The sequence below is a fragment of the Cervus elaphus genome, chromosome 8 (assembly GCF_910594005.1).
Source record: "Cervus elaphus chromosome 8, mCerEla1.1, whole genome shotgun sequence".
In the NCBI taxonomy this organism is placed as follows: domain Eukaryota; kingdom Metazoa; phylum Chordata; class Mammalia; order Artiodactyla; family Cervidae; genus Cervus; species Cervus elaphus.
In genome coordinates this window covers 23,147,943-23,292,121 of record NC_057822.1, presented here as the reverse complement: position 1 = coordinate 23,292,121, position 144,179 = coordinate 23,147,943, and the positions used below count along the sequence as shown (strand labels likewise).

Sequence of the window (144,179 nt, the reverse complement as noted above, 5' to 3'; positions counted from 1 at the left end):
TTAAAAAATGTCAGAGCTAAAAACTGGCTGAGATGTGGCCCACATCTCAGTCTAGGAACTCACTCACTAAGCTTAGTGTAGAAAGGGAAGGATAATAGTAACAATCATCACCAAAATAGTGGCAGCTACTGCATATAAATTTACTGTCTGTCTCTCTCTCTCTGCATGAGCTGGAATTTTCATATTCTCCTGCCCAGAGATTTTGGAACTCCTAGCTCTGTAGTCCTTCTGACTTTGTCACTTAGGCTTTTGCTACCATACCTTCAAACTGAGATGGAATTACACCAACTTCCCTGGTTTTCCCACTTACAGTTATTGTGGGACCTCAAATCCTCCATAATAGGTGAACCAATTCCCATCATAAATCAAGGTGTCTCTTTCTCTTCCTACTTTGTTAAATATTTTAAGCATTTTATTTTATATCAACATTTCATATTTTGTTATTTATCATGTTACTCATATATGTAGTATGTCTACATTATTAATATAAAAAACAAGGATTCTAGCAATTATTTTTGGTGTTGTAGACTTTTAAATAAATCACATAAATCAAGCCATGTCTGAGGAAATGACTGACTGTGCTTCTGAAATATTAAACCAGTGGTTGACGAGTCTCCTCTTCAATTAGGGATAGAATTAGGGAAGTTGTGGGTATGACCTGCTTTTGATTTCTCAAATGACAGATTATGTTTGTCTCATCTCCCTAATATGAGAAAATACCAAAAAGGCAGAAAGCAGTGATTTTGCTAACAAGTCTTAGACAAAAGGGCAAAGCTAAATTGCTGGGCAAGTTATGTCCACTTGTCTGAAGTCTCGTTATTCATTATAGTCACCAAGTAAAGGGGTGACTTTTGGATGAAAGTATCATTTCCCAAAGATTCCCTATATTAATCTGTTTGGTCTGCTATGTACAGAAATATATTCTCTTTTTTTTTAATTCAGAGAAACAGCTGGAGTCGTACAAGTGAGGTCACAATGAGTCAGCACTGCTGAAAAAGCAAAATTAGAGTTTGGGGGATATCAAATAAAAAAGAAAAATCTGTAACATTTACTCTGATGAAGGAGAATTAGTACAAAAGTAGATCAGTTCAGTCAATTCAGTAGTTCAGTCATGTCCAACTCTTTGCAACCCCATGGACTACAGCATGCCAGGTTTCCCTGTCCATCACCAACTCTATCTCCTCTAAAAGTAGATTCAGTTCAGTTCAGTCGCTCAGTCATGTCCGACTCTTTTCGACCCCATGAATTGTAGTACGCCAGGCCTCCCTGTCCATCACCAACTCCCGGAGTTTACTCAAACTCACGTCCATCAAGTCGGTGATGCCATCCAACCATCTCATCCTCTGTCATTCCCCTTCTCCTCCTGCCCCCAATCCCTCCCAGCATCAGGGTCTTTTCCAATGAGTCAACTCTTCGCATGAGGTGGCCAAAGTATTGGAGTTTCAGCTTCAGCATCAGTCCTTCCAATGAACACCCAGGACTGATCTCCTTCAGGATGGACTGGTTGGATCTCCTTGCAGTCCAAGGGACTCTCAAGAGTCTTCTCCAACACCACAGTTCAAAAGCATCAGTTTTTTGGCACTCAAAAGTAGATAGAAACTGGCTAACCCAACTCTTACAGGTAAACATTCCAAGACCTTAAAAGGTGATACTGTGACCTCTTTGGGAGTGTGGTGAACTACATATGAGCTCACAGGGAGGTGGTGAGCTACATATGAGGACTAAATTGACTAAATTTATGCTTCCATAAAAATGACCCAAATAACAGATTAAACACAGATTCCTGGAGTTTATCAGGGAATTGTTTTAAGACTTCCCTGTTAGCTCAGATGGTAAAGAATTTGCCTGCAATGGAGACCCGGGTTCAATCCCTGGGTTAAGAAGATCCCCTGAAGAAGGGAATGGCAACCAACTCCAGTATTCTTGCCTGGAGAATTCCATGGACTGAGGAGTGTGCTACGTTACAGTCCATGGGTCAGACATGACTGTGTGACTAACACACACACACACATACACATACTACATATTTTAAAGGTGCCCCAGCTTTTAAAAATTAATGGAAAGTCAATTTGCAAACATTGTCTTTGCAAGTAAAAATGTCATAATTAAATCAACTTTTAATAAACTAATCTATAACCATCAAATGACATTTTAGCCACAAAACCAAAGAACATAATCGTTACCTTTAAGCAATCTTGCTACAGAGATACAATAACCATATTTGAAATAGGTAAGATTTAAACAATCTATGAGATATTTTTGTCTTTAAATCAACCAGTTCAACATTTTTTTCAGTCACCTAGCCTACCTAATTGAGCAGCTGTTTTGAGTTATACACACACCACTTCCATCTCAGTTGCAAATAATATAAAATTGAGGAACAGAAGTCAACTGGTATGTGGACTCCATAATGACATATATTCACTATTCATTACTGAACTAATTAGGCTAATTGCCTTCTCAGAAATCTAGACCTGAATATACTGTAAACAGTGACAGTCTATTCCCACATGACTAATGCTACAATTGGACTTTAATCAGCAGTTCCATGATGCTCTCAAATTCAAACCTCAAGTTTGGGCAACCTTTCTGGGCAAAAGCATTAACAAAGTTACAGGTTTTAACCTTAGGTCCTCGCTAAGGGTTTTTCAACTTTCAGTGGCAACATGGCCTCGTGCCAATTGTACTAGAAGAGTTGAAGACCTAGGTCAGTGATTTCCACGGTGTCCTTCTTTCCACCAGAATGGGAATCACCCCCAGGACCACCAGACACAACTTTGAAGTCTGCATTCTCACAAACTACACAGGTAATTCTGATGTGAGAGAGAACACTGCTCAAGATCCTATTTTAAACTTTGTCACTAAAGGTATTGGCCAGCATAGATAAAGTACATAATATCTCACATCTTGGTTTGCCAATCTATACATGGAAACGACATTTGAATCTTCCTTTCTCCTGGAAACATTGGAAAAGTAACATTAGGGAATTACACTTAAAAATTAAAACTGAGGATTATGTTTAAAGAATGGCATAACCAGGTTAGTATTAGAAAAATCTGGATCCAAAACCCAGCCTAAAGTAAGGTGAAAAGACAGCCGTCAGATTGGGAGAAAATAATAGCAAATGAAGAAACAGACAAAGGATTAATCTCAAAAATATACAAGCAACTCCTGAAGCTCAATTCCAGAAAAATAAATGACCCAATCAAAAAATGGGCCAAAGAACTAAACAGACATTTCTCCAAAGAAGACATACAGATGGCTAACAAACACGTGAAAAGGTGCTCAACATCACTCATTATTAGAGAAATGCAAATCAAAACCACAATGAGGTACCATTACACGCCAGTCAGGATGGCTGCTATCCAAAAGACTACAAGCAATAAATGCTGGAGAGGGTGTGGAGAAAAGGGAACCCTCTTACACTGTTGGTGGGAATGCAAACTAGTACAGCCGCTATGGAAAACAGTGTGGAGATTCCTTAAAAAACTGGAAATAGAACTGCCATATGACCCAGCAATCCCACTTTTGGGCATACACACTGAGGAAACCAGATCTGAAAGAGACACGTGCACCCCAATGTTCATTGCAGCACTGTTTATAATAGCCAGGACATGGAAGCAACCTAGATGCCCATCAGCAGATGAATGGATAAGGAAGCTGTGGTACATATACACCATGGAATATTACTCAGCTGTCAAAAAGAATTCATTTGAATCAGTCCTAATGAGATGGATGAAACTGGAGCCCATTATACAGAGTGAAGTAAGCCAGAAAGATAAAGAACATTACAGCATACTAACACATATATATGGAATTTAGAAAGATGGTAATGATAACCCTATATGCAAAACAGAAAAAGAGACACAGAAATACAGAACAGACTTTTGAACTCTGTGGGAGAATGTGAGGGTGGGATGTTTCAAAAGAACAGCATGTATACTATCTATGGTGAAACAGATCACCAGCCCAGGTGGGATGCATGAGACAAGTGCTCGGGCCTGGTGCACTGGGAAGACCCAGAGGAGTCGGGTGAAGAGGGAGATGGGAGGGGGGATCGGGATGGGGAATAAGTGTAAATCTATGGCTGATTCATATCAATGTATGACAAAACCCACTGAAATGTTGTGAAGTAATTAGCCTCCAACTAATAAAAAAATTAAAAAAAATAAAAAAAAAAAAAAAAAAAACCCAGCCTACTGCTTAGTCATTGAATTTATATCTCAATTTCATTCCTGCAAAAAGGAGATAATAATGCCAACCTCATAAAATTACATGTCATTAAAGGAGATATTATAGGCAAATTGCTATCTTGTGATTGCCACATTGTGAATACTCAAAAAAAAAAAAAAGCATAGATATTACTAAAGATGAGGAAAGCTACAAATTTGGTGGGGTTTTGCCAAGTAAGTGGGAGAAATAAAATTACATTGTCATAGCCATTAATATTTTTGGAATGTTTGTTACCAACTGCATATAACTAGCTCCTCCTGACTGATACAGAAGTCACTTGATGGTGGAATGTTTTACTTTTAAATAAAGGAATTGTTTTATTTATGAACTTTGGTCATTATGGGTATAAAACCCTTTAAACTGTGAAAAATCTACAAGGAAGATACACACCACTTCTCTACTTATAAATAGAATTTGCAGAGGCAAACATGGAGAGCCCTTGGCAGGAATACATCTCTTGCCAGATGTTCAGTTTCACGTTTAACCAGATGTCCTGTTGGTTTTATTTTTTAGTCACAATTCATTTCTAATGTTTGTGAAGATGAGATCTTGAGACTCCATGAGAGCAGGCCTCTTTCAATGGGTGGTTTGCTGCTATCCTGGCATCCCAAGCGCTCTAGACAGCATTCTATCTGCCCAGCTCCACCCATGCTTCTACTGAGTTAGACACCAGCAGCTCACTCCCCATTTGTCTGCCAACCCAGCAGCTCTCAACAGTTCCTCTCTGAGCCTGGGAGGACCCCTTGAGTCTTGTCAACATCTGTCGCTGATGAGGAGTTTGTGTAGAAAGACGCTGCCTAACATGTGTCAGGACGGAAAAGTGATGATAGGAAACCACCAAGAGTAAATCGTAAAGGCTATTACTGTTGCAGATCAACACCACTTAGGAAAACAGCAGAGGGTTGAAAGAACACAGAATTTAGAGTCAAATAACAGGCATTTGAAAGCCAGTTCCTCCAGTCCTACCAGTAATGTACCTAATATTTATTGAGGACTCTCTGAGTACATTACATGCATCCTCTCATTTAACCTTCACAACAACACATGAGATGAATTCTACTGTGCTCTGCTCAGTCGCTTCAGCCATGTCTGACTCTATGCAACCCCGTGGACCATAGCCCACCAGGCTCCTCTGTCCATGGGAGTTTCCAGGCAAGAATACTGGAGTGGGTTGCCATGCCCTCCTCCAGGGGATCTTCCTGACCCAGGGATCAAACCCACATCTCCTGTGTCTCCTGCATTTCAGACAGATTCTTTAACATTGAGCCACCAGGGAAGCCCCAGTTCTATTGTATCATCGCCCTGTTTTTCTAGATTGGGGAGCTGAGGAAAAATGAGGCATACTACAAACAAAAATGTTGCTTTCAGTCCACCAGTTCCTCTTTTTTAAACTCCTATGATGGCGAGTTCTTCTGTGTATCTGCAAACTATATTCAGGGAGCCAGGAGTCTGAAATGTCCTTGTAATTAATTTTTGGTACAATCAAGGGACAGTGGGTCAGTTAGGACATGCCTACCATCACGCAGTGACATTTACTAAAGGTGAAACTTATGACATCAGCAAGTATTAGATAGAATTGGGCAGAACTGGACAGAAAATAAGGCTGCATCATTTTCAGGCTAAAGTGGGTTCATCAGTATCTTCACACTGCATTAAATGAGCATTCCTTCAGAAATTTTCCTCCAAAAGTGTTTCATGAAGATAAAAATAATTTAAATAGCCCTAGATGTCTCACCCTACCCACCTGAAACCTTCAACAGCACAATATCTAAAGGAAAAGGTCCATAACCCTTAACCAGGAATCGCAGGTCCTCACAATGTGCCCCAAACACACCCTTCTGGCCACCCTTAACCTTCCCCCCAAGCATGTACACTGACCCTGGGTCACGCAACCTTGTCCCTCTGTTACCAGAGCATGCCTTTGCCGATTTGTTCATGCTATTCCTTCTACCAAGTATACATCTTTCCTAACCATTGTCTGTCAACACAATATCCATGTATGCTAGCGTGCTATGACTGCTATAACAAAATGTCACAAACTGAGTGGCTAACAATCCCCAGAAATTTATTGTCTCATGATTCTGGAAGCTAGATGTCTCAGATCAAAATGTTAGCAGGGTTGGTTCCTCCTCCAAGTTGTGAGGGAGAATCTGGTCCATGCCCTTCGCCAGCTTCTGGGGGTTTTCTGGCACACCTTTCCTTATAGGTGAATCATCTGGATCCCTGCTTTCACATTCCCATGGCATTCTCTCTGTGTGTCTGTGTCCAATTTCCCACCCCCCTTTTTTTTTTCATTTATTTTTATTAGTTGGAGGCTAATTACTTCACAACATTGCAGTGGGTTTTGTCATACATTGACATGAATCAGCCATGGAGTTACATGTATTCCCCATCCCTATCCCCCCTCCCACCTCCCTCTCCACCCGACTCCTGTGGGTCTTCCCAGTGTACCAGGCCCGAGCACCTGTCTCATGCATCCTACCTGGGCTGGTGATCTGTTTCACTTTAGATAATATACATGCTGTTCTCTCGAAACATCCCACCCTCGCCTTCTCCCATAGAGTCCAAAAGTCTGTTCTGTACATCTGTGTCTCTTTTTCTGTTTTGCATATAGGGTTATCATTACCATCTTTCTAAATTCCATATATATGTGTTAGTATGCTGTAATGTTCTTTATCTTTCTGGCTTACTTCACTCTGTATAATGGGCTCCAGTTTCATCCATCTCATTAGGACTGATTCAAATGAATTCTTTTTAATGGCTGAGTAATATTCCATGGTGTATATGTACCACAGCTTCCTTATCCATTCATCTGCTGATGGGCATCTAGGTTGCTTCCATGTCCTGGCTGTTATAAACAGTGCTGCGATGAACATTGGGGTGCACGTGTCTCTTTCAGACAATTTTCCCCTTTTTTATCAGGACACCAATCAAAGTGGTGTCAGAACCCACCCTACTCTAGTTTGACTTCATCTTAACTAATTACATCTGCAACCACCCTATTTATAAATAAATTCACATTTTGAGGTACCAAGCCTGATGATTTTAAAATAGCAATTTGGGGAAATACAATTCAATCCATAATACAATTGTTCAATTCTTACATCAAAAATGACCACTTCATTTAAAAATACCCTCTTCCCAAAAAGTCCCCAAATTCCAAGGCAAGATGTAAGTGTCTCTCCTCTGGATTTATAGGGTTGTATCACCGTTGATGGAACTGAAGCTCCAATACTTTGGCCACCTGATGCAAAGGGCTGAAACATTAAAAAAGACCCTGATGCTGGGAAAGATTGAAGGCAGGAGGACAAGGGTATGACAGAGGATGAGATGGTTGGATGGCATCACCTTCTCAATGGACATGTGTTTGAGCAAGCTACAGGAGTCGGTGATGGACAGGGAAGCCTGGAGTGCTGCAGTCCATGGGGTCGCAAAGAGTTGGACACAACTGAGTGACTGAACTGAACTGATCACATTGAATGACTTTCAAGTGTCTTATGGTACATCATACCATATGTCCATATGCATGGTTTTTTTCCTGAAGATGGGCTTTATGTCTTGCTCATCTTCAAATTCTCTGCATGAATAATATCTTGACATAGTCAGAGCCTAATCCATGCTTGCAGAATAGAACTTTAAACTCTTCTTTATTTTCATGTAGTCACTTTTTCATTCCTTACTTTTCTACCAAGAGGTCACACCCCAGAGGGTGTTCATTCCCTTGCAATGTACATCACTATGAAGCTGAGCTGGTGACATACATGAAACAACTAATCACATGATGTTTTAGAAACTTGACCATATCAGCACAGACATCTCTTACAAGTAAAACCAGGTCCAGAATACCAGGCTAGTGTCTTACATAGGTAATTATTATTGTTGTTGTTCAGTCGCTAAGTCGTGTCCTACTCTGTGGCCCCATGAACTGCAGTATGCCAGGTTTCCCTGTCTTTCACTATCTCCTGGAGTCTGCCCAAACTCATGTCCAGTGAGTCTGTGATGCCATCCAACCACCTCATCCTCTGCCAGCCCCTTCTCTTGCCCTCAATCTTCATAAATGATGAGTACGAACACAATATAATAGCAATCTATTGAATGAAATGTATTTTTAAAAGCTTTGATAAGATTCACTGGAATTGAATGATATTGATAAATTCACAGTCCTAACATTATATCATTTACATCCCAATGATGTCATTCCTTGACAAAGCTTTTCAATATTTCTTGTTCTTCAGCTCCCAATCCCTAAAATAAAGGTGAGCATCCATCATGGCTGCCCATCTCAACAGCAATTTGAGATGCTGAATACTTTTAAGAGTGTAGCATGCTTTTAAAAATCACTAAATGCAGAATATAATTTCCATAGCTAAAATATGTTTGTCATTAGCACCAGTTATTAGTTCATCTATTTTAGTAAAAGTCTTTTCCTTAGAAACTGACTTGGCCTTCATTAAGCACATTGAACCCAAATGAAATTGGGGCCTTGTAATTACCAGGGAAAGGAAAGATCAATTGAACTGATACTGTTCCATAAGGCGGTCCTTTTCATTTCTTTCTTGTGAATCATATGAACTTCAGGGACCGTTCACACCCGTGCTTTTCATTAAGGAACAGGTAATGCATTCATTTAGCTTTCTCTTTATGACTCAGTCCAGGAAACACTCTGATCTAGCCCCTGGGGTTTTGAAATAAACAAACTACTTTCTCATCAATATTGAGATAACCTCAGAGAAGCTGGGAGATAGGTTTTATCCAGCAAAGGAAGAAAACAGAGCATTTTGCAAAGACAAATATATATATAGCTACAGTACGCTGATAGCAGTCATCTGCCAAGGTGTATGACCCCTCTGGGCGTATAGGCCAGGAGGGCAATTCTCTCTGACACAGTAGCTTCTGGGGTCACTCTGAGACGGAGGCTAAGGACTGTTTGACCACCTGAGTTGGGAATACTGATTCTCACTGTTCTCCTGATACAGGCAGTAAATCACCTATATGTAATGTACCCACATTGTCATTTAAGGCATAATTAGTTTCTAACTACAAGCAGAGCAATGCCTGGGACTGGGAGGGAGTGAGGGGCAGAGTGGGACAACATATATGTGTGTGTGTGTGTATATATATCCTCCCATCCCCATAACTAACTACATACTTCTTTCTGTTTCACAATCTTGCTTTATCTAAAATATTCTCAGCATAACCTTCCTTGTTAACACACTACTCTTTTCTTATAGCTTGATTGAGGTATAATTGGTATAGAAAAAACTGCATATATTTAATGTATACAATTTGATGAGTTTGGACATATGCATATACCTGTGAGATCATCACTACCATCAAGGTAATAAATATATCCATCACCTTCAAAGGGCTTTGCTAATGGCTCAGACAGTATAGAATCCGCTTGCAATGCAGGAGCCCCAAGTTCAATCCCTAGGTCAAGAAGATCCCCTGGTAAGGGAATGGTCCCCACCACTCCAGTATTCTTGCCTGGAGAAATCCATGGACACAGGAGCCTGGCAGGCTATAGTCCACGGGGTCACAAAGAGTCGGACATGTCTGAGTGACGAACACAACAACGTTACCTTTAAAATTTTTCTCCTGCCCCTTTGTGGGTTTTTCCTTTGTTGTTTGTGTGTAAGTGTGAGGTAAGTACACTTAACATGAGATCTACCCTCTTAACAGAGTTTTTAAGTGTGAAATAGAGTATTGTTACCTTTAGGCAACACATTACTATTAAAACGTGAAAAGGAGCTAGGTTTGCAGAATGTGCTCAAGGAGAAAGACTTTATCCTGATCTTCTCCTATCCATGCTTCTGATTGTCACTAACAGATCTTAAACTGTCACTAAGTCAGGTCATCACTGTCCTAAAGAAGGAGAAACTATAGAAAGCATTCTTTAAAATAAATTTGTATGGGACTTCCCAGGTGGTCCAGAGGTTAAGAATCTGCTTTGCAATGCAGGGGACATGGGTTCCTTCCCTGGTTGGAGAACTAAGTTTCCACATGCTGCAGAGCAACTAAGTCCATGCACCACAATTTAGAGTCATGCACTACAACAGTGAAAAATCCCTAATAATGCAACAAAGACCCAATGCAGCCAAATAAATAAATAAATATTGTTTAAAAGTGACTTTGTATGGACTGTTGGAACAAACTGAGATCCAAGCTCTATGGACCCAAAGTCTTATCCTTTCCCAGAGAAGACTTATTACCTCCAAATGGCATTCATTCAGATTAAGACAGCAGGGGTTTTGTTCACTACAAATAAGCACAAATACTGTGCTACAATTGGTGCTTTTGAACTGTGATGTTGGAGAAGGTTCTTGAGAGTCCCTTGGACTGCAAGGAGATCCAACCAGTCAATCCTAAAGGAAGTCAGCCCTGAATATTCATTGGAAGGACTGATGCTGAAGCTGAAACTCCAATAATTTGGCCACCTGATGCGAAGAACTGACTCATTGGAAAAGACCCTGATGCTGGGAAAGATTGAAGGCAAGAGAAGGGGATGACAGAAGATGAGATGGTTGGATGGCATCACCAACTCAATGGACATGAGTTTGAGCAAGCTCCCAGAGTTGGTGACGGACAGGGAAGCCTGGAGTGCTGCAGTCCATGGGGTCACAAAGAGTTGGACAAAACTGGATGACTGAACTGAACTGAATCTATACAATCTATTCTTTGCACGTGTTGAAATCTCTCAATTCCATAAAATCTTGCACACATTGTTCCCACTCTTTCCTTGTCATTCAACCAAATTTTCTCCAAGATTTCCTTTTCTCTAACATAGGAAATGGAGATTGACTCACTCTGCACACAGACATCAAACTACTGTCTTTATTATTCTGATTACAATACAAGAATGAATTCAAGTCATCTACCTCTCAGACTCCTGACTCTGTGTTTTAATCCAGCCACCATGTCCTCTTAGGAATGGCTTTGTCATCCCATCTCATCAACTGGCCCTTGGGACTTCCCTGGTGTTCCAGTGGTTAAGACTCTGTGCTCTCAATGCAGGGGCTACAAGTTTGCTCTCTTAACTTGGGAAGATCCCACATGCTGCATGGCATAGCTAGAAAAAAAAAAAAGCAGTAGCCATTCTTGCTGGTAGAGGATATTGAGACATGACAGAAGAAGAAATTTTTTAGTGCAAAAACTAAGTCCAGGAAAGGGTGGGAGAATTGTCTGGTGACTTGAAGAAAGTAACAACTGAAAGAGATGTTGACTCAGTTTTCAAGCTTGATCTTTTTTTTTTTGTTTTTTTTTTTTTGAGGGATTTTTTTTTTTTTTCCAGTGGGTTTTGTCATACATTGATATGAATCAGCCATGGATTTACATATATTCCCAATCCCGATCCCCCCTCCCACCTCCCTCTCCACCCGATTTGAACCAGTCCTAATGAGATGGATGAGGCTGGAGCCCATTGTACAGAGTGAAGTAAGCCAGAAAGATAAAGAACATTACAGCATACTAACACATATGTGTGGAATTTAGAAAGGTGATAACGATAACCCTATATGCAAAACAGAAAAAGAGACACAGAAATACAGAACAGACTTTTGAACTTTGTGGGAGAATGTGAGGGTGGGATATTCCAAGCTTGATCTTAATTATGGGAAAATTTCAAATCATTCTAGCTACGAAGTTAGTTTCCTTGGATTGTGTTAGAGGCAGAAAAAGGAATGTGAAAGAGAAAGTTTAAAGGAGGACAAGTGTACAGGAAAGGAAAATGAGGAGAAAGAGCCTGAACCACCCAGTCATTGTTTAATGATAACTCACGGTGCTGCCCATGAGTCACTTATATATTTGAAAGAAAATGGAGATGTACTTAGATACCTTCCTACCTAGTTAAAAAGAACATAAGGTACTTTGGAGTTCATCTTAAAACCTTTTGTGTGGATATGATGAACAAAGAAGAGCTATGACTCAGTGATTAACTAGAGGAAATGAGTCATAAGATGGAATACGTAGCTGTTTGAGCTTCCTCACCAAAATCAGCCAATATGACATTCAGTTTGTAAACTTCCTGAACACTATTACTACTGTTCATATATTGATTTTTCAACATAACATACATTTCTTGATCCTGTAACTTTCAATCCAACTTGGTAATGAAATAGACTCTCAAAAACCAAAGGAGATCTTGGTTTTATTTTCTTCTGTCTTTCCTTCCAAGTAAACATCTGCATTGATCATGGAATTTATTCAAATTATAGCAAACTCATAAACACAATTAAATAATCTATGCTCTCATCCTGTGGGGCACAAAAATTCAAATGTATTTAAAAGAAGTTAAATTAACTATTTCAAAAAGCCAGTCATGGCAACTTCGTGCAGCTGCATCATAAAATGCACAACCTCAGGGTCTACAAAATGTTTCAGTTTATCCAGTGACATACAAAATGCAAAATTTTTCATTTTAAAGGGAAAGATGATGCTAAATTTCCATTGTGTTTGATTATTTTATGTCCATCCAAACACTTGGGTTTATATTCACAATGAATAAACGTTTCTTTTGAAAGCAAAGTGAGATCCTGAAGGTAATGAGAACATATTTTCCTTTTCTTAGTTTTATTGAAGTATAACTGACAAATAGAACTGCACATAAGGTGTAAAAAAACTTGAGGAATTGATAAACTGTATTATATGTTGATAACCATAATCAAGTTAATTAACATATCCATCACCACAAAAAGCTACACTCTGTGGATGTGTGTGTGTGTGTGTGTGTGTGTGATGAGAATGTTAAAGATCTACAAAAATTCTTCAGATTTCAAATATACAGTATGATATTATTAACTATAGTCCCATGCTTACATTAGATCTCTAAAACTTATTCATAACTGGAAGTCTGTACCTTTTGACCAACATCTCCCCACTTCCTTCCCCTACCTCTGACAATCATGCTTCTATTCTACTTTATAAGCTTGATCTCTCTTCCTTTAAGATTCCACATATGAAGATGATCATACAATATTTTTCTTTCTCTTTATGGTTTATTTCAGTTATAATATTATCTAGGTTTATACATGCTGTCACAAATGGCAGATTTGCTTTTTCTGGCTAAATAGTATTTAACTGTATATATTTAACCACATTTCTTTATCCATTCATCTGTCAAGACATGGAGGTTATTTCATATCTTGGTTATGTGAATAATGCTGCAACAAACATAGAAGTGCTTGTTTTCTTCAGATATAAACTCATTAGTGGGTTTGCTGGATCTTACAGTTATTATATTTTTTTATCTTTTGAGGAAACTGTACTGTTTTCTGTTATCATACCTCTACATTCTCACCAACAGTGCACAAGTGTTTTCCCTTTTCTCCTCATCAACACTTGTTATTTCTTGTGTTTTGACAGCAGCCATCCTAAGAGGTGGGCTTCCAAGATGGTACAGTTGTAAAGAGTTCACCTGCTAATGCAGGAGGCACAAGAGACACAGGTTTGATCCCTGGGTTGGGAAGATCCACTGGAGTAGGAAATGGCAAACTGCTCTGGTATTCTTGCCTGGTAGACGCCATGGACAGAACCTGGCAGGCTACAGTCCATGGAGTCACATAGGATTGGAGATGACTATGCAACTGAGCACACAGCGCACACATCCTAACCTAAGGTGTGAGGTGATACCTCACTGTGGTTTGGATTTGTATTTCCCTAGTGATCAAATTGCCAATATCTGCTGGATCATCGAAAAAGCAAGAGAGTTCCAGAAAAAACATCTATTTCTGCTTTATTGACTATGCCAAAGCCTTTGACTATGCCAAAGCCTTTGACTATGTGGATCACAATAAACTGTGGAAAATTCTGAAAGAGATGGGAATACCAGACCACCTGACCTGGCTCTTGAGAAACCTGTATGCAGGTCAGGAAGCAACAGTTAGAACTGGACATGGAACAGCAGACTGGTTCCAAATAGGAAAAGGAGTACGTCAAGGCTGTATATTGTCACCCTGCTTATTTAACTTATATGCAGAGTACATCATGAGAAACGCTGGGCTGGAGGAAGCACAAGCTGGAATCAAGATTTCACGGAGAAATATCAATAACCTAAGATATGCAGATGACACTACCCTTATGGCAGAAAGTTAAGAGGAACTAAAAAGCCTCTTGATGAAAGTGAAAGAGGAGAGTGAAAAAGTCGGCTTATAGCTTAACATTCAGAAAACTAAGATCATGGCATCTGGTCCCGTCACCTCATGGGAAATAGATGGGGAGACAGTGGAAACAGTGTCAGACTTTATTTTAGGGGGGCTCCAAAATCACTGCAGATGGTGACTACAACCATGAAATTAAAAGACACTTACTCCTTGGAAGGAAAGTTATGACCAACCTAGATAGCATATTAAAAAGCAGAGACATTACTTTGCCAATAAAGGTCCATCTGTTCAAGGCTATGGTTTTTCCAGTGGTCATGTATGGATGTGAGAGTTGGACTGTGAAGAAAGCTGAGTGCTGAAAAATTGATGCTTTTGAACTGCGGTGTTGGAGAAGACTCTTGAGAGTCCCTTGGACTGCAAGGAGATAACCCATCCATCTTAAAGGAGGTCAGTCCTGGGTGTTCATTGGAAGGACTGATGCTGAAGCTGAAACTCCAGTACTTTGGCCACCTCATGCGAAGAGTTGACTCATTGGAAAAGACCCTGATGCTGGGAGGAATTGGGGGCAGGAGGAGAAGGGGATGACAGAGGATAAGATGGCTGGATGGCATCACCGACTCGATGGACATGAGTTTGAGTAAACTCTGGGAGTTGGTGATGGACAGGGAGGCCTGGTGTGCTGCGATTCATGGGGTCGCAAAGAGTTGGACACGACTGAGTGACTGAACTGAACTGAACTGAAGTGATTATAAGGTTGAACACCTTTTAATGTACCCGTTGGCCATTTGTATGTCTTCTTTTGAGAAATGTCTACCCATGTTATTTGCCAATTTGGCTTATTTGGGGTTTTGTTTTTTCTTTTGATATTGAATTGTTTGACTGCCTTATACATTTTGTGTATTAACGCCTTAAGAGATGTATATTTGCAAATATTTTCTCCTATTTTATAGGCTGTCTTTAAACTTTTTTGATTGTTTCCTTTGCTGTGTAGACTCTTTTACATTTGATGATGTCTTGCTTGTTTAATTTTTGTTTTTGTTGCCTGTGACAAGAAGATTTATCTCTATGTTTTCTGGAATTTTTATGGTTTCAGTCTTACATTTAAGTCTTTAATTCATTATGAGTTAATTTTTGTGAGTGGTATAGGGTAGGGGTCTAGTTTCATTCTTTAGCATATGGCTGCCCAGTTTACCAACACCATTTATTGTAGAGATTGTCCTTTTCCCATCATGTGTTCTTAGAGCTCTTGTCAAAGATTAGTTGACTACATATGTGGGTTTATTTCTTGGCTCTCTATTCTGTTCCATTGACCTAGGTGTTTGTTTTTAATCCTGGTACCATACTGTTTTAATTACTATAGCTGTTTAATATATTTTGAAATGAGGAAATGTGATGCCGCCAGCTTTGTTCCTCTTTCTCAAGATTGCTATGGCCATCTAATGTGTCAAAAAAATGATAATGACCCAAAGAATCAATAATCTAAATCAGAAATTGGCAAATTAGCATATTATATAAGAGATCAGATAGTAAAGACCTTAACTTTAACAAGTCTTACAGCCTCTGCACAACTACTCTGCTGTTATAACACAAAAGCAGCCATAGATTGTATTTAAAATAATGGAGCATGCTGTGTTCCAATCAGTTCAGTTTAGTGGCTCATTCGTGTCTGACTCTTTGAGACCCCATGGACTGCAGCACACTAGGCTTCCCTGTCCATCCCAGAGCTTACTCAAACTCATTTCCATCAAGTCAGTGATGACATCCAACCATCTCAACCTCTGTCATCCCCTTCTCCTCCTGCCTTCAATCTTTCCCAGCATCAGGGTCTTTTCCAATGAGTCAGTTCTTCACAACAAGTGGCCAGAATATTGGAGCTTCAGTCTCAGCATCAGTCCCTCCAATAAATATTCAGGACTGATCTCCTTTAGGATGGACTGGTTGGATCTCCTTGCAGCCCAAGGGACTCTCAAGAGTCTTCTCCAACACCACAGTTCAAAAGCATCAATTCCTCAGCACTCAGCTTTCTTTATGGTCTACGCTCACGTCCATACATGACTACTAGAAAAACCATAGCTTTGACTAGATGGACCTTTCTCAGCAAAGTAATGTCTGCTTTTTAATATGCTGCCTAGGTTTGCCATAGCTTTTCTTCCAAGGAGCAAGCATCTTTTAATTCCATGGCTGCAATCACCATCTGCAATGATTTTGGAGCCCAAAAAGTAAAGTCTGCCACTGTTTCCACTGTTTCTTCATCTCTTTGCCATGAAATGATGGACTGGATGCCATGATCTTAGTTTTCTGAATGTTGAGTTTTAAGCCAACTTTTTCACTCTCCTCTTTCACTTGCATCAAGAGGCTCTTTAGTTCTTCACTTTCTGCCATAAGGGTGGTGTCATCTGCATATCTGAGGTGATTGATATTTCTCCGGGAAATCTTGATTCCAGCTTGTGCTTCGTCCAGCCAAGCATTTCGCGTGATGTACTCTGCATATAAGATAAATAAGCAAGGTGACAATACACAGCCATGATGTACTCCTTTCCCAATTTATTCCATGTCCAATTCTAAGTGTTGCTTCCTGACCTGCATATAGATTTCTCAGGAGGCAGGTAAGGTGGTCTGGTATTCCCATCTCTTGAAGAATTTTCCACAGTTTGTTGTGATCCACACAGTCAAAGGCTTTGGTGTAGTCAATAAAGCAGAAATAGATGTTTTTCTGGAACTCTCTTGCTTTTTCAATGATCCAGCAGATGTTGGCAATTTGATCTCTTATTCCACTGCCTTTTCTAAATCCAGCTTAAACGTCTGGAAGTTCTCAGTTCACATACTGTTGAAGCCTGGCTTGGTGAATTTTGAGCATTTCTTTGCTAGCATGTGAGATGAGTACAATTGTGCTGTACTTTGAGCATTCTTTGGGATTGCCTTTCTTAGGGACTGGAATGAAAACTGACCTTTTCCAGTCCTGTGGCCACTGCTGAGTTTTCCAAATTTGCTGGCATATTGAGTGCAGCAGTTTCACAACATCATCTTTTAGGATTTAAAATAGCTCAACTAGAATTCTATCACCTCCACTAACTTGGTTCGTAGTGATGTTTCCTAAGGCCCTCTTGACTTCACATTCCAGGATGTCTGGCTCTAGGTGAGTGATCACACCATCATGGTTATCTGGGTTATGAAGATCTTTTTTGCATGGTTCTTCTGGGTATTCTTGCCACCTCTTCTTAATATCTTCTGCTTCTGTTAGGTCCACACCATTTCGGTCCTTTATTGTGCCCATCTTTGCATGAAATGTCCCCTTGGTATCTCTAATTTTCTCGAAGAGATCTCTAGTCTTTCCCAATCTGTTGTTTTCCTCTATTTCTTTGCACTGATCACTGAGGAAGGCTTTATCTCTCCTTGCTATTTTTTGGAACTCTGCATTCAAATGGGTATATCTTACATTTTCTCCTTTGCCTTTATCTTCTGTTCCAATAAAACTTTACAAAAAACGTGTGGTAGGCCAAATATGGTCCATAGACATAGTTTCTGACCCCTGTTCTAAATTATCAAAGGTGACTTTGATCACTGAAGCCATGAAATTAAAAGACACTTGCTCCTTGGAAAAAAAAATGCTGACAAACCTAGATAGCATATTAAAAAGGGAAGACATTACTTTGCCTACAAAGGTCCATTGAGTCAAAGCTATGGTTTTTCCAGTATTCATGTATGGATGTGAGAGTTGGACAATAAAAAAGGCTGAGCACCAAAGAATTGATGCCATCGAACTGTGGTGCTGGAGAAGAATCTTAAGAGTCCCTTGGACAGCAAGGAGATCAAATCAGTCAATCCTAAAGGAAATCAGCCCTGAATATTCATTGGAAGGGCTGATGCTGAAGATAAAGTTCCAATACCTTGGCCACCTCATGGGAAGAGCTGACTCATTGGAAAAGACCCTGATCTTGGGAAAGGCTGAAGGCAAGAGGAGAAGGAGATGACAGAGGATGAGATGGTTGGATAGCATCACAAATTCAATGGACAAGAATTTGTGCAAACCCTGGGAGATGGTGAAGGACCTGGAAGCCTGGCATGTTCCAGTCCATGGGGTCACAAAGAGTCAGGCACAACTGAGCGACTGAACAACAACAATGAGAAAATGAAAAATATAAAACAGCAAACTTTAGGCATTAGAATAATCCATAAGACTTTAGTTCTCAAAGAATAACATGCTAAATGTTTTTCCATCATGTTTAACTGATGGCAAAATCTTGAACTAGTAGATGGATTCAAGGTATATTTTGGCAAGAGAACCAACAGCAAATAGGACCCACTAATATAACAGAGGAGTCAAAGATGACTCCAAACTTCTTAGCATAAGTAAATGATGATGCCATTTAATGAAATAGTAAGTAGGAATATACTTTTGGATGGGGGTAGAATTAAAATTCTAGATTGGAATACTGATTTTGAAATATCCATAAAACATCAAAGTAGAACTTTCAGGTAGGCTGTTGAATGTACTCAGAGAAGAGGTTTCAACATAAATTTGGGAGTCATCAGCTCATAGACAGCATTTAAGCCCTAGAAATGAATGAAATTATCTAGGCAGAGGATGTAGAAAGAAAAAGGAAGATGAGGAAATATCTTGATGTACTTTCTGAATCATCTAAGAAAGAGTTAATCATGTTCAGCATAGTTAACCAGTGCCAGGAGAGTTTTATTTTTCCCAATCTTGGTGAATTTAGAATTTGTTAGTGGCAATAAATACACATTTCTATTGTACAGTTTTTTTCAAATTTATTGAATCACATACCCCTTTTCCAAGAACTATCTTGGGGTATAAGTTCATCTAAACAAAATTTAGAAAGGGCTGATAATTGTGATTAGTATAATACAGTTAATGTAATATTTTTAATAAATTCATTTTATTTTATTCATCACCTCTAGATTTCTAGTCAAAGAGGAACTATTAGCCTTCCCAGCACAAAGAAAAGCAGCTGATTTCAAATAATCTCTGCAATGCAACTTGCACTGTATTTACATATATAACTTTCACAATGCACTACTGCTTGAGTGTTACCTGCCCAGAGATATAGGTAAATTCCTTGTAGTTTAATAATGGGAAGGAAACCAAAACTAAAAGTCATCTTTTAGTTTGTCATCTACCCAAACTTCTGATCCTGTCAGCTCAAATTTCAACTCAGTTCTTTAATCCGTGAGACTGCCATCCTTTAGAAAGTTATAAAAACTGGAATTTTACCCCGTGCCATTCTCTCTTTTTTTTTTTTTTTTTTTTTTTTACAAATATTGACTCCACTCCATTTCTGCCTGCCTTTGTTCAAGCAATGTGTAGAGGAAAAGGAAATAATAGATGAGAGAAGAACAAGGGAGCGCAAATCAATGGATTTATCACAGTCATTCCATTTTCTGGAGAATGGGAAAAGAGGTGGTGTATTCTGCTTTTAATATGGTTGAGTAGCTCCTCTCAGACCAACCCTCCAGTAAATAATAACCACATATTCAGGGCAAAGTATAAAACACTATTAACAGAAGATACTGAAGGGTGAACAAAGGCAGGCAGAAATGGAGTGGAGTCAATATTTGTAAAAAAAAAAAAAAAAAAAAGAGAGAGAGGGAATGGCACTGGGTAAAATTCCAGTTTTTATAACTTTCTAAAGGATGGCAGTCTCACGGATTAAAGAACTGAGTTGAAATTTGAGCTGACACATACTGCAGGAGAGACCAAAATTTCCAATTCAGTTTAGCCAAGTTACCAGCCTGATTTTTTTAAGAAATCCATATTCTTCAAAAGAACATAATAGAACCAAGAATTTCTATAACACATTCTTCACAATGTTGAGGATACAATACAAAATTGCTCAACATACAAAGAAATAGAAAAACATGGCCCATTCTCAAGAGAAAATATAATAGAGACCAGTCCTGAGAGGATCCAGATGTTGACATTAGCAGATTAGGATTTTTAAAGCAGATATTATGGTTATGCCCAAGGATGTAAAGGAAAATATTCTCACAGTGTGTGAATATTAGGGCATCTCAGCAGAAAAGTAAAAACTATAAAAAAGAATCAAATATAATCTGGAACATGCTATATCTGAAATTAAAGTGTTATCAAATGGGTTTAGCATCAGAGTAGAGATGACAGAGGAAAGATCAGCCAGCTTAAAACCAGATCAATGGAAGTGATACCATCTAAAGTAGAAGGATTTCCATGGAGGTCTAGTGGTTAAGAATCTGCCTTCTAATGCAGGGGATACAGGTTCAAGTCCTGGTTGGGGAGCTAAGATCCCACATATCTCACAGCCAAAAAAACACATCGTAAAACAGAAGCAATATTGTAAAAAAATTCAGCAAAGACTTTAAAACTGGTCCACACCAAAAAAAAAAATCTTTAAAAAAAATTTTAAGAAAAGATGAATAGAAATCAGATGTGAGAGAATAGCATTGAAACATATATATTGCCATATGCAAAATAGGTGACCAGTGCAAGTTCAATGATGAAGCAGAGAACTCAAAGTTGGTGCTCTGGGACAACCCAGAGGGATGGGGCGGGGAGGGAGGTGGGAGGGGGTTTCAGGATGGTGGAACACGTGTACACCCATGGCTGGCTTATCCATGTCGATGTATGGCAAAAAATATTGTAAATATTTTTTGTAATAATAATACAAATATAATTTTGCAATAATAATATTTTTGTAATATTTACAAAAAATATTATAAAGCAATTAGCCTCCAATTAAAATAAATTAATTAATTTTAAAAGAAAAAAAAAGAAAATAACAAAAGAAACAGAGCATCAGGGACTTGTGGAACAATATCAAAAGGGCTACTATACATATAATTGGGAGTCTCAGAATGAGTGGAGGGTAAACATGATGTAGAAAAAATTTCTGAAAAAATAATGCTTTTTCCTTTCAAATTTGGTAAAAGTAATAAACTTACAGTACACACTAAGCAGAATTAATTCAAAAAGAACTATTCCTAGACCTATCATAGTCAATCTGGTGAAAACCAAAGAGAAAATCTTAACACTAGACAAAGAAAAATAACACAGATTACACAAAGGAACAAGAATCACTGACTTCTCATCAGAAGCAATGATCTTTACAGTGCTGAAAAGATGCAAAGTTTTATCTCCAGCAAAATCATTCCTCAAAAATCAAAATCAAAGCCATTTTCAGACAGGAAAAAACTAAGATTTCTTGACCTGCCAACATGCACTGCCAAAAATGTTAAAGAAAGTTCTTCAGGCTGAATGGAATGAAAACCTAAATCTTCAGGAAGTAATAAAGTGCATTAAAATTGAGAAATGTGTGTAAATATATAACAATTATTCTTCTCTTAAATTTAAAGATACATGTGGCTCTTTAATGGAGGAGGGCATGGCAACCCACTCTCCAGGTATTCATGCCTGGAGAATCCCACGGACAGAGGTCACAAAGAGTCAGACACAACTGAAGCAACTTAGCAAGCACACACAAATGGCTCTTTAAAGAATCACTTTCATCCAAATATTTGAAGACAGACTGAATTTTTCATTCTAAATCTAAATGTTGTCAAGCTTAGATCTTAAAAGATCATCACATTTTTCCTGGCATGAAACTGACATTTGGATATAACATAGTTATTATTTTCTGAAATTAAATACATGTCTTCTATCAACATTTACTTGTCACATTCATTTTATTTGCATTTTTTTCTCCCCTTTGTAGAGAAATGTATCTAGAGTTAATAAGCTTAGCAAGCTTCTAACCTAATAGGATTATTCTCAGAACATCTCTTTGGAAAGGGAGACATTTTCGTAATGGACTATCATTTAAAGAGATTTTTGAGTTGTGAATCAATGAAGCAATAAATAATGAACACACTCCTGTGTTGTTAGAACCCCTAGGTTTCAGGATATGTTTTTCTTCATTAACTCTGCTGACATTTAACTTAAAGTAAGATCAAAGCATGTTCATATATGGGTAAAATTCTTAGAGAAAAACAAAGTTTATGTCATTGTTGTTTAGTCGCTAAGTCCTATCTGACACATTCTCGACCCCATGGATAGTAGCCTGCCAGGCTCCTCTGTCAAAGGGATTCCCCAGGCAAGAATACTGGAATCAGTTGCCATTTCCTCCTCCAGGGAATCTTTCCCACCCACAGACTGAACTCATGTCTCCTTTGTTGGCAGATGGATCCTTTACCAATGAGCCACCTGGGAAACCCCAATAAAGTCTTCTGAAAAAAACTATAATGTTAAACACTTCCAGAAAAGAAAAGCATAATTTAAAAGTTAAGCTTAAAGTGTGTGTATCACAACAAACTGGAAAATTCTTAAAGAGATGGAAATACCTGCATCTTGAGAAATCTATATTCAGGTCAAGAAGCAACAGTTAGAACCAGACATGGAACAATGGACTGGTTCCAAATTGGGAAAGGAGTATATCAAGGCTGTATATTGTCACCCTGCTTATTTAACTTATATGCAGGTTACATCATGAGAAACCCTGGGCTGGATGAAGCACAAGCTGGAATCAAGATTGCCAGGAGAAATATCAATAACACCAGATATGCAGATGACACCACCTTTATGGCAGAAAGCTAAGAGGAGCTAAAGAGCCTCTTGATGAAACTGAAAGAGGAGAGTGAAAAAGCTGGCTTGAAACTCAACATTCAAAAAATTAAGATCATGGCCTCTGGTCCCATTACTTCATGGCAAATAGATGGGGAAACAATGGAAACAGTGACAGACTTTATTTTCTTGGGCTCCAAAATCACTGCAGATGGTGACTGCAGCCATGAAATTAAAAGAGGCATGCTCCTTGGGAGAAAAGCTATGACCAACCTAGACAGCTTAGACATTTAGCATAAGCAGAGACATTACTTTACCAGCAAACGTCCATCTAGTCAGAGCTATGGTTTTTCCAGCAGTCATGTATGAAAGGGGAGAATTGAACTATAAAGAAGGCTGAGCACTGATGCTTTTGAACTGTGGTGTTGGAGAAGACTCTTGGGAGTCCCTTGGACTGCAATATCAGACCAGTCAATCCTAAAGGCAGTCCTGAATATTCATTGGAAGGACTGATACTAAAGCTGAAGCTCCAATACTTTGAACACCTGATTCGAAAAACTGACTCATTGGAAAAGACCCTGATGCTGAGAAAGATTGAAGGCAGGAGGAGAAGGGGTTGACAGCGGATGAGATGGTTGGATGGCATCACAGACTCGGTGGACATGAGTTTGAGCAAGCTCTGGGAGTTGGTGATGGACAGGTAAGCCTGGCATTCTGCTGTCCATGGGGTCGCAAAAGTTGGACACGACTGTATGACTGAACTGAAGCTTAAAGTGCATTCAAATACTGGTGGATAAAAGAATGAGATTATATGTCAATGCTATTTAAAATCTTGAGCAAAAATATCAAAAATAAAGTCATCAAAATCATATTCAGAAACTCTTCATAGTTTCTAGAGGCAAGCAAACAACAAAAAAAAATTTTCTGTGTTTTTGCATTTGCCAGCTAGATATTTGGTTTGGATGCTCTACCAACACCTCAGCATCTGTATTTCAGCATTAAAGTTATCTTATGAGGACTTCCCTGATGGTCCAGTAGCTAAGACTCTGTGCTCCCAATACAGGCAGCCTGGGTTCCATCCCTGGATTGGAAACTAGATCCCACATACTGCAACTTAGAGTTCACATGCCATGCAAAGATCCCACATGCCTAAGACCTGGCGCGAATAAACAAGAACTGGCTGCTATTGAAAACACCAGTACCACCAGTAGAAACTACTGCTTTTTTTTTTTTTTTTCTGCTCTAGGTCTTCGTTGCTGAGGGTGGGCTTTCTCTAGTTTTGTCTCTTGGGCTCTAGGGCATGCAGGCTTCAGTAGTTGTGACACACAGTCTTAGTTACTGTGTGACATGTGGGATTTTCCAAGACCAGGGATCAAACCCGTGTCCCTTGCATTGGCAGGCAGATTCCTAACCACTGGACAACTGGGGAAGTCCCAGAAAACTATTCCTGTGTGAGATTGAAGATACAGAAAGAGTTGGAGAGGGAAAGGGGAATTTATGGGGCTGTCGGGGCTGTCAAGCCTGTCAAGGAACTTTTTACATTGCTTTTTGATATGAACTTTCTTATATCTGAAATTCCTTTTCAAGTGTGCATGAGGTGTGTGGTGGAGGAACTCTGTTCCCCTTTAAATCTGATTATCTTATTCACAGATTGGGAAGAGGGGCCCAGAGACTAGGCTGGGATGGCCTGGAGAACAAGGAAGATTGTTCCCTGCGAGAGTCCTGGGATAGAACGTTTCACCCAACCATCTCTTCATCTCAGCCACCAGCATCAGCAGGCAGCTTTCAGCCGGAGTCACAGCTTAAGGGGCCACACTCCTGGGTGAAGCTGGCAGGATCTGAGCTTTTAGCCTGTCAAGATCCATACTGGCTGGCACAAGAACAGAGATCCCTTCTAAAATTGAACATGTCAGCCAAATTAATCCTATTAAACTCTAAATGACCCTCCACTGAGGGAAGCACATTAAAAAGATTGTTGCTATATTACAATCCCGTCTCTATCATAGAAATCTTCTTAGGAAAACAGAATTTTCAAAAATGTCATAGAATGTCAGAGGTAGAGGTCATCTTAAAAGACTATAGACTGCCTTAGTAATCATCCCATCCTACCATTTTATTTCACAGATGCTTGGCACAAGTAGAAAGAAAATTCATCAGATTCGTGAATCACCTTTTTTCCCTTAATTGAAACATAAAATGCATATAATATATAATTGGGTTTATGAAATAAACTCTGAGCATTTTTAGTTCCTTAAAATAAATCTCAATATAGTCTAATGTAAAACCTCTTTAAGGATAAACTTGAAGTAGATTTTTAGGCAAAATGCTCATCTATACCACTCCTATGTTGATGCAAATGTCTTCTCTGACCAGATTGATCTTTTCCCTGCCATTAGAATAAGCTTTACAAAGCATTATCTCTCTGAGCGCTAACTCATTCTAGATATTTTTTTCACAGCTTGAGTCTACTACCTTCTTTTCTATGCCACTATACATATCTTGACTTCTTTCTTCCTGTTGACTTTATTAGAGGTTGAATTTTTAACATGGTAGAAAGTTCTTCTATGGCAGCTTTCAGGCTTCAATCAAACTCTAGGAAAAACAAGCAAAGTCCAGCATGAGATATGTGCGTGCACAGTAGTTCAGTCATGTCCGACTCTTGCAATCCATGGGCTGTAGCCTGCTGGGATCCTCTGTCCATGGGATGTTCCAGGCAAGAAGACCAGAGTGAGTTGCCATTTCCTCCTCCAGGGGATTTCCCGACCCATGATCGAACCGGAATCTCTTGCCTATCTTGGATTGGCAGGTGGATTCTTTCCCACTGAGCCACCAGGGAAGCCTCCAGCATGATAATAACATTACGTCTAATACGTACAGCATGCCTAATGAGTGTGAGACAACTTACTAAGCAAATTACTTCATTATCATGATACCTGATTTTATCCAGAGTTGAGTGATATTAAAATCTCCATGTTGCTTACAAAGGAAAGAGACTCAGAGTTAGGAAATTGCCCAAGGTCGCATAATTAGAACTAGTAGAACCAGAATTTTAATGCTAACAATTTATATCAGAGCCCTCTCTCTTACTCACTGTGCAAACCTACCTATAAATGTATGACCACCATAGTGAGAGACAAAGCTGGAAAGTAATTTGTGACTTAGACTTATTATGCATGTGCTCTGTTGCTTTAGCCATGTCCAGCTCTTGCGTCCCCATGGACTGTAGCCCACCAGGCTCCTCTGTCCATGAGATTCTCCAGGCAACAATACTGGAGTGGGTTGTCATACCCTCCTCCAGGGGACCTTCCCACCCCAGGGATTGAACTTGAGTCTCCTGTGTCTCCTGCATTGGCAGGCGGATTCTTTACCCACTGAGCCACCTGGAAGGCTTCAAATGTGCTACAGGACTGAATATAAGAGGGGCATCCAACCCATCTGGGGAGCTCCAGGAAAAATTCATAAATGAGTTGCCTTCAGAGCTGAATTTTGAGTCACGTACTATGGCCGACATATTCTCCAACCAGTGGGAAGATCATAGAGGAAAGAACAGAGGTATAAAAGGGTGTGGGGCACTTTTTTGATTTAACAATTATGATTTGTAAGTGTCATCTTAAAAAAAATCAGTCCACTGAATTATGTAGAAATAAATATGCAACAAGTTGGCAAAACAAAGTATACTTTAAATATGTTTCAGTAGATAGCTCATCTGAAATTCTGGATTTTTCAGTCACTTTATTCTGATGCTGTGGGAGCCAACTGATTCTTAACTTTAGCTGGTGTAAGACTCAGAAGCCTGGCTTCACTGCAGATTCCTGCTGCTACATAATCTTCTCTCCTCTGCCCTTCCAAGCTTTCCTTTAAGGTTAATTTGGCTGTACAGGTGGCACCTTCGAGTTCCAGATCTTGGTTACATCTTTTCTTAAGGAGAGTTTTCCCAGTCACATAGTTCTTTCCCATTGATGTGACTTTCCAGGCAAAGTAAGGCCTAGATGGATGTATGGATGTGACTGAAATAAACATGATCGTCCCTCATCATTCCAACAACAAAAAAAAAGAAAACCCTCCAAATGAAGGAACACCACTTGACTGAGTATATCCTTGCGTCACAGAAGTTATGCTCTGGACCAGCAGAGTTGTGACAGCGGGTTCTCAGGAAACAAGATAGTGTTGCTGAGCTGGTTTCCCAGCTCTATGCACCGGCACTCTGAGATGTGAGCTCACGCCACCGCACGTCAAACCTCAGTGCTTGATCATTGCTTCCACGCTGTGTTCTCGTCATTCATCCTACAGAATGGATTTCTGTTTCTTCTCAGTTGCTGATACCATACCATTTACAGCTACAGTTTGCACTGAAGGGATTTTTCCAGCTACTGCAGCCAAAGGGTATTCATTCTGGACAAGTTTAGCAGAAAGGCTGGATGCGGTCAGTGAAAAGTGATAACTGTGCTCCGCCATCTTTACCTGGACAGCACTTTTTTGTTGTTTATAGTAGCTTTATTCACAACTGCCAAAAAATTGAAATAACTTACAAGACCACTAAATCAGTGAAGAAGGCAGAGTGAGTTCACTGGTGAAAATGGGCATCAAATCAATGTGTGTCAAAGTGAAAACAAAAGTGTTACTCAGTTATGTCCAACTCTTTGCAACCCCATGGACTATAGCCCGCCAGCCTCCTCCATCCATGGAATTCTCCAGGCAAGGATAATGGAGTGGGTTGCCATTCCCTTTTCCAGGGGATCTTCCTGACCCAGGGATCAAATCTAAGTCTCTTGCACTACAGGCAGATTCTTTATCATCTACACCACCAGGGAGGCTCCTGGATGTCAAAGTGAAAGTGAAAGTCATTCAGTCATGCCCAACTTTTTGCGGCCCCATGGACTATACAGTCCATGGAATTCTCCAGGCTGGAATACTGGAGTGGGTAGCCTTTCCCTTCTCCAGGGGATCTTGTCAACCCAGAGGTCAAACCCAGGTCTCTAGCACCACAGGGAGATTCTTTACCAGCTGAGCCACAAGGGAAGCCCAGATGTCAAAGGATACCATCAAAAACTCCCAAACAGGGGACTTACATAGTGGATGAGTAGTTAAGACCTCTCCTTCCAATGCAGGGGTTGTGGGTTCAATCCCTAGTTGGAGAACTAAGATCCTACAGGCCTCAAATGCCCCTCCCCACAAAATAACATAAAACAGAAGCAATATTGTAACAAATTCAATAAAGGCTTTTTTAAAAATGGTACATATCAAAATAAAATCTTAAAAAAATAAAACTTCCCAAACCAGAGAGTGAAGATTAAATAATAAAACATAGAAATCTAGGTCTTTCCAAAGTTAACCACAAAAGAATTAGAAAAATAAAAGTCTTAAATATCAAATGATAAATTTTTAAAAACACATCACATAAATAAACACCAAAAAAAATAAAATAAAATAATTTGGAAAAGTTAAAACGAAACACAAAATCTCCATCAATAAATGTGAATGATCTTAACTCACCTATTAAAAAAAATAAATCTCCATTATACTCACAGAGCAAGACCTAACTTCATGATGCATTCAAGAGACACACCTAAAATAAAGTGACTCAGAGGTTTAAAATGAAATGGGCAAAAATATCCTAGGAATATGGAAGTAGTAAGAAAGCAAGTCTTCAGATTTTGATGTCTCAAACAGAATTCAAGCCAAAATTCATTAAAGACAAAAGGTCCGTATGAATACCTAGTTTTAAAATTCACAAAAAATATCAGACAGCTGAGTGTCAATACATTAAGTAAGGTACAAACTACAATTATTAATCTTTATTAAGCAGAACCATAGGGGATGTAAAGAGAAATAGAAACATACTAATAATAGGAGACTTCCACTCTCAGTAGAAGATAAATCATGATGACAATAAATATGTAGAAGACCTAAATAACATATTTAATAAGATAGCTCTTATGGACCCATACTGAACATAAACCCTGACAATAGAAAACACAAATTCTTCCCAGGCACACATAGTGTATTTACAAAAGTGATCAAATATTAGGTCACCAGGAAAATAATAGTAAATTGCTTAAGACAAAAAAATAACTCAGATGACAATGCAATAAAACCAATAAATATTAATAATGTATTTTTTAAAAAGCTAAAAGGCCCTTTCTCCTGGAAATTTGAAAGCTACAATTTAACTATTGCAGATCTGAGGAGACTAAGGGGATATGACTTCTAAATGCAGTGTGATACCCCAGATTGGATCTTGGAACAGAAAGAGAACATTAATGGGAAAACTGAAAAATCCAAATAAAGTCTGGAGTATAGCTCACAGCAGAGTGTACCAATGTTGTTTCTCAGTTTTCAGTCAAGTCCAGATTTTTGTGACCCCAAGGACTGTAGCCCAACAGGCTCCTCTGTCCATGGAATTCTGTAGGCAAGAATACTGGAGTGGGTAGCCATTCACTTCTCCAAGGATCTTCCCGACCCAGGGATTGAACCCCAGTCTCCTGAATTGCAGGCAGATTCTTTACTGTCTGAGTCATGAGGAAGCCCCTCAGAGTTCACAGCGCAGTGTACCAGTGTTGGTTCTTAGTTTTGACAGATGTACCACAATAACATTAGATATTAACAACAGGCAAACTGGTTGAAGACTATATGGGAACTCTGTATTATACTTGCCATGGTTCTATAAATGTAAAATCATTTCAAAATAAAAAAGTAGTTTTAAAAGCTTTCAACTGAAAAACACTTCCATCAAATAGCTATTAAATACAAGGAGCTACACAATCAAAATAACAGAACTTCTAAAAGTTATTGCATTATTTTTGACTCAGGTATTTATTACTCTCTAAGACATAACCAAATAGGCATACTTATCATTCATAAAATCTCTAAAAATCTATTAAGCTCTTTAGTATCTGTATAGTGAAGTCGATACTATAACCCGTGTAATTAAAGAATTACAATAGTAAAATTGAGTGCTTAAGAGATTTTGATATAGAGCCAAAAATATAGGTAAGCAAAGCCAAAAGAAGACTCATTGTCTATATCAATCTTTATAATTGGTTGAAACACTACAATTCAGAATCTGTGCTCTATTTTTAAAGCTGTTAATTGAGGAAAATTTGAAGCCTTAAATACTTTATCAATACAAAAAAAAAATTTAAGCTAAATTCCCAACTCATAAAAGTAAAAAAAAACAAAATCCACCACCATCACAGCAACAAAGTAAACCAAAATATAGCACAAAGAAAGAAAGAATAAATATAAAAACAGAAATTAATGAAGGAGGTAAGAGAAAAATAGCATATGTAATTAGTAAAACAAGATATCAGTTTCTTTAAACATTAACAAATTAAGTAAAGCACTAGCTAACTTAATTGGGAGGAAAACACAAATATACAAAATTAATGCATTGGGGGAAACAATCATTTAAATGTAAGAATTTTTTAAATAAGATTAATTTGCAGACCTCTATACAAATACATTTGGAAAACTAGGTGAAATGAATAATTATGCAGGAAAATAGCTTTCCAAAACTGACTCATTAATATAGAGTTCAGAAGGATAAATTTCTAAATTTCTTGCATAAATTAAAATAAGTAAAAAGAACAAAAAAACTTTTGAATAACTAAAAGGTGAATTCTAATTGTTATTGCTGTTCAGTCGCTAAGTTGTGTCTGACTGTTGGCAACCCCATAGACTGCAGCACTCCAGTCTCCTCTGTCCTCCACTAGCTCCTGGAGTTTGCTCAAATTCATGATGTTCATTGAGTTGGTGATGCTATCTAACTATCTCATCCTCTGCCACCCTCCTCTCCTCCTGCCTTCAATCTTTCCCAGCATCGGGGTTTTTTCCAGTGACTTAGGTGTTTGTATCAGGTAGCCAAAGTATTGGAGCTTCAGCTTCATTATCAGTCCTTCCAATGAATATTCAGAGTTGCCTTCCTCTAGGATTGACTGGTTTGATCTCCTTGCAGTACAAGGGGCTCGCAAGATTCTTCTCCAGCAGCATAATTCAACAACTTCAATTCTTTGGCACTCAACCTTCTTCATGGCCCAACCCTTACATCAATAATGTAATTTCAGGTTACTGTTCTTACATCTAGTCCCAATGACAAATATAACTTCCATATGCCCTTCTGAAAATCTTATTGCTGCTTAAAATATTAATTTGTTAAAGGTTAGTAAAAATTAAAACTCCAAACAAGAGATTTGGCTTTATATTGGAAATATGTCTGTTCATGATCAGACTTGATCCATGTCTTACTAAGAACTATCTTTGAATTCAAACCTGTCATGTTTTCTTTTGAACTTCTAGAGGTACCACCTGATCTCTTCAATCAGAGGCATTTCTCCTTATAAACCATCACTTGAGTGAGTAAACAAGCTTCTTTTGCTCATTTCCCTATTTCTGCCATATTTGACAATACTATTATCCAGTGATACTGGGTTTTTTCTCTGAATTCCATCAGCCCTAGTGAAAATCACTGGCATGAATGATCAAAATCATTTGTATGATTCTTAATGAATTAAAATTATCCTTATTTTAATGGAAATAGAGTACTAAGTGACCTTTGTTATCAAGTGATAAGAAAAAAACATTGCTATTTGATGGTTCTTTTCTTTTTTGAATTTCCTTTTGTTGTTGTTGAGCCAAACTCTTCAGAAATACTGTTAATTGGACTGGTGATATTTTTTTCATTTATACATTTCACGCTGTCAGCATGACCTCTCATTGTATGTGTGTGCTCAATCACTCAGCCATGTCTGCCTCTTTGACCTCTCTTACTACCATTTAAAATTTTAAAGAAAATCAAGTATTTCTTCTAGAGAAAATATAATGAATGTACAGATAACTGTATGAGTCAGATTGTGACTTTTTATTTGCAAAGAGGAAAATGCAATTATTTCTCTTTTTTTTCTTAAATATTCTCAATAGAATAAAAGTTTAAAGATGCTATAAAGTGCCCTGGTTTGATCTTTCACTTCCCACTGCTATCTCTCTTAAATTTCTTTCTTTCTGTGACTTTTCTTTTCTCTTAGAGCTGAAGACAAATTTTGTTTTTCATCATTATCTCGGCTTAAATTCAGTTGGGAAGGAAATGAGAAGCGTGGGAGCTGATAAGCACAAAAACGCAATTCAAATAAAACTGGCTTTTGCATTTTTCAGTCTTCAAAGAAGAATCACAGTCAGGTTTAAAGATGAGATTCATTCTGCGATGGTATGGATACCCTCTTTCTTATTCAGTATTTCCTGCATGCCAAGCATGGAAGAGGTGAGGATACTCCTCTGGGTATCGGGCTCCAGAGATAAAATGGTGAGAAAAACAAGACAGAGACTTCACCCCACAAAGTAGAGAATAGAGTCAGGAAGATTAATTAACAACCATGTAAATTAATGTTAGCTATACAAGATGGTTGGATGGCATCATTGATTCAATGGACATGAGTTTGAGCAAGCTCTGGGAGACCGTGATGGACAGGGAAGCATGGCCTGCTGCAGTCCGTGGGGTCACAAACAGTGGGACACAAATGAATGACTGAACAATAACAATGAAGAATACAAGAAAGGAAACGTAGGTGGCATAATGAGCACATATTATTACAAGGAGATCTGGAGCATTCCATCTGGGTCAGATGAGGCCCTGGGGTTGAGATTCCAAGATGGGTAAAACCAAGGCATGGGGTAGAGGATGAGAGGCATATTCAGGCAGAAAAATGGACTGTCCGCAGCTTTTGTCATCTGAGGAAGTTTGGTTTGAGCCACAAAAAGTGCCTCACATGACTGCCCTGGTGGTCCAGTGATTAAGACTCCATGCTTCCAATGCAGTGGGGTGGGTTCAATTCCTGATTGGGTAACTAAGGTCTCACATTGTCTGTGACATAGCCAAAAAATAGAAATTAAAAAGAAGTGCTTCATAATGTAACTTCACGGTAATTCATCAGTCATTTTGAGAGAAAAAAATAGAAATATGAGTGACAGTACTTAGCACAGAGTAAGTGCTAAATAAACTTGAGCTTCTATTATTATCATATCCCGTTTCAACATACCGCCTCCCACCTCTCTCCACAGCTACAGCTCTCCCAGCCAGCTTCTAAACAAACACCTTCTGAGGATGACATACTGTACTCTCAATCCCCAGACAGGAACCCCTTTTGATATGTATTCTAAATTCTGTTCTGGGAACTTCCCTGGTGGTCCAGTGGCTAAGACTCCACACTCCCAATGCAAGGGGCCTGGGTCCTATCCCTGGTTAGGCAGCTAGGTCCCACATGCTGCAACTAAGACATGGTACAGCCAATTAAATAAGTAAATATTTTTTAAAAAAATAAATTATGCTCTGTATCATGGCAGAAGTCATCCTTGAATGCATAAAATTAATGTATTGGTCATTTAGCATTTAGCATGTTAAGCAAGTATGTGATTGATAATAATGACAGCTAAAATTTGCTGAGGACACACCCTTGGGAAAGGCTGTCTTAAGAATAGTGAGCTCTTCAGAAAAATTTTTGAGGCAGGTATTAAAACTTCTGCAGCCATAATCTTAGTAACAGAGGACAAAGAGGTTAAACATTTTCTTCTAGCAAGTGGCAAAGCTAGACTTAGGAATGCAGGAAATCTCTCTCTAGAATGTGAGAGCGCCATTTGTCTCTCTGAAGACAGACAAGGCACTTGCTTACCTAGAGTTTACAACTTACTTAGAAAGAGGCAGGGAGACCATGGAAATTCAATAAACAAGTAAATAAATAAGCTTGATAATTGCCATTTGTGATTAGTCTTGCAAAGGGATTAAACCAAATGATGTGGTGAATAAGGATTAAGGGTGGGCAGGGGAACCCTGCTTTAGAAAGAGTATTCAGAGGTGACTTCCTGAAGGAGGGGCCTTAGAACTGACACTTAAAAGATGGAAAAGAGATGGCTCTGTGAAAAAGTAGAGAAAAGAATTCCAGTGAAGAAAATAGCAAATACAATTGTCTTAAGTAGGGCAAGACTAGTGTATGGGAGGAGCTAAAGGAGGCCAGAATCTACTTCTGCTTCACTGACTACACTAAATAAAGCCTTTGACTTTGTGGATCACAGCAAACTGTGGAAAATTCTTAAAGAGATGGGAATACTAGACCACCCTACCTGCCTCCTGAGAAATCTGTAGGCAGGTTAAGAAGCAACAGTTAGAACTGGACATGGAACAATGGACTAATTCCAAATAGGGAAAGGAGTATGCCAAGGCTATATATCATCACCCTGCTTATTTAACTTACATGCAGAGAACCTCATGTGAAATGCCAACCTGGATCACTCACAAGGTGGAATCAAGATTGCCGGGAGAAATACCAATAACCTCAAATATGCAGATGACACCACCCTAATGGCAGAAAGTGAAGAGGAACTAAAGAGACTCTTGATGAAGGTGAAAGAAGAGAGTGAAAAAGCTGGTTTAAAGCTCAACACTCAAAAAACTCAGATTTTGCATCTGGTCCCATCACTTCATAGCAAACATGGGGGAAAAGTGGAAACAGTGACAGATTTTATTTTCTTGGGCTCCAAAATCACTGCAGATGGTGACTACAGCCATGAAATTAAAAGTCACTTGCTCCTTGGAAGAAAAGCTATGACAATCCTAGACAGCATATTAAAAAGGAGAGACATTAACTTTGCTGAGAAAGGTCCATCTAGTCAAAGCTATGGTTTTTCCAGTAGTCATATACATATGTGAGAGTTGGACAATAAAGAAGGCTGAACAGCTAAGAATTGATGCTTTCAAACTGTGGTGCTAAAGAATCCCTTGTATAGCAAGGAGATCAAGCCAGTCAATCCTAAACGAGATCCACCCTAAATATTCTTTGAAAGGACGGATACTGAAGCCAAAGCTCCAGTTCTTTGACCACCTGATGTAAAGAAGTGACTCATTGGAAAAAAACCCTGATGCTGCGAAAGATTGAAGGCAGGAGGAGAAAGGGGCAACAGAGGATGAGATGGTTGGATGGTATCAGATATCACACACTCAATGGACATGAATTTGAGCCAACTCCAGGAGATAGTGAAGGACAAGGAAGTCTGGCATGCTGCAGTCCATGGGGTTGAAAAAAGTAGGATACAACTGAGTGACTGAACAACAAATGGTTTTTCCTGTAGTCATGTACAGATGTGACAGTCGGATCATAAAGAAGTCTGAGTGCCTAAGAATTGATGCTTTCAAATTGTCGTTCTGGATAAGACTCTTGAGAATCCCTTGGACAGCAAGGAGATCAAACCAGTCAATCCTAAAAGAAATCAACCTTAAATATTCATTGGAAGAACTGATGCTGAGGCTGAAACTCCAATATTTTGGCCATCTGATGTGAAGAACTGACTCATTGGAAAAGACCCTGATGCTAGGAAAGATTGAAAGCAAAAGGAAAAAGGCAGAGGATGAGATGGTTAGATTGCATCACTGACTTAATGGACATAAATTTGAACAAACTCCAGAAGATAGTGGAGGACAAAGGAGCCTGGCATGCTGCAGTCCATTAGTTCACAGAGTTGGACATGACTTAGCGACTCAATGCCACAACAAAGGAGGCCAGAGCAAGAGGAGAAAGAGAAGTGAGATAAACCAGATTATGTAAGACCCTCCTGCCACGATGGGAGGTTTGAATATGTCACCTGAAAATTAATGCGGAGCCAGTAGACATTTTAAAACAAGACTCAGAATAAGAAAATCTCATTAATATTTTCAGAGTTTCACAATAGCTTTCATATTGGAGAAAAGATTATAGGAGTCAAGGGACAAAGAAGAGAGACCAGTTCAGAGCTAATGCTGTCAACCCAGTAAGGAGAGATCATAGTTTAAACTAGAATGCTAACACTGGACATGGAAAGATAGGGACAGAGCTAGAAATTTAAAGTCTTACTTAGGAGAGATTGTTGGATGGCGTCACTGACTCAATGGACATGAGTTTGAGTAAACTCCTGGAGTTGGTGATGGACAGGGAGGCCTGGCATCCTGCAGTCCATAGAGTCGCAAAGAGTCGTGTCCATGACTGAGAGACTGAACTGAACTGAACCTATGAATTGGATATAGAGAATGAGGAGAGGGAAATCAAAGGTGACTCCTAGACTTTTTGGCTTAAATAACTACTAATGGTGGTTCCTCAAAGGGAGACAAGGAGAGATCAAGTCTCGGGGGGGAAAGCCATGAGTTTCATTTTGAATATGAAGTCTGAAATACCTATGAAGTCTTCATGGAAAGATGTAAAGCACAAAGTTGTATATGCAGTTTGACCCTAGGGCTAGAGAAAGGAATGTGATCGTCATTGACATGTAAGGTATTTAAAGCCTGGTGGTCTGGTGGTTAAGAATTCACCTTGCAATGCAGGGAGTGTGTGCTCAATCAATGTGTGTGTCAGGGAGCTAAGATCCCCTTGCGCCACAACTACTGAGCCCAAGCCACAACAAAAGATCCCCCATGCTGCAACTAAGACCCATGAATCCAAATCAATAAATACATATTTTAAAAAAAAATAAAAGCATGGAGATCTCCCAAGAGAGTGAAGAAGAGAAGACGTCTTAGACCACAGTTCCTAGGCATTACTGGCTAATTCACCATCCCTTTCTGGGTCTCACATTCCTTACCAGTTAAATGGGAGCAAAGTAATAATGATACATCCTATCTCAGGCTGGAGGAATCTAGGAGTAACACTCTCCTTTTATTCATTCTTGATCACCCTCTACAGTGTTGGTAAGTAAGAAGATATTTTTATTCTATGCCCTAACACGTTCTCAGATAGGTTGAAAGACTGATGAGGGCTTTGGAGCAAAACAAAGAAGAATTCTTAGAACACAGTTCAGTTTTCCTCTCATTGAATGTGGCCTGAAGATAAAGCTCCAGAAAAGTCCTTATTCCTTTTCCTTTTAGAATGCTCATGATAGCAGAGCCAGGGATGTTACTAACTTCTTTATGTAAACCCACTGAATCTGAGCGACATTCCATGCCTCTAAGGAGTAAATAAGCACAAACCTCTGTATTCCAACCACATAATCATATCTGAAAATTCAGTTTCAACACCAGGATTTACAAGAACCCAGCAGATGCTTTTGATAGTCAATCAACAAGTATTTATTGTGCCCTTAGGGCACCTGGTAGTGGATGAGACTGCTTTTGTGAGCAAGCAAGTGTGCTCTCTGCTTTGAAAATAGAAATTTAATCACTTGTTTGTCCAAGCATTTCCCTTCAGCTTTTCCAGTATGCTTTTTTGTGAATGACTAAGAGAACAGCTCCTGCAAAGGCAGCCTGTGACTCTCAGCCAGAGTCCCCAAGAGGAAGGATGACTCATGCACACCTGACGTCAAAGCCTCTGCTCCTTTCAGGGTGGTAATGGCCTGGGTCGAATGACCCAGATGCCCCCTGAGTCTGTGCAGGTCATGACGGCTTCCTCCTTCCCTGCCTGACGGTGATGATTTCAACCCAAAGAAAGTGGAAGCTGTGAAAACTCCCAATTTCATTGTCAAGGTGACTGGAAAACCAAAAACAGGAATTTTTCCTCCTGTCAAGTGAAAGCCAAGCTTCATTGTGAGTTTTGTTTTGTTTTGTTTTCTCTTTGGAAAATGCTAAAAGAATACAATCCCTTTCATACTGTGTTTTGTATTGATTTGGGTCTTAGCTCAGGCTACTATATCAAATACTACCAACCTGGTGGCTTAAACAACAGGCATTTCTTTCTCACAGTTCTGGAAGCTGGAAAATCCAAGATCAAAGTGCTGGCAGATTTGGGATCTGACCATGACCCTCTTCCTGGTTCGCAGATGGCTGCCTTCTGGCTATATCCTCCCATGATAGAAAGAAAGAGAGAAAGAGGGAGCTCTGGTCTCTTCCTCTTTTTATAGGGACAACAATCCCATCAGGGGGCATTCACCATCATGACCTCATCTAAGCCTAATGACCTTCTAAAGGCCGCTCTCCAAACACCATCACATTGAGGGTCAGGGCATCAACATATAAATGTGGGAGGGACACACATGTGCAGTAAATAATCATTTACTTACATGTGAGAGGGCTTCCCTGATAGTTCAGTTGGTAAAGAATCCACCTGCAGTGCAGGAGACCCTGGTTCGATTCCTGTGTCAGGAAGATCCACTGGAGAAGGGATAGGCTTCTCATTCCAGTATTCTTGGGCTTCCCTTGTGGCTCAGCTGGTAAAAAAATCTGCCTGTAATGTGAGAGACCTGGGTTCATTCCCTGGGTTGGGAAGATCCCCTGGAGAAGGGAAAGGCTACCCACTCCAGTATTCTGGCCTGGAAGATAGCAAAAGAGTTGGACATGACTGAGCAACTTTCACTGACGTGTTAGAAATGATCAGTTCCAGTGTACCTTTTTCTTTATGATTGCCAAGGACTTTACTAGGTTATGCATAGGGCCATTCCACTACTTACTTATTCAAACAGAGGGTCAAGTACACTGAGCAACCCCTGGGTCACAGTTCAACAAAGCTCTGACAAGAGTCAGAAAAGTTAAACAAATGTGACCTTGGAAACTTTTTGGCCGTGTCACAGTTCAGCCCCCTTTGGCATCGGTCCTGGGGCCTTCCGCCCAGGCTTGCTTTTACTGTTTAATCTCCTGGGTCATCTGATCTATTTCATCGAATCTATTCTAAGTCTTTCTCTTCTTTCCAGGGAAACTGGATGTCTAGTTAAACTGGGTATCAGTTAAACCTAAATTGTTGATGACATCTAGTGGGTTACTTGGTCTTCCTCTGAAGTCTCAATTCAAGTCATATGTCTGTTCCAGCACCCACTGATCACTTAATTCTCTGAATTTTTATTTCATAAAGGTCCTTATCACACCTTTAAGAATTTTTTATATCATATTAACCTTTCATTGTATCTTACAGTTTGCTTTGTGGATCTTGAGAGAGATAAACTTACTATATCATCATCCTAGTTTTTCTTTTACTCAGAGCATCCATCACCACAATGCTTTGCACTGAAGGTTCACCCTATAAGAACTTTTGAGATTATGTAAAATTTACATGATGGCAACCTCTGAAACTAAAGTGAAATGGCATAAACCTAATAGTAGCATTTCAGGTATTATAGTAGGTGGGTAATTAAGACAGTTCAGGGTATGAAGGACTTTGGGGACCCCTTAACATATCCGCATCTATGCTATTGATATGAGAGACTAGTCCTAATGATGCTACATCCTGCACCAGCTTAGGCCTCAGTGTGACATCATTACTCAAATGTACACAGGACCGATTAGTAACAGAAAACCAATTGTTGACATCACAAGAGAAGGACCTAGCCTATGAGCTATGACACTAGCAGAGGGCACTTCCCAGAATGTAAGTCTGCTAAGTAAAGCCAATTAGAACAAAAAGTAGATGCCTGATGAATGTTGGATAAGAGTTAAACAGAGATATTCTTAACAGGCTTCAGAAAGCTGATAAATTGCCCTTTCCTTCTAGAAGGGGAACATTTTGGTCTCCGAAAATCGGAACCCTGATCTTTGGGAAATGCCTAGAGCCACCATTGTTGCCGTTGTTCAATCACTAAGTCATGTCCAGCTCTTGGCAATCCTGTGGACTGCAGCATGCCAGGTTCCTTTATCCTTCACTGTCTCCTGGAGTTTAGTCAGATTCATGTCCATTGAGTTGGTAATGCCATCCAAAAATCTCTTCCTCTGCCGCCCCCTTCTTCTTTTGCCTTCAATCTTTCCCAGCATCAGAGTCTTTTTCAATAAGTCAGCTCTTCCCATCAGGTGGCCAAACGATTGGAGCTTTAGCTTCAGCATCAGTCTTTCCAATGAATATATTCCATGACCAAGTCTTATCCTCTGACTCCTTTGTCTAAACTTTACATAAGTCTGTATCTTGTGAATTCTACATCTTCATGTTATCTCAAAACTCTCTGCCTTTCCCCCCTCTCTTTAGAGGGGTCATTTCTGTGCTGGGTATTGTTATTATCGCCCTCACTGAGATTCTGCCTTCTGGACTCCTGGGGAACATCCACCTGGTAGCCTCTAACCCTTGGTATTCCATATTCAGTCTGGAATGTCCCAAGTTTGGGGTTGTGTCAAGAAACTGAAGCAGTTCCAGAAGCTCACCCTAAAGAGATCCAAACATTTGGCATCTACTAGGGAAAAAAAGAGCATCATACATGATTATCAGAGATTAGATAAAGGCAGGTGGTTCATGGTTATTATACTGGAGAGTTTTAGGGGAGAAGTGTTAGTCGCTCAGTCGTGTCTGACTCTGTGATACCATGAACTGTAACCTGCCAGGCTCCTCTGTCCATGGAATTCTCCAGGCAAGAATACTAGAGTGGGTTGCCATATCCTCCTCCAGGGGATCTTTAGGGGAGAAGCAGGCCCAAAATGAAGTATGGGAAAGTGCAGGAGTAATATGACACTTCGGTTTTAACTCTGTAGAACTCAATATGTGATAGTGTAATAAAAATCTCAGGGTTTAGGACTTGCCTGTGGTCCAGTGGTTAAGAATTCACCATGCAATGCAGGGGACTCAAGTTTAATCCCTGGTTAGGGAACTAAGATCCCACATGTTGCAGGGCAACTAAGCCCTCATGCCATATCTACTGAACACACACTCACAACACAACTAGAGAGAAACCCGAGTGCCACAACAAAGATCCCACATCTGCAACTAAGACCTGATGCAGACAAATATATATATGTGTGTGTATATATACATAATCTTAAGGTTTAATAGCGTGAGTAATGTCACATTTCTCTTTACTTCTCTAGAACTGCTGCCTCTCAGCTCCAGGAATCAGTGACTGTATTTCTGTTGACTTTCTGCTTGTTTTCTGTAGGCATTGCATCTCTGCCAACATTGATTCTAACATGGAATAAAAGTGAGCTATATCTCCTTGAAATATATCCTACATCTTCTTGAATGTTATCTCATCTCATACACTTACTTCCTCATCCCATTCCTAAAATATATCAAGTTGAATAAATTTCCCAACATAGTAAGTATAAACTGATGTTCCAACACCCTTGTATGAAACTTCATTTTCTGTCCAACAATAGTTCCTATTGTTATTTCTCTCGTTCTTTCTTTCAGAGGAAGGTCTGAATGTCAGTAATTCTGCAGCGCCACAGACCCCGTCCAAGTCCTAAAACTTGTCAGAGACCCAGGCCAGGCTCTGGATTATTCATTTCTCCTTCAAGATTCTAGGTTCCAATAACTCCAGCCTCTTTCCTCTGTTTGCTGAGAGTGCCAACTTCCTCTGTGATACATCAGGATTCAATTTTAACCTTTTCAACCTTCTGTCCTGTTCAAACAATTCTTTATATTACATTCTCTCTGCTAAAATGACTCATATCTGTTTTAATGGCTGAATCCTAACTGATATTATTATTGATACCAGAAATTGGATTTCTTTCCCACCCACTGGCTCACATGTGTCTTAGTAAGATGGCTGATACCAGACCACCTTACTACCTGCCTCCTGAGAAATCTGTATGCAGGTCAAGAAGCAACAGTTAAATACGGACATGGAAAAATGAACTGGTTCCAAATTGGGAAAGGAGTATGACAAGCCTGTATACTGTCATCCTGATCATTTAACTTATATGCAGAGTACATTATGAGAAATGCTGGGCTGGATGAAGCACAAGCTGGAATCAAGATTGCTGGGAGGAATATCAATAACCTCAGATATGCAGATGACACCACCTTTATAGCAGAAAGCAAAGAACTAAAGGGTCTCTTGATGAAAGTGAAAGAGGAGAGTAAAAAAGCTGGCTTAAAACTCAACATTAAGAAAACTAAGATCAAGGCCTATGATCCCATCACTTCATGGCAAATAGATGGGAAAACAATGTAAACAGTGAGAGACTTATTTTCTTGGGCTCCAAAATCACTGCAGATGGTGACTGCAGCCATGAAATTAAAAGATGCTTGCTCCTTGGAAGAAAAGTTATGACCAACCTAGACAGCATATTAAAAAGCAGAGACATTACTTTGCCAACAAAGGTCCATCTAGTCAAAGCTATGGTTTTCCAATAGTCATGTATGGATGTGAGAGTTGGACTGTAAAGAAAGCTGAGTGCCAAAGAATTGATGCTTTTGAACTGTGGTGTTGAAGAAGACTCTTGAGACTCCCTGGGACTGCAAGGAGATCCAACTGGTCCATCCTAAAGGAAATCAGTCCTGAATATTCATTGGAAGGACTGATGCTGAAGCTAAAGCTCCAATACTTTGGCCACCTGATGTGAAGCACTGACTCATTGGAAAAGACCCTGATGCTGGGAAAGATTGAAGGCAGGAAGAGAAGGGGATGACAGAGGATGAAATGGTTGGAAGGCACCACCAACTTGATGGACATGAGTTTAAGCAAGTTCCAGGAGTTGGTGATGGACAGGGAAGCCTGGCATGTTGCAGTCCATGGGATCACAAAGAGTTGGACACAACTGAGCAACTGAACTGAACTGAAGGTTGCTAAGTTAGTTGGTAATTCTGGCTTATCTAGCTCCACTGGGCACAATGTCATCAACATTGTAGCCTAGTGTGTTGTTCTTTGAAATATCAGGATGATCAACATCTCTGCATTTTATAAGTCTTTGAGGTCTTTTTGTGAAAGGCTTAGACGACAAATTAGAGTATATCCTTGTGATTCTCTGTGTGTGTGTGTGTATGTGTGTGTGTGTGTTTAAATCAGTCAGTAATGATATTTTCTGAGTACGTACTATGTATCAGACACTGAGCAAAGGATGAAAAGATGATGAGACAAGAAGGTTGCCCTCAAGGAATGTTGTTGTTGTTTTCTATTTTTTTCTGGAAGAGGCACTCTAGCAGAAATAAATGTACACAGATAAATTGTAATACAATCATTAAGTGGTATGATGTTGTAAAATAGTAAGTGTTGTGGGAGTACTTTATATAAGAAGAAAGCTACCATTTATAGAAAAGATCATTGAGAAGGGTGTAAATATGTTATTTTGGAATTGGTTTGAATCCAGAAATCGGAGTATAATCCAGGTCTTCTTGTTAAGAGTAGGATAACGAGCAGGATTCATTTTCTTTCTTAAAATTAATTTTTTCTTTTCTGAGGTCTCTGTGATAAATTTATACTTGCTTTATAGTTTGACTAAATCTTGTGTTTAAAGCCTCTCAAATAAAAGCCCTATCCTGTGTAATAGCTATGCAGGAATCCTCCTTCATACATAGTACCCAAAGCCAGATGTAAGTAACCAAGGTTGTGACGGTGTTTGTGATGATGAGAATCTGGCTTCACCACTTACCTACCGGTGTGATCTTGTGCTCTCTCTCCACTTCCTCAAATGGAAAATGGAAATGATAAGAATATATGCTTATCATTTGTTGTAAGATTGTTATAAGAATTAAGTGCATGAATACAAAGCCTCTAGAATAGTATCTAGCATATACTAAGAACTCAGTAAATAGTAGCAATACCAACAACAAAGTAATTGCAGCTAGCATCCACTGAGTCCTCCCTGGGTAGTAGGCACCATGCTGACCATCTCAACGGATTCTGTCGTCTGCTCTCCAGCCAGATCTAACTAAGAAGGATGAGAGTTTAATTTCAACTCCTTTAGTTACCCACATTCTCAGTCTTGCCTGAAAAACCCCATGGACAGAGGATCCTGGTGGGGGCCACAGTCCAAAGTGTTGCAAACAGTTGGACACAACTGAGCAACTAAGCATGCACATTCTCAGTCTTGTGTTAAAAAGTGGTGATTGTGCACAAGTGTGAATAATTCATTACTCTATTAGCTACTCGTGTCTATAATTCATTTTGGTCTTTCTCCTTAGAAAGCAATAGGATAGATACATCTTCACACCATGACCTTGGACCTTTTCCCCAAACTAAATAAAAGCTTTGGACTCTTCCAAGGCAGCACAGACTTACTTTTACAAGTTGCCCTTTGGAATAGGGACTGACTTCAGCATGGACCTCAATGAGTTAGCAATCTCCCTGTCAAGTGATCTAATTACCGTTGTGGATATATGTCTACTCTTTTAGTGAGGCTTCAGTATTCATGAAGGAGGAGGAGGGAGGGAGGTAAGAAAAAGAGAAAGAGGAAAAGGAAGAAAGAGAGAAAAAGAGGGAGGAAGAGAGGGAAGAAAGGAAAGATGGGAAGAAGAGAGGGAGGGAGGAAGGGATGGAGGAAAAGGACAGAGGGAGGGAGGGAGGAAGGGATGGAGGGGAAAAGGAAGAATGAAAGAAGAGAGAAAAAGAGAGAGAGGGAGAGAAGGAACGGAAAAAGGAAGAGAGGGCAGGAGAAAAGTGACAAAAACAAATAAAACCAGCTTTGAATATGTTCTGCACTGTGAGTCACAGGTGGAGGTACTTTTTAACTTTAAATATGTTTATCTGTAATAAAACGTTTCTTGTTCCTGGTTTATCCAGTTAAACCAGATTAAAAGGGACAGGCTCAAATGGGAGCTAGATGGAAGGAAACCATGAGATAAACTCTTGGCAATGTCTCCTATGAAGTGCCTGGGGCTTCTGAAGCTATATTTAGTCTTCTGAATCCAAGTTCACGTCATAAATACAATAAGGAAGAAGAGCCTGGTGTAACTGATACACAGGCTGGTGAGTGTCTTTGAAGGGTATAATTCACACATCAACACCAGTTATTCTTGTTTTTCTGCGTCATTCCCTCTTCAGGGACAATTTTAAATCATCTGTGGGTAGACAGTTCAGTCAACTAAAAGTAAATTTTTCAATTTTCATAAAATAAACCCTATACAAAGAAAACAAGTGAGCATAAGGAAATGTTATTCTCCTCTTTGGGGTATTTTTCTCTCTATTTGCTTCTTCCCTTAGCACAATAGATAAATTTATTCATCCCAGAATAGACTGTGCACTGAGACTCATAACTTCAGAAAATATTTAGCACCCAGCGCAATATTCAAAGACTTTGTGCTAAACCCTAGGGATAAAAGGACAAGCAGCCCTGAGCCCCTGGGCTCCAGAAACTTATTGTCTAGAGATGAATACGGATAAATAGACAAGCACAATGCAAGTGCTAAGCCAGGGAAATTCTGGAGAGGGAAGAAGTACCAGGTCTGAGTACATATCACCATTGAGTAGACGGAATCAGAGAAGGCCCTCCTGAAGGTAACACATAGGTTGAGAAGGAAAGAATTTAATATCAGTCCTTTATGCAACAAATATTTATCAAGGGCTTCCCTGGTGATCCAGTGGTTAAGAATCCGCCTTGCAATGCAAGGGACATCTGTTCAATCCCTAATCCACAAAGATCCCATATTCCACAGAGCAACTAAGCCCGTGAGCCATAACTACTGAGCCCGAACTCTAGAGCTGGTGCTCTGCAAAAAAAGACGCCACTGCAATGAGAAGCCAGTGTACCTCAACTGGAAAAGTAGCCCCTGCTTGCCACAAGAGAAAGCCCGCACACCACAACAAAGATTGCCAAAAATGAAATAAATAGAAGTTTAAAAATTAAAAACTAAGTGTATCGAGCCTCTTATCTACACAAGCACCATCATGGACCTTGGGGATAGAGTAATGAATGAGACAAAACCCCTGCTGTCAGGTAGTTTATTGAGAGAGACTGACAGTAAATAAGTAGATAATGAGTCTATACTATCCCTTTAGATACTGATAACTACTAGAAGAAATTAAAGCAAAGTAAGGAAATAGAATTTCTGAAGAAATAGAAAGCAATGATACAAATAAAGCAAAATAGATTTTGTTAAAAAAAATTATAATTAAAAAAAAAAAAGGAAAGTCGGGAACAGCCACTTTGAGTAGGAGACATTCAAATACAAATCAGTAAAGTGAGGAAGCCAGACAATGGACTCATTTTTTTTACATTCTCTTTTTTCAATTGAAGTATAATTGATTACAATGTTATGTAAGTTACAGGTACACAGTATAGTGATTCACAATATTTAAAGGTTATACTCTGTTTATAGTTATTATAAAATATTGGCTCTATTCCCTGTGTTGTAGTAATAGGATAACAGACAATTGGCTCTTTATAGCCAAATGGTGCCTATAAACAGCAAGTATGAAGCCTCTCTGGAGTATAACACTGCGCCTGTGCTTTCCACATGTCCAGGGGCTTAGCTAGATGACCCTGCTGATCTTGGCTGGGCTCCATCACAAATCGGGAGTGGAAATCTGCATGGCCCCAGTAAACCAAAGAGGAGAGTGACCTGAAAGTAGAGGTGCTGGCAGGAGCCAGGTTCATGCAGATGAAGATAAAGTATCTGAGCTTGATTTAACATGTGATGGGAAGCTTTTGGAGGCTTTTGAGAAAAGAAATGCCGAGATGTGTTTATCATTTCTAAAAGATCACTCTTACTGTTACAGGATGAACTGTAGTAAAGCAAGAATGAACGTGACCAGTTAAAGGACCTTAATGATACCCTGGCAATAAATTTTGGTGGCTGGACCGACTCACAGATATATGGAATAAACTAATGGTTATCGGGGTGGGGGGGCAGGGAAGGAAGGGGTTGGGGAGGGGGAGGTACAGACTGTTGAGTGTAAGATAGGCTCAAGGATGTGTTATACAACATGGGGACTACAGTCAACATTTTGTATTAACTGTAAATGGAAAGTAACCTTTAAAAATTATATAAAATTTTTTTTTTAAATCTCTGGTGGCTTGAACTAGGGTAGTAAAGGCAGAGGTGACAAAAATAGTCTGAATTTTTTAAATCTTTGGAAGAGACACCTGACAAATCTTAGAGGTGGGCTGGAGGTGAGGGAGAGGGATGAACCAAGTATAGGGGTAGATTATGAAGGCTAGACTCACCAGTCAGCCCCACAGCAACAGAGAGTGGGTTCCCTTCTTAGCCCTTCTGGACAGTTGTCCAGAGAGGTGACATTGCTCCTCTCCTGCCACTCTGACAGGGGACGCCAGCAGATTAAATAACAAGAGGTGTGTTCCTCACCTCAGGTTGCCAGTGGGAACATTGAGTCCACACCCAGCAGACTCCAGGTCAGGGATTAAACCCTGACTATAGTCTCTGTGAAACTACTTCTCCTGTCTGAGTCTCAACTTCCTCTTTACAAGGGACGCAATCTCTGACAGTCCAAAATGCTGGCAAAGGCGTGGATCAGCAGAAACTCTCCTTCACTGCTGGTGGGAATGCAAAGCGGTACAGTCTGGAAGACAATCTGGCAGCTTCTTTAAAAGCTAAGCATGCTCTTGGACTTCCCTTGTGGTCCAGTGCTTAAGAATCCGCCTGCCTTCCCTGTGGGGCTTCCCTGGTGGCTCAGATGGTAAAGAGTCCGCCTGCAATGTGGGACATCTGGGTTCGATCCCTGGGTTGGGAAGATTCCCCTGGAGAAGGGAACAGCTACCCACTCCAGTAAAGCATATTCTTGAATTTCCCTGGTGGTCCAATGGTTAAGGATCTGCCTGCCTTCCCTGGAAGACTGTAAAAATCACCTAGAAGAGTTCTTTGCTCAAAAAGAAAGTTTTGGGGAGACAGAATTATGAAGTTGCCTGAAAAAATGGCAGAAGGTAGTGGAACAAAACTTCAATGAAGTTCTCAGTGAAAATGAGATTAAAAAAAGAATCTCTCTCCTTTGCAGGCCAGTGCATCCCTGGTCCAGGAAAATCCCACATGCGGCAGAGCAACTAAGCCCAGGAAGCGGCTGTGGCGAGGTCCAAACTCAGCCTTCAGGCTGTCAGAAGGAATTATTCAGAGGACTCTGAGGTCAAGTCCAGGAGGTCAACTATCAGGAAGGCTCTGGAGCCACACATGACTGAGAGGAGAATGCAAACACAGAGCCCGAGATCAGAGGTGGACATCCCACCTCCAAGAGCCCCAAAGCTAGGGGACAGCAAGGACTTCCCTGGTGGTTCATAGATGAAGCATCTGCCCGCCAGTGCAGGGGACAGATTTAATCCCTGCTCTGGGAAGATTCCACAAACCATGGGGCAAGTAAGCCTGCGTGCTGCAGCTCCTGAAACCCTTGCACCTAGAGCCACCGCAATGAGAAGCCCGCACACTGCAGCTAAAGAGTAGCCCCTGCTCATTGCAACTAGAGAAAGCCTGTGCACGGTAACGAAGGCCCAGGGCAATCAAAAATAAATTAATTAATTAAATGTTTTAAAGCTAGGGGACAACAACCGAGAAGAGAGAATATAGAGTAAAGGTTGAGCACAGGTCGACAGAGAGGGAGAAAACCTCAGGCTTGGCTCAAGGCAAGCTTTGTGACTGTGGGGTTGTGGCTCTGTGTCCCCCCCAGATCTTCGGCTGGGCACATCCTATCTGGGCTGAGTCAGGGCCTCTTAAGAGCCAAGAACTGCTTAGATGACTGGGATGTTTGCAGGGATTTTCCAACAGAAGAGAAATGGGTCACTCAGCACCATGGCAGGGTACCTCTGCTAGAGCAGGAAACTTGGAAAGGCCCCTTGGAGAAGGCAGGGGGCAAGGAGGAGGTCCAAGCAGGACTCTGCAGAGAGGAGCTGGGGGTGAGCCCCTCAGTGAATGGCATGTTTCTCAGGGTGGCCCAGGCTTTACTTGAACCCACCTAGAGCAATTTCTCTCGCTCTAGGTCACAAGGCCACAGAGGGCCCTGTGCAGGACATCCAGAACTTGGAAGCACCTGAAAAACACAAGCGCAGTCCTCCCTTGGCCCTCCTCCTCATGGTCAAGCTTCCATCCTTCTGTTCTGAATGCATTCTTGGCCAAACCAGGAATAGACAGGAATCCATTTTTAAAATTACTGTGAGCCAGGAATTTGGCCTTTCACTCAGCTGTTTCTTTGGCAGAGTTGCTCAGTGCATTTAGCATCTACCCACTCACCAGCATCCTGGATCAATTTACTTTCTGACTGTGGTGTGGATGTCTCAGAAGAGGGTCTGTCACAACAGCTCAAGTCCACTCATTCAAGTACCCATAACTGAGTTTACGCTAAGTCACTTCCATTGTGTCCCACCCTTTGTGACCCTATGGACTGTACCCCACCAGAGTCCTCTGTCCATGGGATTCTCCAGGCAAGAATACTGAAGTGGGTCGTCATGCCTTCCTCCAGGGAATCTTCCAGACCCAGGAGTCAAACCTGCATCTCTTGCATCTCCTGCATTAGCAGGCGGGGGAAATAACTGGATTTAAGTGAAGTGAAAGTTGCTCAGTTGTGTCTGACTGTTTACAACTCCATGGACTCTAGAGTCCATGGAATTCTCCAGGCCAGAATACTGGAAGCCTTTCCCTTCTCCAGGGGATCTTCCCAACCCAGGGGTCAAAGCCAGGTCTCCTGCATTGCAGGTGGATTCTTTACCAGCTGAGCCACAAGGGAAGCCCCAGACCAAGAATACTGGAGTGGGTAGCCTATCCCTTCTCCAGTGGATCTTCATGACCCAGAGATCGAACCAGGGTCTCCTACATTGCAGGCGGATTCTTTACCAATTGAGCTATCAGGGTTAGTTGACAGTTGAGGTTTTTCTAATTCTCAGGCATTGAACCAAGCTCCTAGAAGCTTTACTTCATTCAATTCCCACAACAATCTTAAATGAAAAAAGGGATTTTTCTCCCCCTCAGTTCCACTGATGAAAAAAATTGAAAACCCAAGGTCCCACTGAGAATAAGGAGTAGAGCTGAGATTCAAATTCATATTAAATATTTAATGATGACCTTGAATAAGGAACTCTAGTCTAAACATGACATTGAATAAGGAATTCTGGTCTAACTTCAGCACTGAACTAGGAATCTGTTCCAAGATGTGGGTTCCGTCTTCAACTCCACAATTCACTATCTACTGGGAAAGTCACTTGCTGAAAATAAGTCTATCTTAAACTTATTTAAAAGCTTTTCAATTATAATAAAGACAGGGACATGGAAAAGAAAGTGTTAAGGGTGAGATAGATAGATTGGGCTTAACTGGTGTAGTCAACAAAAGACTCTCCGAGGAGATGACATATTTACATATACCATACTTGCAAAATTGCAGAAGAAAACCAGAGGCTGTCACATATGTTAGGTTTCCCTGGTGGCTCAGCAGTAAAAAAAAAAATCCTCCTGCCTGTACCTGCCAATGAAGGAGATGCAGGTTCAGTCCCTGGGTCGGGAAGATCCCCTAGAGAAGGAAGTGGCAACCCACTCCAGGATTCTTGCCTAGGAAATCCCATGAAAGGAGGAGCCTGGCAGGCTGCAGTCCAGGGCATGGCAAAGAGTCAGACACGACTTAGCAACAACATCACATGTTGGGTTACATGGGGGTGGTTACTGCAGTCACTGAGGTGGAGAGACTGGGACAAGACTTCAGGCATGATAGAGAATTTGGACATTATTTTACAGGCACCAGGGAACATGGCAGGGTTTAGGGTAACAAAGGGGTAGTAACTTATCTGTGCTTTGCTCAGTCCCAAAGATATCACTGGCACAGAACCTGGGTTAAAAATTAACTCTCCAATTCTTCATTGGAGAGACTGAAACAGTCAACATTGTCTCCTCCCCTGAAAAAGGGCAAACAATGTAAACTATATCTGATGTTTTTCAACAAAACAGAAATATGACCATGATTATATTCCCAGGAGAAGCTCTGAAGCCAGACTTTTACAGAAATAAACCACAAAAGTCACAAGAAATGAGCTATGTGTGACATGCCCTACAACATCAGTTTTCAAAAAGACATAAATCAATTAAGGAGCATAAGAATCCCATCCACCCACAGCAAACTCTGCAGAGTGTGGAAAAAGGGGTCCTGCAGGCAGCCAGGAAAAGGAGAAGCTTCCTTAAAAGACAAAGAAGCACAGAGTGTCCTGAACTGCCAGGGTCTCTTCCTTAATTTCATCATCAGTTTTTTAAATATATAGTTTATCCAACATCTGCTTTGAGCACTAAAGAGTGGGAAGAGGTCTGTGAGCCATGCAATTTTGTCTAAGATGGACAAAATTCACAATCATGGACCCGTAACCCTCACTAGCCATTACTTTAGTGGTCATAAAATATACCCACATGAATTATTGGGTTAGTCAAAAAGTTCAATTGGAAAAAAAAAAAAAAAAGTTCAATTGGATTTTTCCATAGACGGGATGGAAACCCCAAACGAATTTTTTGGCCAGTCCCAATACTTGACAGCCCAATACTTAATCTTTAATATTAATATTTAATAACCCAATACTTTTCCCACCTGATGCAAAGAGCCAACTCACTGGAAAAGACCCTCATGCTGGGAAAGATTAGAGGGCATGAAGAGAAGGGGGCAGCAGAGGATGAGATGGTTGGGTGGCATCACCAACTCAATGGACATGAATTTGAGCAAACTCCAGGAGATAGTGAAGGACAGGGACACCTGGCGTGCTGCAGTCCATGGAGTCGCAAAAAGTCAACATGACTCATCAACTGAACTACAACAACAACAAATACTTAATAGCTGTTAAAACATAACTATTCCCCTATCCTGAGCATTTAGATTGGTCCTAGTCTTTTCAACTACTGCAACACTACTGCCAAGATTATCTTTGCTCATTTTGATATTTCATATTTTTAGGAGTAGCCAAATTTGCTGTGGAAGGTTCAGATAGCAAAAATTTTAGGCTTGGTGGGGCACGCAGTCTTCCTCCTCCTTTTTCTTCTCTTTCCTCTTTTAATAATTTTTGAAACATGTACATCCATCCTTAACTGGATGGTTATACAAAAACGGTCCTTAGATTGAATTTAGTCCATGGTCAACCCTGCATTACATTCTCAGAATTCCTCAGCCAAAGGATAGGGTCAATATAATGCCATTTGCATGTACTAACAAATGCTTCTTCAGCAGTGTGTGCTGTTTACCCATGCTCTCCAATATTGGGCATTATTCTCAGTTTTGGGTTTTTTGCTAAATATCACTTATATTTTCATTAGAGAGATTTTGCCAGAAATCCTTATCATTTCCATTTTACTACAACTTTTAAGAGTTTGGAAGTGGAGCTCATGGCCCCAGAGGAATAAAATGCCTCCTTCTGCCATCCTTTTAACTGTATTGTGGAGAGGCAGCCTAGCAAATCACAGAAGTTGCCACGTCACATCAGACCCTCGGTGCACTGAGGATGTTACACTCCATGACTAGCCCGTGGCCTTTTGAAGCTGTGTAAAAATTAGCTTTTCATTTGGGAATTATCCTGAATATGTCAAAGGAAGAGACCGTTTTAAACCTAGAGTTTGCCTATGATTAAAGTTCATCTTGAGTCAAATTTATCCTCTTGGCCTCAGGGGTGATATTAATCTCAGGGTTGCTTTGTCCAGTGAAGCAAGAAATTCATCCTGGCCAGCGGCAGGCCTGCAGCTTCCATCACAATGGCAGGCAGGAGTTCAGAAAAGACCTCGTGGGGAAAAGGGGAGGAAAAGACCACCACGTCTGCCTTAAAGGAATCCTCTTCCTTGAATTCAATATGTAAGAGCTGGTGTGTATGTTTGTGTGTGCTCACTCAATTGCATCTGACTCTACCCCAAGGGTTGTAGCCCACCAGGCTCCTCTGTCCGTGGGATTCTCCAGGCAGGATTACTGGAGTGGGTTGTCATGCTCTCCTCCAAGGAATCTTCCTGACCCACGTGTGTATCTTGCATCTCCTGCACTGGCAGGCGTGTTCTTTGCCACTGAGCCAGGAAGCCCTGTATTCAAGTGCAATTTCTGCAATCAACTTATAGGAAGCTCTAGCTTTCTTCTTGACGCTACCTCCCCCAACATCACAGTTGGGACAGCTTATCTGCTGTTTCTCAGACTAATCTCAGTTCAGTTTGGTCTCTCAGTCGTGTCCGACTCTTTGTGATCCCATGGACTTTAGCACACCAGGCTTCCCTGTCTATCACCAGCTCCCGGAGCTTACTCAAACTCATGTCCATTGAGTCGGTAATGCCATCCAACCATCTCATCCTCTGTCATTCCCCTCTCTTCCTGTCTTCAATCTTTCCCAACATCAGGGTCTTTTCCAATGAGTCAGTTCGCATTAGGTGGCCAAAGCACTGGAGCTTCAGCCTCAGCACTAGTCCTTCCAATGAATATTCAGGACTGATTTCCTTTAAGATTGACTGGTTGGATCTCCTTGCAGTCTAAGGAACTCTCAAAAGTCTTCTCCAACACCACAATTTAAAAGCATCCATTCTTCAGCACTCAGCTTTCTTTATAGTCCAACTCTCACATCCATACATGACTACTGGAAAAACCATAACTTTGACAGACCTTTGTTGGCAAAGTAATGTCTCTGCATTTTAACAAGCTGTCTAGATTGGTCATAGCATTTCTTCCAAGGAGCAAGCATCTTTTAATTTCATGGCTGCAGTCACCATCTGCAGTGATTTTGGAGCCCCAAAAAATAAAGTCTCTCACTGTTTCCATTGTTTCCACTGATCTCAGGGCCCTCAACAGTTAGTAGCTTGAAGCAGGATCTCAGTTCTCCGACCAGAGATTGAAGCCAGGCTGTGGCACTGGACTTAACCACTAGACCACAAGCTCAAGCCAAATGGCTGGTGACAAGGCCCTAGCTTGTCAGCTATGTATAAATGAATTTCAAAAGGGACAGAAACTAGTGAAACAAGTAAAGTGTTTATTAGGAGGAAAAACAGTACAGGTGGATAGATACATATGGGTGGGTTCAGACAGACTCCTGCCCTTGTGGTAGTTTAAATCACTTATATGGGGCATGTCTTCTGGTTTCCCTCTGGCCAACCATCTTGCTTTGCCTGGTTCTGAGTCCATACTTGGTATAATTCAGGGTCCTTCCCTGTGTATGTGTGCAAGATGGATTGGATTCCAGCATAGAGGACTATGGGTAGGTTGATACCACATATTATGGGGTGGCACTCCTTCCCTTTTTGGCCTGCAGGGACCTTTTCTGTGCACATGTACATAGGAAGGTCTCCTTGACCTTGAAAATGAGAAATATTATCTCTTACCTGGGCAGGACTCAGTTCCTCTTTGTTCTTGCCATTCTCTTCATCTTAGAGGCTCTGTCCATAGGGGACAGATTTCAGTTGCTCAGCCTGAGGCCCATCTATCTCCTCCCTGAAGATAATCCAGAAGAAAAACCAAGACCAGCATTGATGGAGCACTTCCGGGGTTCCACGCCCTGTCCTGAGCATAGATGGGATGCTGAGGCTGGTGTAACATACCTGTCAAAGTCACACAACTGGCAGGTAACAGCATCAGGATCTGAATCCCAAAGTCCAACGTCCAAATAAGACCTTGGGTACCCTCTTGATCAACTCAGAGATTCTAGGTGCTAATGTCAAGAGTTTAGAAAGTGGACTATGTAAAGAGATTAACCTGGCCTTAAAGCTGAGAAGGGTCCCCCTTCCCTTGCTCCCATGCAGGTCAGCCTTTCCTGATTCCCCTGAGGGACCAGTCCCAGCAAGGCTGATAGACAATCTTTGCAGGCAGAGTTAGAACTCCAAGTCAGCCAAATAGTCTGTTTTATACATACTTACCTTTTGCTTATCTCATCCCTTGGGAACATGGAGATACTTTTCATGTCAGAAGAAACAGAACTGGACTTCCCTGGTGGTCTAGTGGTTAAGAATCTGCCTACCAATGCAGGGGTCACAGGTTCGATCCCTGCTCCAGGAAGATTCCACATGCCTCAGGGCAGCTAAGCCTGCGAGCCCCAACTATCGAAGCCCACACTCTCTAGAGCCTGTGCTCCACTACAAGAGAAGCCACCACAACAAGAAGCCCACGCACCACAACTAGAGAGTAGCCCCTGCTTGCTACAAATGAAGAAAGTCCTCACACAACAAAAACCCAGTGTAGCCAAATATAACAAATACATAAATAAAAATTTTAAAAAGAAGGAAAAACAGAGCTGAGAGTTTTTCCCCAGCCATGTCAACTCTGGCTCTGATCATGTAATCCCAGCAAACAGGAATGACTCCACCTCCTCTCCATTCCCCAAAACACCTTCCTAGACTCTCCCCTTCCTGATTTCCATAATGATTTGTTTTCAGTCAGTTCAGTTCAGTCGCTCAGTCATGTGCAATTCTTTGTGACCCCATGGACTGCAGCACGCCAGGCTTCCCTGTCCTTCACTACCTCCTGGAGTTTGCTCAGACTCATATCCATTGAGTGAGTGATGCCATCCAACCACGTCATCCTCTGTTGCTCCTTCTCCTCCTGCCTTCAATCTTTCCCAGCATCAGGGTCTTTTCCAATGAGTCAGTTCTTCGCATCAGGTGGCCAAAGTATTGGAGCTTCAGCTTCAGCATCAGTCCTTTCAATGAGTATTCAGGACTGATTTCCTTTAGGATGGACTGGTTGGATCTCCTTGCTGTCCAAGGGACTCTCAAGAGTCTTCTCCAACACCACAGTTCAAAAGCATCAATTCTTCAGCCCTCAGCTTTCTTTATGGTTCTACTCTCACATCCATACATGACTAATGGAAAGACCACAGCTTTGACTATACTCCTAAGTGATAACATCTGAATAGCCTTGTTATCTGGGGTCCCCAAGACCACCCTCAGGCTGGATGCTTCACTAGGACTCCCAAGGATCAGAAGCTGTGAGAGTGACAGTTACAGTTTATGGCTGTAAAAGGACAGAAAACAAAATCAGCAAAGGGAAGAGGCATGTGGGGCAAAGTCCAGGAGAAACCAGGCGCAGCCTATGTGTCCCACTTGATGGTGTCACACGGGACTGCCCTTAATTCTCCAGCAAAGATGAGCGCAACACATGCTAAGTGCTGACAATCAGGGATGTTCCCCAGCTCAAAAAGTCAGGCTGTTAGGACTTCCCTGGTGGCACACTGGATAAGAATCCACCTACCAATGCAGGGGACACAGGTTCGATGCCTGGTCCAGGAAGATTCCACATGCCACGGACCAACTAAGCCCATGCGCCAAGACTACTAAGCCTGTGTGCTGAAGCTACTGAAACCCATATGCCTAGAGCGTGTGCTCTGCAAAAAGCGAAGCCACTGAAACGCAGAGTAGCCCCTGCTCCCCGCAACTAGAGAAAGCCCATACACAGCAATAAAGACTCAGTGCAACCAAAACTAAATAAATAACAATTTAAAAATAAATAGAAAGGGTACATGAGCCCCAGTGTTCAAAAAAAGACAGGTGTTTACCATCACTCCCATTGTCAGGATAAACTGTCACGCTGTAGCTGCATGGCCCAGCCCTCAGGCATGAAAAACCTCTTATCAGGCAGAACAGTCCAAAGGCTCGGAGGTTTTCTCCCTAGAGCCAGCCAGCTCTGGAGGCAGGCTTTTATTTAGAATGCGCAGGGTTTGAGCAATGCAGACCTGCTGAGTTAACCCTTTCTGTACAAGTTGTGAGAAAAAGAGAGAAAGACCTTCTCAAGTGAATTTATCTACAACATTAAGAAATAAAATGGGACAATAGGGGGACTTTGCTGGTGGTCCAGCAGTTAAGACTGTGCTCGCAGTGCAGGGGGCCTGGGTTCCCTGGTCAGGGAACTAGACTCCACATGCCACAATGAAGATTCTGCATGCCACCGTTAAGACTGTTGCAGTCAAATAAATACATTTTTAGAAATCTTTTAAGAAAAAAAATTATTTTTAAAAAGGGGGAACAGTAGGAGCCTAAATCCTCATGGATTCAGTAGGAACCCCCTGAACAGAGTTTTAATCTTAACTTCCACCAGAGGTTCAAATGTATTTACTTACGGAACAAAGAGTAAGTAGCTATATCTGCCCTGATGACACTTGCTATCTTGAGTCAGATGTACCCTTTTGTCGATGTGTGGTCACGTTATCTGTGAGCCACAGTGTTCTCAGTTCCTGTAGCATCTGATGTCATCTGTTAATGCTGGGGAGGGACAATGCAGGCAGTTTCACAGGAGCTGACCCCCGAACTGGGGCCCAGATGGTGACCGAGAATTGCCAGGTCAACAGTGAGCAGGATGCTCTTAAGGCAGGAAAGAGTTTTCTAGGGTATTCAGGTTAAGGGTCAGGCACATGTATTAAAGACTGAAGAGCTTCAAGCATTGGGGGTTTCCAGACTGTCATATTAATAAGGTTACTTTTCTAAGTCCTCTCTGTAAGGTCAAGTTTGTAAGGCTAGTTATTACTGGGTAGTTTATGGCAGTTTCCCAACCTTTTTACGTCATGGCACTCATAAAAGATGGTCCTGCTTGGCTCTCAGACTTCCTTTACAATTTCTGCTCATTCTAATTTTTATTTTATTACTTTTCAATTTATTAACAGGAGCATGAGATGAAAAAATCAATAAATGGACAACCTTTACAGTTACCATCACAAAATAACCTATTCTCTTTTATGCTGTCTTTACTTCCTTCCCTACTCATCTGTCCTAAATTTTTAAAAGAAATTGCCTTTCTGGTCCCTTATGAGTTATGTCTTAGCTAAGTCTACTGTGAAATATAATTTATTGGTAGCTATCATTACCAAGGCAAATACCACCTTCTGCTACAGCAAGCTTCTTTGGAAGGTGTTTTTCCATTTCCATTATGTGTCCTCATAGCTTTGTTTTCACATCAGTTGCATTAGTACAGATCTCCCATGGTATCTAAAAATCTAGTCAACTCATTTTTTGTAGCAGAGAGCAAAGGAAAGCTGAAGAGACGGAGGGGAACTAGCATATCACTATTTTCTATTCCAGGAATTAGAAAAAAAAATCAGAAAGGGAAGTTCTCTTCTAATAAGAAAGCCAACCTCTGTAATAATCACATAGCAGACTCATACATAGTCTATGTGACACAATTAAAACCACAAAAAGCACATACCTTTGGATAGAAGTTAAATATATATATATTTTTAGGAGGCTCTTCTTTGTACAACCACATCAATAAACCATTAGATTCTCTCATGTTGCTGGTAAGAGCTGACAATGGGTTTACAACTCAGATGAATGACGTCAATATAAAAAAGTTCAGTCACTCACACAAAAGGTATTGAATTAAGACTGACCTGGAAGTGTAATAGGTTAAATTCTGGTTCCAAATCACTTATGTTTTTTCCCAAGAAACAAAACATACCATTATGGTCCCACCACCAAGTACTGTATTAACCTTGGTCACTTTACTATTATCACAGGGACAACCACAACCAATTAGCTGCCATATCAAATTTAGCTTTTTGTCATCCAATTTCATTTAGCTAACATTTATTGATATTTTACTGTGTGTCAGGACCATAAAGAAGGCTGAACACCAAAGAATTGATACTCTCAAACGCTTGAGAAGACTCTTGATATTCCCTTAGACAGCAAGGAGGTCAAACCAGTCAATCCTAACGGAAATCAACCCTGAATATTCATTGGAAGGACCGATGCTGAAGCTGAAGTTTCAATACTTTGGTCACCTGATGAAAAGAGATGACTCATTGGAAAAAGACCCTGATGCTGGGAAAGACTGAAGGCAAAAGGAGAAGGGGGGTAGCAGAGGATGAGATGGTTAGGCAGCATCACCAACTCTATGGACGTGAATTTGAGTAAACTCCTAGAGATAGTGAAGGATAAGGAAGTCCGGCATGCTGTAGTCCATGGGGTCACAGAGTCGGACAGGACTTAGCAACTGAACAACAATAACAAGAGGCACTGATAAGCGCTCTGGGTACCTATCTGCAGACAAAGCGGAAACAGAAGTGTCACTTGGAGTTTTGGGACTCTACTGTGCTTCAGAAATACAGTAATTTAATGCTATTTCTGAATAGTATCAAGAATTGTAATGAACTGTACCAAGACAACACAAGAGATAGTATAAACTCTCTTGGTGAAAAATGAACTGTCCTGGTGACATACTCTAGAAATGAGCAGACTGCTTGCTGGCCTAATGATTCTCTTAAGATTCTTCAAAAACATTCCCATCTGGAAGTGTTAAGAAAACTCTGTTTATTTCATTTTTGGCCATACTGCGTAGCTTGTGGAGCTTTATTTCCCCAACCAGAATCAAACTGGGCTCGTGATAGTGAAAGCGCTGAGTCCTAACCACTGGACCACCAGGGAACTGCTGAAAAATATACTTTCTTAAAGGGGGAGGTTTCAGGTTTTGGTTTGATAACTATAGGTTTCCTCCATTATGCAAAAGCAGGGTGTCTTATGAAAGTTTTTGTAAGCCATAACGGCATAAATGTGGAGAAGCAATTACCTTAGGACACAGGTTGCTCACAGATGCACAAATAAACGGAGATAAAGCACAGGTACTTAGAGATACAGTTCAAAGCTATGGCTGCTTGATGCTGAGATGCTGGGTATAGCCCTGCAGAAGGAGCTTCGTGGCCCCACTCTCCTGTTCAGGGTGCCTGCTGCCTCTGTACCAGCTTCCCATGAAACACACATGCATGCCTGTTTGCTAAGTCGCTTCAGTCGTGTCTGACTCTGCAACCCTATGGACTGCAGCTTGCCAGGCTCTTCCATCCAAGGGATTCTCCAGGCAAGAATACTGGAGTGGGTTGCTGTGCCCTCCTCCTCCGGGGATCTTCCCAACGCAGGGGTCGAATCAGAGTCTTTTTTTTAAGTCTCCTGCATTGGCAAGCAGGTTTTTTTTACCACTAGCGCCACCTGGGAAGCAGCTCCCCACGAAACACACACAGTATCCTATTTTCGTTTTTTGCCTTTTTTTGTAAAATTGAAAATCCTCTTCAAATTCATTTTGGATATCAACAACAGGTACTAAAGGTCTTTTGTAAAAGCTAAGCGGTATAAAGCAAACTTTTGAAAAGTGACGGATACCTGTATGAGAAATTGTCAGTGACTGTAAGTCTTTAATAGGCCCTTTAGGAGATTCAGAAAAGCAATCTTCCCTGTCTCTGTTTCACACACACATAAACATACACACACACATACACCCTCAGTTCTCAAGGACTGTTCATAGCTGCAAGCGATAGGTCTGGTCTATAAATATTTATACTATTATACTAAAAATGATAAGTACACTGGGAGGCACAATTATAAAACAAAGGGGTTTTAGAGGAGGAAGTTCAGTTGCTCAGTCATGTCTGGCTTTTTGCGACCACGTGGACTGTAGCACACCACGCCTTCCTGTCCATCACCAACTCCTGGAGCTCGCTCAAACTCATGTCCATAGAGTTGGTGATGCCATCCAGTCATCTTATCCTCTGTTGTCCCCTTCTCCTCCTGTCTTCAATCTTTCCTAGCATCAGGGTCTTTTCCAATGAGTCAGTTCTTCATATCAGGTAGCCAAAATATTGGAGCTTCAGCTTCAGCATCAGTCCTTCCAATGAATATTCAGGACTGATTTCCTTTAGGATTGAATGATTGGATCTCCTTGCTGTCCAAGGGACTCTCAAGAGTCTTCTCCAACACCACAGTTCAAAAGCATCCATTCTTCGGCACTCAGCTTTCTTTATGGTTCAACTCTCACATCCATACATGACTATTGGAAAGACCATAGCCTTGACTATATGTACCTTTGTCAGTCAACTGATATCTCTGCTTTTTAATATGCTCTCTAGGTTTGTCATAGCTTTTCTTCCAAGGAGCAAGCACCTTTTAATTTCATCTTTTAATTTTCAGAAGGGGAAGGTAGACTGAAATAAGAGAGAAGTCATGAAAGTGATACTTGAGTTGGGTACTAAAGAATCTGGAAAAAAAAAAAAAAAAAAAGAATCTGGACATAGCGAGATGGAGTAAATAACATTTCCCATAAAAGGAAAAAGCAGAACAAGCAACAGCCAAGAAGAGTAACACACCAACCTGTGGAAGGGTGGGATTGTGTGACTTAGAAGTCAGATCATGGAAGGTCTTAAAAGTCAGAGTAAGAAGTTTCATCAGCAACCGCCGAAGCAGGGTAAATGTTTAGTACAGGGTGGCAAGCCCATGTACCATCAGTGAGGTTAGGCGGGTATGAGTTATCAGTGGGGACTGTAGAAGTCTTCGGTGCACTTCCCCCACCTCCTGCTGATTCCTGAATGCAGGCCCTCCCTAAGTGGCCAGTTCTTACAATTTTCTAAGCAAAGCAAAGAAAAATAAAAGGGGGGGGGGAATCTAATTTTTATATGAAATCACGTGATTGATTCCATTCTTTATGCAGTGAGGGCCAAACTAAATTTGTATGCAGGCTCAGGGTAGCCTGTGGCACCCAGTTTGCAAAACTGACATGTTGAGTGGATGGTAAGTAATGCTGTTTCTACTTCTTGGCAGACCGTTCTCCCAATCAGATTTATTATCTGATTGCTTCTTCTACATATTTAGTTGTGTGTGTTAACTCTAAAGGGTGCTATACTTTTCCACTCTCTGAAGATAACCTTGATTATACAAATCCTGACCCTGCTGATGGTAGTCCACAATTGTTTCATGTATCAGGGTAGGCTCACTGCTGTAATGAACAAGCCTAAGAGTTCAGGGACTTAACATCACAGAAGCTTATTTCCATCACACATTACAGTCCAGTGTGACTGTTCCTGCTTGGTTGGCTTTCCCAACAAAACGTTTTTAGGTTACTTCCATCTCATGGCTTTGCCTTCTCTGGATTCTGGCATATTTTCCTTCAGCCATAAACCGGGAAAGATGAGAGAATGGAGGGTTACACATGGGAGTGTTTCAATAGCCAGACCTGCACTTGGGAGTATATTACTTGGACCCACATGCCACTGCTTATGATTCCATTATGGATAAATCAAACTTCAAGAAGGGTGGGAAGTGAAGTCTAGTGGTAAGCCCAGGAGGAAACACGAAATAATTTGGTAAATGAACATCTCGTCTCTACCATATTTTCCAAGCAGTGTTTTGATTTCATCCAGCACTGGTCCTTGACTCAGAACCAAATGGAAGGTTTTATTTCAGAGTTAGCTATAAAAAAAGTTGAAATGACATTATGTAACTGAAAACAGGAAATGTCACACAATTCAGTGATTTTTCTAGATTATTAATCTCTTTTATTCACATTAGCCACAAAATGTATTGCACTTCTGTTCTCTTCTTTCCCCTAAAACACATAAGATATTTCACCTCCAAAATTCAACAACACAACCTTGGTGATTCACTGTCTGTATCCCAAGAGCTGTCCTTCTTTCTGCTCCTATAATGGTATGCTTTATCTAAAGTGCACTCAATAGACTTCACTTGTACCATTTAAAAGGGTGAAAAACATGCTTTAATGTCATTAGGCTTTTATTTCATACCAGGAAACAAACTCATCAAATACTTTCATGAAGTTTAAGATCTTTGATCAAGACAAGGTTTAATTAAGCAAATGACTAGCACTGGGACCTGATCAAAGCATAAATGTCAATGTAATGATTATTCTTTCCTCTTCTGTATTGTGAATGGTTTAGACTAGCTCAGTTCCATGATCCCATTTAATTCTGACATCCATTCATTTCAAAGAGCAAGTTCATGAACCTTGTCAGTGGTACATTCAGAATGAGTATGAAAGCTCCCAAATCCTAGTCCATTTTGATGCTCTAAACATAATCAAGACACTTAGTCTTATGGCTCAGAACATCCTTAGCAGTGAGTGATGGCCCACTTGTTTGCCCTGAGAGACTGACAGATGAAAATCATATACAGAAATTTTAGAAAGAATAAGCAATTATTTCCATCAATTCAAAAGTTCACAAGAGTTTAACTTATATTTGAATAGCATTTGGATGGCTGCCTCAGAAAAATCCAGTAATTACGCTTGTAAGATTTTGAATACAGAAAGCAGAGAGAGCAGAGAGGGTGTAAATAAAATATAAACACAGGTAACATTCCCTAAATGAGTCTGATTTTTAGTTTATGATTTGTCATTCTTGAGCTTCTTTGCATGTAGGTAAAAATTTAAATTTTCTTGCAACTTAATTTGCTGTCTACTCTTACATTTTTAATGAAGTATTCAACTAATAGAGGAAGTATGTACACATTTTCTTTACCATTATCATCATATAAGATTACATATTTTAAGTAGAGAATAATTTATTTATTTTTCTTATTATGTGCCTTTTTTTATTCACTTGCACATCCATTGTTTCACTTTTAGCTTTAAACATTATAATTAGCTAAACTGACTCAGTAAAAGATCATTAAAAATACACTTCAAGAAATAAAAATGCTTATTTTTAAAAACATGAAAATATAATCATTATGTACAGATTCTCCAAAATTATTTAATTCTACATAAGGCTCCCCTGGTCACTCAGATGGTAAAGAATTTGCCCACAATGTGGGAGACCTGGGTTCAATCCCTGGGTCAGGAAGACCCCTGGAGAAGGGAATGGCAACCCACTCAAGTATTTTTGCCTGGAGAATTCCATGGACAGAAAAGCCTGGAGAGCTACAGTCCATGGGGTTGCAAAGAGTTGGACACAACTGAGCAACTAATACACATACACACATAAGTGAAAGTAATATTTATACTTTAAGACATTTTTAGTTTATTTTATTAAATGGAAATTAATATTTTACTGCTTCCAATATTGACTGCATTCATTTTCAAAATTACATTTTTATAATTTTAAAATTTATTTTTGTGTCATTCTTAAAAGTATAAAAGCCTAAATTATTTTTAAAACTTAATTTTTGACCATAAACCTCTTATAAGTCCATTATTTTTCTTCACATTTATATAGTCTCAAATTTCAGATATTTTTCCACAACAGAGTAAAACTGTTTTTTTAAACTGGAGGCTTCATAAATTCAACAGATTTCTCTCCCTCCAGAAAACTGCATAGAAGAGTTTAAATTACTAACAAAGCAGTATGAGGATTATCTTACACTTGCAACTGAGAGTTCCCATAATTCTTCCTCTTCTTCAGTTTAAATGTCTTATTTACTTCAAATTATTATCAAGTAAACATGCTGGCACCTTTCTACTAAACATCCACTATATACAAGATTCACATTTTAAATATGCACAAGAATAAAATAAGAAGCACAGTTCTTTTTGAAATTAACAATATCAGGTGTAGCTCATAAAGCTAGTTTTAAGGTCATGCTAACAACTGCAAAAGCCCACATTAACTCACAGAATTGCAGACAGCCTTAATGGAAACACTCAATATTTTCCAAAGGAATGAGGAAAAATTACCACTTTTGAATAATACTATTAGTTAAACAGAGGACGTGCCAAAGACCTGAAAATAACTTGGTCTAATCTAGCAGATGGTTAAATCATAAACGTATCATCTCATATTAATCTATTGTTATTAGGAACTGTGCTATTAAGCTCTGAAGAGATATGCTTCCATTATTTATTCTGTAAAGTAGCAAAACAAAGTGGAAGTGAAAAAGCGATAGTAAATTGACACTTTGAAACAAGTTGTGATGGAAACAGTGTGAGTTACCCACCAAGGGCACACAGGAAAGGAGGCTCAGTCAGTTGGATTCAGTCAACATGTGAGTTTATTCACAAAGAGCTGATCAACAGTAAAGTACACCTGACTTCCATACTAAATGGTTGGCTTGAATTCCATTATCAAATAGTGAACCTGACTCAGCCCTGGTTATTACAGTTTTTTCTAGTTTTAGCTTTATGTGACAAAATAGATGATCACTGTTGCATACCCACAGAACATTGTTGAAGGGCAGGATTTTTCAAGAGTTAAAACAAGGATTGAAAAAAATGTATTGACCCTCCCTTTGCAAATAATTGGCTTGCTTACGTACATTCCAGAGGATCTAATGAACTTAATTTAAAATTGCAGGGACCATGTGGAAAAGAAATTAAAACTTTTATCAGTAAAGTTCATTGATTAAAACAGAAAAGTAAAGCTAAACAGTGTGCGTGAGTGAAGTTTCATGGATATTGTAATACAAGTCCTAAAAATGAATTATTAGATGTAGAAAAACATCAGGTGTGTATGTTTGAGGGAAAAGCTTTTCATTATTTTAGGAGACTTGATATGGGAAAAAGTTTGAATTAAAAATTCACTTGACTGGTCATAAGAAATGTCAACTTTACATTCGTTAATCAAAGAAAAGGAGTTAGTAGATTTAAAGAATGATTTACCATACATAAAAATATCAAATTATCAAAATGTAGGTGAATGGTGAGGAAAAAGCCAATGGGTGCCAAACAATGAATTCTCTTCTTTCATTAGCTGTCACCTGCTTATGAAGTTTCTCCTTGTTGATTACATAGAAAATTAAGAGGTTATAAGGACTTCACTAGAAATTGTGAACAGCAATTTCAGACATAAAATCTGATTTAAAAAAATATATATTCATAAAAACACACTCAAATTCCTCATTAAAAAACTTAAAAAATTTTATTTGGAAGTTTTATACAAGTTTAATATTTATTATCTTTCCTTACCCTTAGTAGTTCTATTACATTAAATGATATAAAGAAAACATGATTATTTTCACCAAGGCCCATGTAAGACGCACCCAGGATCCCTCGGATTTACCCCAGAGTGCCATGTCATTATGTTCATGTTCTATGTGTGCTGCAGACATGAACTTTGAGGATTCCCATCTACAGACAGTGTCTAATATAGAATTCTCCAGTATATGTAGAGTATGTATGAGTGAGGTTCAATCAATACCTTCATCCAAAAGTGAACTTCAAAAGACCCAGAAACACTTAGATAATTACATGAAGTTTACCTTAACAAAATTATTCTTAAAGAGCTCTGCCGTATTTAAAAAAAAAAAAAAAAAAAAAGCTAAAGCAAAAAATTAAAGATCTAAAGTAAACAAAGTGATAAAAATGACAAACTTCAATCTGATGCCCTACTTGTAAATACATGATTAAGTTGAGGAAATGTTAGATATTAAAAGCCTCATAATTACTTCGTAGACTAATCTGAGTTATTTCTTTTTTATGATGGCTCTATTTTGGAGTTGCTCAATTTTTACTCATGTTCTTCCACTCCTCTCCAGCCGTTTTTCCCTAAGTATGTCTGGCAAGATCAATTAAATTTTTTCTCTCATATTGGATTCTGCAACAGGAAGCACACTCTTCTCTTAGGAAGAACACTAGAGGGTCCCTAACCACTGCAACATGATGATATTTGACCTCAAATGGACACTGAAAATGCACAGGTAAGACATCAAAACGGCACCAAGACAACAGTAGAAGCTAGTTCTCCCTAGAGGGTCTGATCACTTTATTACCTGGTTATATAGAACTTGCATTTCAGGAAGCATGAATGTGACATAGTCACAATAATAATAGGCAGCAGCAAATATTTCCTTTGGGAGATGAGGAAAGAAAAAGGAGAAAGGCACGTACTATTCAGGCTATAATAATATTCAATGTTCCAAGCAAGCCTAATAAACAGTAAGTCTTCAAATATATTAGATATACATGAAAACATATTGGAAACAAAAACCTCTCAAGCAACTAAGGGTACTTGTAACATAAAAGATAATTAAAATAGCAGTATTAATAACTGTTATTGCCACTGTTATTAATCTTTATTACACTATTTATGATAAGGGGAGTTATAGACATTTTATTTTCAGACATCTCAAAATCTTAATAAATACACAGAGCTTGTAGAAAACACAGCCTTATTGGAATGCCCCTCATATTCAATTAAAAGGTAAAATTAAAACCTCACCTAGATAGCAGCTTCTAAGATATCAAAAACATTTAAGTCCAGTCATTATCTTCTAATTAAAAATAAAATAAAATTTAAAACAACAACAACAACAACACTAAGTCCTATACTATCTTTGGTTGTTTTCCTTAATTCCAGCCCTGAAAGGTTAATGACTTCAGGACATCAAAATCAGATACTCTGTATCTGGATCGAAATGACAGCATTAAGTGTATTAAAAATGTCTAACATCATGTATGAACTCTGAACTACTAACATGTGAATCACTACACAATTTAAAAAGCTAAACATTTAGAAAAAGTATTACTAGTACAAGATAAACTTTACATCAAAATCATGGATTATAATACAGTTTTCATCCTGTCAGAAGAGGATCAAAGGCAACAAAACACGCTGCAACAAATTTATTTAAATTTGCTCAAAAATATGACATGGAGTTAAAACACTGCAAACATTCAGTCTATCGAACTATGAAGCAGTTTTTTAACATCCAAGCAGTCATATACAGTATAATACAGACATGAATAATGATAAATATATTATGTCAAACAACTTTAATTTTTGCTAGTGAACAAAAAATCCCTTTTAAGTTATTTTTGGCATGGTGCCAGAGGCTCTGTCATCTAACTAAATTCAAGGCACTGCTTATTTACAGGTTCAAAACACATAGCACTTGTAGTTTTCAAGTAGATGTATGGTTAAAAGGTAGGCTTGTTCATGTATTCTTCCATTGTCTGAAAGAGAACAACAGATTAAAATGATTTCCCCTTAAACCACATCCTTCAGGAGACTGAAAATTTTTAAAATATCTTCATTCTTTTACTCATTAATTATGCCACTGGTGAAAAGAAGCTTTTGTTTGTTTGTTTGTTTGGGGTTTTTTTTTGGTTTGTTTGGTTTTTTGTGGTTTTTTTTGACCATGCCTCACAGTTTGTAGGATCTTACTTCGATCACCAGGAACTGAACCCAAGTCCACAGCAGTGAAAGTGCAGAGTTCTACCACTGGATGGCCAGGTAATTTCCAAAAAGAAGTTTGGGGAAGTGTATGTGGTCATAAATATTTGCATTCTAATCAAGAAAGGTGGTTCAAAGTTTAAGTGTAATTTATATACACATCCCTATGGCTGGAATTAAATAACTTTCAACAGAGGAAAAACTAAGTTTGACTGTAAAATCAATGCCTGATGAGAGAAATGCTTAAGCAACAGCTGCCAAGCATCACTGTTGACTTCAGAAAAATGTACCTGCTAAAATGACCATGAGGACCATTTCCAGGAACAGGTATTGGAGAAATCTGAATGGTATTTGTATGACATATGTATCGTTTTTGTTGTTTAGTCGCTAAGTCATATCGGAGTCTGCGAACCCATGGACTGCAGCCAGCCAGACTCCTCTGTCCATGAGATTTCCCAGGCAAGAATACTGGAGTAGGTTGCCATTTCTTTCTCCTGGGGAACTTTCTGACCAAGGGATTGAACCCACAGCTCCTGTTGCATCTCCTGCATTGCAGGAAGATTCTTTACTGCTGAGCCACTGGGGAAGCCATAGGTATCATTACAGATACAGAATATTTTATTGCCAAGACATGAAGGATAAACAGACCATAATACTTGAAATTTCTTCCATGTATTTTGAAAAGGCTTTCCTCCAAAGTATACAAATTATGTTTCTTCATCCTCCTCATCACTTACCAAGTTTGCTAATATGCCACAATACCATAATTCTTTCCCAGTACTTAAAAAAAAAAATGTTTAAATGGATTCACAGTTACAGGCAGAGTTAAAAAGTACACTGATGTTGCAAACCTTTATTATGCATGATGGGTGGGCTTCCTCTTCCACTCTGTCCCTGTTATAAACATATACTTATGCAATACCGTGACCTCTGGGTTGAATCAGTCAGGGAACTCAAGGGGCCAGCCTTAAGTAATACCCCTACTTCTGCATAAATCATGTACAATCAGTAACGTTCAACCTGTTCTTAAGCTTGAACTCCAGGGGACATGATTCACATGCACCTGCCAGTGAAGACATCCACCAGAGGGGCCAAACAGACTAGACCATGGCTAAGCAAGATTGCTCAGAGGATATCAGGGTTAGAAATCAAGTTTCCTGTTTCCACTAGCTCTATTTAGAATTCCAGTCCTCCTCTGCTGAAAATACTCATGCGTCATCATCCACACTTTCTTACAAAGCTCTTACACCTCCTGGATGAACAAGCCCACACCTTAAGACCTCTGCCCTGTATCTCATAGCTATTGCCCATATCTTTTTTGGGGGGGGGACGGTGGTGCCTATGCCTTGTGTGACATGGGGGATCTTAGATCCCTAACCAGGCTTAGATACTTAACCAGGGGTCGAACCCATACCCCATGCATTGGGAGCATGTAGTCTTAACCACTGGACCACAAGGGAAATCCAAGATATTGTCCCTGTCTTTAAACCTGGGGTATCACATTGGCCAGAAGCCCATGACTGTCTCCTGGTACCTAGAGTTTATACCATTTAACTAGGTATATAGGCACTTCCCTGGTGGTCCAGTGGCTAAGAGTCTGTGCTCCCAATGTAAAGAGCCCAGATTCGACCCTGGTCAAGGAACTAAATCCCACATGCTGCAACTAAGACCCCAGCACAGCAAAATAAACAAATAAAAATAGATATTAGAAGAGATATAGATGTAAAGAACAGACTTTTGGACTCTGTGGGAGAAGGTGAGGGTGGGATGACTTGAGAGGTTAGCATTGAAACATGTATATTACCACATGTAAAGTAGATAACCAGTGCAAGTTCAATGCATGAAGCAGGGCACTCAAGGCCAGTGCCCTGAGACAACCCAGAGGGATGGGGTGGGGAGGGAGGTGGGAGGGGGGTTCAGGATGGGGGAGCACATGAGCACCCGTGGCTGATTTATGTCGATGTATGGCAAGAACCACCACAATATGCAAAGTAATTGTCCTCCAATGAAAATGAATTAATTAGTAAAATAAATATTAAAAATAAATAGAAATTTTAAAATAAAGATGTATATAAAATTACAAATACTGAATTGGGTATAAAGTTTAATTAGAATGAGAAAAAGTGAGAGTAGATTATAAATTTTCTAAAAAATTTTCAAAAATCACAAAATCCAGAACAATAGCATATGGGTTTCATTCATTAAATGCCTGACACACTTCTATAATAGCTTACATATTCATTAAATGGCCACAAAGTCACTGCAGCTGAGATACCTTACCTTTGCAAATTTGACCATAGGAGCTTGCAGCCTTGGAAGGGGCCTGGCCCAGAAAAGGCCCTGGAATTGTCACTTCACTGGCCTCACAGTTCATTGGTCTTCAGTCACTGGCACTGGTTCACACCACTGAGGGAATCAGTCTGCTCAAGACTGGCTGCCCTTTCAGAGCTCTAGCTCTGCTGCTACTCAAGTTACATGAGCCAATGACATAGGCGGTTGGTATTTTCTGGAGTTTGTCCCTTTAAAAGTTGGGACAGACTTTTAGGCCACACAAGCTTAAAGAGCTCTGCCCTGGGTATCATGGGACTCCAGATATCTATCCAGCACAGCAGTGCTTCTTGTGCATTCAGCACTGGGAATGCTACAACATTTTATTGTATTGTGGTTTGGTTTAGCAGCTTACTATGGCTTGTGCTTTTCTGGGAGACAGTGTTGAGGTACACCTAGCCAGTTCTCATGAATCCCCACATGCACACACGTGGTATCTCACTGCTTGACTTAATGAGATACCATTTGACCCTCCCTTCTTAACTCACTTTCTTATTCTGTGCTCAGAACATCTGTTTGTCACCCCCACTGGTGATCCCTAGAGTCCCAACCTCTGCATTTAAGGATCTAGACAGTGTATTAAAAAGCAGAGGCATCACTTTGCTGACAAAGGTCCGTATAGTCAAAGCTATGGTTTTTCCAGTTGTCATGTACAGATGTGAGAGATGAACCATAAAGAAGACTAAGCACCAAAGAATCGATGCTTTTGAATTGTCGTGTTGGAGAAGACTTTTGAGAGTCCCTTGAATAGCAAGGAGAACAAATCAGTCAATCCGAAAGGAAATAAACCCTGAATATTCATTGAAGGACTGATACTGAAGTTGCAGTTCCAACACTTTGGCCACCTGATGCAAACAGCCAACTCATTGGAAAAGACCCTAGCAAAGACTGAAGGCAAAAGAATAAGTGGGTGGAAAGGATGAAATGGTCAGATAGCATCACTGCCTCAATGGACATGAATTTAAGCAAACTCTGGGAGAGAGTAGAAGACAGAGGTGCCTGGCATGCTACAGTTCATGGGGTTGCAAAGAGTCAGATGCAATTTAGCAAGTGAACAACAATATCATCTTTTTCCTTTCAGAGTTTCCTTTTTCTTCTAATCATTTTGTACCAGTGTCCACAGGTACCTTCAAAATAAGGTACCTCTTAAAGACATCCCAACCAGTTAAACTCTTCCTTCATTCCATATTTTCAACGTCTAGCCCCAGTACACTCAGAATAAGCTTTGAGAATTTAGAGCTTTAAGACTATGCATTTTCTCACTAAAAACATAGAGACAGTCTTTTTATTCTAAAAAACTTTTATTGGGTAGGGGTCAGGGAAAAGTCCAGGGCCTAGTTTGAGATTTTCAGTTGTACTAAAAGTAAAAGGAATATTACAAAGGCCTCCCTTAAACATCAGCAAGTACAAACACATGCTTAGGTCCAAAGGACAGGGAAAAAAGAAAGCAATAATTTTTTCTCTTTACCCAATTATATTACTTGTGCCTATTCATGCTCAGCGGCTCTGACCAGATTACACAAAGTACAACGTCAATTTTTCAACCAGCTCCTCAGACATTCACGGACTGAGCTGAAGTACCAGACCCCAAGAGAACACTGATGACTCTGTTTCTATCTGGCAGGTGTTGCTAATTCATTGAGAGTTTTAGAGGACAGTCATGATACTGCCTGCTCACTATGGGGACCAGCCAGCTAAATGCGGGGGCCCCCTGAGATCCACCTATCAAGACCTTCCACTCAGTAACCAGGGATATGAATGACCAATCAATGTTTCATTGTGAAGGGCCTCTCTCGAAATAGCAGACCTTCCCTGCTTCCCAGATTTAACTGGAACAAGAAGCACCAGACAACCGGTAAGCCCTTTAAAACTCTATTTCCTGTGGAGGGGAAACTCAACATAACCTGGGGGTGTCTTGGCCCTAATTCAAGCGGCTTTAATTACTGAAGGTCCAAAGACCCTGTTAAATGCCTGTTTCCCCTGTAAGGTGATTCCACAGTAAGGGCCCTGAGGACAGAATTATAAATAACTCCCCGGCATATTTTAAGGTTGTTCTATGGAATTTCCAAACCAGTGATTTCTCAAGTACCTTGTAAAATTCCCTTCCTGTGGCATTTGGGGAAAGCCAAATGAGCATCAGAAAGTTTAAATGCATATTTTGAGGTGATAACACATCTAGAGATAAATGCAGCAGCTTCCTAATAGGCAATCACAGAGGCTCAGGGGTACCCTGTATCTTTCTCAGTATCCATTCACCTGAGGACTGGTTCCCTGGATGGGCAGGAGCAAGTCATCAGCTCAAAGATGTGCCAAAACCATTACTTGGAAGTCACTCCTAATGTTGTTTTACTAACTCAAGCAGGCTCTTATTTCCAAACAGTCGCAAGAATGACTTTACTGCCAATTTTTAAAAGATACATGTCAATGTATGGCAAAAACCACTACAATATTGCAAATTAATTAGCCTCCAACTAATAAAAATAAATGGGAAAAAAAAAGGGGGGGGGAATAAATAAATGGAAAAATAATGATAAAAAATAAAAAAGTTTAAATTATTTTTTAAAAAATTAAAAAAAAGAAGATACTTCGTAATGCTCTGAGATGTTGTGACCTGCTGTCATGAAACTGAAAGACATAAGGACTCAACGATGCTGTGAGGAGAAGAACCTAGAAGTGGCAGAGCAGGCATGGAACCCAGGCCCTCAAAGGCATGCTGGGTCAGGGGTTAGGCAGATCATGGGTCAGGGGTTAGGCAGATCATCTCATTGGGGAGGGCAAAGGTCAGTGGGGTGAAGCACTCTTTCTCATAGTGCCTGTGGGCTACTGTAGGTAAATTCCCTTATTAGGGATGATGTAAATCCAGACTGGATCTACAAGAAAAGCCCCACAGTATTTTATATAAGTATCACAGAGTCAGGAGCATGACCAAATGGACGCTTCAGGGCCCATTTATTCCTTGACAGCAAGCTACAGAATTCCCAATTTATTTATGCAAATAGGAACACACACACAGCCTCTCCAGGAAGGTAGGAAATTTTAATTAAAATGATAAATGCCACTTTCAGTAATAAAGCTTTAATAACCTTGGCAAATAGAATAATGATGTTATTCTTCTTTCCCAAGGCAATGCGGGTATTTTAATGCAAGTCTTTTTATACCTCCCATAAAATTATTCTTGAGAAGAATAGCACCAAATATTTAATATCTTTTTGAGAGGGAGGGATCCTCACTGATAAGGTCAAACATGAAGGGCAAAGACTCTGGAGCCCAAGTGCCTGGGTTCAAATCTCTATTCCACTATCACTCACTCTGTGACATTGAGCAGTCATTAAAACTCTCTGTGTCTCCGTTTATTCATCTTTAAAATGAGGCTAGAGAATTTCCTGGTGGTCCAGTGGTTAGAACTCTGTGCTCTCACTGCTGAGGGCATAAATTTTGATGCCTGGTCAGGGAACTAAGATCCCACAAGCTGTGGCAGAGCCAAAAAACAAAAAGAAAAACAAAAAAAAACAGTGGGTAACAATATACCTCTTAGAGTTGCAGTGATAACTAAATAAGTTAATACATGTAACTTACTTAGAAACTATACCCAGCACAAAAGAAAACAGTCAGTAAGTGTCAGCTAATACATCACCACCACCACCCCGCCACGACCACTATCTTTTCCCAGGGCCTGAGAAAATGTGTACTGACCTCCTGTAACATGTCAGAATCCTCAATGGCTTTGACGGCAGATTTCTTGGATGTTTCCTGAATTTCTCCACCGATGATAAACTCATCCAGGATAAAATAAGCCTTTTCAAAATTAAAGATAATATCTAGCTCACAGACCTGGTAAGACAAAAGCAAATGTGTTGATAAACATGCAGCAGTATCAGGGGAAACACGTGCCAGGGATTCAAGCTTTGCAACGATGACACCCATGTGGCACAGCAAAGATAAAAACATCAGATGGTATTTTTAAGGCCAGAAAAGCAGAACTAGGGGAATCCGAGCCCTGAAAAAAAAGCAAAACCACATTCTATTAAAGCAGAGCATGTCCATAGATAATACTGTTTAATGTCACAACAGGAAATTTGAGGCTCAGTCGAGGTGGGGAGCTGCCCAGTCCATCCTTCCATCAGCACAGGTAAAAGCTGAGTCCTTGCTGATTTCAGGCACAAGGGCAGCTTTGTTGCTCCTGATCACTGGTCTGTAAATTTGGCTCCTAGCTTTAGAACTCTCAGAAGCTCATTCTTCAGAGGCAAATTAGCTCAATTGTGCTAATTTTCCTCAAAACTATGTCTCAAAAAAGTGGTTCTCAAACTTCAGAGTGTGACCCAATCACGCAGAAAGCTCACTGCACACACACTACTGGGCCCCACCTCTGGAGTTTCTGATTCAGTAGGTTAAAGCCTGAGAGGCTGAACTTCTAACGGGTTCCCAAGTGAGGCTAATGATGCTGGTGTGGGGACCACACGTGGAGAACCACTGCCACCGTCACAGACCAGTGCAGAGGCTGATAGATTTGGTTACATGTAGCAAGTAGCAAGACCCATAATCCAAATAAGGCTCACTTCCAATGCTTCCAACCAGCCAGCCAGCGAGGCCCCATCCCTACCGTTTTCCTTCCCACATAGTCCTCAACTCTCCCTTTCCATACCCTCCAGAATGCCTGCTCACTGGAAGCTTTCAGCCTCTCTCACCTTCGCTGCTCACCAGCACTTGATACACTTCGCCAATCCCCTGCTTGAAAATCTCTTCTTGATGGCTGCCTGATGCTGACAATACAGATCAATGCCTGTTTTCCTCCTCCATCTCTGAGGATTCTTCCCAGGCTCCTTGGATGATTTATCTCTCCCTGAACCTTGCATTCATTCAAAAAGTATTTACAAAACGTTTGAGACACATCAACGGACAAAGCAAAAAAATCTCTGCAGCAGGATGCTCACATCCTAGGGACCTGCTCTCCTCTTAAAGACTGATGCTTCTCAAGAGAGCCTCTTTGCGACACATACATTCTCCTGGACGATCTCATTGACTCTCTGCAGCTGAGTCTTGCATCAGGTGACTTAGCAAACTGAGACGCCTGGGCCTGATCTCTCTCAGCAGCGCTCATCCAGTACCTTCACCCACTGACCAGACATCTCTACCTCCATGTTCCTCCATCCAAGTCTTTGAATCCCAAACTGAAGTCAAGCATATTCCTTTCCCTCTAGTCCCTACTTTGCTTAGTAGCTGCAACCTCTATCTAGTAGCTCAATCTCATTTAATCTACATTTATTCCATTCCCCCTCTCTCCCCCACTTCTCCCTCCCTTGATCTCATCCCTCTCAACTGGATCACCAACTCCTACGGATTCCATCTTGTACATAAGCCCATAACCCTTCCTCTCTTGCCCATTTTCACTGCTGCTGCTCAGACCTGCAACATCTCTTGCTTAGGTTGCAGTGACCTTCTTGGTGGTGTCTGTGCCCACAAGAGGCCAACGACCACTAACGTTTTGCTGAAGTGCTCATCAGGCTCCTTTGCTGTGTGAGCTCGTCTGTCCAGGACAATCTGAATTCCTCAGCATGGCACATAGGAATCTCTCCAGCCCGGCCTGCGGCTTACTCGCTGGCTTCCTATGCTGGCACCCACCCCATGCTACAGCTATGCATTCTACAAACTCACCCTGTTCTTTCCTGCCTTTGCTCTTTGCACATTCCAGAAATTCCTGGAACATTCTCCAAATGTCCTTTCCTTTATTCTGCTGACAAAATCAAGTTCATTTTTCAAGGACAAATTCAAAAGTTATAAGCAAAATGATTCCCCCAAATCCTCATTTCTCCCTTTGAGATTTTGCATCACTTCCTGTATGTTCTCTCTTACATCTGGTGTGACTCAGTATACACTTACTTATCAATCACTTCCCCTTGTCCTGTGAGCTCAGGCACAGACGTTGCCTTAGTCATCCTTGTGTCTCTGGAACCTGGCACATAGTAGGATGCAATAAATGTCTGCAGCATGAATGAATGAATCAGCCACCATACAGGCCTTGCTTTTATGCTGCTGGGGACTAATGGCTTCCCAGATCTACAGTCCTCTGGTTTTTATGACTTTACATAAAACAAGTGTCAATATTTTAATAGATTGCTCCATATATTTATGCTTTAGGTCAATAAACTTGCAGACTCTCCAACTGAACCTAGAAGCATAAGAACAAATAAGTACAAAATCACTATAATATATGGCCAGCTCAGAAAAACTAACCTAACTAATCTGCAAACATTATGGTCTCTTCATTCACTAGAAAATAGCATCAAATCAACAAGTGTGGGACTTCCCTGGTGGTCCAGTGGTCAAGATTCCACACTCCCAGTGCAGGGGGCCAGGTTCCATCTTTGGTCAGGGACAATCCCACATGCCACATGATGTGGCCCAACAAAAGAAAAAGGAAAAAGAAATCAACAAGTGTGTGTGTGTAACACACACATCTAAGTTCCCTCTCCCTACAGGGTCTAACTCTTTGTCTCTTTCCCTCTCTCTCTCTGTCTTTCCACACATATACACAAACATACATATATGCATATATATATAGTTTAAGATGAGAATCTGTTCACTGGGACATGATACTATAATCTAGGTCTTCCCCAGACCATTAGGGTTTCCTCTTGAGAACAACCATCAGAAAAAGGATGGCATTATAAAAGTACATGTTCTCAGCTTATAAATCCATTCTTTTATTTCTAGAACACTTTCACTCCAGGAATTTGAATGACAGTGGAACCAAACTTCTCAGGCAAAAATGTGGAAAGATCATAGTATAGGTTAAAAGTAGAGCACTGGACTGGGGATAATATTTCCAACATATATAATAGAAAGGGACATACACTATACAAGATATAGAAAGTGAAGTGAAAGTTGCTCAATCGTGTCTGACTCTTTGCGACCTGATGAACTATACAGTCCATGGAATTCTCCAGGCCAGAATATTGGAGTGGGTAGCCTTTCCCTTCTCCAGGAGATCTTCCCAAGCCCAGGTTTCCTGCATTGTAGGCAGATTCTTTACCAGCTGAACCACAAGGAAAGCCCAAGATATAGAAAGAATTCCTGTAGATCCCTAAGATAAACACCACAGCATAAAAAATCAAATAAGAGCTGTCAAGAAGCAATTAATGGACAAGGCAAGCAATGGAAAAGGCCAATATACATCCAATGACATACATAGCCTCACTAGTTATCCGAAAAATGCAAATTGAATTAATGACCATCTGACTATTATGAAGAGAGAATACTCATTGCTGTTAAGTGTATGGATAAATAGGTACTCACACTCACTGCTGGTGGAATTTGTAAACTTTACAGGCCATTTTGAAGGCTCAAATTGTAGTGTCCATCAATTTTAAATGTACAAATCCTTTGACCCAATAATTCTGAAAAGAATTTATTCCTATGCTATACCCAAACTAATATACAATAATATGTATTAACAACAAGGATGATGGTAGCATCATTTTTAATAACAACTGGAAACAACTCAAAGTCCAGCCATAATGGAATTGCTTAAATAAAGTATGGTCTGCCCCTACTTGGTATTGTATCATATACCATGGAAATTCTATGTTTAAGTTGAAAAGAGTAAAGTAGATTTCCATGGATAGGCAGGGAAATAGTTTCTAAGACAGGCTAGTAAGAGGAACAACAGAAAGTTGCAGAATAATATGCATAATGCAATCCCATTTTTTTTTACTTAAAAAACTGTATACATCTAGAAGGATACATTAAAAAAGGATACATTAAAAATTGCAATTTTAAACAATACAGATAAACAGGAAGAAAGCACCATAGATTAGACATTCATGCACATCAAAGAAGGTACAAGAAGTAAGCAGTTACCAGAGGTCAGGAGAGGCGGGAGGTCAGGAGTTACAGTAGTAAGAGCTGGGGAACCCCAGAGTTCAAGGCAGGTGTAGACCAGGAGTCGAGGACAGACAGGAACCTCATTAGGAGAAACCAGCAACCAGAATCCTGTGAAGTGAACTTGACAGATACTAATCCAAGTCCTCTGGGAAGGTCTCATACCCCACTCTCCACTCTTCAAGCAGCAACTATCCCCAAGGCTATCGACCTCACCAGCAGCCACAAGGCAATTAATTTAGTGCACCAAGTTTCAAGGGATGGGATAAGGTAAGGTGACAGGCAAAGCCAGATACTCACAACACCCACATACACACACACATGCACACTTTGATTATACAGTTACTTGTTCCAGATCATAAGGGAACTTGTGATGTGCTGCACAAGTTCTATTGGCCTTAGAAAGAACGTTACAAATGAGCAAGACTCATATACAGCAATTCCAAAATACTATTCGCTATTCTTTGAATCTAACACCAAAGGGTTATTGTACCTGAGAGTAAGACAAGAACTTAAGATTTAATGCAGATTTTTTCAGCTACTGTCTAAATACTCAAACATCACTTCTAATTCTACCTTCAGGGTGCTGCCCCACTATATCAGAAATATACCCTTGATGCTCAAATGAGTGCCCTCCATTTTATGCAAAAGCTCATGGCTTCCGTGTTAACAAAAACGTGAGCCCCTTTCCTCATCTTTTCTCATTTTTTTCATGTCTCTGTGTTCTGGAAGAAAGCTTATAAAGGAAGAAGCAGCGGTCATTTAATGTTATCTTTGATCCCCCAGCCTTGTGCTTGACTACCATTTTCCTGCAATTTGGCTTGAGGGACTTCTATTATAGCAGAACACATGATGTAGGGAGAGGATCTCCAGCATTTCAATAATTAAATCCTTTTGGATAGAATCTAAGAAGACCTTCCCTTACTGAATTCTGTTCTAAAGAAAATACAAAAAGTTCAAGTTACATACAGCAAGTACATAAATGTATATATAAAACAATAATGCAAAGTATAGAGTACATAGCAACCGACAGTTTACAAAGTGTTGTTAATTACACCACATCTCTGATCCTCACAATAGCCCCCATGAGCTTTAGCAAAGTAAGTATTTCTATTAAACTTTGTGCGTGTCATTTTTCTTATCTGTGAATCAATGATGAGCCAAATCATGGGTCTGGTGAGAGAGCCGGCTGACACAAGGGTCCAGGAGGACACAGAGCATCCCTCTGCTGACAACAGGCAAACTCCCTAAATCAAGATCAAACCTCTCCGGGACAGCAACATCCACACCATCAGTAAAATCTCATGTGGCATCCCGTAATGGGAAATTGGCAGGTGTCTAAATCCTCAATCTGACACTTATCTCCTGACCCTAAGAGGCATTGCCTCTTAGAGTCTATAAATTGGGCTTCATGCTACTTAAGGAAGACCAAAAGATTAACTAGTTAATCCCTATAAATCTCTTGGGAATTGAAAAGTGCTAAAAAAAAAAAAATACATAAATAAGTAGCCTGAGATTTTGATTCATCTGTCACAGGAAGGTAATATTTTCTAGGGTTATGATTAGCTCAATGCAGGTATTTTTCTGGGAGAGTGTAAGGGTAAAATTCAAGGAAACCTTCAATATTAACACAAGAGGAAAAGAAGACCAAAGAGAAATATATTATACCTGAGATGATGTCATGATACTCAGTATTTCTGGGTTTACTCATCATAGTTAATTAATAAAAACCAAACATCTACTGGGCACAGAACTTTGAGCTGCTCTTAGCTTAATGAAAGATTCATTGAAGTTTTTTTAGTGCATTAAATTTTGGTCCATGACAAAGACAGGGCTTCTAAAGGTATGCCAAAATAGGATGAAAAATTAATGTTGGAGAAATTGGAATGCGTTCTGATTCTGCTTATCCTTTAACTGGGTTTAGAATAAGTGAAGGTGATTCAAATTCCCTTGAGAAAGCAATGTGTTCTGAAATATCTGATATTGGGCAAATAAGATTGAGATCAAAATTCAGTCCCAATTCACTGTTGGATACATCTAAGAAAACACAACAGGTCACACCACAGTGCAGAAATGAGGGGGAGAAGGCAGGTTATGGGAAAGTCTGAGCCTCAGGAGAACTCTGTTGCAAAAGGCCAAGTCGGCAGTTTATTTCAAAAAAAGTACTGCAATGTCGGAATTCATTTGAATAACTGAAAGCATAAAATTAAATAAACTCCAGTTTGAAAACATGCCATTACATATTTGGAAATACCTCTTTAAAAAATGAAAATAAACTTGGTGAACCAGGAGAGAGCAAAAGAAAAATGGTCTGTCTTATCACTTCTAAACACTGACCAACAAACTGAAATTTCTGAAGCAATATTTAGGTCTTATAACATCATTTACAAAGGAAAAAAAAAAAAAAGGAAGAACCAAAGACAGAAAGGAAGGGAGGGAGGGCAAATTAATCCGGAAACCTTCCAAGAACTCATCTTTGTGAAAACTGTTGCAACAAATCTTATAAAATCTTAACCAGTACCTCTAATGCTATTCATTCCATTATATAGAATACACTACAGAAAACTCTTAAGGAAGCAAATTCTCCTAACAGTACTTAAAAATCTTCAGTGAACAAGGGGGTGGGGAAGAGAGTATTACTGAGAAGAACACATTTTCCTAGTCTACTAATTCATTTCTTGAGACTGTGAACTAAATAAAAAGTTTCCGGAACATTTGCTATAACTTGATCCAGAGCTGGTGCCAAGTGTTGGAAAAAACAGACGTGTAAGTCCCTGGTCATGATCTCCAGAGACTTGCAATTTGGTGGCAGGCAAATGGTGTACAAGTTGAGGATAAAACAAGGCTGGTCCATGTTGCTGGAGCACTGGATATGCCAGGGATAAAAAGAAGAAAAGTGAGAAGGCTGGAGAAGTGGGGTCTGGGGCCGATGTGTAGAACAAGAAAATGCCGGGCTAAGAAATTTCAATTTTATCCATTAAAGCTGGAGGAGAGTGACTGAGGAGGCATGTCATCTGAGATCGGTGCCTTGGAAGGATGGTGATAATGAACAGGCCAGGAAAGGGAAGCAGAGATGAGCCCAGAAACAGAAAGGGGCAAAGAGGAGGTTTAAAAGAAAAGCAAAACTGTAATACCAGTGAGAGTGAAACAAGATGAGCTTCAGTCCAATTTGAATAGATGGAGGGAGACCTAAGTAAAGGGTGGAGAAAGATGTAAGAAACAATGTCCTTTTGCACTGAAAGATCCTGGGACATAATAATTCTAATCATAAGACTGAAGAGGTTTTCAGAAGATGGTTTTAGTCCTTGTCACATTAAGGCTGAGATGACCACAAAGAAGCCCAGTGAAGACCGTCACCAGCAAAGTGAAGAAGAGTCATCTGGTGATGGGTTTCCAGGAGAGAAAGTCTAGTAAACACACAGGAGAGGGAAAACAGCAAGAGGGCATTTCAAAGGGAGGGAGGGAGCTGGGGAAGAAATCAAGCTGGGGTCTTGAGAGACACATGTTGAGAGTCAGCAGAACTCAGGGTCAAGGGGAGATAGGAGTGGATTTAAAGACAGGGTTGTGATGAGCAAGGGTGCAGGGCTGCAGAGACGTGAAGGCGGGTGAAGAGTAAAGAATCATCACTGGTGTTGACCATTAAGATTTCCTTGGAGGAGTAAAGGTGAAGTCAAGCCATAAGTGCAACAAAGTATAAGTTCTGACATCAGGGCAGCTCTGAGAGTATGTTCTAGGAGGTAAATGCATGGAGGCTAGATAGCAACGTGAAGGGTAAGGATTTTGGTCTTCTTTCTTTATTTGTCTTACATACAAATAATATTAAAGAAACACTTGGGTGTTTAGTAAAAGAGACCAGCGTGTGTATCGTGTGCAACTCTTTGTGACCCCACAAACTGTAGCACACCAGGCCCCAGGCTCCTCTGTCCATGGCATTCTCTAAGCATGAATACTGGAGTGGGTTGCCATTCCCTTCTCCAGAGGATCTTCCCGACTCAGGGATTGAATCCAGGTCTCCCACATTGCAGGCAGATTCTTCACCGTCTGAGCCACCAGGGAAGCCCCCCCAAAAAAGAAACCAGAGAGGGGATTAAAAAGTCATAATAGAAAAGAGAAGACAGTCCATGGAGACGAAGGGACAAAATATTCAGGAATCCTTCACAATTAAATTGTAGTTCATGGAAGCAAGGTGTCTAGTTGTGACTAGGGCCTGGAGATACACACGCCACTTGCTTCTGATAAGCTTTGGATCTTCCATTTACTAAGAATTACAGGAAGTAGGGAAAGCCTTCTGTTCTGGTCCTCGGTACAAACACAGTTCATACCTTAGACTTGACAGAGAGAGAGAAGAAATGTGATGACAGACTTAGAACTGAAGTCAGAGTTGGTGTGGAGACCAACTCATTCTAAATACCAGGACACCACTTACATTTCCAAAGTATTTGTCCAGCAACTCCACATAACGATGCACAATCTCTAGGGTCAAGAGCTCATTGTCCTGATTTTCTACTGCACAGCAAAAATATAAACTAGCATACCTTGAAAAGGAAAAAAAAAAAGATAACGTAAAATAGGATGACACATTACACAACCTGACGATGGTTTTTTCTATGAATATGCAGTTACCTCCTCCTCTCCAGGCAGTCTCCCTGTTCACATTCAAGACGGAAACATCATTCACCACATTCAATATCCTCCCAAAATGTAAAACAGCATACAGAAAAAACATGGTCGTGACTGGATCATTTCCGTTAATTATGTGAAAGATCCTCAACAAAACTGTAGCTTGAGGCGCTGTGATCAGGGGACAGAGTCCTTTAATCAGGGTCTACTCATGCTTCCTTGGTTGGTGAATTGTCCTGTCTAAAGTCCAAACCCCCGACCAAGGGGCCCAGGGGCCCACATTGCCCACCCTCTCACTTTACCTTTACCACAGTATATCCCATCCTTCGCTTGTTAGGTCCTCCCTCCATGTATGTTTCTTCTGCCTGGAATACTCCTCCCCTCCCCATTCATGGGGCTCTCTCCCACTTCTCCTGCAGCTCTGAACGTGGACGTCCTTGCCCTCAGGAAATCTCTGTCCTCTCTGACTGCCCTGGATGCCCCTGCCACGCATTGCTGTGCCTCCCCTTCCCCCAAAGGGTGTCTAGCACCATCCACTCCGTAATTTATGGCCTGTCTCTCCTCCACTAGGTCAGTTGCTTCCCAAAGGCAGGTACTGAGCCTGCCTTGTTCACTGTTGTTTATCCAGTAGCTGTAAACAGTAGCTGTTGAGAGAACTGCTGAAGTCTATTCTTCATGTAATAGTTTAAATCACAACTGAACCCAAAGTTATAGAAACCAGCAGGCAGAGAGAAGCAAATATTCCCTTTTGCCTTTCCATCCCTGAGATGCTTATTACTGTAAGGTGCCTTCACTTACATCTCTCATGATGCTCGTATGAAAAGCTTTGACACAGGGCCCAGCAGAAGAAGCTTTGCCCAGGCACTTCCTGGTAATTTACTCAATTAAATAGAGCCTTCAATGTTACCCTTGTCTTTCCTCTTCTGGTTTTGTAAACATCCCTCGTGAGAGCCTTTCTAATGTGCATTTTGCTTCTGAAAGTTGCAGTATGATATTAGATGCAGGGTCACATCAGTTATGTCCTGGTCCTGGCTTAGGCATCAGTTATCTGGGTCTTTATGTGCAAACGACTTTACCTCTCGGGGTCTCGGTTTCCTCATCCAGAAAGGGAGGTCCCTTTCTAGTATGGTCATGCCATGGCAATCAGGTGCAGTAATGATAAGATATAAAGGCTTTAAAATCAGGGGGGAAAATCTGGATTTTTCTGCCAGTTACCATACAATTATTGCAACTGGGGATTAATTACTTAAATTCTCTGTAGCTTCAGTTTCCTCATCTGCAAATGTGAATAACAAAGAGCTTCTCATCTTTCTAGCACATTAACCTTTTTTTCTATAGCATGTTACTAACTGAAACTGTTTTGTTTACTTAATAGATGAATAAGTTCCAAGAGACCAGGAATGCTCTATGTCTTGTTCGCTACTGCATCTACAGTCATTAGAACAGTGTTGGAAATATAATAGATGCTCATAAAATATTTCTTGAATGTATGCATATATTATCAACATGTAAGTTATCTAAAATAAGTAGCTAGAATCCATCCTGGTACATGGAAAACCGTTCAGTAAATGAGAGTTCTCTTCCATTTAGTCTATTGGTACAAACATTTGGGCTTCAGCCTTCAAAGTTTACAGTAAATGATGGAATTGGTGCTGCAATCTAGAATGCTTAGGATTAAACAAACGAAACAGTAATGAGAAATTCAGTTCTCAAAAAGTTACTCACACCTTTTATAAACAAGTTTTAGCTCCTTCCAGTCAACGAAACTGCTTGTTCTCTGACCACGGGAGAGAATAATCTGAACAATTTCGCGCGTGATCTTTTTCCTTTCCTTGTCAGGGAGAGTAGTATACCATTTCTGCAGCCGTAATTTCCCTTGTCGACTGAAGAGCAATATGAAATGTATCTAGAACAAATAAAGGACAGGGAAAACAAAAAGATGGAATTTGGTCAGATAAATCATTCTACCATAGATATTAAAATTCAGCAGCAGGGTTTTCAAAGGAGTATAAGTTGGAACAGAGGAAAAATACTTACCAGTATGAAAACTATCCCATCTGGAAATGACATTTAACCCAAAAAGAACAAAGAAATGTATACAGTGCAAACATAACTTATTTATACTACAGGAGATACGTTCTCTTAATTCATTTTATGAGTCACAAACTCATTATAGGGATATACCATCTCTCCATTTCTCCCACCTCCCCAATCCTTGCAACTACTGTTCTATTCTCTGCTTCTATGAGTTTGATGTTTCCAGATTCCATATATAAGTAATACCAAGCAGTATCTGTCTTTCTGTGCCTGACTTATTCCACTTAACGTGATGTCTTCTAGGTTCATCCATGTTGTTACAAATTACAGGTTTTCTTCTTTTGCAAGGCAGAATAATATTCCACTGTGTGTATATGTATATATGTATGCATAAACACACACCATACTTTCTCTACCCATTCATCTGACAATGGACACAGTTTGATTTCTATATTTGGACTACTGTCAATAATGCTGCAATGAACATGGGGGTGCGGTTACCGCTTTGAGAAACTGATCTCCTTTCCAATGCAAACATACCTAGATGTAGCATTTCCCTTGGAACTATACCTAGAAGTACTATCATATGGTAGTGTTACTTTTAAATTTTTCATGATGGCTGTACCAATGGACATTCCCACCAGCTGTGTGCAAGGGCTCCCTTTTCTTCACACCCTCACCAACACTTCTCATCTCTTGCCATTTTGATAACAGCCATTCTAACAGGTATAAGGTGACATATCATTGTTCTTTTGATTGACATTTCCCTAATGATCAGTGATATTGAGCATCTTTTCAAATACCTGTTGGACATCTATATGTCTTCTTTGGAAGTATGTCTCTTCAGGTCCTTTGCCAATTTTTTAATCAGGTTATTTGTTCCTTGCTATCTACTTGCTTGAATTCCTTACATATTTTGGGTGTTAACCTATTAACAGATGTATGATTTGTAAAGATTTTCTTCCATTCCATAAGTTGTCTTTTTACTCTGTTGTCTCATTTGCTGTGCAGAGGCATTGCACAGAGTTGGATGCAATCTTATTTGTCTATTTTTGCTTCTGTTGCCTATGCTTTTAGAGTCATATCCAAAATATCATTGGCCAAACCAATGTCAATGTCAAGAACTATTTTCTGTATGTTTTCTTCTAATAGTTTTACAGTTTAACAGTTTCAGGCCTTACATTTAAGACTTTAATCCATTCTAAGTTGGTTATTGTATCTGAAGTGAGATAAGGGTCCAATTTCATTCTTCTGTATGTGGATGTTAGTTTTCCTAACCATTTATTAAAGAAACTGTCCTTTCTCCATTGGGTGTTCAAAGATCAAACTAAATCTCAAATGTAAGTTCTTTGAGGGTTACTTGGCTGAGACACTTAGAATCAAATTGTCTTTGGCATCACAATATTTAACAATTTAGATAGTGTTGACCACATTAGGGAGAAGCCTGATTTTATTTTCAATTAAGTTTCAAAATGTGTATTTGAAATGCTTGTTCCCATTTAAGTGAATTTTGAAAGCTTTAAATGGATAGAAGGCACTGTGATATGTAGAAACTTACTGTGGAACCTGGGGGGTAGTAAAGATTTGTTTTCCAGTAATTGTCAGATGATCTGATCTTCATTTTATAAGAGATTAAGTTTTCTCAGTCTATAGTATGAAAAGATCAATTCCAGAATCATAATTTATTTTGTAGTTTTTTACAAAATAAAATTCATTATTGAGGTTAATTGTGTCATGGAGGGAATAATATATATTAGGAACCAAAATAATTAAAATTCTCAAACTTTACAAATATTCAACTCTTTTTATTAAAGAGATTTGGCTCTGAATGTCACAGCATATGTCATATGTCATACAAACTCAGCAGGTGGAGATATCTGAAAACCAAAAGAAACCAGGCTCTTTCTTCAGGGCATCCCCTGAAGAATTTGAAGTCTTCTTAATAAGTTATATTCTCTCTTAGGAAAAAAAAAAAAAAAGACCTTATAACAAGGTCTTGAAAAACCAAGACATAGAAAATGAATAGAAAGCAAGTTATAAAGTCCTGCTCATCTAGCCATTTTAAGAAAAATCACCCTCAGTCTGGAATTTTAAGCACCTAGTTAGAACATAGCATTTTCTTAAACACCCATTTCACTATCAGTGCAGGTGTAGATAATTCAATAATGAAACAACCACCACTTTCTAAGAATCATATTGAGAGAAAGATATTTTTAGCTTCTAAGAAGAGATCATCATAAAAGTGACATTCTAAAAGTACGAAATTGAATGGGAATAGAATAATAAAACTTCAGGATCTTGAGAACAAGGTTCAGCTTTGGATTATCACCAGTAGATAAGACTATTCAACCCTATTTCAAGTGAATGGTCAGATCTTTGCTAGAGAAACGAAATTCACATATTTTCTGGGTGTTGACTTTGCATCTTCTGTCAGAACATTTTCTTCTTCCCATGTAACCTAAATCTCTTCTGTTACAATTTAAACCGATTTTCCCTGATTTTATCCACAGAGCATATTAAAGGACAATATATCACTATCCTTGAAATAATAAGTAAGTCTCCACATATTTGAAGACAGGCTTTAAAGTGTATCTGGAGTCTTTTCCTTCCAAAAGAAATTACCTGGTTTCATGTCTTCTTATTGGGTCTATTACCAGATTTCAAAACTGTCATTGTTACAGTTCCTCCAGGACTACTTCACAGATAAATGTCACTTTTAATTTAAAGAGCTCAGATCAATGCCCAAAGTTCCAGTGAGAGGCTGGAATTATTGCTGAGTTTAATTGTGGATTACTTTCTAGTTCTCTTGCAACCTTCTCTCAAGATCAAGTGCCTGCCTTCTTAAACGGATCATCAAGGTAGAAAATAAAGACAGAACTCTTTTTCATTCTAACAATGAATTCAAAGAGAAACGATGATCAAGAATATAATACGGTCATATTCATGAGGTCATTTTAAATATAAAAATGTGTTTCAGATTCAAAAGAAGCAACAAATAGGTTCAAGTTTTTCCAATCATTGCATTGATTAAGACAGTGTTGAAAGATTTCATTCTCTCAGGTTCTACTCTGAGGAAGAAGGAGCTTGTGTTGTGGTGTCTGGTGTCTGTTACATCTCAAACTGAACAATGCGGCATGAGAAAACTGGTGGAATGAATTGTAGTGACTCACAGGAGTTCATTGCCTCTAGCAATTAATGTTATCCAATTTATCTGCTTAGTCAGTCAAGGCATATTTGGATAATATGTTTCAAGAGATTAATCAAATACCATTTTTGATCAGCATTAGCTTAAAGAGTATGAAAAAAAAAGGCAATTGGAAAGTTGTTTTTTTTTTCATAATATACACAGAGTTGACTTGAATTCAAGTTGATGTCATGAACAAACTTCATCTGACTTCAGAAAACAACACCTAGGCATTTTGTTTCAATAACACTGCTGAGAAGAAGGGAATAATACAGAGGTTGACTGGTAATCCTCTTCTGGGAAATGCCAACTCCAGAAATAACCCTAAAATCCAATGCAGTGTGATGAGCAAGGCTGACTTCTTATATCGGTGCCAACTGCTCTGGCCTCGGGTGGGCATCTGGCTTCACCGAGATCTCCCTCCCTCATTCAAGGTTAACCTGAGATGATCTGAGAGGAAATAATCACACTGGCAGCTAAATTAACTGTATTTCAGAGACCTTAAAGTACAGATTTATTCACGCAATGCATATTTACTGAGTACCTACTATGTGCACCATGAACCTACAACATAAAACTTCTTTATGTTCTTTACCTTGAACAGCTTTTAATCATGACAAAGAGTCAAAAAAAAAAAGTAAACGTATTTAATTAAACCACAGGCCTTTACGTCTTCTGTTGGTGGTGGGTGGTTTAGTCACTAAGTTGTGTCCAACTCTTGCGACCCCATGGACCGTATCCCACCAGGCTCCTCTGTCCATGGGGTTCTCCAGGCAAGAATACTGGAGTGGGTAGCCATTTCCTTCTCCAGGAGATCTTCCCGACCCAGGGATTAAACCTGGGTCTCTTGCACTGCAGGTGGATTTTTTACAGACTGAGCTACCAGGGAAGCCCTTATCTCTTCTATCTCCCAAAATGCCACTAAAATGACAATAGCAAAATTTCTTTAGTGCATTAACCCTCAAAGGCCAGGAGAATGGCAGGGGATGTGAAAGCAGCCAAGAGATTTCAACAATTCTTCGGAAGATGGAAGGAGACAGAAGACTGATAACTAACTTAGCAACTTAAGGAAAACTGTAGCTTGAGGTAGATTCCAAAGAGGAAACCAGAGAAAGTCTGAGAGTAGCACTTGGGGGTACCATAGCCCCCCAAAGTTCTAAAAACAGGGACACTGGCTAAAGGTCTACCTACAGAGTGGTTGGCATGGACCACCTATGGCATTCCTGGGGGATTACAGTTAAGTGAGAACACTGATGCATGTGTACACACACAGTACACACGCATATACACACACTCCACAGTAAGTTCCCAGCTGCTTTACTCAAGGGTACAGAAATTAAGTGGAATCCAGGTATTCCATCTGGGGCATCTCTTGGCTCAGCTTCCTCGGGCCCCCAGTCAGTAACGGGTGGCAAGCAACTGGCAATGCCAATAAGGCTTGGTTTACCCAACCTGAGAAGCTCAAATCTGTACAAAGCCATATTTCTTCCCAGGCGGCCGAGTGGTCAAGAATCTGCCTGCCAATGGAGAAAATGCAGGTTCACTTCCTGGGTCAGAAAGAGCCTCTGGAGGAGGAAATGGCAACCCACTCCAGAATTCTTACTTGGAAAACTCCATGGACAGAAGAATCTGGCAGGTTCCATGGGATCACAAAGAGTTGGATACGACTGAGCATGTACACGTGCGCGCGCGCGCGCGCGCACACACACACACACACACACACACACACACTACTTCTTTACTTAAGGCTTACGTTACCTCTCTCAGGGGACTTACACAAGTAATCTACATCCACAAAAAGAAATATTTACAGACATCTGCAACCCTCCTGGACCTTAAACATAATTCAGAGCTGCAAAGCTATATATGCATCTTCACCAAGAGAGGAACATGTTCCTCACCTCTACCACCAAACTCTGTTGTATAAAAAAGCTCATCTGTTAATTAGGAAACTGAATGATTCCTCCCTGAAGACACTAAATGGCAGAGAAAAGATCTCTAGGTACTAACAACAGAGCCTCCCAGGCCACCTGACTATGCCCCCAGAACTGTCTAGTAGCATCTTAGCACCCGCTTTTAAATATGAGTAGAGGCCAAGGATTACCTGACATCTGAGAATAGTCTCTAATGTCAAAGAAAGAGACTAAAACGAACAAATAGAAAAAAAAAGTACAGTGGATATAGTAAGAAAGCATGGAGCAGGACAAACTGTTACACACACACACAAACATGAGTATGCTCAGAGAGTTCAAAGAAGATGGAGTTCCTATATCAATAAAACAAAAGCAGGATTCTATGGAGGAAAAAAGAGATAAGAAAAAAACTCTTGTGAATTAAAAAGTACGATAACCAAAATAAAGCCAAAGGACAAACAGAAAAACAGAAGGAAAATTAGAGGAAAAGATAAAACTATTGAGGAGTCAACCCAGAAGGTGCAAAATTCAGAGAGCTAAAAGGGAGATAATGGGAGAAAATCTCAAAGAAAGAATTCAAAAAATGTCCTAGGTCTAACAAGATGAGACGTCAGATTAGATAGGCTCATCATGTGCCCAGCATGAAGAATATTAAAAGGACATTGCAGGAAAGAACTCTCATGATAAGGAGAATAGCTTAAGAGATTCCAGGAGGACAAAAAGTTCACACTCAACAGATCAGCAATCAAAAGAGGACAGGACTCCTGACCTGCAGCTGTTAGAAGACTAGATGTCTACATCCAACCAAATTATCAACTCAGTGAAAGAGAGGAAGAGACCTTTGGTTTTCACCCTTGCATAGACTAAAAATGAAGAGAAAAATAAAGAAGACATTTGCATCTAGCTTCCCTGGAGGCTCAGTGGGTAAAGAAATCTGCCTGCCAATGCAGGAGACACAGGTTCCATCCTTGGGTGAGGAAGATCCCCTGGACAAGGAAAGGGCAATTCACTACAGTATCTTTTCCTAGGAAACCCCATGGACAGAGGAACCTGGCAGGCTACAGTCCATGGAGTGGCAAAAGAGTCAAACACATCTAAGCAACTCAACAACAACTATCTTCCTTAGGAAGCCACTGGAAGATGTCTCTAAGCAAAGTGTAGGAGAGAGTTAGATATGGTTACCTAGAGTACAGACTTCCCAGGTGGCACAGTGGTAAAGAGTCCGCCTGTCAATGTAGGACCCGTAAGAGACACAGGTTTGATCTCTGAGTCAGGAAGATCCCCTGGAAGAGGGCATGGCAACCCACTCCAGTATTCCTGCAGGCATCAGAGAATGAGATGGCTGGATGGCATCACCGATGCAATGGACATGAACTTAGGCAAACTCCAGGAGATGGTGAGGGACAGGGAAGCCTGGAGTGCTGCAGTCCATGAGGTTGTAAAGAGTTGGACATGACTGGGCGACTGAACAACAAGAACCTAGAGTACAGGGAACCCCAAGCAAATGGTGGCGAAAGGAAAGACCAGAATAACAGCCACATGCCAGATCAAGAAAGCAACCATTTCGGACGGAAGTGGTGGAGGCTGGAGGAAGAGGTGGGGAAGGGAGTGACAGAATTTATAGATCATTTCATTCCTTTTTATAGTTGGAAAACATATCAATAGTCATATGCAAGATCTGTCAGATGACTGGGGGGAAAAATAATGATAGCTATATAGAAAACCAGACAGTAGAAAAAATACTTACCAACTTCAGAAAAAGAAATGATACAAGCAAGAAATCATAATCTTAGTTCTCAAAACTACTTCAGGAGAAAGAGAAGTGAGGAAATATGTGTGTGAGCAAAAGAGAAGTACATGCTCAGTTACCATTAGTCAGGAGATAATGTAAAGAATTCTGAGTAGAAAACTGCCAGCATAAGCATATTACTTAGAAATATAGATGGAAATACACAAAGTGCTTGGTTACCCAGTCATGTCTCTGTGCGACCCCATGGACTATAGTCCACCGGGCTCCTCTGTCCATGGAGTTTTCCAGGCAAGAATACTGAAGTGGGTTGTCACCAAAGGAAAGGCTGCAATTATTGAAACTAATTGCCTCTAGGAGAATACAGTAAAGAAGAAGAGTTGCTGTGTTTCATTACATAATCCAAGCAGATCTTTTAAAATATGCACATATATATATTTAAAAATTTTAATGGAATTAAAAATCAATAAATAAGGGATAGTAGATTACCTATATTTAACAGTGACGTTAAAAATATATTCTGAGATATTTTCCCCTCTCCCAATATTAAGCCCCAAGTTTGAAGGGAAAAATCCATAAATACATTAAATGTTCTAAACTATCATTTATGAGCTCTCATTTGATTTTATCTGATGAAGTTTTATTTTTCAACCTCATGAGTAAGAGTGCCACTAGTTTACTCGCTTCCAGGTGGAATAATATATTTTATGTCCTGATTTTACTTCAAGCACACGACATTTGGCCAGAATTCTACTGTTCCTAATATAACTTTTTAATATATTTTTTATACTTATTTATTTTGGGCTTTCCTTGGGTCTTAGCTGCAGTGGTTCACACACTCTCTTGTTGTGGCACATGGGCTTAATTGCTCCGTAGCAGGTGGAATCTTCCAGGACCAGGGATCGAACCCACATCCCCTGCATTGGAAGGCGGATTCTTAACCACTGAATCACCAGGGAAGTCCCTCTAATATAATTTTTAAAAATGGAGGATAGATGAAATTTTTTGGAGATTCTGGCTTATCCTTCATGTACTAACAATTCCCTACACACACACACCCCATGCCCACCACCCCACCCCCGCCCCCGCCCCCAGGCTCTTCCCTGTGGAGCAAAGACATTTGCCTCTGAAGCTTCTTTTCATACTATTGGCTTCTTAGTTCTCTTACCATTTTGCATGTTTCTTCCTAAATGATGTTTAACTCCAAATTTTTCTTATAACAAGGACTCAGTAAATACAGGCGGAACTGTTGAATTTTGAGAAATGGGGACTAGCTCTGTCTTAATATTCTGAGTAGAGAACTGAGTTTTCTACGAGGGATGGAGAACACTGTGGCTTGGGGTTTTATTGAGCATCATGAGCTTGAAACTGGGATTGTATTTCTCCAGATTCAGTAAACTCAACTATCACTTGTTTTTGCCAAATCTTCTGGTTGTTTATCCTGACCAATTTAATAGTTCTCTGGCCATAAGGGTGTAATAGCATTTACGCACCAAGAGCTCCAGCCACTCTGCTCTCTCTGCTAGGTCAGTTACACAAATGTTACACACAACTGGTCTGGGCATTCATTTCTTCAGGGCCCCACTTCATACCTGCACGTAAGAATGATCCCTTTAACAATGTGCCTGGGAACTTCCCTGGTGGCCAGTGGTTGAGAATCTGCCTTCTGCTGCAATGGACATGGGTTCAATCTCTAGTCGGGGAACTAAGACCCCACCTGCCATGGAGCAACTAAGCCCAAGGGCAACTACTGAGCCACGCTCTGGGACCTGCACACCACAACTAGAGAGTCCATGAGCCACAACATAAGACCCCACGTGAGGCAAAGAAGATTCTGCATGCCGCAACCAAGACCTGACAAGGCCAAATAAATTAAAACAACTAGCCTGATTTCCTTCCTCTAAGCCTTCTCTAAATATGACAAGACCAACCCCCTAGGACTGCTGCCTCTCAGGCATCTCCCTTTGGTCTATCAGAGGGGTTTCCAGAAAATAGAAAGACGGACTATCCACTGCTTCTTCACCAGCCTCATTTACTCACTTTCTCACTGAGCTCCAGTTCTCTCTTCCACAAACCAAGCTGCCTTCTTGGTAAAAAGGTAATTTGCTAAAGCTTCCAGTGATCTACCTTAGCTGGATGAAGCACAAGCTGGAATTAAGATTGCCGGGAGAAATATCAATAACCTCAGATATGCAGATGACACCACCCTTATGGCAGAAAGTGAAGAGGAACTAAAAAGCCTCTTGATGAAAGTGAAAGAGAAGAGTGAAAAAGCTGGCTTAAAGCTCAACATTCAGAAAACTAAGATCATGGCATCTGGTCCCGTCACTTCAGGCAAATTGATGGGGAAACAATGGAAACAGTGGCAGGCTTTATTTTTGGGGGGACTCCAAAATCACTGCGGATGGTGACTGCAGCCGTGAAATTAAAAGACACTTACTCCTTGGAAGAAAAGTTATGACCAACATAGACAGCATATTAAAAAGCAGAGACATTACTTTGCCAACAAAGGTCTGTCTAGTTCTAGTCAAGGCTATGGTTTTTCCAGTGGTCATGTATGGATGAGAGAGTTGGACTGTGAAGAAAGCTGAGCACCAAAGAATTGATGCTTTTGAACTGTGGTGTTGGAGAAGACTCTTGAGAGTCCCTTGGACTGCAAGGAGATCCAATCAGTCCATCTTAAAGGAGATCAGTCCTGGGTGTTCACTGGAAGGACTGATGTTGAAGCTGAAACTCCAATACTTTGGCCATCTGATGCAAAGAACTGACTGATTTGAAAAGACCCTGATGCTGGGAAAGATTGAAGGTGGGAGGAGGAGGGGATGACAGAGGATAAGATGGTTGGATGGCATCACTGACTCAATGGATATGAGTTTGAGTAAACTCCGGGAGTTGGTGATGGACAGGGAAACCTGGCATGCTGCAGCCCATGGGGTCGCAAAGAGTCAGACACGACTGAGCAACTGAACTGAACTGATCTACCTTTATTTTACCAGCAAACTCCAGGTAGAAATAAGAAGATGTATCAGACCAAAGTTTCCCAGAAGTCAGTTACCCATGTTTTTAGGACAAAGGTTCATTGACAACTGGCCAGTTTCCTAATTTAGTGACCCTTTGAAACTAACTAATTGCATGCTGGAAGTGGTTTGTTTGGGCCATGTCACAGAACTTGCAAGATCTTAGTTACCTGACCAGGGATCAAAGCCCCTCTATCCATGAAAGTACCAAATCATAACCATTGGACCACCAGGAATTACCTGGAAATTTAAATTTTAGTTTTATCAAATTATTATATGCCATTTAGTCAAAATTGTGTTACCTCAACCATTGTTTCAGACTTGATCCAGGACATGCTGTGCACTTACCACTGTGTATATGTGTTTATGCTCAGTCACTTAGTCATGTCTGACTCTTTGTAACCCCGTGGTACACTGTAGCTCCTCTGTCCTCTGGGATTTTCCAGGCAAGAATACTGGAGTGGGTTTTTCATTTTCTTTTAGGGGATCTTCCTGACCCAGGGATCAAACTCATGTCTTCTGCACTGGCAGGTGGATTCTTTAGCACTGAGCCACCAGAGGAGCCCACATTTACCACTAGGTCAACTCTCACATCCAGCAGTAATGTACAGATGTGAGAGCTGGACCATAAAGAAGGTTGAGCACCAAAAAATAGGTGCTTTTGAACTGTGGTGCTAGAGGAGACTCCTGAGAGTCCCTTGAACAGCAAGAGATCAAACCGGTCAATCCTAAAGGAAATCAACCCTGAATATTCATTGGAAGGACTGATGCTGAAGCTGAAGCTCCAATACTTTGGCCACCTGATGTGGAAGCTGACTCATTGGAAAAGACCCTGATGCTGGGAAAGATTGAGGGCAGGAGGAGAAGGGGACAACAGAGGATGAGATGGTTGGATGGCATCACTGAGTCAGTGGACATGAATTTGAGGAAACTCTGGGAGATAGAGAGGGACAGGGAAGTTTGGTGTGCTTCAGTCCATGGGATCACAGAGAGTGAGACACGACTTAGCGACTCAACAACACAACTCAAATTAGACTCAGGACATGAGGGGCAATTATCACTAGGCCAGGTCACAACCTTAGCCAGGGCCAGGGGCAGTAGAGCAGGTTGGTTGTTAAGTGGGAAGATTCTGGTGATAGGCAGCTTGAGAGTTTGTATTTGCATCCTGGTTCCATCATTTGTAAAAGTTACCTGATCTCTCTGTTTCTCAGTCTCTCCATCTATGAACCAGGGATGACAACAGTAAATGACATCAGTCATGTTAGAGGATACTATCTTTTAGTGAGGAGCTTAGCACAGAGTAAGCTCTCAGTAAATACTTACTATGGCTAAGGAATCATCGGGGAGTCAGCCCCACTCACTTACAGTCCCATTTATCTTCACTGAGGCAAGCAAAAAACTCCCCACTTCTGCCTTTGGAATCATTCCACATCTCCTCCATCACTTTTCCCATGTTCTGATGGAAAGTGCCTGTGACAGTCATTTCACAGGTACCCAGAAAGGCAGTCTGCTGTTTCTTTGGATAATATTAATTAATGGATAACTTGCTATCTTGCCTTCTCAATCCCCCAGTCTCATCAATCACCTTCCTAATGCTTAAACAATGAATTTCTTCCATAGACAGCCCAAAAGTGTAAGTAAGTTCTTTAGAGTTCCTTTCTACCTTCTGATACCTGACTAGTGGCGTTCTGATCATGTATTTAAGAATTCTCTCCAAGTTCCCTGTAAAGTGTTTACTTTAGGGTTCCTCATTTCTTCACTTGTGTGTGCGTGCGGCTCTAGTTTCTTTTTCTATAATTGAGTAAGAGCAAGTCACATTTCCAGCTTCCCTCCTGACTCTTTGCTTGAACCACATCACTTGTCTCTGGTGGGTCACACTCACTCTTGAACCACCAGTTTCTCTTTCACAGAGGAAATCGAGGACAGGTGCAGCACTGAATCAGCTGCCAGCTCCTCTCTGGGCCTCATCTCTTCATCTAAGAAACAGGAGAGCTGGGTCAGGTATCCAAATACCTTTCAGGGGATGGGCAGAATCTGGCAACATTTTCAACAAGGGTGAAGTTTCAGTGTAATTCAACAGGAGAATGAAGACACAAAGTCAAACTGTAAATCACAAGTTCCAACTGAAGGGACAGCCTCAACTCAGCCATAGTAAGGTTTTGCCAAGACAAACATTCAGCCAGTATCGCCAGGTCTTCAATTTTTTTTTTCCCCAAAAGAAGCCTGAAACCTGGATGATTATGTGAAATACTGGGATTATTTTAATATTGGCAATTAATAGGGATAATGACAACAAAACCCTGTGCAAGTCAAACAAGGCGCATTGTGAGTGGCTGTGGTCATGAGCTGCATTTGGGCTGCAGACCTCGTTTGAAACTGCTAAATTAGGTGACAGTTGAAGGCTCTCATTTCATGAATGCCTTTTACAGCTTTATTGCACTCAACGTGCACGCTCAGTCGTTCAGTCATGTCCTAGTCTTTGTAACCCCATGGACTGTAGCCCACCAGGCTCCTCTATCCATAGATTTCCCAGGCAAGAACACTGGAAAGAACATTTCCTTCTCCAGGGGATCTTCCCAATCTAGGTACCAAACCTGAGTCTCCTGCGGCTCCTGCATTGGCAGGCAGATTCGTTACCACTGAGCCACCTGGGAAGCCCATGGCACTCAACTGATTTCCCCTTTTCTGTGGTTTTGGAACCTGTTTGAGGAAGTAGACCTCGGACCTCAGAGCTGGGCTTGCACCTTTCAGCCTAATATTATTGTTGAATATTATTGAAACTATTCTTAGATCAGTGACCTATGAACGCTTATTCACCAAATTTTTAAACATTTTTGCCCTTAAGATTTCCAGCTCAGGTTTCTGTTTCCACAAATACAGGAAGAGAAAAAGTGTATATAGAGAAGCAAAATCTACACAACCTCATTTTTTAGCTTATTATGTCAACCTTCTTCCTGAGATAAAATGTTGAAAAGCTGCTACACTGGCCAGTGTGCTTCAAATCCTTTCCCAATTCTTGCACACCATCTGGTGGTGGAACTATCTATTTATAACAAGTGAAATGCTCAGGGAAAAAGGAAAATTAGGTGAACTGGGTGAGGAGGAAAGAGGAAGAGGAGAGGAAGAGGAACGGTAAGAGAAAAAAAAAAAGAAGGAAATAAGATGGAAATAAAAGTCATGAGTAATCCATATATTAAAAGGTCAACTACTGAGAACTAGCTAGAAGTCATTTATGTAAAGCTTTAAAGATGCTCCTAAAATTGTCTGTTATGACTTAGAAAAGGAACTTATGGTTGCCAGGGGGGAAAGGATAGTTAAGGACTTTGGGAAAGTCATGTACACACTGCTATATTTAAAATAGATAACCAACAAGGACCTACTGTATAGTACATGGAACTCTGCTCAATGTTACATACCAGCCTGGATGGGAGGGGGGTTTGGGGGAGAATGGATACATGTGTATGTGTGGCTGAGTCCCTTTGCTGCTCACCTGAAACTCTCACAACATTGTTAACCGGCTATACCCCAAAACAAGATGGTTTTGGTGTTAGAAATAAATAAAGAAAATTGTTATCCATCCACCTGCCTTGCACAATACTGTTTACTGGAAGAAAGCAAGGAAGGAAATAAGGATGGAGAGATGGATAGTTATATGAAAAGGATAGGACAAGCAGCCTGTGAGGGGCTGGATTTGCATCACCCTAAGATTCACATGCTGAAGTCCCAACTCCAGTACCACAGAATGGGACCTTGGTCACTGAAGATGTAATAGTAAGTTAAGATCATACGAGAGCAGGGTGGGCCCCTAACCTATCAATATGATAGGCTTCATTACAAAAAAGGGAAATTTGGAGACTTCCACAAGTAAAGTGGTTAAGGCTCTGCGCTTCCACTGCAATGAGCATAGGTTCGATCCCTGGTCAGGAAACTAAGATCCCACATGCCACACCACATGGCCAAAAAATAATAATAATAAAGGGAAATTTGGACAAGACGTGCATATGGAAAGAACACTGTGTGAAGATAAAGGCAGAGAGTGGGGCGATGCAGTAGAGGCCAAGGAACACAAAAAGTTGGCAGCAAAGCACCAGGAGCTAGGAGACAGGCACCAGTATCTCAGGATCCCCAGGAGCACCAGCCCTACTGAAACCTTGATTTTGTACTTTCAGCCTCCAAAACTGAAACTATCCATTTCTATCATTTAAGCCACTCAGTGTATGGTACTCTCTACCAATAGCCCTAGTATAAAACTTGTCTCTGGCTTTTAATCTTATGTCTTTTAAAAAAAAAAAAAAAAAATCTCAAAATCACCACCATTGTTTTCCATGTCGGTTACAATTCAAAATCATAAAACCAAATTGTCTATATTCGAGATAAAGTCAGCAGATTCCAATCAGCTTAGCAAATATTTATTCAGTGTCTGTCCCAGTGAGGTATTTAAAATGAAACCACCACTCATTCCTAGACTCACAAAATGACATTAGGAAGTAATGTAGTAACATTAGGAAGGATAACAGAGGTGATTTGGTGCAAATCTCATTTTAACACAGATTGCCGGTGACTGGACCCTCGGTTGCATAGTTAAGAAGAAGCAGAGTTAAAAACCACCTCCTTCTCTCAGCCCAAGGCTCTTTGCACTTGGCACCTTAAAACCACTTTTATCCAGCAAAGCTAAAACTACTACTTTTTTTTTTCATTTATGCAAATAATGACAGTCAAATCTCACACTAATGCCAGAGACCTACTTATAATGACCAACGTGTTGAAAAATGTGCCAACACCACACTGAGCACATCACATCACCTCATTTACCTTCATTAAACTGTAAGATATAGATACTATTGTTACCCTCACTTGATTGATAGGGAAACTGAGGTCCAACAGAGTTATGTACCTTGTTCTGGTTTAAGCAGCAAGAAGGTTCCAAAGCTGGGTTTTCATTCTAGAGCCCACTTTTTGTTTCTTAAGTAAAAAAATTTATTGGTATAAAGATTTTTATAGTAGTTTTATTATATTTTAAGATGGTATCTGTATAATATAGATATATCCTTTCTTGATTCTCTCTCTCTGGATCCATCTTTGCCTCTATTATGTGGATATATATTATATCTCAGATACCCACTTTTTAAATTGCTCTGCAACATCACCCCGTGGGAAGACAGCAAAGATACAGACACTGGCACCAGTGAGGCTGGATCCGCCCGCTTTTGAAGTCAATATGATATCGACCATCTTTGTAACTAGAAGGTAGACCTTGAAGCTCTCCCTGCCCTATCTGATACCAAAAGCTCCTGTAACAAATTTTTTTTCTTTGTGTCTGTCTGTCTGTGTTCAGTCCTGTCTGACTCTCTGCAGTCCCATGGAATGCAGCTCACCAGGCTCCTCTGTCTGTGGAATTTTCCTGGCACAAATACTGGAGTGGTTGCACTTCCTACTCCAGGGGATCTTCCCGACCCAGGGATCAAACTCCTGCCTCTTTCGTCTCTTGCACTGGCAGGCAAAGTCTTCACCACTAGAGCCACCTGGGAAGCTCCTTTTTTTCTGGAACAATTTTTAAATTCAGCAGGTAGGGTCAAAAGGCCTGTGCTTATATAAATTAAAATAAGAGAAATAAACACTCAACCAAAGATAATAATGCCTTTAGCACTGCACCACTCTGAGTCACTCACTATTATTAAACATCACAGCAGTGACATCAAGGCAGGTGAAGAAAGTATTAAGAGAAGTTTACTAGTACAGCCACTATGGAGAATAGTGTGGAGATTCCTTAAAAAACTGGAAATAGAACTGCCATATGACCCAGCAATCCCACTCCTGGGCATACACACCAAGGAAACCAGATCTGAAAGAGACACATGTACCCCAGTGTTCATCGCAGCACTGTTTATAATAGCCAGGACATGGAAGCAACCTAGATGCCCATCAGCAGACGAATGGATAAGAAAGCTGTGGTACATATACACCGTGGAATATTACTCAGCCATTAAAAAGAATACATTTGAATCAGTTCTAATGAGATGGATAAAACTGGAGCCCATTATACAGAGTGAAGTAAGCCAGAAAGATAAACACCAATACAGTATACTAACACATATATATGGAATTTAGAAAGATGGTAACGATAACCCTATATGCAAGACAGAAAAAGAGACACAGATGTATAGAACAGACTTTTGGACTCTATGGGAGAAGGCGAGGGTGGGATGATCTGAGAGAATAGCATCGAAACATGTATATTATCAAGTGTGAAACAGATCACCAGTCCAGGTTGGATGCATGAGACAAGTGCTCGGGGCTGGTGCACTGGGATGACCCAGAGGGATGGGGTGGGGAGAGAGGTGGGAGGGGGGATCAGGATGGGGAACACATGTAAATCCATGGCTGATTCATGTCAATGTATGGCAAAAACCACTACAATATTGTAAAGTAATTAGCCTCCAACTAGTAAAAATAAATGGAAAAATAGATAAATAAATAAGAGAAGTTTATTACACTGGAAACGTCTCGCTAGCAGAAAAAGATCATCTGAACCCATCTATGCAGTTAGGTTAGATCAAACATGGACCCTTAACGCTTCTCATATAAATGGGGAGCAGTGAGGAACTTGAACTTGGGAAAAAACTCCCTTAGATAGCTCTATTAAGGGTCTACAACATTACTGAGAGAAAAGGCCATTATTTCCTTTGAGGTGATAACTAAAACAGGGCCTGTATTGGCAAGGAAGTCCCTGTTTCTAACAGAAATGGGGTAAGAGGTAGAGAGAAGGATGCCAAGAAAGGAGAGGAAGAAGGTACAGCTGTGCCTGCTGGGCTTGCTTTCTAACTGAAAATGCATAGAATTTTACCTTTCTTCCTTTCTCTCCTTTTTTCATGTATTTATTCAGCAAGTATTTATTGAATATCTAGAAAAGCTATGACAAACCTAGACAGCATATTAAAAAGCAGAGACATCACTTTGCCGACAAAGGTCCGTAGAGTCAAAGCTATGGTTTTTCCAGTAGTGAGAGCTGGACCATAAAGGCTGAGCACTAAAGAATTGATGCTTTTCAACAGTGATATTGGAGAAGACTCTTGAGAGCTCCCTGGACTATGAGATCAAACCAGTCAATCCTAAAGGAAATCAACCCCGAATATTCATTGGAAGGACTGATGCTGAAGCTAAAGCTCCAATATTTTGGCCACCTGATGTGAAGAGCAGACTCATTGGAAAAGACCCTGAGGCTGGGAAAGATTCAGGGCAGGAGGAGAAAGGGGCAACAGAGAATGAAATGGTTGGATGGCATCACCAACTCAGTGGATGTGAGTTTGAGGAAACTCCAGGAGTAGGTGAAGGACAGGGGAGCCTGGCGTGCTGTCCAACTTGGACAGCAAGATAGCATTAGTTACATCCCTAGTGTTGCTCATCTATTTCTTTTAAAATTTTGGATTCACTTTAGAAGAGCATTTCAAAATAACTCAGGAAAAAAAAAATAATACTATGTCGATTAGGAGTATCTCAGAATTTTACAATAATGAACCACTTCCCAATAATAAGCCATATAATCAGTGATGCTTATATGTGAGTGAGTGAAAGTCGCTCAGTCATGTCTGACTCTTTGTGACCCCATGGACTGTTTAGTCCATGGAATTCCCCAGGCCAAAATACTGGCCCTTCCCTTCTCCAGGGGATCTTCTCAGCCCAGGGATCGAACCCAGGTCTCCCGCATTTCAGGCAGGTTCTTTACCAGCTGAGTCACAAGGGAAGCCCAAGATTACTGGAATGGGTAGCCTATCCCTCTCCAGAGGATCTTCCTGACCCAGGAATCGAACTGGGGTCTTGTGCATTGCAAGAGGATTCTTTATCAACTCAGCTATCAGGGAAGCCCAGATGCTTATGCGGACGGTCCCAGTTAATTTTTTTTTTAATTTTTATCTTGTATTGGGGATAGCTGATTAACAATGCTGGGATAATTTCAGGTGGACAGTGAAGGGACTCAGCCATACACACACATGTACCCACTCTCCCCTCTCATCCAGGCTGTCACCCAATTAACATTAACATGTAAAAAAAAATAGTGATTTATTTTCTATATAGTTTTAACCATTTCAAAGTTTTTAACATAAACAAATAAAAGTATCTTCTCATAAAACACAATGCAAAAATTACTAATGGTCTTTTGCCTTTTTGATTCCCATTAATGAATCCTGTTTTTTAAAAGTGATTTCTAAAATTACAAATTACATTCTTAGGCAATATGCAAACTAGTTAAAAAAAACAGTACCACTTACACAATTTTAGCCCCAAACCACACTAATCTCAAATGCAACAAAGGCAAACCATTTTATTCTTTGAACCACAGTGTCAGTAAGAAGCATTTTTTCTGAAGTTTTGAGTCCTCTCTGCCATCACAGTTCTCAAAAACAAAACAAAAAAATCTTTCTGCACACTATATAATCCAGAAATATATTTGAACAACTAAGCATTTTTTTTGTTTGTTTGTTTTGTGTTTTTTTTTGTTTGTTTGTTTTTTTCAACTAAGCATTTTTATAGATGAAATTGCAATAAGTAAGTGTCTGTATCCTTGGCTATATAAGCCAGCATAAGCTGGAATCAAAGTAAGATAGTTTTGCAATTATTGCAATCTACTTAATTTTGTTAAAGTCTAAACATTTCCATCAGTCGAAATTTCTGTACCAGTTGATAGTTCAGACCAAACATTTTCTATGGCTGCTAGAACCCCATCTAGAGTCACTTTAAACGGCACTAATGTCAAATGCAAACAAGCACATCGATCAGCAGTCAGGTTTTTTCTCTTTGTAAACCGCTAGCTTTCAGTGAAGACAACCCACCAAAACTCCAAGATCTTCTCTCTTTGAACAGGTCATAAATTCATTTATCAGTCTTCCTCTTTCAGAAAGCTAAACCTTTATTCAAAGCTAAATGCAACCAGTTATGCTTTTCAATTTACACCCAAGATGATCAAGAGGAGCCAGAATGGCATGCAAAAATTACAGACTGTGGTGCAAGTTTATAGTGTCACTAAATGTTACTGCACAGAAGTCCATATGTAAATGCTTTCACTTCATACAATAATTAATGAGTTCTATCCTAAAAGCATGGCACCTAAGCATGAGGGTAAAGGTAATAGAACAGACTCAAGGAAAATTGTTCTTAAAAGTCCCAGGATGGCAGGTCACTTATCTTTGGTGTGAAAATTAGGTATCCAAAAAATAACTTAAGAATGAACAAAATTTTCCTGACCTTTGAAAGGTGGAATGGACTGCACAAATGTGTAGTGTAAGGATGTCTATTCAAACTCAAATAGAATGATGAATTTTTTCCCAACCTACCCTGCATCTTCCCTTTTCCATAGGCTGGATAATGGCCCTTTAACAAAAAAAAACAATGTGTGACGCAAGCCAGGTAAAGCTAGACACAGAGAATCTCCCAATTGATGCCTAGATTCATGCTCCTAATTTAGGTCCCACCCATGACTCTGGCATGACAGAGTAGCCAGTGGCTAGGCACACATCCCAAACCCAAATTAGTGGGTGCACACAACCAAATTAGCAGCTGCGGATCTACGCGATCAACACAGAGATGGAAGCACAAATTATCTCCACAATGTACTTTCAAGTGTGCATGCCTGCTTGCCAGCGCCATAATCACTTTTCCTCCAGTTTTCCAGGTCACTAATTCCAAACTAGGGGAAGCTGGAAAAGACTAGAATCTTCTGAAGGAAATGAAAAGAAGGTGAGTTTCGAAAGGAAGGATATTAATGGTAAAATCTGAAAATTGTGCTTGCATGTCCATCGTGAATACTGAATCAGGAGAAGACTTAATTTTGCAGCAGTGCTGTAGGGAATGAGCACTCCATTTCTAGTTAGTTGAAAACCACCTTAAACTGACAGCTGAAATTATTCAGGATTTAAGCTCATACATGTATAACAATAAGCCAAGGAAAACAAACCTGTGAGAAAACATTCCTGGAGAAACAAGTTCAGAAAGAACTCTGATGGCCAGCAAAGAAAAGGCCAGTGTTGAACAGAAGCCTTTAAACCCATCAGTGGGGCATAGGAAGTAGGAAATAGTGACCATTACAGTTTTACCATTATGTTGATGCATAGTCTTCCAAAACAATTCTGAATATTGTACCTTTAAATTTACAATATACAGTGCTAGATTTCTGGTGTCAAGACAAAATTAGTCTCAGAATTCATTCTGCTTGGCAAGTGACTCACTGGATACTTTTAGATGTGTATCCAATACCATTCCAAATTACTTTAACAAGTATAGGCTAATACCTCATCGTCATGTAAATCCATGGCTGAGTCATGTCAATGTATGGCAAAAACCACCACAATATTGTAAAGTAATTAGCCTCCAACTAATAAAAATAAATGGAAAAAAATAAAATAAAATAAAAAAGGGAAAAAAAATACCAACTCTTTGTTGAAACTTTCAAAAAAAAAAAAAAAAAAGAAACACATCTAACCTCATATTTCTAAGACAACGCATTTTGGTTTCTCACAGGCTATATCTCAACCTATTTAGTTTTGACACCTCAGAGAATTTTTGTGTCCTTTTTTGCTTTGTTTTCCCCAAGTAGTACACATAATTTATTATAATTTTTTTCCAGACTTTTACAAACAATGGTGAATCTGAGATTAAATTTAAATACTTTCTGTGCCTTCATTACTCCAAGTAGACCAGAAATCTCCATTCCTAACACTGACTGATCAGGTACAGAATCCAATGTTCCAGGGGAGTTGGTTCCATACTAAGTAGAGATTTTACCAAATGAGAGACAGAGAGAGGATGTCAAACTTTTAAGTTCTAAAGAAACAAAAATAAAGACAGACTTGAGTATAAACACTAGAAAAACTGCACAGCTCTCTAGCAGGTATGCCTGCCAAGTTAAAAAGCAACCAGACAGGTTCCAACTGAGTGAATGCTTTCACCACTGACAGTGCCAAACCCAAATAACCCAAATAATCCCCTGGTAACCACACCAGTAAGGGCAAAATGCATCTCTTGTGAAATTCAAAGCCATATTTCAGTGTTTCATATAAATGAAGAATTCTTTTTCCATATGTTTATTTTCGTATTATTTAGCTGACTATTTTTATACCATTTTATATCACTCAGCTGTTTTTATATCATTTTACTGCATATCATTTTATATCATTTAGATTCTCCCTTTTACTTTTCTTAGTTTTGAAAATTAACTTTATACTTTCAGCACTCAAAATGAATGCAAATATTTATATATATATATATGCTGAAATAGTGTTCATGTTTACTTTTTATATTTGAAGAAAAAAGTAATTGTATAAATAACATTGCAATGATTCTCCAAAGGCATCATTTCAGGTAGTTTTCATTTTCTTCTTTACATTTCTACATTTTTTTCCAATTTTTCTATAATAATTATGCATTAGTCAAAATTTTTTAAAATTTAAGTTATTCCTAAGAAAATATAGAATATCGTAGCTCTCTCAATACCAGAAGGTTCTGGAATAGTACATAGTAGGTTCTGGAATAGCACATAGTAGGTCCTCAAGATTCCTGGGAGAAATATCAATAACCTCAGATATGCAGATATCTGAGATATGCCATACCACCCTTATGGCAGAAAGCGAAGAAGAACTAAAGACCCTCTTGATGAAAGTAAAAGAGAAGAGTGAAAAAGCTGCCTTAAAACTCAACATTCAGAAAACTAAGATCATGACATCTGATCCCATCACTTCATGGCAAATAGATGGGGAAACAATGGAAACAGTGACAGACTTTATTTTCTTAGCCTCCAAAATCACTGCAGATGGTGACTGCAGCCATGAAATTAGAAGACAGTTGCTCCTTGGAAGAAAAACTATGACCAACCTAGACACCTAGACAGCAACCTAGACAACCTAGACTAACCATATTAAAAAGCAGAGACATTACTTTGCTAACAAAGGTCCATCTAGTCAAGGCTATGGTTTTTCCAGTGGTCATGTATGGATGTGAGAGTTGGGCTATAAAGGAAGCTGAGCTCTGAAGAACTGATGCTTTTGAACTGTGGTGTTGGAGAAGACTCATGAGAGTCCCTTGAACTGCAAGGAGATCCAACCAGTCCATCCTAAAGGAGATCAGTCCTGAATATTCATTGGAAGGACTGATGCTGAAGCTGAAACTCCAATAATTCACCGACCTGATGGGAAGAACTGACTCATTGGTAAAGACCCTGATGCTGAGAAAGACTGAAGGCAGGAGGAGAAGGGGCCGACAGAGGATGAGATGGTTGGATGGCATCACCAACTTGATGGACATGAGTTTGAGTAAACTCTGGGAGTTGGTAATGGACAGGGAAGCCTGGTGTGCAGCAGTCCATGGGGTTGCAAAGAATCAGACATGACTGAGTGACTGAACTGAGGTCCTCAAGAAATACCATCTGAATGAATGGATGAAGTTCCTTGGCAAATCAATTCTTGTGTGAAGACAAAGCAAGGATTTACTTAATAGTAGTTCCCTAATACAAAAAAAGAAAACATAACACGTAAAATGTAATTACCTAACTAACTTACAATGAAACTGTAAGAATTGAGAAGATTAACATTTAGAATACTGATGGGTTTTGAATTATGTCTAAATCCATCTCTGTGTCACATTTTAATAGCAGATTTTGCCTGTGGGATTAACCTTTTCTGGAAATAAAGCATACAAGTACATTTGGTGTCAATCTATGATAGATAATTCTAGGACAATACACTAAAAGCAACATGAAAACACTATGAATTTTCCTTCCTGTAAATGTCATTGTAAAAAACAAAAAGATGTAATGATCCATCATAGTAACGTCCAAAAAAAAAAAAAAAATCTCCCTTGGCCCATTTATTGGTAAGGCTAACAATCATAAAGTAACTGCCATGGGGACTTAACATTTAGCTGAATTTTAAATAAAGAAATGAACATTTAACTTTCTGACTGGCTACCTAATATCTGTTCTTCCAACATATTCAACATTACCCCCCTCCCAGAAAATAAGACAGAGATAATAAACAATCAGAAAACAAAATAATGGCCAAAAGAAATGTCTTGACAACACAAAAGTAGACGGGGCTGAGCATTTAACATTGTAAGAATTACCAAGGTACAAAAGCAGAAAACAAACCTCTACCTAAGGACCCTTGAAGCTGTAGGTGGGGATGAAATTTAAGGGTTTTCTTAAAGCCATGGGTAGCCATCTTACTTTTTTGTTTCCTGGAAGAACTTAAGTTTTAATTTACAAGCCACTAAAGTCAGTATGAGGATCCAAGCCTTGGTCATCATCCGTCCCTTTCTGTTCTCCTTAGGATTTTTTCCATGGGTCCTTCAAGTCACAGAACAGCAGCAATGTCCACTAGATGCAGAACTCTAGAATGAGTGAATAACTGACTCCATCAGCTCTAGCATCAAGGGCTTCATAACAGCTTTCCCAATAATGCTTCTATGCAACAGAACACCTTCTAAAATCAAGAGGCCTTTACATCTTCAACCATGGCCTTTCTCAAGTCAGGGCTAATAACTGAGTCCACAGGATCTCCTATAGTCCATTCAAAATGAACCTTGGAGGAATTTTTTTTTTTTTTTTTTTTTAGAAATTAGAAAAGATCTATATGGATCATGAGCAGACAGCAATATTTTTAAAATCTGTGTATGCATTAAAAATCCCAAAGTAAAAATAAATAAATAAATAAAAATCCCAAAGTAATAGGAGAGTTCACAGAAGACTAAAGCAGGATAGAATTTTGGACAGAATCTAATAGATAGTCAGTTTTATAGAAAATGCCTCAGCCCAAAGTCACAACGCTGTTAAGCTGTTGAGAGCCTGGGGATCTTGACCCAAAACACAGTTGTCTTTTGACCAAAGCAAAATGCAGCTGGGGCAGTGAAAATTTAGATTAAATAGATTAATCTATGACAGAGGGAAAAATAAATTATACCTGACCCCACCCCAATCCCTTCTCTCTTTTTTAATTTTCTAAATGCATTACTCTTAAGTTTGCACCTGACCCAAAGAAGCAGTATTTTTTTCCTTTCTTGAAACAGCACATCATATAATGTAATGTCTACTTGCCTAAATGCAAAGATGTGGTCCTGAATTTAAAATACATATATACTTTACAGAAACACTCAACAAATCCTTAGTGATGGGTACAAAGTCCTGATAATTAAATCCTAAAACCCTTTAAGATTCCTCCCTTACAGACCCATTAACTGCAATATTCTTTCCAGAAGTACATTATCTTTATACTGTGGCTTAAATTTTGGCTCATTGTTAAGGTTTTTTTAACCTTGACGTAAAAAATCTACATGTAAAATTGTCATTGTAATCATTTTTCAGTGAACAGTTCAGTATTATTAAAGGCACCCATAATGTTGTGGAACCATCACCACCATCCAGCTCTAGAACTTTTTTCATCTTCCCCAAAGGAAACTCTGTACTCATTAAACAGTAACTCCTTGCTCTTTCTTTCCCTAACCCCTGGCAAACACCATTCTACTTTATGTCTCTATGGATTTGACTATTCTAGGTATTTCTTAAAAATGAAATTACACAGTATTATAATTTTTGTGACTCACTATTTTACTTCACATAATGTCTCCAAGGTTCACCCATGTTGAAACATGTCAGAATTTCCTCCCTTTTTAAGTCTGAATAATATTCCACTGCATACAAATAGTCCATCTTATCCATTCATCCATGAATGGACACCTGGGCTGCTTTCCCCTTTGGGCTACTTGTGAATGTTGTTATAAAGAGCATATATAAATATCTCTTCAAGTCTCTGCTTTCAATTCTTTGGGGTACACACTCAGAAACAGAATTGGTTAATAATATAGTAATTCTATGTTTAATATTTTGAGGAACTGTCATACTATTTTCATAGCAGCCATGCCATTTCACATTCCTACAAGCAGTGCACAAGAGTTCCAACTTATCCACATCTTCACCAATACTTATTTTCTGATTTTTTAAAAAAATAGTAGCCATTCTAACTTTTATCCTTTTCGGGACACCACCTCTTCTGCTAACTCTCCCTTTAGCAAACTTTAGACACTTCTGTGTAGCTTTGTTGGCCTTTGAATTTCCTTTAAAACAGGGCAGCAAGTTCAGAAATTTTCATGGCCCACTGATGTGGATAAATGCTCTTGTAGCCTCCTGATTGGTAAATCCTTGGAGATTATGTTGTATGCAATTTCACTTGTTCATTGACTCTAATGAAAAAAAAAAAAAAACTCTGTCATTGGATTAAACAAAAATAGCCATTCTAATGGGTATTGAATACTATCTCATTGTGCTTTGGATTTGCGTTTCCCTAATGAATTTTTTCCCTAATGAATTCCAGCACAAGCTGGAATCAAGATTGCTGGGAGAAATATCAGTAATCTCAGATATGCAGATGACACCACCCTTATGGCAGAGAGTGAAGAGGAACTGAAAAGCCTCTTGATGAAAGTGAAAGAGGAGAGTGAAAAAGTTGGCTTAAAGCTTAACATTCAGAAAACTATGGCATCTGGTCCCATCACCTCAAGGGAAATAGATGGGGAGACAGTGGAAACAGTGTCTGACTTTATTTTTTTGGGCTCCAAAATCACTGCAGATGGTGATGCAGCCATGAAATTAAAAGATGCTTACTCCTTGGAAGAAAAGTTATGACCAATCTAGATAGCATATTAAAAAGCAGAGACATTACTTTGCCAACAAAGGTCCATCTGGTCAAGGCTATGGTTTTTCCAGTGGTCATGCATGGATGTGAGAGTTGGACTGTGAAGAAAGCTGAGCGCTGAAAAATTGATGCTTTTGAACTGTGGTGTTGGAGAAGACTCTTGAGAGTCCCTTGGACTGCAAGGAGATCCAACCCGTCCATCCTAAAGGAGATCAGACCTGGGTGTTCATTGGATGGACTGATGCTGAAGCTGAAACTCCAGTACTTTGGCCACCTCATGCGAAGAGTTGACTCACTGGAAAAGACCCTGATGCTGGGAGGGATTGGGGGCAGGAGGAGAAGGGGACAACAGAGGATGAGATGGTTGGATGGCATCACCAACTCGATGGGCATGAGTTTGAGTAAACTCTGGGAGTTGGTGATGGACAGGGAGGCCTGGTGTGCTGCGATTCATGGGGTCGCAAAGAGTCAGACACGACTGAGCAACTGAACTGAACTGAACTGAATGAATCGTGATGGTGAGAACTGTGAGAGTGTGCTTATTGGTCATTTGGATATCTTCTTTGGAGAAATGTCTATTCAAGCTCTTTGTCCACCTTCCTCTGAAGCTGTTTTTGGCTTCATCCAAAAACACTTCCATCTATATACAATTGTAAATGCTGGGGCTTTTCAGTTTAATGGTTATTTGGAACATGAGAATCATGTTTATGTCTTGGGATGCCTTGAACATAAGCTGTAGAAATTAAGAATATATGATCTAGTAGTTTTCAGGTGTCATAAAGTTGTATGTGTGTGTGCTCAATCAGTAAGTCATGTCCAACTCTTAGCACCCCATGGACTGTAGCCCACCAGGCTCCTCTGTCCATGGAATTTTTCAAGAATACAAGACTACTAGAGTGGGTTGCCATTTTCTCCTCCAAGAGATCTTCCCAACCCAGGCATTAAACCCGTGTCTCCTGTGTATAAGTAGCTTAAGACCTCTTTATTCTCTGTCTATTTACTACTGACTCAGTAGAATAAGTGAGTTAGCAGCAGCCGCAGCAGCAAAACAACCTTAGGAAAAGCAATATGGCATTGTGGCTTACCATGTGGTTACGAGTCCAGATTTTTGCCAAAAACCAGTTCTATATGACTTGCAAGTTGACCAACATCTCTGGAGTGCTGGACCTGCAATACTTTCTAAGGTATTTTTCACCTCTAAACATCTGACACTAGCCATTTATCACACAAGACAAAGATAACCACACATTCTTTAAAATAATGGGATACAGAGAATGATTCTCAGATCAGCAGTCATAAAGCATTTTTTACATATTTCTCAGAAACCAAACATTAGAGCAACACAGATACCACATTCATTAGTCAAAGTCCTCCCCATTTATGCCTGGCGATGTGAGAGCCATTGTTTATCTGCTGTGAGGGAGGTGTAGTAAATTTTGGTTCCCTTGCCCCGAGAGATTTTTCTTAAACACTGAAACCCTGAATCTAAATAAAAGTTAATTACAAAGTAAAAGGCAAAATCTGAACAACTCTGGTTAGAGAGAGTCTGGAGGCATCAGAGAACTCCATGAAGCTTTACTTGAGTGACTTTTCTATGACTTCCAAAGCCTATCTTTTTAAATTGATGCCTAGAGATGGAGCATCTCCACACGGCATATTCATGGGCCTTCATCACCTGCCTGAGCCCAAGAGCAAGAGAACAAATAAACTAAAGTCTTGGGAAGAAGAATGAGCAATACAACAAATAGGAATTTATTACCATTTTGCATAATTTGGAATACCATTGCTACCAGTCACACCCTGTGCTAAGTATTTTACATCATATAATTTCCACAATGAACACAGGAGATAGGTATTTTCTACTTCTTATGTTGGGGTAACTGAGAGACAGAGAGGTTAAGAAATGTGTCCAAGGTCACACAGCTACAGGTGATAGTATTGGACTTGGAAGCCAGCAGACTGGCAGCAAATCCCTGCCTCTGAATATTTTTGCCTTCTATAGCCTTGTTTGGAAGACACAGCCTGGCTAAGCCCATTCTGACCCAGCCCCTGCATCATTCCTACAAGCCATTTGCCAAAATATGGATACTTCGAGTGCTGAGTGTTGGATGCAAAGAGAGACAAATCAGCCTCAGAATCAGAGGAAGCCCCACTGAATGAAAGGGGTGAGAAGGAAGGGGCAGGCCTCACACCCACAAAGCATCTCAAATTTAGAATCGTGCATCTCTCAGGCTGTCACAGAAAAACCCCAATGAGGCTGAAAGACAAGAGATATTCTTTGTATGGCTATAAGCCTGTGTCCCACTACCAGTTCAAGATCCTGGCATACACGGTGAATCAATATATTTTTACAAATTCTTAAAAGACTTTGCAAATGGCACAATGAAAGTGCACAGCATTTTATGAACACTGCATGTATTATCTTGTCAAACATAAGGCTTGAAAGAGGGCCACAATATTTATAGCCTTGTTTGGACACTTCATTTTGTCACATGCCAGTGGCTTTAGAATATGGAAGTGGCCTGGGCTTCACGCCCTCTCCACCCCGCAGGCTCTGACCCTTTGTGACTCTCATTGTAAGCAAGACCGTGCTGAGCAAGTCAGAGAAAATCAGAGACGAGACCGCGGTGTACACGGTTGGCATCACTAAGTGTCTCACACTCTGTTCCGTGTTTAGTCCATTAACAACGGGAAGCAGCTGCTCCCTGTGACTCTTATTCTGTTCTGCACTGTTTCTTTCATAGACTAGGAGCAGAGACCACACCCATCAGTACTGAGTTTGCTAACAAAGAGGCAAAAATAACAAAAGGCTGGGCTTTCTGCTTCTCAGACATCACCTAATTCTGAAACTGAATCTGCTGGTAAGGTAACATTTAAACCATCCCTGGCCTCTCTCTAGGCCACGATAATCAGGGGCGTGTGGCCAGGGCTAATTTTCCAATGACACTACCCAATACCGGGGGAAGTCCAGGGGGCTCAGTGATAAAGAGTCCACTTGCAATGCAGGAGACGCAGGTTCAACCCCTGGGTCAGAAAAATCCCCTGGAGGAGGGCATGGCAACCCTCTGGTTTTCCAATGACCCTACCAAATATTACAAACAAAATTCTCACTGATCATGGAAACGGCCACCATTTGAAAAATATGTAGTTTCATGTTTCCAATGTAGTTATACTTCAGTCAAAACGAGGCTCGTACACTAAATGAAAAAATTATAAGGGTCCTAAGGCTGTAGAGGAGAGATTATCAGGCTGACAATGATAACAAAGACCCAATATTTATTTTAAAAGAATGAGATTTGGTTTTTCACTCTGATTTTTGTACTTTTAATTCATTCTACCAAGAGGATATACAGAGTTAGAATAATACCATTGATTCTGAAAGTCAGTATTAATGTTCTATAAACCAGAACCTATGGTTTTCTAGAACCATAAGGTTTCTAGAACCATATGGTTTTCTAAAAATTCTGCAAAACTCATGAGACTCTTTAGCATTGCAACAGCCATTGGTTCTCCTTGGTTGGTAAATTCCAGCCATGGCCTCCAGTGTAGGACACATTGTCTCTGACAGGAACAGCCTGAAGGAACTAATTCTTGCAGAAACCATCCCAGGTTGATTCTGGGTATAATCCAAAGGAAACAGATTGGGTTAAATTTTAGACAGACTCAGGTAATGATTCTTTAGGGTCTGACTCAAAGATAACAATCACTTTCCCTCCTAGTTTATGAACTAACTTCAAATTCCTAAGGACTGAGGTAGAAGTGAACCCAAGATAAATGTTGCACATATTGTAAAATCAACCTAGCATTTGAACCTTGTAAGAAAAACTAAGGCAATGGGTCCTTGTCAACTAAAATCTAAAATACTCAAAATTCCACAGCAAATAACCCAAGTACATAAACCATTCTTATCTATACATTACTCTACATTCCATAGAACACAATACCACCACAATGAACTTTGTCGTGATCTAGGACAATCGGTTAAACTAGGAATGTAAGTAATACGTGTACGTGCGTGCTAAGTCACTTCAGTAGTGTCGGACTCTTTGTGACCCTACGGACTACAGCTCGCCAGACTCCTCTGTCCATGGGATTCTGCAGGTAAGAATACCGAAGTGGGTTGCCATGCCCTCCTCCGGGGGATCTTCCCAACCCAGGGATCGAACCTGTGTATTTTGTGTCTCCTGCTTTGGCAGGCAGTTCTTTAACACTACTGCTACCAGGGAAGCCCTGTAAGTAATATATTCTATGATAAATCTCCATGACAGAGAGTGGATGATTTTTTTTCCACTCCCACGCATTTGAAAAAACTACTTCAGCTGGTCACTTGTCAGAAGCAAATCAACAGATCCAATGGCCCTTTTTTGAGCAAAGCCAAGCATGAACATGTAGCATTGCTAAGAGAAGCAGGAAATGTGAGCAGCCACAAGCCATCACAATCAAGACAATCATCAGCAGTGAACAGACAGTGAGTGCTCATCTGAGGCCATGGATAGATGTACCATAATACCTACGTTAACGACTGAGCTGTAAGGATAGCAAACAACAGGGATTCCAACACAGCCCTGACTGTAAAGCCTAAGGTCTTCCCATCATCCACACAATTGAAGGCAATCTACACATATGCACAGTGGAGATAGGACCGCTGTTACACTACACAAGTCTTTGGAGACTCTGTTAAATGGATGCGTGACACTAGAATCAACAGTACTGCAGACTGCTCACAAATGACTACAGGCCATCCCCCAACTTGGAAGGTAAAACAGCCATAGGCAGCGTGACTACTCCTCTGCAGAAGACACGTTCCGGTCAGCACAACTGTGGTATGGTCAGAGGACGGGATGGTTGGAATGACAACGAGAATGTGGCTCCAGGATCTACTCTACGGTAGCCTGCCTGAAGAAGGCCGTCTTTACAGCAGTGCCTGCTTACAGTCCTCAAAAAAAGAAGACAACTTGGAAGAATTTGTGAACACATCTCCAGGGGCAAAGGAGTCCCATCTGGCCTCTTTAAGAGTCTGCTGCTGACTTCTTTACCTCAAGGGGAGACAGATGCAAGAGCTATGAGTCAGATGACACAGGATACACTGGCGCTGGTGCACCAACTCTGGCTACTCCAGTCCTAAGATCCCCACAAAATCTTTTGATCATCTTCTAACTTACCTGGGAGTCTTTCCTCCAAGGAGACACAAACCTGCTGACCAAGTAATATGAATGCAGTATTCTACACGACATTTTTATTTATCAGTAAAAATGGCCCACTGCATGGCAGGCAAAATGCTGGGCACATTTATATGCATTAATTCACACACCAAGGTGAGGTACCAACATTGAAGACAATAATAAAAATCATAATAATAAATTACACTGCTGACACTTAGAAGACTCTCCTGGAGTGATCAAGCCATAGATGGCAGGGCTAATTATTGAATTCACATAGAGCTCTACAGCTTGACAAGAAATGCCCGATGTCTAGGGATAATCTGGAAGAGAAAGGGGTATTGGTAGACTTCCTAAAAATACATTTTGGATTTATGAGCACTGCTCTAAGGAAAAAGTCCAGAAATTTTAGCAGATTTTTGAAAGGATTCTTATCCCACAAAACTTTAATAACCATCAGCTGCTTTGAAGATGACATTCTTTAATGGTCACAGATTCAGTCACAGGGAAATAGTTTATATCTATTTTAATTGCCAACAGAGTAATTTCAGGGCTAATTACAATGATAGTGAATCTGGCCTTCTGTTCAAATCTCATTATATTTAGGGCCTTTTTCTATTCCTATGATGTGATGTGAGTAAGGGTGGGCAGTATTAACAAATAAATATGCACTGGCTAGAGTACACCTGTTCTTCACCTGGTGGCTTCCAGCTCCCTACACAGCTCAGGGAACACCACACCACACCCAGGGCTGGCCTGGCCCATCTTAGGGTCAGAGCAATTAGTCATCTGCAGAGAGGGCTGAAGATGGACTTACCATCTTCAGTTTTGAACACTTGTTTCTTTTTTCATTAGATCTACCAAGTAGCATGAAATTTTTTTAGGGGAGGATACAAAAGATATTTGGGGTTCACTTCTGCAGGAAATAACCATTCTTTACATCACCTGGTAGAGAAATAGGCAATGAAAGAAAAGGACACTCTATTTTCTCATTTCTTTCCCTTGCCCAACATTTTAAGTAGTTACTTCCAATTCAGAAATCTAACCTAATTTTAGCAATGTATAACTACAAAATAAACTATAATGTCTCTGGCACCCATAAATAAATATGGCAATTGGTGATAAAACTAATGTTCAATTATAGATCTTTCAAGGCTATTACCAAAAAAATACCACCCCAAGGTGCTTTGGTCTATTATATCTCAAAAAAATTGGAAAGAAAAAAGATGCTTTGTAAAGAAAAGTTCTTTTTCATTTGTGATTATCTTATTTCACAGTTAATTAAAAGAATTTATGTCTTTTTTTTTTTTGGTCACTCTTTCAAGGCCCAATTTTTAGCTTCCATATCCAAGACTCTAGCACAGAATATAATTCTAAGTTGGAAGTATATTATGGAAGCATTCATGTTATGAATATTTGCTAAAAATATAATGATTATTATAGTTAGTTTTCCTTAAAAAATGACCACAGATGTTAACTAGACTTATTGCAATGATCATTTCACAGTTTATACATATACTGAATCATTAAGCTATAGACCTAAAACTAATATATTATTATATGCCAGTTATATTTCAAAAAAATTTACAGCAGTTTGGCATTGCTCCAACAATCAAGCTCATGATCAGGAGGTTCATCCCCAATAAAGAGGAAGTGAAAAAAATACAAAAGATAGATTCAAGTTTTTCTGAGATATGGGCACGGTTGTTCAACTTATGTCATATGAAAGAAAATGAACATAAAACTTTAAATTTCACTTTAAAATCTTTCTGAACAATAAAAAAGCCAGACCTTTCTGGATTGTCCTCCTGACAAATGACAGGAAGAAAATCTTCTCTGTCATTCAACTTCCTCCACCAAATACCTCCACAAAAGTGGAGAAAAATCTAAGGGACTAGGTTTCTAGGAGGTTTCAGTCTGTGTGCATATGTGTGCCCCAAACCCATTCCCACAGGCAGCCACACCAATCTGCCTGCAGGACCTGAAACACATCTTATTAGGATTCATCTCACACCCCAGCTCCTCCTTCCTCCCCCATGCCTGAAATACACTCTTCACCAAACCAGGCCTATAACACCTTTTCAGGATCTCCCATAAAATTTACACTTCCCCATGTACTTTGTCCTTTCCCGACTACATCTCTATTTTCAACATTCTTAAAAGAAACCCATACTTTAGGGTAGCATGCAACTTGCTTTATTTATACATTTTCCCTCCCTTTGCAATCAGAAGCATAATCATTTCTGTCTCTTCTCTCTTAATCATCTCCAATTCCAAGTACAGGACATAGTTGATATTCAGGAAATATGTACCCACAGCAAAATAATAATGCTGTGTTTCTTTCCCACTTGACTTGATTGAAGCCCAAACTGTACTTCCTCCTGTGCCTAAAATGCACACATAAACTGACGGGCCAGCAGCGCAGTGACTCCTTATCCAGTGACATGAACTCTGCTGGTAGAGCTGCTCCACCATCATGGTACATGACAACCCCACCTGCGGGCCGCACTTAAGACAAGCCCAGATCCTGATCTTCAGCAACACAAGAACATATGGATCAATGATTTAGAATAAGGCCTGCCTTGCTTCTGAATCTGACACATGCAGAAAATAATGTATACTGGGTTTGGGGAGACAAACAATTTTCTTGTAGCTGATACAAGTTGTGAGAGCCAGAAAGGATTTTTAAGATTCTTTCTCGGGCCCATGCTCACCTCATGTAACAGCTGAGAACTGGCCCCAGAGAGTTAGGTAATCTGGTAAATAAAGGTCATGGTTACGGGCAAGGCCGGGAACAGGACCCAAATTCCCTTATCTTCCAGTCCAACAGTCCTTCGAAGCACCATGCTCTTCTGTCTTTCTAGTGATGTTTGCCTAATGTTTCTATGAAAAGAAGATGTGGTACATATATACAATGGAATATTACTCAGCTGTTAAAAAAGAATGAAATAATACCATTTGCAGCAACATGGATGGACCTAGAGATTGCCATACTGAGTGAAGTAAGTCAGAGAAGGAGAAATATTGTATGACATCCCTTATATGTGGAATCTAACAATAAATGAAACAAATGAACTTACAAAACAGAAAGAGACTCACAGACTTAGAGAACAAACTGATGGTTGTGGGGTGCAGGGGGGAGGGACAGTTAGGGAGTTTAGGACTGACAAATACATGCTGCTATATTTAAAATGGATAACTAATAAGGACCTACGGTATAGTACATGGAACTCTGATCAAAGTTATGCGGCAGCTTAGATGGAAGGGGAGTTTGGGGGAGAATGGATACATGTATATGTATGGGTGAGTCCCTTCTCTGTTCATCTGAAACTATCACAACATTGTTCATAGGCTATCCCTCAATACAAAATAAAAAGTTAAAAAAAATAAGCTTTCATTTTCAAAACAGTCATTAAAGTGATGGAGAAAGGTAACAGCAGATGGTTTCTTAGAGATACATAAGGAATCTAGCCCACTCAGAGACAAAATATTAATACATACACACACACACACATCCCTTGCAACACACTTGCAACTTCAGTAACATTGTTTCTTGGCTGCTAAGAAGGCAAGTCACCTCCAAAACCATGCAGTTGAATGAGGTGAGGTTCCTCCTGACTCTGGACAAGCCTCAAGCTACTTTTGACCCATTTCCCTAAATACTTAAGGAAGATATTAATATTTTTAACTCTAAAATAAAAAGTTCATCCGTTTTCATTTTCCGGAAAGTTCCTACGTGAGAAACGTCATTCTGATAATACTGGATAAAGAATTTCTTAATAGGGGTGACTAGAGGGCAGAGCTAGAGATGGGACAATCAATAAGAAACCAGTTTGTTGTAGCAGACCTTCAGCAAGCCCTCCTCCAGGACTTCGATTTCCTAATACTACCTTTCCGTGTTGTCTCCTTATTAACCCCTTCCCACTCACATACATACCAGATATACACAGTCTTCCTGAAAAGCTAATGGCAGGGTCACCTGCTTTTCCAGCCTCAGGCCCTCCCCTGTCCTCCACAGTATTCCCGCAGCAATTATGTAATCTGAATTACATACTTCAGAGCTTAATTACATACTCCCATATTTATCTAGGTTTGCTATGCATGTGAGAAATTTCTTCCCAACACCAGAAGTTCCTTGGAATCAAGAAACAGATACTGGCGGGGTTTTCTTTTCTAATAACCTCCACAGTTAAGAATACAAGGATTAACAAATGAAGAAGAAAAAAAAAAAAAACTCTGAAAAGTGATTCGTGTATTCTTTTTCCATTTATCATTTCCTCTGGACAGAGTAATCAGCTTAGGGTCTATCAACAACACCTGTCAGTAGTTAAATTTTGTCTTATAGTCAATACATTCCTAATTAGATTCTCTCCTGGAATCTCTCGGAGAGGCAGACTGGCCTCTGGTTCTGTTTCAAATCATTCAAGGAGAAAAAAGATCCTAGAAACAGGGAGGAGAACGTCCAGACAATTTTCAACATGACTTTGAAGTTGAATGAAACATTAACAACTTGGGACCCTATTCATATTTCATAGTGATGCTTATTTGATCTTTCTTAAAGTGAATTTTTTTGTGGTCAGGAACTACTTTGTTCGGAAGGCTATCATTATGCTAAACTCAGCGTCCTGCATGGTAATGACCACTTAAACGTTTATTAAGGACCGTCTTTTTTCTTCCTACTGCAGCCTACTCAACACTCATTAAAAGTCTGTCCCCAGGGCCTTTCTACCTTGACAACCATGTCGACAGTTGTGAACAAAATTTAAGAGATGGTACAACCGTCACATTTTTTGAAAGTTTGGGTTCAATCTGAGAGACAGAGCTGCCTTCTTATACAGTCAAGCCTCCCTCTTTCCCTTTAGTTTTGGCAAAGATTGTCAACACAGGCTAGATTTTCTGAATTCTTAAGGTATCCAAATCTTGAGGCCAAACAGATTTATAAAGGTAGGACTCATACTCAGGGCACTTAGAATTGAGAACTTGTCTTCTTATAAAGAAACTGAGGGCAAGTACTTATTTCAGACACATACACTGAGTTTAGAATCACATGTTTTAATATGATATCATTGTACAATAACTCTTACCTTCAAAGGTTCCCAGATGGCGCTAATGGTAAAGAACCTGCCTGCCAATGCAGGAGACATAACAGACGCCAAGTCCAATCCCTGGGTCAGGAAGATCCCCTGGAGGAGGGGATGGCAGCCCACTCCAGTAGCCAGTATTCTTGCCTGGAAAATCCCATGGACAGAAGGGCCTGGGCAGGCTACTGCCCACAGGGGCACAAAGAGTCGGGCACGGCTGAAGCGGCTGAGCACGCACATACGCACAGCCCTTACCTTCTCCCACCTCCCCAATCTCTGCAATCTATTTTTAAGTGTTGCCTTAGTTAGCTTTTTCCTATTTCTCTTAAAAATATCCTGGTTACCACTGATGGAATGTGTGCCAGGATTAGACTGGCTCATTCAATCTTCAGGGAAATTTAGGAAGTGGGCCCAGTTACGTCAGCAAAGAGCACAGAAACCCAGATTAGGAAGCCTGCATACAGGGGCCCAGGGCCGGCGCCTCAGCACAGTCTCCAACCACATCACGCCCGTGTCCCATACCTGCCTTCAGAAGTGATGCAGACAGCCTTCCTGAAACGCTGGATGCAGGTCACCCCCACAGGGACATGCAGCTCAGCATTTACATAAGCCCAGGGAAGTTGTGCCACGTAAACATTTATCTCTTTCGGGCCTCTAGTAGCTTCACCTGCATAAGGAAAAGTTGCTGCCCTGATATTTTTCAAGGAAGCCAAGGGAAGCTGTGAGTGGGCAGCAGACAGTAAAACTGGGGGCTGAACTATTCCGTGCCATCTGAATCTGGTTCCGGCCTTGACTAACCCTTCCTGACTCTTTCAGAGACAGGACTTCTCAATCTTGCTAGAACGTTCCACCAAGGCCAACCCGAGACCATCAGATAAACATCTCTGTGCTTTAATGCTTCCGTCTGCTGAAGTGACTGGAAATATTATTTTATCTTATGACCAGAAGTTTTCAGAGTCATTTCAGTGAGAAAGTTGGATCACATTTTTTTCCCCTCAGCTATTCTCAATTCTCTTTCAAAAGCAACATAAAAAGAGGGGTCCTGGAAGCCTGGCCAAGAGCCCAACTTAAAGAGAAAAGAACAAAGTGTCTGTGTGTGTGCACGCATGTGTGTGTACATGTATGTGTGTGTATATGCATGTGTGTCCGCGTGTGTGTATTTTAAGGAAACTTATTCTGCTTCCATCCCAATTCCAGATACATCCAAGCTTAAGAAGTTATAAAACACGGGGAAAAATAGTTTTGCTGAAGAAGTAACACAAATGGAAATATTTTTGAAGTCATTTTTCATATAATTAAAAAGGTATTACATTCAAATATAAAAAAACTGAAGGATCTAACAGAACACAATAAAAAGTGAATCTTTTTAAACACCAGATGCTTAAAGTTCTTCCCCAAAACAATCAGTGTCTCTAGCATACTCTTCTGAAGTTTTCTGCTTATATGTAGGCATATGTGTGTCCTGACTTCACACAGATGGGGAAATAACGTATAGGATCTAAGCTGACAAGTGACACTACACCTGAAAATCAGGCAGAACTGGGAGGGGCTAGAGGAGACATGGCATCTGTGCCCAGGCCTCCACGGGCATGCAGAAGTGACGTCAGCAGCAGAAGCACCAACCTAAGGATTGAATCTGCAGCAGATGCGGGGGCACAGATACGGCTCTGAACTCTCCATCCCGTCGGAACGTGTACATGAAGTGACCGAGCGCAGTGTGAGGCCGCTGGACGAACGGCCCCACCACCTCAGGACGAGAAGGGACAGGGTGGCAGGATGTGTTGGAGCCGCCAAAACCAACACTGCTAGGGTCCCCGTGCCACCTGCCTCGGAAGCACCTACAACGTTCACCAAGTAAAAATGAGATGATGACTAACAACTGCTCTGGGAGTATAACTCTCTTCTGTGTGCTTGATACAAAATACATATTAAAAAAGCTTACAGAACCCCCCTCACCACCACCCCACCCAGAAAGTGGCCTCCAGGAGAGTTTCCAGGTTATTCAATACAACTTCTGTGGCCCAGATCCAGGGCTGGTTTCTGTGGACACTGGGACCATAGGTTCACAAAGGCGCCATCCTTGATTTAACGCTCTGCAGACATCATCTTGAAATTCCCAATAAATTCTGAACAAGGGCTCCCACATTTTCATTTTGCACTGAGTGCCACAAATTACGGGCTTCCCAAGTGGGGCCAGAGGTAAAGAACCTGCCTGCCAATGCAGGAGACATGAGATGCAGGTTCGATCCCTGGGTCAGGAAGATCCCTTGGCGGAGAGCATGGCAACCCACTCCAGTATTCTAGCATGGAGAATCCCCAAGGACAGAGGAATCTGGTAGGCTACAGTCCAAAGGGCCACAAAGAGTTGGACAAGACTGAGTGACTTGGCACGCACACACGCACCACAAATTACACAGCTGGTCCTGCCTGGATCATTGCTTGTCATAGGGCAGGTGTTCATTCATGTGAATGAACTTCCCTGGTGGTCCAGTAGTTAAGACTCTGGGCTTCCAAGGCAGAGTACCCAAGTTCAATCCCTGGTTGGGGAAGATCTGCACATCTTGCAGAGCGGCCCCCAAAAGGGAAAAAACTACACACGTGAGTGAATTAATGGAACCTGAGGTAGGACATGAGTCTACAGATTAAACCACAGCCTCCAGGCCAATTCTGGCTCTCCCACCTGCTTTGGTAAATAAAGCTTTATTAAAAAGCAGTCTAAGCCATTTGCCTCCTGCTTTCATTCTGCAACAGAAGGGCTGGTAATAGGGACAGAGACTATTGGGCCCAGAAAGCCTGAAATATTTACAATCTGGCCCTTTACAGAAAAGATGTTTCAGACATCTGCCTGAGAACACTGCCTCAAATTTCTCTTCCCAAATAACTGTAATAGCAGAAAAGGCAGGTAGGTGTGTGAGACCTGGAGGGCTAGCCTTAAGCAACTGAAGCTTCAATACTCTGGCCACCTGATGCAAAGAGCTGACTCATCATTGGAAAAGATCCTGATTCTGGGAAAGATTGAAGGGAGGAGGAGAAGGAGGAAGCAGAGAAAGAAATGGTTAGATAACACCTTCAACTCAGGGGACATGAGTTTGAGCAAACTCCAGGAGATAGTGAAGGACAGGGTGGCCTAGCAAGCTGCAGTCCATGAGGTCGTAAGGAGTCAGACATGACTTAGTGACTGAATAACAAAAAACCGTCAGAAACAAGCTATTTCTTAGGGTTCTATTTTTAAAGTTTAGGTGAATTTTGGACCCAAATACATTGATGTTTTAATGCAAAAAAGAAAAAAGATTCTTTTAATCTACAATGAGTTGGATGGGTTGTTTTTATCTCTAGAAGTCCCTCCTTGACAAGGGTGGTTATATAAAAAGTGCAGACGCACCAGTTTGCAGACCACATGTGACCTTAGTTCCTCCTCCTTAATAGGCCCAGCATAGAAGGAAGCCTCCTGGAGCATTTCACTGGCCACTGAACCTTGCCACACACCCATCATTTCTTATCATCCCAGAAGCCCTGCTAGAGAAGATACAGCAAGGATATCAAACACAGAATCCCACACACCTGTGTTCTTGACTGAACATAATATAGGTCTATGCTCCATCACACTGAGGGACTAACGAATGGTCATATTCTTTTTCCCCAGGCAGTTTCTAGAAACCATTTAGAGAGAGCTATTTCAGAACCTAGTTCTTCCTGTTGGGAAGTTTTCAGACTTTGGACTTTGTGGGAGATTTTTTGAAGGCCAGCTTCCTCATAATGGTCAGCAGCATTTCATTTCTAATCGAAACAATTTTCAGTACCCCCTTTCCACTGTTAAAATTCTTAAGTTATCCCATGTTGGCAAGAAGTTCATTTTCTCTAGCTACTCAGAATGCTGGCAAGACAGCTCAGTACACTTCAGAGAGGATTTTAGGGGCATCTGCCTCTGATCTCTGCCTGCATTCTTTAAAATCACAGGATTTGGGGGCTTCACACCATGGAAAGGGAATTTCTCCTGGGCAAAGTATTCCATCAGAGTAAAACTAGATACACCAGAAAGGGAGACTCTAGGAAAGAAGGAACCCCAGTGAAGTCTCAGCTCACTGGGAGAATCTCTGTATAGTAACAAGAAAATAAAATTGAAGGAATGATTTATAGAGATGTCAAGGAATGCTAATCTTTGAAGACTCAGGAGGTTTCTTTTTTTTATTTCCATGTAGGATCTTAGTTACCCAACCAGATATTGAACCTGTTTCCCCAGCATTGGGAACACAGGCTCATAACCACTGGACTGCCAGGGAAGTTTCCACAGGAGGTTTCTTTACTTGTGTTAGGGGTTATTTTATCCATTATGTCTTCATCTGTAATAAAATAATTCATGGAACCTGAAAGGACAGATGTTAAAAACAGCTGTGTATTTGTGGCAAATACACAATCAGCTGACCACTTCCTTCCTGCTGTCGTTAATAAAATACCACACAAAAATTGTAAGCTGTTGACAGTATTTGTCACAAAACCAGTCATGGGAATTCAGAAGTAACAATCCCAGTGAGGGGTAAATACAAGTCTCATTGGTGTTGCTGGGAGACACATGAGAAGGGCCTATTGTAGATGAACCCTCTTGGGAGAACAGAACATCACAGAGAGTCTATTCCCAAGCCCTCTACCCACAGTAAGTACTGGCCAGCAGTCAGATCACACCACAGAGGAGCGTGGTCACTACTGTTAGGCGTCCTCACCCTCAAAGTGGAATTTTCTTTAGACATAAAAAGCTTTTTTTTTTTTCTTTTTTTTTTTTTAATATGGACCTAGCAGAAGTAGGTTTTAGAAAAGGCAGAGGAACCAGAGATCAAATTGCCAACATCCGCTGGATCATTGAAAAGGCAAGAGAGTTCCAGAAAAATGTCCATTTCTGCTTTATTGACTATGCCAAAGCCTTTGACTCTGTGGATCATAATAAACTGTGGAAAATTCTTCAAAGGATGGGAATACCAGACCACCTGACCTGCCTCTTGAAAAACCTGTATGCAGGTCAGGAAGCAACAGTTAGAACTGGATATGGAACAACCGACTGGTTCCAAATAGGAAAAGGAGTACGTCAATGCTGTATATTGTCACCCTACTTATTAAACTTATATGCAGAGTACATCATGAGAAATGCTGGGCTGGAGGAAGCACAAGCTGGAATCAAGATTCCCAGGAGAAATATCAATAACCTCAGATATGCAGATGATACCACTCTTATGGCAGAAAGTGAAGAACTAAAGAGCCTCTTAATGAAAGTTAAAGAGGAGAGAGAAAAAGTTGGCTTAAAGCTCAACATTCAGAAACCAAGGATCATGGCATCTGGTCCCATCACTTTATGGAAAATAGATGGGAAAACAATGGAAACAGTGAGAGTCTTTATTTTTCTGGACTCCAAAATCACTGTGGATGGTGATTTCAGCCATGAAATTAAAAGATGCTTGCTCCTTGGAAGGAAAGTTATGACCAACCTAGACAGCATATTAAAAAGCAGAGACATTACTTTGCCAACAAAGGTCCATCTAGTCAAGGCTGTGGTTTTTCCAGTAGTCATGTATGGATATGAGAGTTGGACTATAAAGAGAGCTGAGCACAGAAGAATTGATGCTTTTGAACTGTGCTGTTGGAGAAGACTCTTGAGAGCCCCTTCGACTGCAAGGAGATCCAACCAGTGCATCCTAAAGGAGATCAGTCCTGGGTGTTCATTGGAGGGACTGATGTTGAAGCTGAAACTCCAATACTTTGGCCACCTATGTGGAGAGCTGACTCATTTGAAAAGACGCTGATGCTGGGAATGACTGGGAGCAGGAGAAGGGAATGACAGAGGATGAGATGGTTGAATGGCATCACCGACTCAATGGACATGGGTTTGGGTGGACTCTAGGAGTTGATGATGGACAGGGAGGCCTGGCGTGCTGTGATTCATAGGGTCGCAAAGAGTCAGACACGACTGAGCAACTGAACTGAAGATATTAAGAAGAGGTGACAAGAATACACAGAAGAACTACACAAAAAAAGATCTTCATGACCCAGATAACCACGATGGTGTGATCACTCACCTAGAGCCAGCCATCCTAGAATGAGAAGTCAAGTGGGCCTTTAGGAAGCAGCACTACAAACAAAGCTATTGGAGGTGATGGAATTCCAGTTAAGCTATTACAAATCCTAAAAGATGATGCTGTGAAAGTGCTGCACTCAATATGCCAGCAAGTTTGGAAAACTCAGCAGTGGCCACAGGACTGGAAAAGGTCAGTTTTCACTCCAATCCCAAAGAAAGGCAATGCCAAAGAATGCTCAAACTACTGTACAATTGCACTCATCTGACATGCTGGCAAAGTAATGTTCAAAATTCTCCAAGCCAGGCTTCAAAAGTACGTGAACCTTGAACTTCCATATGTTCAAGCTGGATTTAGAAAAGGCAGAGGAACCAGAGATAAAATTGCCAACATCCATTTGATCATAGAAAAAGCAAGAGAATATCAGAAAAACATCTACTTCTTTATTGACTACGCCAAAGCCTCTGATTGTGTGGACCACAACAAACTGGAAAATTCTTCAAGAGATGGGAATACCAGACCACCTGACCTGCCTCCTGAGAAATCTGTATGCAGGTCAAGAAGCAATAGTTAGAACCAGACATGGAACAACAGACTGGTTACAAATTGGGAAAGGAGTACATCAAGGCTGTATATTGTCACCATGCTTATTTAACTTATATGCAGAGTACATCTTGAGAAATGCCAGGCTGGAGGAAGCACAAGCTGGAATCAAGATTGCTGGGAGAAATATTAACAACCTCAGGTATGCAGATGACACCACCCTTATGGCAGAAAGCGAAAAAAAAAAACTAAAGAGCCTCTTGATGCAAGTGAAAGAGGAGAGTGAAAAAGTTGGTTTATAACTCAACATTCAAAAAACAAAGATCATGGCATCTGGTCCCATCACTTCATGGCAAACAGATGGGGAAACAATGGAAACAGTGAGAGACTTTATTTTCTTGGGCGCCAAAATCACTGCAGATGGTGACAGCAGCCATGAAATTACAAGATGCTTGCTCCTTGGAAGAAAAGCTACCTAGAGAGTATATTAAAATGCAGAGACATTACTTTGGTGACAAAGGTCCATTTAGTCAAAGGTATGGTTTTTCCAGTAGTCATGTATGGATGTGAGAGTTGGACTATAAAGAAAGTTTAGCACTGAAGAACTGATGCTTTTGAACTGTGGTGTTGGAGAAGACTCTTGAGAGTCCCTTGGCCTGCAAGGAGATCCAACCAGTCAATCCTAAAGGAAATCAGTCCTGAATATTCATTGGAAGGACTGATGCTGAAGCTGAAACTCCAATACTTTGGCCACCTGCTGTGAAGAACTGACTCATTGGAAAAGACCCTGATGCTGGGAAGGATTGAAGGTAGGAGGAGAAGGGGATGACAGAGGATGAGATGGTTGGATGGCATCACCAACTCGATGTACATGAGTTTGAGAAAGCTCTGGGAGTTGGTGATGGACAGGGAAGCCTGGTGTGCTGCAGTCCACAAGGTCACAAAGAGTAGGATACAACTGAGCAACTGAACTGAACTAATAGTTGCTTTACAGTGTTGTAAAACTATGGCATCCCTCTTCGGTCAGTTGGTAAAGAATCCGCCTACAATGCAGGAGACCCCGGTTCAATTTCTGGGTTGGGAAGATCCCCTGGAGAAGGGATAGGCTACCCACTTCAGATTCTTGGGCTTCCCTTGTGGCTCAGCTGGTAAAGAATCTGCCTGCAATGCGAGAGACCTTGGTTCGATCCCTGAGTTGGGAAGATCTCCTGGAGAAGGGAAAGGCTACCCACTCCAGTATTCTGGCCTGGAGAATTCCATGAAATGTATATGCCATGGGGTTGCAAAAAGTCAGACACAACTGAGCAACTTTCACTTTCACTTTCCAATGTTGTGTTAGTTTCTGCTGTATGATGAAGTGAATCAGCTTTATGCATACATATATCCCCTCCATCTCACTTCCCCACCCCATCCCACCCTCTAGATCATTGCTCAGCACCCTGTTGAGCATCCTGAGCTACACAGCAGATTCCCACCAGCTATCTGTTTTACACATGGTTGTGCATATCTGTCAATCTCATTCTCTCAATTCATCTCACCCTCCCACCTTCTGTGTTCACACATTCATTTTCTACATCTGTCTGTGTATCTATCTATTCCTGCCCTGCAAATAGGTTCATCTGTACCATTTTTCTGGATTCCACATATATGTGTTAATATATGATATTTGTTTTTCTCCTTCTGACTTAACTTCACTCTGTATGACAGACTCCAGGTCCATTCACATCTCTACAAATGACATAATTTCATTCCCTTTAGTGGCTGAGTAATATTCCATTGTATATATGTACCACCAACCAAAAGAACAATACATTCTAATTCAGTTCAGTTCAGTCACTCAGTCGTGTCCAACTCTTTGCAACCCCATGAACCACAGCATGCCAGGCCTCCCTGTCCATCATCAGCTCCCAGAGTCCACCCAAACCCATGTCCATTGAGTCGGTGATGCCATCCAACCATCTCATCCTCTGTCATCCCCTTCTCTTCCTGCCCTCAATCTTTCCCAGCATCAGGGTCTTTTCAAATGAGTCAGTTCTTTGCATCAGGAGGCCAAAGTATTGGAGTTTTAGCTTCAATATCAGTCCTTCCAAAGAACACCCAGGATTGATCTCCTTTAGGATGCACTGGTTGGATCTCCTTGCAGTCCAAGGGACTCTCAAGAGTCTTCTCCAACACCACAGTTCAAAAGCATCAATTCTTCGGTGCTCAGCTTTCTTTATAGTCCAACTCTCACATCCATACATGACTACTGGAAAAACCATAGCCTTGACTAGATGGACCTTTGTTGGCAAAGTAATGTCTCTGCTTTTTAATATGCTGTCTAGGTTGGTCATAACTTTCCTTCCAAGGAGTAATGGTCTTTTAATTTCATGGCTGCAATCATGCTAATTACAATATATTTAAACCTGAGACAATAAAAATGGTGGGGAGGGGGACTCACAGCAGGGTCTCCAGGTTCTAAGTTAGATATCTCCACCCTTACTCTTGGCAACTCCTTCTCACTGTTCCCATTTCTCTGTAATACAATGAGATTATGATGCACAAGGAAGCTTGGAATTACCCTATTTAGGAATAGGAAGGACTTACACTGATGCAAACATGAATTCTGATAAAGGAATACCTTTACAGTTCAGTTTGGGAAGGTCTCTCTCTCAAGTCAAATGCAAAATCACATCAAAAACTCCTTGACTTTTTTGTAACCTAAGTCTATTTTACTTTAGATAAATAACATATATTATGAGAATTGGACTTGCAACACAAGAAGGTGCTTACTGATGTTTCAAAAAGGGTCACCATTTCAGATTCTTTCAATGGGTAATTTCCCAGTTTTGTTCACAAAGTGATGTTAAAAGTCACCTCAACTTTTCAGAAGCATGATGACTACATAAAACAAAGTCCACATGCATTTTTATTAAGGGTGTTCCCAAAGCCTTTCAAACTTCACCCTGTAAATCCTCACTGATATCTGCTTGGTGATGGTGGTGGTCTACGTTATGTCCAACTCTTTGTGACCCCATGGACTGTAGCCCACCAGGCTCCTCTGTCCAAAGGAAAACAAACACATAAAGGAGCAAAGTTTTAAAATCCTCCTTCTTCCATCAACACTGGCAACCATGTAATAGTAAATTCTCCCCAGTTAAGTGTTTAAGTGCACTGGGCTCACAGCCAGTGGGGATCTCTGAAAACACAATAACCCTAGCTTTATTTCCCAAGGTAGAGATTTCTAAAACAAAGGCAGGGTGCAAAAGTACAAAGCTGATGCAAACAGAACTATCCAGCTATAAGCACTGCCCCTAGATGCAAAGTGTATGAGATTTCTGCCCTTGAAATCTAGATCACTGGCCCAGTGGAACCAAGGACCATTTTATGTGTGTAGGTACCAGCAGGATGCTGTGGGCATCTTCCAGTTTCCTAGCAGCAAGAGTCAGGAACGAAGCAGAACTAAAACAGGGAGTCACAAAGCAACCCTCACGAAAAAGCCTAGAGATGCTGGGCAATGGGGAGGGCCACTTATGCTTCTCTGCCAAGTGACAGTAATAAAAGATAGGAAGTGACAGTCACTGAGCACTTACAATGGGCAAAGCTGGTCTACCAGCTTTCACTTGCATTCATGCACAGAACCTGTCTGGGACTCTTTTTACTCTTAAAAACTCAGCCCCAAATAATAAAAATAAGGTATTAATTAAATAAAACAAGAAAGCAAAACATGTATATATATTTTTAAAAATTCAGCCCCAAAGACTTTTTGTTTATGTAAGTTGTATTGATGTTTACTGTATTGTGAATTTAAGTACAGAAAAAATTTAGATACTTATTCATTCACTTAAAAACTATAGTCAACCTGTTACACATTAACAGAAACTCTTTAACGAACAGTAACAATATTTTCCAAAGGAAAAATAAATGAGAAGAATGGCATTGTTTTACATTTTGGCAAATTTCCTTAAAGTCTGGCTCAATAGAAGACAGCTGGACTGGCCTACTGCTTTTGCATTCACTCTGCTGCACTCTCCCAGGTCAGGTTAACCTTAAGAAAACACCATGTTCACTCATGTAGGAATGAACATGTAAAGGGCAAATAATACCTTTGTGCTATTATGAAAAGAGTTTTGGCCTTCTGGACTTCTAAAAAACCTTGGGGACTCCTAAGTGTACCCAGACCAAACTTTGAGAACCACTGCCTTATGAGTTAGGATCAATTACTATCTCCACTTTATAAATGAGCAAACTGGCACAGAGAGGTCAAGGCATGATCCAAGGACATGTTGCTGGGACAGGCCAGAGCAAGTAAAATGCAAAGAGCATAACACTTTCATTTGATTGCTTGTTGAAAGAACCAACTGAGATCATGAAGGTAAAGAGCTGAGAATCCTGCTTGGTTATCACAAGCACTCAAAAACATCAATATCTCCCATTGGGCAAGGTCTGATGAAAAAATAGGGAAACTGCACATTTTTTATCAACTCATCATTGACACCAGCAAGAAAAAATACAACTCCACTGCAAGTGTTGTCCAGAACTTGTACCAGCTTTCTGGATGGAAGATTTTTGCAACTCACAGACTCCGGGGCCTCACTCCATTCTTCGTGAGGCAAATGATGCATCTGTCACTGTGTTCCTTGGGAAACCTGAGCAAGCCAGGAGAGTTGCTCCATTATTTACAGGTTCCTTTTTGCACCATGCTGTATTTACAAGGAACCCTCAACAAACAACAATGGCGCCTCCAGTCTATGCAGTCAAACCTAGGAACCACCATCTGTGATCTTCTGGACCAGGAGCTCAGCACTCCGCTGCCCTCCTTGTCCATCAACTTTTGTAACCCTTGGCGCCTTCCTGCTCCGCCTGCAGCGGGTACTCAAGTCCAGAGTGCGGGCCACTTTTGTTCCTCCTTTGATTTGGGAAGTGAGCTCACCTGGGGAAGTGGAACTCAGTGCTGTTCAGGGCACTGCACGCTCAAAAGAAAAAAAAAAAAAAAACAAAACTACCCTGAACAGAAGGCAAGAACGAGAGGCGCTTGAAGCTATCGCTTCCATCAACAGCAACCAGGATCTCTCACCTGGATCACTGCAGACTGGTCCCCCTCCACTCGATTGGAATAGAATCCAAACTCCTTAACTGGGCTTATGAGGATGTCTTATCTGGCACCTGCCTACCTGTCCCACTAGAAGCAAGGGTTCCTCCTCTCTGGCCTTTGCTCTCTCTGCTCCCAACACCTGCAATGCCCCCCGAGGACTTCCAACAGCTCAGATGTCACCTCCTCAGGGAGGCCTTCGCTTCCTGCCCCTCTTTTATACCTGCCTCTCCATCCTTGCATCCGGTTGTACTTGAGACTTCAGAGCACTTACTCTCGGAAGTTATCTCGATTTTACTGGTCTATTACTCATCTTCCTCCTTCCTCATCCTCCTCCTAGAAGATAAGCCTCCAACAGCCAGGGCTCCAGCGGGTCCCCACGACGTCTCCGCCGCCCGGCACCGCGCCTGGCACAGACTGAGTGCTCAGCAAAACGGTCGAATGAATGAAGCAGCGGCGCTCGGTGACCGCGAGGGACCCGAGCTGGCGTCCCCGGTGTCCCGGGCCGGGGTCGGGATGGCAGGGTGGGGGACCGCGGGGCGCTACGGGGCTGCTCCCCTACCGGCCGCGCGCCCGGCCCGGCGCGGCAGGTGCTCGGGGAGGGCGCCCGCACACACCCGCCGGGGTCCGCGCCGCCGCCCCGCTCTCCCGCACTCACCATGGTGGCCGGGCCGCCGCCGTCCTCGGCCGGCGAGGAACGAGCGCGGGGGACGCGAGGGCGAGACGCGAGCGCTGGAGCCGGCGCGGCTGACAGGTGAGGCGCCCGCATCAGACCATGGCTGCTTCCCACAATGCCCTCGAAGCGAAAGTTTGCAGACTCCGCCCCGCGCCGCTGCCCTCCCTCCCCTCCCGCTCCTCCCGCTCCCTCGCTACCGCACTTCCTCCCCGCCTCACCTCCCACCTTCCCCTCCTCCTCTCCCTCCTCCCGCTCTTCCCCTTTCCTCATCCCTTCTCACCCTCCTTTCTCCTCCCCTCTCCTCCCCGCTTCCCGACTCCCTTCTTTCTCCTCCCTCCTCCCGCCCCGCCCCTCCTCAGATGGCCCCGCCCCGCCTCAGATGGCCCCGCCCACCGCAGATGGCTCCGCCCCGCCCCGCCCCGCGCCGCGCCGCGCCGCGCGGGCGGCCCTAGGTGCGAATACACCTGCGCGCAGACCTCGGCATCCGGCCTGATGTGCGGTGCGCGGAGCACCAAGAGCTACGCGGGTTCCGCACTGAGGAGCCCTGCGCGGGGAGCGCAGAAGGAACTACTTCCTTGATTCACCCGCGCCGTGAATATGATTTCATTCATTCCGCAAACGTTGATCAGACCTAGCTAAGCGATTTCCCCAGACACTTGCGGCGGGAAGTGTCACTGGTTGTCTTCTCCTGAACCACGTAAGGGAGGGAGCATTTGGTCGAGCTGGAACCAGAAGCGATCTCTTGCCGCCGAGTTTTGTTTTTGTTTTTGTTTTTGTTTTTTTCGAGTGTATAAAATCCAAGAACATAGGTCACTTTAAGCAGACCCGATTTTAAGAACTCTCTTCTGAGACTCTGGCGTGGACTTCCTGATCTTTCTTCTCCCCTTGGTTTTTCTCAAGTCTGGAGTTTCCACCTGGGGCGTTAGGAGTCTCCAAACCCTAAATTGTAAGTAGTGTTTTTGAGTGCATTTTTATGTTCTTTTGGTTGAGTCGGTTGGTTTTACCAAATACCTAAAGAGATCTGTGACCCTGAAAAGGTTAAGAACCTTTGCCTGAGTGGTTTCTGGAAGTCAAAACTGGTGAAAATCCTCCGATCTGCCTAGCACGGTGTGATCCAGCCCAGGTGACCTGGAGATATAAGCTCCATATACCCCATGTGCTTGCTCCTTGGAAGAAAAGCTATGACAAACCTAGACATCGTATTAAAAAGCACAGACAAAAAAAAAAAAAAAAAGCACAGACATTGCCTTGCCGACAAAGGTCCCATAGTCAAACCTATGATTTTTCCAGCAGTCATAGAGGGATATGAGTTGGACCTTAAAGAAGGCTGAGTGCTAAAGAATTGATGCTTTCAAACTGCGGTGCTAGAGAAGACTCTTGAGAATCCCTTGGACTGCAGAAGATCAAACAGTCTACCCTAAAGGAAATTAACTCTGAATATTCATGAAGAACTTATGCTGAAGCTGAAGCTCCAATACTTTAGCCATCTGATGTGAAGAGCCAAGTAATTGGAAAAGACCCTGATGCTGGGAAAGATTCAGGGCAGAAGAGAAGGGGCAACAGAAGATGAGATGGTTGGATGGTATCACTGTCTCAGTGGACATGAGTTTGAGCAAACTCCAGGAGACAGTGAAGGACAGGGAAGCTGGGTGTGCTGCAGTCCTTGGGGTTGCAAAGAGTTGGACGTGGCTTAGCAACTGGAAAACATCAAGCCACCTGCGTGCATTGCTGAAGCCACATTAATCAGAGCCCTACACAAGGAGCATGGGGGATCCGGCTGGGAACCAGCAAGACACTTTCTTCAGAAGCTTATAACCTCTTTTGGCTCAACAAATAATAAACAAGTAAATAAATCATTACAAAGTAATGAGTAAGCAGGTGAGAACATTACCAAGAAGATGAGTACAGGTTGCTGGGACAGGAACAGGGGAAGCTACAGTTATTTAGCTGGGGCACCTGGGAAGGCTTCCCCCGGGGAGGTGACATGAGATGTGGTGATGAGATGTCAGTGCGCTAAAGAAAAGAAAAGAAAAGGGAAAAAAAAGGATTGTCCTTCTCAAAGATCTCAAAGAAAACCTCTGTGGCTGGAGTTAAGTGACAGGAAGTTAAAAGGTGGGCAAGAGGCAATGGGTCTTTCCTACCTTAAGGCAACTCGTGTACTAAAACCCCCAAGACAACTGCAATTTCAAACCTGGAAATTCTCAACATGCTCACTGCCTCCTTGTCCTGATGGCTTCCATCCCTGGTGTGGTGGCATCTGCCCAGAGAACTCTAGAATAGGATTATTTAAGAAATAATTAAAACCCAGGCTATGGGATGAGTTTGCCCGCAATTTACTGTAAATTTAGAAGAGCTGTTTTCTAAGCAAATTCTAGCCCCAAGGTTCATTTTCGTCCTACCTTGGGCATTTTGGGCTTCACTCTAAACTTTGTCTCTCCTGCTTGCTATCTGACTTCAGGGCTCACCCCTGTCCCATTTACCTTGACCATTCTGCAAATCTTCTGCTTTAAAGATGTTGCCATTGGAAAGAGATGGGAATGCTAAAGGTGAGGCTTAAAGTTAAAGAAATCTTGATGCTTTTGTCATGACAGTTAAGTAAAAGATAAAAGCAGAAGAAAATTCGCTATGTGGCCCAGACTAGGAAAGCTTTGGTTTGAGAATAAGAGCATCCTTCGTCTTCCCACATGACCTTGCTGAGAGGGGCAGAGGATGCTCTCCTGGGCTGTTGCTCACTAATGTTCTTCCCTCCAGATTCCCACATCACACCCTAAATCACTCTTGGGGCTGGACACTTTACATAAGTGGTCTTATCTGGCCATCAAAGAGCCTCCAAAAGAAGGAGTTCTTTGCCCACTGTATAGATGAGAACCTGAATCTCAGAGGCATTGAGACCAAAGCAAGCACAGACAACTAATCAGAGGCAGAACTGAGCCTTGAATCAAGGCACTGAGGTTCAAGTTGATTCCCACTGAAGTCTCACACCGGTAGAGCCACATGGGACACACATTGGGGAATAAACAATGTTTATCCAGAACACCCATGGGTCTTAGTGGAATAGCATGCATTTTTGAGTCTTGATTTCCCTGGCCCATCTTTGCTCCCTTTTGACCTCCACAGCAGGTCCACTATTAAGAAGGCCAACCCCAGGGAGTACCCAGAGGCCCTGTAAATCAAGATGCTCTACTGGGGAGATGGTCCTGAAAGTGCCTTTGATTCTAAATCCGCTGTCATAAGCAGAAGCCAGGAAGCATGGTACATGACACATGATTCAGATCAGGTCGTCTGTGAGCTGATTCGTGTAATTCTGTGCACAAAGCCCTGGTATTAGGTCAACTCGATTTGTGAGTTTCACTTCTCAGATGACGCTATAACTGCACGTTAACAGAAAGAACAGAGAATACAAAAGCCACCACGAGGTCCACAGAAGGGGAAGGGGGTGGAGTTACAAATCAGGGACATGAGAGTGAAGTAAAACACTGATAGTCCATAAACCAGAATACCGACTGTCTGGAAATTGAGAAAAGTCAAGCTGCAAGTTTTACAACATAAAAGGAACAAAGAAGCAGCCAGCTTCAAAGCCAGCCTGTGCAATTCCTCCATGGCAGCATGCATTTGACTAAAGCCCCGCTGTCCTTCAGTGTGTTCCTATTAGTGTCTTAAGCCATCAACATCCCCAGTAATCCCCTCTGAATTGTCTAGGAATTCACCTCATCATGGGGAAACTTGTGGTCTGAGGCCTTATGCTTTTAGAAAACGTTTCTTTTCAAAACTGGACTATTTTATTCCAAATAAAATAACCTTATGCAATGTATCTCTTAAGAATATTTTCAAAACATTTTCAGTTAAAAAATAATATAGGTTCAGTATAGGTTTGGAAAATATAGGAGAGGGTTATTTTAAAGCCTCATTCCTAATCTTACCGTCAGGAAATAAACACTGTTGGAACTTCCCTGGTGGTTCAGTAGTTAAGAATACGCCTGCTAATGCAGGGGACGTGGGCTCGATCCCTGGTCCAGGAAGATCCCACCTGCAGCAGGGAAACTAAGCCTGCACACCGCAACTACTGAAGTCTGCACACCCTGGAGCTTGTGCTCTCCAACAAGAAAAGCCACTGCAATGAGAAATTCACAACTAGAGAACAGCCACTGCTCATTGCAACTAGAGAAAGCCCTTGAGCAACAACGAAGACCCAGCACAGCCAAATGTAAAATACATTGATTAGTTAATTTTTTTGAAAAGAAATAACCACTGTTATAGTTGGTGTATTTCCTTTTAGATTTGTATTGTACAGGCATAGAGGACAAGAGTGAAATTTAGTTTTTAAAACAAACATGGGAATCCTAGCATATGTACTGTTTTATATTCTACTGATTGTTTTTTTTTGTTTGGGGCTTTTTGGGGGGTGAGGGTAACAGTTGCTGAACAAATATTAATTGATCATCTGCTTTGTGCCAAGAACTGTGTTGGCCCTTGGGCATAGAACAGTGAGGCAGGGGGAAAGATAAGAATGGTCCCTCTCAAGATGAGTATGCAGTGCTATAGGGAAGCAACTTTTTTTAAGTAACATACATAAATATATAATTATCAAAAAGAGAAAGTGCTATGCAAACCTGTAAGAAATCCTGATGGACATTTACTTTCCTCTCCAGGATCCATTCTCCCTGTTTCCTGAAATCCCAGTTTGGGTTTGGAGACCCAACATATACATAACTCTTCCCTTCAGGAATAGCACATGGCCCGACAGCATCCTGGCAGATCAGAGTGTTGTTCCCCAACAGAGACAGTGGCTGGTTCTGAAACAGGCATATGCTTGGAGTTAAGTAACCCAAGCCATCAAGACCAAATTCTGGGGTATTAATTGGAATCCTCTTGGAGAAGTATATCCACTCTTCCCACTAGGTTTGAAGTTAAAGAGGAAGCTGGAGCCATTGCAGCCATCTTAGCACCATGAAGAGTGACCATCTCTTTGAAGCCATCACCAAAGAAATGGGTCCAAGAGACAAGAAGATAATCAGGTCCTCATGACACTTTTTGAGTCCTAGATCAAGCCTGAATTTTGTAGTTACCTGAACCAGTTTGGCTGGTTCAGTTTGGCTGGGTAAGAGAATTCAAGGCATAAATGAGTCAGGCAAGGTTTCTCTGAGGAAGGGAGGTATGAGACCTGAGGTCTGGAGCAGGAGACAGGATGAGGAAAGCAGTTGAAGGGGAGAAACAGCATGCACAGGGGCCTGGAGCAGAGGAAGCATTAGAACACTGGACAAAAAAGCTTGAGTACATGCAGGGCCTCAGAGGTTGGATTAAAGATTCAAAATATGAGATCAAGAAATGAGAAGCCATTTAAGTCTTTCAAGTAGAGAAGGGTCAAAACTGTGGTTTAAAGATGTTTATTAGCAATCCCACTTGCTGTGGTTTGGACAGCTGAACGGGTGGCAGACAAGAGATGATTCAGAGAGACTTAAATGGTCTTTACAATGTTTCAAGTGAGAGATGATACAAGCTTCAACCAGGAAACTTGGTAATACATTTTTATGTAATATTATTTTGTGAGAATCTCTCAATATCAATTTCTAGTTAAACATACACATATACAGTGAATTCTCTGGTGGTCCAGTGATTAGGACTCTGCCCTTCTACTGCAGGGAGCATGGGTTGGATCCCTGGTCTGGGAACTTAGATCCTGCATGCCACAAGACAGGGCCAAAAAAAAAAATTAATGAAAAATACATAATACTTAATAGTCCATTCTTGAGCTATTCATGTTCTAGTCCCTTATAAGAAACCCATCATGAAATTCTAGAAATCTAAGTCCTTACAACTAAATACTGAGATTGTTTCCACTTCTTATGTTATGAATATTATAATGGAAACCTGTATATAAAATTTTTCTCCAAGTTTCTGGTTACATCAGGATAAATTCATAAAATTCAAACTACTGTTATAAAGAATAAACCTTTTGAAGCCTCTCTCCATATATCCATTAAGAAAGAGTGTCCCAGTTTATACTGGTCTACATTCCCACCAGTAACAAACAACCCAGGTAACTCTTGAACTAAGAATAAATTTCAGAACTTCCCTGGTGGTCCAGTGGTTAAGAATCCACCTGTCAATGTGGTGAACACAGTCCTGGTCCAAGAAGATCCTATGTGCTGAAGGGCCACTAACCCCTTGCGTCACAACCATTGAAGCTCTCACTCTGCAATAAGAGAAGCCACTGCAGTGAAAAGCTCTCGTATCACAACTATAGAGTAGCCCCCATTCCCTGCAAAAAGAGAAAGCCTACTTGCAGCAACCAAGATCCCAAGAAGTCTAGAATAAATAAATAGATAAATAAAATAAAATAAAATAAAAGTTCAGTTTAAATAAGGTTGGGGCTTCCCAGGTGGATGCTAGTGGTAAAGAACCCACCTGCCAATGCAGGAGAGTTAAGAGACACAATTTCAATCCCTGGGTCAGGAAGATCCCCTGAAGGGAATGGCAACCCACTCCAATATTCTTGCCTGGAGAATTCCATGGACGGAGGAGCTTGGCAGGCTACAGTTCATGGGATCACAGTTAGACACTACTGAGCAAACAGCATTAACTTACCTAGATCAGAGTCTGGACCTCTCTCATCTTCACGCTCACTTCCAAGTTTAACTGAGATGTGGCGTGAGTTAAGGTAGTGAGTGTTTCAAAGCTGCTAGTGTGGTTTGGCGCCAGTTTTTGAAGGGCACTAAATAGCAACCCACTCCAGTATCCTTGCCTGGAAAATCTCATGGACAGAGGAGCCTGGTGGGCTGCAGTCCTTGGGGTCGCAAAGAGTCAGGCACGACTGAGCGACTAACACAACAATGTCAGTCAAGGGCTTCCCTGGTAGCTCAGCTGGTAAAGAATCTGTCTGCAATGCAGGAGACCTGGATTCGATCCCTTGGTTGGGAAGATCTCCTGGAGGAGGGCATGGCAACCCACTCCAGCATTCTTGTCTGGAGAATACCCATGACAGAGGAGCCTGGCAAGCTACAGTCCATGGGGTTGCAAAGAGTCGGACATGACTAAGCACAACACAGCACCATGTCAGTCAAATAATTCCTGTTTCCCTTTTAGACAACAAGAGTCTATTGATGTTTTTTTAGCGGGGGCGAGGATGTCAGGAGTGGGTGCAGTGGAAAAGGTTAGCAGCATGTGGCTGGAACAAAGCTGTCCTTGAAAGAGATAAACTTGAAAAGGTATTTGGCTGCAAGGCATAAGGACATGCTGCCAGAAGGAGTTGTTCAAACTACATCCCAGTCACGTGGGACCGTAAGTGTCCTTGTTGAGATTTGAAGAGAAACTAGTAACTTGGCCAAGAAATTCAGTGTGTGAATGTGATTTAATTTACTGACATGCATGTGAATTAACACACATATGCATACACACACACACACATATTCCAATGAAAACAAAATTTCCACAAGCAGTTCCTTCAGGTAATGTCTTTTATTGATTACTGAGAAAGCAGTACACAAACTTTCAAGTTGTTTCCATTTCTATATAAGTGTGTTTCCAACATGTTTTTCATGCAGTAGGAATTTATGGAAAGAGGGTGTAAACTCCAGAGCCAGAGCTGTAATGAGGTTAGGACAGATCCTTGAGGAAGATGGGAAATCCAGCAAGTCAGATGCTCTAGGTTCACTGTCACCCCTACAAGTTCTTGGTGGGGGTACTTTGCGTAGGCTCCTCCCTCTTCGGGCAAAGTCCTAGACTGCCAAGCTCTATTGGTCCCTCCATAAGTTAATTACATCTATTTTCTCTAGAGACCACAAATGGGCTTTAAAAGCATAGCTACGTGCATATCACTAAGAGTGGGCTGCTCTAACATCCCATCTTGACATACTGAAGGATTCGTGCAGACATTGCAAATCCCCGAGAATGTGAAATTATTAAAGAATGAGGCAAATATCCCTGTGGTTACCTGCATCTCTGCCTTAGAGGTTTAATGGTACTTAACTAGATGATATATTAATATATATTGATTAATACTATTCAAATATTTCTTTATCACACGGTAAATTCCATATTGTCTTTAGAAAAGAAAAAAGGTACAAAGTATGCATTTGTGTGTGTGTGTGTGTGTGATTAAGCAAAATGCTTCCTGATGGCTATTGAATTCTTAAAAGTAATCTTTGGAATCTGTGAATAAATGACTTACTAATGTCATCAAAGAAGATTTGTCAGGAAATGAATAAGGTTATTCTTTTTTTTCTGATCATAATGGCAATTTGGTTAAAGGCTAACTAAAGTAAAAATAAATGGAAGGGGAGGAGTAGTTCCTGGGTTTCTCATCTTGTTAATCTGTTCAAATACAAGATACTTCAACTAGAGTAGGCTGATGGTTATCACTGCTTCACTGAAGGAGAGAAGAAAATGGAATGCGGATACAACTTGACATTGGCTGGCAGTTACAATTACCATTAAAAGTGCAGCATATGTCACTGTAATGGATGCCAACTAAGCTCAAGAGCCTTTGAAACAATTCCTTGAGAGCTGGCCTTTAATCCTCCAGTCGTGTTCAGAGACTTGCCTTCCAGGTCTTGGTTACAAAGGATTGGCATTATTCCTGACAACAACACTGCACTTTTGTCTGACTTATGCCACCATTTTCTCCTTACTTATTCCCACCCTACTTTGGAATTCTGAATGCTCAAACAACTGCCTTGCTCCAGGAAGCCCTTGTGGCCGCTCGTGATATCCAGTGGTATAATGCTGAGGAGTTGCCTAAGGCATAGATGTGATGTTTGGGCTCAGATTTCTAGCTGGGGAGGAGGGGCCTTCACTGAAGCTTAATGCCACAGTGGTATCATCATTGCCAAGTGAAAGTGTTAATTGCTCAGTCATGTCTGACTCTTTGCAACCCCATGGACTGTAGCCCACCAAGCTTCTCTGTCCATGGGATTCTCCAGACAAGAATATTGGATTGGGTTGCCATTCCCTTCAGAGAATCTTCCAGATCCAGGGATTGAACCCAGGTCTCTTTCATTGCAGGTGGATTCTTTACCATCTGAGCTAACAGGGAAGCCCATCATCATTGCCAGTCTCCTCTGAAATATACTGGACTCCATGGTTGATATTTAAATTTCATATCAAGCAGAGAATCCTTAGTCCTGATGTTCCTGATAAGCAACAACCTTTGGTTTTGTAGGATTTAGTCTAACTCCCCAGGTAATCCTGTGGTCATGTGTAGGCTGAGCATACCTACAGAGTCATTAGATCCATGTATATGTTGGGCAAGGGACTGAACCTCAAAGTCAATGATTTCAAAATCCAGGTCAGGTAGTGGGGAGGGTGATGAAGACTCAGAATCACCTAGTCCTCAAGTGAGTTGGGACAGAAAGAGTGGAGAATTAACATTGCCCAGGGAAATGTGCTAGGATTGTCTTACAAAGGAAGAGTTTCTGCAATCAGATGCCCTAAGTGCAGGTCTGATCTCTCTTCTGACCCGCCAGGTGAATTTGGGCAAGATGCTTAACCTCATTGCACCTCATTTGCCTCATCTCCAAAGTGCAGATAATCATCATCATGCCTCCTAAAGGGATTCATAGGGAGTTGGGATTCCCTGGTGACTCAGATGCTAAAGAATCTGTCTGCAATGCAGGAGACCTGGGTTCAATCCCTGGGTTAGGAAGATCCTCCAGAGCAAAGGGAATGGGTACCCACTCCAGTATTCTTTCCTGGAGAATTCCATGAACAGAGGAGGCTGGCAGGCTATGGTCCATCGGGTCACAAAGAATCGGACATGAATGAGTGACTTTCACTTTCACTAAAGACACTGGCTATAGACCATGGGGTCGCAAAGAGCTGGACACAACTGCGTGACTGGGCATAGGATTAAAAAGTCCACACTCAATAATTATAGTTGCTGCTACTAGTAGAAGTAAATTTAATTAGTGTTAACTGTATCTTTTTTTAATTAATTAATTTATTTTTTATTTCTGGCTGGGCTGGGTCTTCATTGCTGCCTGGGCTTCTCATTGCAGTGGCTTCTCTTGTTCTGGAGCATGGGTTCTAGAGGGCAGGCTTCAGTAGTTGTTGTTCATGGACTTAATTGTCCCAGGGCATGTAGAATCTTCCTAGACCAGGGAATCAAACCCAGGTCCCTTGCACTGGCAGGCAGACTCTCAACCACTGTGCATGCATGCTCAATCACTTTAGCTGTGTCCAACTCTTTGTGACCCCATGGACCATAGCCCACCAGGCTTCTCTGTCCATGAGATTTTCCTGGTAAGAATACTGGAGCAAGTTGCAACGTCCTCCTCCAGGGGATCTTCCCAACCTAGGGAGCAAATCCAAGTCTCCTGCATCTCCTGCATTGCCAGCGGTTCTTTATTGCTGAGCAATGGGGAAGCCCCTCAACCAGTGTACCACCAGGGAAGTCCAGCATTAACTTTATTTAAAAGCTGCCTTATTTCCTCACTGATCAAGACACCTTTTCCAAAGTCTGATGTGCCTTCTTGAAAGCATGTTTCACAGGAAAAAAAAAATTAAGTTTAAAAAAATCATGTTTCAAAGCCATGGAGAGAGCTGAGTGGGGTGGCATGGTAGCTCCGTGTCTCCAGCCGGCTTATCCCCAGCAGTGCAAGCCACACTTGACTTTCACACAAAACTCAGGCAATAAGCAGAGTAATAATCTGCACACACAAGCAAGACTTGGGTGATCACATGGTCTAAGAGTCTTTAGGGTCAGTGATGTCAATTCGTAGAGGAAATGATCACCTAAGAAAACGTCAGCTCACTGTCTGTTACATTCAGGAACTTGTGAGAGAATGCTTTCCTTCCTTTGTTGATAGAGATCAGGTTCTCTGCCTTCTAATTTCTGTCCTTATAATATTATGCCATCAAAATACCTAATTACATGCTGGCTTTCTTTTAATAATAATAATAATTAACATTTACTAGCTGCTTTCTGTGATTTCAGTAGAAGGCTTTAAATGTATTGCCTTATCTAATACAGTTATCCATTGATATGGGTTATATGTTTATAATTGCATTTTTATTGAAGTGTAATTGATTTACAATGTTGTGTTAGTTTCTGGTATACAGCAAAGTGATTCACCGTGTGTGTGTGTGTGTGTGTGTGTGTGTGTGTATTCTTTTTCATTTTTGGCAGTGCCTCACAGCTTGTGGGATATTGTTCCCTGACCAGGGATTGAACCCGGGCTTTCAGCAGTAAAAGCACAGAGTCTTAACCACTGGACCACTAGGGAATTTCTGTTTTTCACATTCTTTTCCATTATGGCTTGTTACAGGATATTGAACGTAGGTCTCTGTGCTATATAGTAGGACCTTGTCATTTAACTATTTTATATATACTGGTGTGTATCTGTTCATCACAAATTCCTAATTTATCTCTCCACTGCTTTCTCTAACATGTGTTTTCTATGTCTGTGAATCTATTTTCATTTTGCAAATAAGTTCATTTGCATCATATTTTAGATTCCACATAAAAGTGATATCATATGATATTTGTCTTTGTTTGACTTACTTCACTTAGTATGATAATCTCTAAGTCCATCCATGTTGCTGCAAATGGCATTATTTCGTTCTTTTTTATGACTGAGTATTATTCCATTGTTTATGTATACCACATCTTCTTTATCCATTCATCTGTTGATTAACATTTAGGTTTCTTCCATGTCTTGGCTATTGTAAATAGTGCTGCAATAAACATTGGGGTACATGTATGTTTTTGAATTAGAGTTTCTTCTAGATATATGCCCAGAAATGTGATTGCAGGATTGTACATTTAGATTCTGTTTTACACAGTGGCTGCACCAGTTTACATCCCCACGAACAATATAGGAGGGTTCCTTTTTCTCCATACCTTTTCTAACATTATTATTTGTCAATTTTTAGTGATAACCATTCTGAGTGATGTGAGATGATACCTCATTGTAGTTTTGATTTATATTTCTCTAATAGTTAGCAAAGTTGAGCATCTTTTCACCTGCCTATTGGCCAACTGTTTGTCTTCTTTGGAGAAATGTCTTTTCAAGTCTTTTGCTCGTTTCT

The 144,179-nt window shown here is 40.7% G+C and overlaps 1 protein-coding gene across 1 annotated transcript; it reads right to left on the bottom strand.

Moving 5' to 3' along the window:
- Positions 1-64,034: 64,034 nt before the first annotated feature.
- AP1S3 (adaptor related protein complex 1 subunit sigma 3) lies at positions 64,035-132,358 on the bottom strand. Its single transcript, XM_043909876.1, has 5 exons — positions 132,138-132,358; positions 83,725-83,903; positions 81,804-81,912; positions 73,193-73,330; positions 64,035-66,951 (listed from the first exon to the last, which is right to left on the bottom strand). The coding sequence occupies exons 1-5, from the start codon at positions 132,246-132,248 to the stop codon at positions 66,916-66,918; spliced, it is 573 nt and encodes a 190-aa protein (XP_043765811.1). The 5' UTR covers positions 132,249-132,358; the 3' UTR covers positions 64,035-66,915.
- Between the last annotated feature and the right edge of the window lie 11,821 nt (positions 132,359-144,179).

What these genes read in the sequence shown, in the direction of transcription:
- AP1S3 (XM_043909876.1), bottom strand. Translation starts at nt 132,248, where the DNA reads ATGCGGGCGCCTCACCTGTCAGCCGCGCCGGCTCCAGCGCTCGCGTCT. An exon ending in GCGGCGGCCCGGCCACCATG is followed by an intron (nt 83,904 to 132,137) that starts GTGAGTGCGGGA and finishes TATTTGTTCTAG; the next exon opens with ATACATTTCATATTGCTCTT. An exon ending in CTAAAACTTGTTTATAAAAG is followed by an intron (nt 81,913 to 83,724) that starts GTGTGAGTAACT and finishes TTCCTTTTCAAG; the next exon opens with GTATGCTAGTTTATATTTTT.